The sequence below is a fragment of the Panicum virgatum genome, chromosome 5K, assembly GCF_016808335.1.
Source record: "Panicum virgatum strain AP13 chromosome 5K, P.virgatum_v5, whole genome shotgun sequence".
NCBI lineage: Eukaryota > Viridiplantae > Streptophyta > Magnoliopsida > Poales > Poaceae > Panicum > Panicum virgatum.
Genome location: NC_053140.1, coordinates 289,021 through 408,492, shown reverse-complemented (window position 1 = coordinate 408,492; position 119,472 = coordinate 289,021). Strand labels below are relative to the sequence as shown.

The following is a 119,472-nucleotide window of genomic DNA, read 5'->3' as shown; positions in this document are numbered from 1 at the left end:
ACACCCACGGAGGGGGTTATAACAGAATAATATGCATAGGTAAATCAAGGATAAGGTTACGGTTTAGTTTGCAGAGGAACGATATTTTATGCATGGGTTTATTTTAAATAAAAACCTTTTAGAAATCAGTTTTTGAAGTAACACGGGGTTTCCAATTTTAAACTGCTACCGGACTCCCCGTCCGTCGTAGCACACGGCACAACTGCCGGACACAATTCCAAAACAACTCACACTAATCCATCCCAATAAAACTCTAGTTATGTGACCACACCATAACTCACCCAATACCGTGGGTCCGGACTATTCGAATAGATTCTTATCTCTGCAGAGGTGTGCAACTTTACCCACAAGTAGGATACCACAACTCGAACACCGTCGTGTCGGTGTAGATCCCAACATAGCCATTACCCACCATAGCTAAGCCTGACTAGCCATCACGGGATGCACCAAGGGGTCATCGACCGTTCACTTAGGTATAACCGGGCATAAGTCACTCTAGGCTTATCCCTTTTCCTTAGTCACCCGTTGCTCTCAGCTCTCCTGATGGCTATCACACCAACTAGTGGGATTTATGCTACGCCGTTGCCCATACAACGGTCGAGTGGTTTGCACGATAGTGGAGTTAGGTTAGATGACACACCAACTCGGTCCTTAGACACGACAAGATGGATATCTCCCTTCTTTGCCCTGCCACACAGGCATAAGCACACCAATCGGCAATTCACACAGAAATGCCGTCCATCCCGTCCATACTCATCTTTCGAAAATCCACATTTTATCCCTTCCCATACGCACACATTTTCTTTATAAAATAAAGCATATTATGAGTAAAGTCCTGAGCGTTCTAATATCGATTAACGTCCAAACAAAATCAGACATTAATCTAGGTGGTCAAGGAATGGTCATCACAAATCAAGGGGTGGCTACCCAACTGTGTTTTCATGCAAGTAAAACATATGCAACTTTTTAAAACAGGCCATTGGGTTGCGTTTATAGAAAACTAGGACAGAAACATGCATCAAAGGATGGGATTGAACTTGCCGTCTTCGTAGCCTTCGGGGAGGTCCTGTCCTTCGGGCTCGGGGTCGCGGAACTGGTCTTCGTTCTCCTGCTCACAGAACTGCTCGCCAATGGGTTCTCCTTTGTTCACTCCGTGGTCTACAGCGCACACAAACAAACACACAATCAAAACAAAGATTTGTCGTCGAGCTCGAAACGGGAACACATGAAATATAGAGCATATAGTATTATTTTTGGATGGTTTCTGAATGGTATGGCCAAGACTGAGTTAGGAGAGGTAGGGTAAAGTTTTAGGTGAAACCGGGGTCGTTAGGCACATAAAATGATAGGTCAAGGGAGCGTTTAGGCCCTAGACAGGGGTCTAGGGACCTAATTGTAATTAAGATTAAGTAAGCAGGGGCTTGGTTTATATTTTAAAAGTTTCTTGGGTTAATCTAAAAGGGTCAGGGTTTTATTTGTAATTAAGTTCATATGGTGGAGGTTTGTTTTGGAATTATAATAAAGGATAGGGCTTTATGTGCAAAAGGCCCTAAAGGGGTGGGGTTTCTTTAATGAATAGAGGAGAGTGGAGGGGGTTCTTGGCAAAATGCCAGTCCTCTTCCTCCCCCGCGCTGGGAAACAGGGGAGGGAGGCCGGCGCTCGTCGGAGCTCACGGGCCCGCGGCCTGGGGGCACGGCGGCAGCCCGGAGTAGGGGAAAAAGGGCCAGGGAGGCGCACGGGGTTGATTCCCGGCCGCGGCTCAGCCCGTGGCGGCCTGGGGTGGCTCGGCCACGGCGGCCGGCGGCGGCGGGTGGTGGCGGCCCTGGATCGGTAATCCAGAGGGGCGGCGGCGGTCCAGAGGAGGGGGAGGAGCACCATTGGGCCTCAGAGGTGCCCAAACCTACCTCGATTCGGGTCGAGGGGCAGTGGGGAGGGGGCTCCGCGGTGGCCGGCGGTGGCAAGGCAAGCGGCGGCGCTGCAGGCTGAAGAGAGGAGGCGTGGGACGCTGGGGCTCGGGAAAAACCGTGCGGCGGTGGCGGTGGAGCTCGGGGAGGGCTCTGCGGGGTCTTTTATAGGCGGCCAAGACGGTGGCGGTGGGAGCGGGGCCGGCGAGCGGGATGGGACGCGACGGCGGGTCGCCGATGGCCCTGTGCGGGGGTCGTCGATGGGCGGACCGCGTGGCGGTGCCTTGGGCAAGCGGTGACCGTGCGCAGGCGGCGCTGTGCCGCAGTCGCCGGCGCTGTGCGCTCGGCTCGACACGGCACCGTGTCGCCTTGGCGCGGCTCAGCTCAGGCGGGCGCGCGCGTGTGCGGTGGTGGCGCGGGCGGCAGGTGGGGCACGGCCAGGGGGCGCGCGGGGAGGAGGACCGGCCGGGCCGGGCGTGCTGCGCGACCGGAGCTGGGCCCAAGGGCGGCGTGCCCGGGTGGAGAGCGCGGCCGGGTGAGCAGGGGCGAGGGGAGGGCGCGGGCCAGGCGCGCGGCAGAGGAGAAGGAAAGAAAGAGAGGAGGGGCGGGATTCGCGCCGACGCGATGTGACCCCGGCCGGCCACGCGCGACGGTCGCTCGAAAGCAGGCGGGATTCGCGGCGTGGTCTACGGCCGGTCGGCCACGCGCGCGTCGCGCGGAGAGGAGGATGGGACAACGGGTGTTCGGGAAGGAGAAATGATCTCGGGATTTGGGTTTAGGGTTTTAGAAGGATCTCGAGCTCAACGACGAAACACAACATTAGCGCATGATTTATTTTAGTCAATTTTCGGGATGTTACAGATGGATGCATCGAATCGACGACCTGCTTGAAAGCAAATCACCACGCACGCCAAGCGGATCTACTGTGGCACTGATTTGTAAGGTTGGTAGCCCTGTAGCCCTGGGTAGTGCAAGGCCCCATTAGTCTATGTAGAGCAATACATTCAGCCCGTGTTTGGTTGGCCGCACATTGGAGACTCTGGCTTCTCCTACAAAATCTCCGGAGCTATTTTAGTACCGGGTTATAACACAACCACTAAAATGGTGCGGACGTTTAGTACCGGTCAATAACACCGACCGGTACTAAAGGGTGACATTTAATACCGGTTAACATCTTGTTCCGGTACTAAATAGGTGTCCACGAGTTATTCAAAAGAAAAGCATCCACGTGCATTTTTTTCTTCTCTGGATGGTGCGTTTAGTACCGGTTGCTACAATCCAGCCGGTACCGGTCACACAGCTGGTACTAAGCGCGCCCTACGACGATACTAGTAGTATTTTTTTCTAGCAGTGTGATGCAGCACCAGTAAAGGATTAACAAAGCCTTGCATGCGAAGCAACATGGTGTCCCGAAGTGTCTGCATTAGAACTTGTACTGCAAGAGATTGCATGCGAAACAACTTCAAGCCATGCAGAGCAAGATAACGCCGTGCACAGCGCCATACCGATAAAGTTTGCGCCATGACATGCATCACAAAACAAAGCCAGCAGTAGAAGAAGCCAGAGCCTCCAAGAGCGAAGTTCCTGCATTGTGCAATGCAGGAAGCGTGTGCTTGGTTCTTAAATGGGTGGTCTGTGCACCAGTTGTTCATGACCTGTGACTCTCAACCCATTTCCATGTTTATTCAGCCCTAGCGATTACGCTCCATTCGTTCACCGCCCTCACCCTTCTCTCTTCCCCCTCTCCCGCCGGCTCCCATGGCTGGCGATTGTGGAGGAAGCCGCAATAGCCACCATTTTTTCACGACCGTGGCTAAACATGTTTTTCATTAAGAGGCCGGCCACCGTTGTCACTCCCCTGCGAGTCCAATGAGATTTCGCTAGATGTACATGTCATCCCCCCAGGGAGAGTGCTCCTCCGCAAATCCTTGTACTAGTATAATGACTAATTCCTTCCTTGGTCCTTAAACTACATCCTCCTCTATTTGACACTTGTTGTAAATTTGATGATCTATATGACATTTTCTTAGTTTCTCTATCCAATTGTTGTTAAATATGATGTGAAAAGATGATTTTACCACTGGTTAGGAAGTGGTGGTGCCGGGCCGCCTTCTCCGCTCGCTTTTGTTCTTAGACAAACAACACGGAGAGAACGATTCAGCAGAGCCTGGAATTCGCAGTTCATTCTGAACTCGAACTTAGGATAGGGGACGAGTGAGCTGCGAGAGGACGAGAGGCGTCGAGGTGTCGCGGACGAGCCGTGGTCGGGTACAGGGACGAGAGGCGGCTAGAATAGATGCACGGCTCGAGGAGCGCGGGGTGGCGCGGCGCGGCACGAGTGGGACGGCACAACGCGTGTGAGGCGGGGCTGGACGGGTTCGTCATGCTGCCGCCGGCCTTAGGCTCCTCGTCATGGCCACGGTGTCGGGGCTCCCACTTATTGGTCAAGCCCTAGCTCACTCGAGAAGTTTCGATATTTGACATCAAATTCACTTGTTTTAACATTAAATTTGTGAGCCTTTTAAAATATAACCTTGCTCGCGTGAATTGTTCCGATTTAAGCGATTTCTTCTCCTTTTCTTAACATTGCAATTTTCTATTTCATTTTCAATTAACTGGGCGCTTGAACTTGCCGTTTTACCTCTGACCAAATCAATCAAAAATCAAAATCGATTGGATGGAATCGATCCAACCCCAGCTGGCTTGCCTCTCCTCTTCTCCCGCTCTCCTCTCCTCTGTCCGTCCCTCTCTTTTTCTCTCGGATGCAAGGGGAGGCGGAACAGGAGCTCCGCTGCCCCTCCCTCACCTAGCAAACCAAGCCAGATTGATGAATATGATGTATAGAAACGGAGACAGAACAGGTCCTCGTATTTTTTGTTGGAGATTTCATCATTCATTTTTATCCATTCCATTCGACTCTCTCGTATTAATTTTTATCATTGCATTTCTATGACAGACACAAACACACCGACCGACATACGAACGGACACTCGCTCGACAGGAAGCCAAAGCAATCGTTGAACAGAGCAGCTGTAGTGTAGAGGACAGCAGCGGTTTGACCCGTGGGCCCCACTCCCCCACCATCGTAGCGTGATGGCAAAATTCGTCTCTCAGTTTTTATTTTAGGACCATATCTATCTTTATGCTGATATTATACTCCATAATAATATTATATAAATATAAGTCTTATTTACCTTAGCTTCTTCTTTCTACGCTCGCAATACGCAATACGATACGATGTATGGATAAATAAAATTCTATGCTACAAATTAAACACTTGTGATGTTCGGCTTCTAAATGCACCGATGCTCATGCCACTAATTTGCATGCATTGGCTAAATACTTTTAGTAATAATAAATTGTTGAGTAATTTAGAAGTGAAAGGAGACAAGGGTAAAGAGGATTTTTTGCATAAATCTCATGTTATTATAGACTATATGAGCTTATTTGAAAGTTGATGGATGAAATTGATTCTTAAATCAAAGTTGAGGGACCAAAATATCTATTTTGCGTGGCATGAATATGAATGGAATGAATTCATCCCCCGAGACAGACAGACAGACACGCGCACGCACACAGCACAGGTCAAAAGACGGTCTCCGCCCCAATTATTATTATTACTCCCTCCTTCCCTGTTTATAAGGCATACACGTATATCAAGATTCAAACCTTGTCATCTTTGACCAATAATTTGACTATTAAATTTTTATTTTTATAATGCAAATTTCATATGATTGGATTCATAATCAAATATATTTTACAATGATTATAAGTTTATAATCAAAAGTGATATAATATATGATAAATAAATGGTCAAAGTGTTGTTTAGAAGACCGTGTCATGTTCCACCATGCCTTATAAACGGGGAAGGAGGGAGTATCAGTCAGTCTCTTCTCCACTAGCAGCAATTCAGCCGACCGAGGGGGCTGAGGAGGTTAGCCGGCCGGCCGCCGGCCACCACTTGCAACTTGCAAGCCCGCCCACCCAGACTCAGTTGCTTTCTTCCTCATTCACTCCTCACTCCTCCGTCCACCATCTCCATCCATCCCCAATTCTGAACTGAATTCCCCACCCACCACCATACATAGCAGAGCAAGAGAAGAGCGAGCCGCCGATGCCGACGCCGACGCTTCGGCTTCGGCTTCTCTAACAACCAAAACTCAGCCACCATGTCCATGGCCGCCTCCTTCCTCCCCCTCCCCCTCCTCCTCCTCCTGCTCCCCATCCCGGCGCACGCCTTGAGCCAGGACGGCCTCCACCTGCTCGACGCCAAGCGCGCGCTCACCGTCCCCGCGCCCGCGCTCGCCGACTGGAACCCGCGCGACGCCACGCCCTGCGACTGGGCCGGCGTCTCCTGCCACGACCCCGACGCCGTCACCGCCGTCTCCCTCCCCGGCCTCAACCTCGCCGGCTCCTTCCCCGCCGCGCTCTGCCGCATCCCGCGCCTGCGCTCCATCGACCTCTCCGACAACTACATCGGCCCCGACCTCGACGTCGCCCGCTGCGCCGCCCTCCAGCGCCTCGACCTCTCCACCAACGCCCTCGTCGGCCCGCTCCCCGACGCCCTCGCCGACCTCCCGGACCTCCTCTACCTCAACCTCCAGGGCAACAACTTCTCCGGCCCCATCCCGGACTCCTTCGCCCGCTTCCCCAAGCTCCAGTCGCTCTCCCTCGTCTACAACCTGCTCGGCGGCCAGGTCCCGCCCTTCCTCGGCCGCGTCGCCACGCTCCGGGAGCTCAACCTCTCCTACAACCCCTTCGCGCCGGGCCCCGTCCCGCCCCAGCTCGCCGCCCTCTCCGCGCTGCGGGTGCTCTGGCTCGCCGGCTGCAACCTCGTCGGCGCCATCCCGCCCGCCCTCGGCCGCCTCGCCAACCTCACCGACCTCGACCTCTCCACCAACGCCCTCACCGGCCCCATCCCGCCGGAGATCGCAGGCCTCACCAGCGCCGTCCAGATCGAGCTCTACAACAACTCCCTCACCGGGCCCGTCCCCGCGGGCTTCGGCAGCCTCCGCCACCTCAGGGCCCTCGATTTCGCCATGAACCGCCTCCACGGCGCCATCCCGGAGGACCTCTTCCGCGCGCCCAGCCTCGAGACCCTGCACCTCTACGCCAACGCGCTCACGGGCCCCGTGCCGGAGTCCGTCGCCAGGGCGCCGTCGCTCGTCGAGCTGCGCCTCTTCGCCAACCGCCTCAACGGCACGCTGCCCGCCGGCCTCGGCAGGAACACGCCGCTCTTCTGCCTCGACCTCTCCGACAACGCCATCTCAGGCGAGATCCCGCCGGGGATATGCGACCGCGGCGAGCTGGAGGAGCTGCTCTTGCTCGACAACATGCTGTCCGGCCGCATCCCCGACGCGCTCGGCCGCTGCCGGAGCCTGCGCCGGGTGCGCCTCTCCAACAACAGGCTCGCCGGGGACGTGCCCGACGCCGTCTGGGGCCTCCCGCACATGTCGCTTCTCGAGCTCAACGACAACCACCTCACCGGCCAGATCTCCCCGGCCATCGCCGGCGCGGCCAACCTGTCCAAGCTCGTGCTGTCCAACAACCGCCTCACCGGGGCCATCCCGTCGGAAATCGGATCCCTCTCCAAGCTCTACGAGCTCTCCGCCGGCGGCAACATGCTGTCCGGCCCGCTCCCGTCATCTCTCGGCGGCCTGCCGGAGCTCGGCCGCGTCGTGCTCCGCAACAACTCGCTCTCCGGCCAGCTGCTTCGGGGCATCGAGTCGTGGAAGAAGCTCAGCGAGCTCAACCTCGCGGACAACGGCTTCACTGGCTCCATACCGCCGGAGCTCGGCGACCTTCCTGTGCTCAACTACCTCGACCTCTCCGGCAACGAGCTCAGCGGCGAGGTCCCTGTGCAGTTGGAGAACCTCAAGCTCAACCAGTTCAATGTGTCCAACAACCAGCTCCACGGCCCGCTGCCGCCGCAGTATGCCACGGAGGCGTACCGCAGCAGCTTCCTGGGCAACCCTGAGCTGTGTGGGGAAATTGCCGGTTTGTGTGGCGGCGATTCGCAGGGAAGGTCCAAGCACCACTCTGGCTTCGCCTGGATGATGCGCTCCATCTTCATATTTGCGGCTGCCATTCTGGTTGCTGGAGTCGCGTGGTTCTACTGGCGGTACCGGACCTTCAAAAACAGATCGAAGCTGAGAGCCGACCGCTCGAAATGGACATTGACATCCTTCCACAAGCTGTCATTCAGCGAGTATGAGATCCTGGATTGCCTTGACGAGGACAATGTCATCGGCAGCGGGGCATCCGGGAAGGTGTACAAGGCGGTGCTCAGCAACGGCGAGGTGGTCGCCGTGAAGAAGCTGTGGAGCGCGGCGGCGGTAAAGAATGGCGGTGGCGAGGGCTCATCAGCTGCGGACGACAGCTTTGAAGCCGAGGTGCGGACGCTGGGCAAGATTCGGCACAAGAACATTGTGAAGCTCTGGTGCTGCTGCGCCCACAAGGAGTGCAAGCTGCTGGTGTACGAGTACATGCCCAACGGAAGCCTCGGGGACGTGCTGCACAGCAGCAAGGCGGGGTTGCTGGACTGGGGAACGCGGTACAAGATCGCGCTGGATGCAGCGGAGGGGCTGTCCTACCTTCACCATGACTGCGTCCCGGCCATCGTCCACAGGGACGTCAAGTCGAACAACATCCTCCTAGATGCGGAGCTGAGCGCCCGGGTGGCCGATTTCGGGGTGGCCAAGGTGGTGGAGGCCAAGTCCATGTCGGTGATCGCCGGCTCCTGTGGCTACATTGCGCCGGGTATGCCTAATGCCTGTCTGATCATGCATCATCGTCCATATGATTACTGCTGCTGCTGCTGATTTCTTTGAATTGCTCATCATCTGGTATATATGATTGCAGAGTACGCTTACACGCTGCGCGTGAACGAGAAGAGCGACACGTACAGCTTCGGCGTGGTCCTCCTGGAGCTGGTGACCGGGAAACCGCCGGTGGATCCCGAGTTCGGGGAGAAGGACCTGGTGAAGTGGGTGTGCAGCGCGCTGGAGCAGAAGGGGGTGGAGCACGTGCTGGACAGCCGGCTGGACATGGGGTTGTTCAAGGACGAGATGGTGAGGGTGCTCCAGATCGGGCTGCTGTGCGCGAGCTCGCTGCCGATCAACCGGCCGGCGATGCGGAGGGTGGTGAAGATGCTGCAGGAAGTGCGCGCGGAGGCCGGCAGGGGGCCGCGGGTGGACATTAAGGACGGCAAGCTGTCGCCCTACTACTACGAGGACGCGGCCGCCGCCCCTGGGTGGTGAGCTTCGTCATCATGGGCTCCTGGCGGTTGGAATTGGAAAGCAAGCTGCTGGGTCGGCAATGGCGCCGGTTGTTGGTTGGTACCAGTCGCTGTGTGTGTGTCTGTGGGGTTGCTTTGTCAAGCATTGCATTGATACCATCCTTGCCATGGGATTGGGATCGGAATATAATCGATTTAAATGTAGGTGGGTGCGTGCAATCTATTATATTAATAAGAGAAGGTTAAAAGAAGTCGAAAGAAGCCATCACGTTCGCCGAAAGAGTCTAGAAATTCTCATGTTAATTTAAAAAAGAGAAGATTTGCACCGTTGAATTTTACGAAGATCTAACAGTTTAGATCAACTCAAGAGTCCATATCAAATACAATTAGAAAATAAATATTTTTGGATTTAAAAAATTAGGACATAACCAAAGAGTTCATGCCGAATACGATAACATGGACACGGATTCTATGTTTCCCTTCCCTAATCACACACGTACAGCACCCTCATGCATCCTGTTCTCTACGTCGCTCATATTATTAAATAGATGCAAGCTCAATTTTAGATAATGAGATACCCGGTCTAGATAGATGCAAGCTAAAAAAATCCAAGAATTAGCAACATAATTATTGATGAAAAGAAGTTCAATCCAATAAAGAACAAGATCCCGATAGGGTTGGACGGTTGGCTAGGCCGCAATCCGCAGATGAGAAAAATCAATTTGGACAAGAAGTAATTAAATTGAGTCATGAGAACTTCGTTTAGGCAGGAAACAACTCCATCCCGCCGATGAGGAGCTCGATTTGGGTGCTTCAGCTTCCATCCTAAGGTTATGTTTAGATTCCAAAAAAAAATTGGGACCTGCAGTAATTTCGAATGTTTGACCACTAATTAGAAGTATTAAATGTGGATAACTAATAAAACTCATTCCATAACCCCGAGTGTAATTGTGAGATGAATATTTTAAGTCTAATTGGACTATGATTAGATAATATTGTGCTACAGTAAACAACCTCTAATGACAGATTAATTAGGCTTAATAGATTTGTCTCGCGATTTCCCGTCCATCTGTGTAATTAATTTTATAATTAGATCATGTTTAGTTCTTCTACTTTCAGTTGAAAATTGCTACAGTGAATTTCGTCTAAATTTTTTCAGCATCTAAACACAATCTAATTTGTTTTATTTGCTATGCGTACAGAAACTGATCAGCCTGACTAGCAATTCGACAAAAATAAGAGGCATGACTTGCATATGCCAGTACTGGGGGACTATGGAATTGTGGTTCAAATATTCGCCCTACATATATCGATCTGCACCATATTAAATTGTTTCAACTTAGGCATTCAGCGGGTTTGTCCTCTGATGCTGTGGAGTATGCAAAACTATATGTTGAGCTATTCAAATAGCAAGAAGCTAGCAGCGCGCATTACGAATAGCAAGGCACCAATGTGGTTGAGCCTGTATCCATAATAAGACGAAAGCACGATACCCTCCATGCGCCACACTGAACCATACACACGTGTGATATTCTTGATGCGTAGGCAAAGCGTTAATTTCCATTAACATGAAGAAAAATTAACCTTTCTAAGTATAATAATTAATTATTTATCTATTATAAAATATAATAGTATTAAAGGAGACACAACGTGGTCTAAACTAACTAGAAGAGTTCATGTTGAATTCAATGAAGATGCAATATTCTAAATTATTCAAAGTCCGTATTATCAAAACAGACCCCGTAGCAAATATAAAGTTCGCATAAGAATCCATATTTCCATTAGTGTCTTAAATTATACCGTGTTTTAAAATATTACATATTCCACAATCTATACATAATTTGTGTGGGGAAAGGATAAAGAAGGAGCAAAGTAGATCGGATAAAAAAACTAGAAAAAGAGAGAACAGAAAAGAAAGGTAGGAAAAATAACAAAAGTGACGGGAAAAAAGAAGAAAAGATAAATTTTTGGCTTATTCTATTATTATATTACTACTATGTTACTTCATATAAAATTATATTATTATAAAATCATATTATAAATTGTAGGAGAATAATAAAATTTATCTGTAAGGAATCATAAGCTATGAGCACTTTGCATATTTAACATCTTCTATGTATTCATGAAAAAATAGAAGTAGTTTTACCAAATGTTTTCCAAGCTCTATCAACATTAGAGAAGTTGCTCCATCAACGCAGTTACAACCGGAGTCGTTTCAGCCATAGCCGAAGTCCTGCCAAACTAGCCCTAAGTTGATAGCCTACAACAAAATAATTCAATCCAGTTGGTGTTGTTTCTCCTCTTCGCTTAGGAAAAAACAGCAAGAGACACAATCTAAACTCAGCAAGTGAGTCGAACTAAACAGGGAACTACTCCGTTAGGTGCATCGGACGTGAAATACACTAATTGATTTCAAATGTGTGGAGAAAAAAAAACAAAAGATGGAGAAATCAATCGAAATAGCTCAAGAAAATGAAAGTCAAAAGAAAAGAGTTAGAAACAACAGTGAAGACATGTTTGGAACTATACATCGCCGAGATGACAAAAGTATGAAGTTGACCAATTATGCAATCAGTCAGATGGGCTAAAAATAAATAAAAAAATCTACATAAATGGGGAAAATACCAATAGGTTTCACAGAATAAAAATTAATGTATAGATATATAGTAATATAGCATGTATATAAGTTTTGTATGAACAAGTGAAAATGAATAAAAAATAATATGTTTTGACCGAAGCCAGCAAAGAGGCCCAACCTTTTTCTAAATATTTTATACATGATTATTTTTAATTTGCTTCCACAATAAGCTAGACCTAAGTCTACTAGAAGCTACTTTGGTATTCTAACAACTAGGTTTGAGATCTTTTCGCTAAAGAATAATAAAATATTGCAAGGTACAAATCGAGGTCAAACATCTATTCAACATGACCCAATATTAAATACGATTCTCAAATTGATATTTTGCATATTAAAATATTAAAATATGCAAACATGGTATAGAAATAAATGATTGATATAAACTTCTATACATAGAAAGGTACATGTAATATTAAACGAGGGCGAAAGATAGGTAAATAAAATAGCAAATACATCTTTTCTGTTAAGGTAAAAATACAAAAATAATTCAATAAAAAACTAGCTACCTGTGGCTATAAATTCGGAATTAGAAGAATATAAAGAAATTAAGAATTAACCAAAGAGTTCATGTTGGATACAATTATTAAAAATATAAAGTTATAATTATAAAAATAATAAAATTAGAATTATTAGCATTAGCACTTGATATAAAAGAGTTACTATTAGCAAAATCGCTAAATTTAAAATTAAATATATAAGTAAATTACCAGTTCACCAAAGGGTTCTTATCGAATATAACTAATAAATATATAAGTGCAAGAATTTAAATATAGAAAACAATTAGTAGTTAATTTGTATAATGATTAAGAATCACTAAATAAATAGTTTAGGTCAAATGCAAATAATAAATCCTAAATTTGAATTATAAACGGGACTACAAGTTCTCAAACATTTCATGTTCAATTAATTAATAAATAGCTAAATTTAGAATTTTAATTAATAAACTTATTAGTTAATTTGTATATGAATTTTAAACAAAGTGTTAAAAGAAGCCATCACATTCGCCAAAACGATTTAAAAATTACCATATTAACTAAAAAAGAAAAAAATGATGAGTTAGCCACGAAGAACCTTAGCCGAATAGTAGCATATTCTACATAATTGGAAGATAGAAAAGTTGCTAAGAAGTGATTTTGATATGGAGAATGATGAGCGGATGAGAGTCTCTAAACATGAAAAACACATAGATAACTAGCCTAACAAAATTAGAAGCATAGCGATGACTGCATGGTGGTGCATCCATATCATAGCCACGACATAATATTAGCCCTATCACCAAGTTGATGATTGCTCTAACATGGATTGCATTGTCTTTGTTACCAAAGCATGACGATCATCACTAGCGACACCAAGAAAAACTGAGATGGTGATGTTTTGCTATGTAATATTGTCATTTGATGATGACCGAGAGCTAAAAATATTTATAAGAGAAGAAGGCACGATAGATGATACAACCATTATGGAGCGATGATGCGAGATGTAGAACAAAGCAACTTGAAAATTGATGTTTGAGATGCACGCCCGTTGATAGCAAGCCAAATATAGTGTTCAAAAGTAATAGCGTGCACCATCAGTGATGCATCTTCGATTACCATAGTATAGCGGGCAAAGGTTCTTGGAATCATTATGGAGATAACTATACCTAAGATAATATGAGAGGATGCATTACGAGGCTATATCAATGGGTGATTGGAGGATAATGAAAAGAAAGTATATTATATTTTTATTGGTATCTAGATTAAATCACTTACCTAAATCTTCTTCTACAAATTTTGGAGTAATTTATTTATCATGCACCATAACTAGAACATTCAAGAAAAATCGTACGCCACAAGTATTTTTTTAAAAGTAATATTGATGTCAAAATAAAATATATAAATATTTAGTTACTTCAGTAAATACCCAAAAGATGTATTTCTATATAAAGCATTCATTTTTCCTAAATTATAATCCAAAAACACACCACAAAATATAATAAAAAAATAAAGATGTACTGCGTGTCTGGACCATGATCATTAGAACAAGACAATCACAAGGATGCAACTAAACAAAACTATTTGCATTCAAATTTTCTAATGTAAGAAAATTTAAAAGTTTAGAGAAAAAACTAGATATCCGTGCAAATTGCGCGGGACACCTCGCTAGTTATTTATATTAGCAGCTTCGCTTGCTGTCTCTCCTCTTAAGTAGTTCCTTGATGCTGGTGGAGGGAGAAATGCAAGGGAAGACGATTGAACAGGATGTCGGTGGGTGGGGAAGACGTGCGACGACAGTGGCCCGAGGAGGTGGGTGTTGAACAGCAATGAACAGATCAGACAAGCAGTAGTAGAAGAGAACGTGGGGGTGCATCGATCGGCTCGGAGACATGGTGAGGTGCTGGAATCTGGATGGATGGAGTAGCCCTCAAGTGAAGTGAATAATGAGGAACGAGGAGTGTCTTGTGTTTGACAGCAGACCAGATACCTTGGGTCTCTGCATGACATGGTAGCCGCACCAACCAACAGGTTTTTTTTTTCTCTTGGTACTGGAATCGAATCGAATCGAAGAAGATGAATGATTTATTTATTTCTCCTACTCTCTTCCTTCCAAATTATAGGTCATTTGACTTTTTTATCTTAAGTTTGACCACTCATTTTATTCAAAAATTTCTGTAAAATATCACTTCTTTTGTTGTGGCTTTCTTTATCAATACAAGTTCTTCAAGAATGATTCAAACTTAACTTTGTTTGTACAAATTTTTTGAATAAAACGAGTGATCAAATTTGGTGTCAAAAAAGTCAAACGATCTATAATTTGAAACGGAGGGCTAGAAAGAGAAAATCTTCATGTTCCAAACCTGTTGCATTGTTGGGCCCATCAAGATAGGGGAACGGAAGCTTTCTTGCAGTTGCAATAATGAATGAGCCGGGCCCAAGATAAATATGTGATGGTCTTGAGCTCAAGTAGAATGGGCCTGTGTAACAACCCAATCTTTTAGGAGCTGGGATTAATCCTAAATGGTTCACAGTGATACTAAATTTGAGAGGTGTGAATGATGCCATGGTTGTCTCAAAGCTCCCGAGCTTTGAATCAGGAGTTGTTCAGGCTAGGGACTTGGGAATATTGGTTAAATCTGAAAAACAGAGAAAACGGTAAACTTTGGATATAAATAAGATGATATTTTGTGTAGTAAATTTGGATGACAAGTATCAAAATGGAAACTTGGATGTTCAGCTTTTACATAGATGTCATTGGTTCTCATGGAAAAGGAAAGTAAGGTGTTCAAATTTAAATTCAAAGATGGGTAGTTTGAATTGTAAGTCTGCAATTTTGAAAGTTGCCTGAATCTGCCATGTTCAGAGTAGTTTTGGGATATTATAGAGGTTGAATTTGAGGTTGTACCTAAAAGAGAAATTGTAGCTCAATTTCAGATAAACAACTTTTCTGCAGGACGATTTTGAAGTTTATGAACAAAATTATAAGAAAAATTGGTTCAAATCAGCAGGTTTGAGATAGCTTGATTGAAAACAGCCTGAACCGATGAGTTCAGTTCGACTTTCGATCAACTTAGAGGACGAACTTGAACTTCTGCCTGAAAGCAAAATTGTATGCAAACGTCTGGGCTACAATTTTTATTTTGGCCGATTTCAATGGTTAGTGGTATAATTTGGAGAAATAGAGGCTTAAAGATGGGAATTTAGTGCTGACTGAAGCTCGATTCAGAATATTCAGACTGCTACAGTACCTGGCGAGCAACCTGACGAGCTTATCCCATTCCCCACCACCGCTGCACCAATCAACTCCGATGGCAAAATTTTAGCTTCGCGTCGTGTATGCAGGGGATCCACACAAGAAAGCAGGCTGGATGTGGCAAGCGTAGTAGGGCGGTAAAAATTTCAAGGGTTTTTTTTTGGGGTCAGTTGGATCCATGCCACTCCAACTTCTTGAAATTGGATTTCATGTTGAAATCCATGCCATTGAGTGGCATGATTTTGAACATGAAACCCAATTTCACGGAGTTGTGGTGGCATGAATCGAATTTTCTCTTTTTTTCTACAAGACACTGCGAAAACACTATTTTGTGCGTTGCACACTACTTGTAAACAGTCTGCAGCCCATCATGAGTTCTAAATTTTGTGCGCTACACATTGGTCCTATTAAAGTAGTCATTTGCAATATGGAAGGAGAGAGAACATACCCTAAAAAGACTAAAATGCCCCTGGCTGTCTAAAAGAGCATTCTGAAGCCATTACTCCGTCTTGCAGCCACAATATCCAATCAACATATTTGAGGAGACAATATATGTATGATAATTGACTAGTATATCATAATTGTTAACATGTCACAAATTACATCAATTTGGCATGTCAAAAGACGTTCATGATGCAAGTTCCAGTGCCATTACAAGTCCATTACAAGTTCCAGTGCCATTACAAGTCCATTACAAGTCCATTAAAAATTACAAACAAACAACCACATGCATCAGACGTTCATTAAATGGTCCAGTGCCATTGTTCCATGCACCTCAGCCTCCTCCACTGCAATTCTCCTAGCTCGACTGTGAAAGAAAACAAAGATTAGGGAAAAAAACATAAGTCTAGATGTTGATATTAGAAAAAAGATATAGATGGTGCCTTGCAGTGGAGGAGTAGGAGAATAAAGTCTGGATGATTACCTCCTAGTTAGTGCCCCAAGATTAGTTTAGATCAAATGGGCTAGTTGGTGTTGATGGTGCATGTAGCAGCTTCAATGGTGAACTTGGGCTGGCTCTTACTTTTGTGATCACTTGCTTCTTGGTCCTCTTATTTTTAGGTGTGCTTGTGTTGGCTACTACTTTCTCCTTTTTGGTCCTCTTATTTTTAGGTGTACTTGTGCTGGCTGGTACTTTCTCCTTCTTGGTTTTGTTACTCTTTGGTTTTGGTTGTGCAGGAGGTGGATCATCTGAGTCATACACTGTCTCATTGCAAGTTTTTTGCATATGTCCTAACTGACCACATCTCTTGCATCTCTTTCTTTTCCTGCTGCCACCCACAGCAACTGATTTTATTCTCCTACTCCTTGGTCTACCTGCTGCCCTCTTGAGTACTGGAGGCCACAACTTGAATTCTAGTTGTACTTGAGGCCACATACTCTTGTCTGGTATTGGTTCCATCCAACCTTCATATGCTGATTTGAACTTTGACACAAAGTAGCAGCTGTCGACATAATCCTCCAACTCTAGACCCCTATAAGAGCATATCAAACTGATTGCATGATTATATGGGAGTCCAGTGAGCTGCCATCTCTTACATGTGCAAGTTCTTTGTTCCAGATTAACAGTATGTCTCCAAGGTGTCAAATCCCTATAAACACCACTGATCTCTGCCATGTGACCAAGACCTTTGTGGATTGAATATCCAACCAGTCCTCTATTCTTTGCATTGAGAGACTTTATTATGTGTGGCAGCACTTTACTAGTCAACTTCATGGCTAGAGTTCTTCTTTGATACAATTTCTCCATGATTTTTTGTCTAATTGTATCCATCAGTTCTATCACAGGCAGTGACTTGTCATGTTTTATCCAATTATTGAAGGCTTCAGCAATGTTATTGGTCACATAGTCACACTTGCTAGCTGTAGAGAAATAACATCTTGCCCATAAGTGCTTGTGATTGTCCTCAATCCATTTCATTGCTTTTGTGGATGATGCCTTCATGATGTTGTAGTGATTGTCAAATATGTCCTTCCTGTAAGCTCTTGCAGCTGGCCAGAGGTTCTTTTCAAAGATCTTTCCACGATATCGCTTCTTAAAATTTTTGTAAAGATGCCTCATGCATTCCCTATGCTCTACACCATTGGTGAAGACTTTTGTCACTGCTATGTCAATATCTTTCCCAGCATCAGTTGAAATGACAAGTCCAGGTGGGGATCCAATTGCCATTGCAAGCTTGTTCATGAACCAGCCCCAATTATCTTGTGTCTCTGATCCAAATACAGCATATGCCACGGGAAACATCCAGTTATGTCCATCAATGCCTATAGCTGCAGCTAGTTGCCCCTTCCACCTTCCAGTAAGAGCAGTGGAGTCAATGCCCAAATATGGTCTGCACCCATTTTTGAATCCATCAATACATGGCCTCAAAGCAACAAACATCTTACTAAATCTCATCTTGGGCCCAACCCTTTCACAATCTATCTCTACTATGCTGCCAGGGGCCTTTGTAGACAATCCAGTATGACAACTTGATCAAATACTTCTCCTCCAACTTGTTCTTCAAAGCAGAAGCTCCAATTGTGGGATCTTGCCTCAACCATTGGATTACTCTATCCCTAACCCAGAATTGATTAGCCATGCAATGGTTCTGTACTTTACTTGTGCTCTTGCAATAATGCTTGTTAGGCATCTTCTTAATCTGCCATGTCCTTTCATCCTGCAGTTGTGATACATGTATTCTCCACTTGCACTTCTTGGCTTTACAATATCCTCTATACCTCCTTGCTTCATTATAACGAGCTACAATTTCAACCTCATTCAGAATAGCATACTGTCTAATAGCTCTCATGAAAGTGTCTCTATCTTCAAATGTCACCCCAACAGCAATCTTGGGGTTTTCTAAGTCAGTTATATGCTCAACCACATCACAACTTTTCTCATCATCAATAGCACAATCATCATTATCTTCTTCATCAGTGTCAGGAATGTAATCAAAGCCAATGTTAGAAGCAGGTTTAGCACGCTCAACAGGCTCATCATCTACTCCAACATACTCTATTTCATCATTTTCACCCCAAGGATCATTGGTATGAGAATCAGGATCATTAGTCTCATTAGTAACAAGATCAAATGCACTATCAACTAGATCTGATTTGATTTCAGTGCTGCATATCAAAAGCTGATTTGATTTCATATCAACAACATCAACTTCACTACATAAACTGCTATTATGATTGGGCTGGTTAATGACTGAAACTACCACAGGAAGCCTTCTAATGTCCCAATACATATCAATTGCAGCAAGCAATGAGGAATCAGAATCAATGTCGCTATACTCACATGCAACCTTGTCCCAAAAGCTCACCGATAAAGTTTGGCCACTGCTTCGCTTTATCTCAGCATCTAAGTCAGCATAGAAATCCATCCATGAAATTGTATCCTTATCACGAACCCAGTTCTTATTGCAGGTGGCGTGAATCACATGTGTACCATGCTCCTGATAGCTAGGGATGCGGATGGCAAATCTACAAAGCCGTGTTGCGGTCCATCCTACAAAACAAAAAAGAACAGACAAGGATGACCCCAACAGTAATCATGAACGCTACAACCTCAATGACAGCAAGAGTGACCTTAACTTACCCATCTGGAACCCATGACAAATCCAACGCTTTCGTCGGAGATCCGGTGCTGTGCAGCCGCTTCACAGCACGCCGGGAAATCGGGGATCGATGCGACGACATCAGATCAGGATGAAAATGATGAAAACACTACAGCAACGCGGGCGGAAAAATGTGATGATAAGGTGGCACAGTAATAATGAAATCAAACAAAAAAGAAAAGCGGGTGGAGCAGATGCTCACCTGCAGTCCGGGACACGCCACCGGGCCGTGTCGGCCTTGGCTGCTGTCTGCTGACCTGGGCTGGGTTGATGCTGCCCTGACCCTGCTCCTGCTGCACGCCGACGGGGACAGACAAATGGAGGAGCCTCCGGAGTCAAGTCACGCCGATGGAGGATCCACGTGCACGCGCTCACCTGCAGTCGTGGAGGGGGCCGCGCGGGATCCACGTGCACGCCGCCGCCGCCGCCGTCCCGGACACGCGCGCGGGGGCTCCGGATCCGCGTGCAGGCCGCCGCCGCCGTCCCAGACGCGCGCGGGCTCCGCGTGCAGGCCCAGGGCGCGGCGTGCTGGCCGTCGCCGGGTGGGGGGCGGAGGCGACAAGGCGTCCGCGTGAGGGAGCGAACGGATAAGGATTAGGGTGGGGTGGGGGGCGGAGGCGTCCGCGTGCGGGACCGAATGGATAAAGGGTTAGAGTCACAGGGACATTTTAGTCTTTTTAGGGAATGTTCTCTCTCCTTCCATGTTGCAAAAGACTAGTTTAATAGGACTAATGTACAGCGCACAAAATTTAGAATTCACGGTAGGCTGCAGATTATTTCAAGAAGTACAGTGTGCAGCGCACAAAATTGTGTTTTAGGAGTGTCCTGTAGAAAAAAAACCCAAATTTCAAATATGTACTGCCCGAGCTCATCCAATTGCTCTCCTCCCGCCATTTGGTTCCCTCTCGGCCCGAGTTCATCTCGTCGTTGTTTCCACCGCCGTTGAGCCACACCAGTTCAATTCCCCCGTACACCACCTCCCAGAATCAATACCAATCCGATCCGTTCAAACCCTTCCAGAGCTAAATCCATCACTACAGCTTCGGGTCCAAGATCATCTTCTTCCTCGGGCCGCCGTCGTGCAGGGAAAAGGGGGTCGCCGGTGAGCTTCAAGTTCTGGGTGGTTAGGGGGCGTGTGTGTGTTGTGTGTCCGGGGTAGAAGGGGGTTGCCATGCTGTTCCCTGCCAGGATGGCCGGAACGCGCGCGTACCACTGTGTCCATGTCGTGGCCGTCTGGGTCGCCATCGAGTTCTGTGTTCCGTCGGTCCCGCGGTCCGGCTGGAAGCCTTGGCGTGCTCCTCGGGATGCCGTGCTGCTCCTACTACAACAAAAACAGATTAACCGCGACCTTCTAAAAAGAGCTAGGAGGCGGCCTGCCTCGGTTAATGGTGGCCCCACTGCCGGCCGTGCAACCGCCTCGATCGTGGCCTTCCTTCTTCGGTTAACCTCTTTTGCCCGCCTCTATTAAATTTTCTATAGTAGTGTCCCTATCCTGTTGTGCGGGCTTGGGAAGCCGCGATTGCGCTGGGCGCCGTGGCCGAGGCAAGGTCGTTCCTCGCCGGTGAGCGGTGGAGCTTGGGGCCAAGGGTCCTAGGGAGTGTGCTCAGGCTCGGTGAGGCTCTGGGGCAGGGTCCGGTTGCCGGCGAGCCGGTGCGCCGCCGCCCCTGTACCCAATGGTACTGTGTAGGAGAGGGGTCGGTGGCAAGGAAAGAATATATATGGAAAAATTAAGTATTGCTTTTTCTTGTGCGTGTGGTTATATATTGCTTTTTCTTGTGAGATCTATGTATTTTAAGTGAATATATATGGAAAAATTAAGTTTCTAATTAAGCTCCAATGTGAACCGACAAATATTGGTACAATAAGACAAGTGCATGCATGCATGATTTAATTGGGTAAGAACATGCATACATAATTTAGGAAAGACAACATATGCTATGCAAACCACCTTCGTATGCAATCAATCTGGACCACCGGATCAAGATCCAAAGGGCATGAGGAGGGAGTTAATTTTACAATTAACCGCCCGCTCTTGGATTCGGTAATCACACTTTTGCAAATCCCCCCTCCCACTCCCCTTGCGCCCCTCCTTGGATCTTGATCCGATGGTCCAGATTGGAGTTTCCATAGTTTGCATACGAAGGTGGTTTGCATAGCATACGTTGCCTTTAGGAAACGAGGGATCTGCATGCATGTATATACAGTTCATGTTTATTTATTTATTTTATTTGCTCTGGATTTGTAGGAGAGAAGTCACACGCACGTAGAGCTATAGCATATATTATATTAGATCAGATTTCAACATAATTTATTTTTGCAAAAATTAATAATTTATATTTAAAAATCATATATAAAACCCTTTCTCAAGTTACATACAAATTAATTAAACTTAAGTACATGTTCAAGCTACGTACATATATATTTATTCGCTGCTCCATCTCTAATATAAGATTGATCATAATAAATAAAGAAACTGCTAGAGGAGCAGGATAATATTATACACACGTAACGTGCAGTGTCGTTATATATATATATATATATATATATATATATATATATATATATATAACTGCAGGCCAGCCGGGTAATTTGCCAGCTAATTAAGCCCGATCCGATCCGATCCGAATATCGGATCCGTAGTCGACGCATGGATCGGATCGAGCAGCGCGCCGCAGGTAGACGATCGACGCGCCGACCGAACTAGAAGAAGACCTCGTCGTCGGCCTCCGCCGATATAGAGAAGGATGACGTCGTCTGCTCCTCGTCGGCGGCTCTAACCATGCAGTTGGCGCGCTTGCTGCTGGGCTGCAGGAGGTAGAGCTCGTCGATGGCCTGGAACGAGAGGTTCCTTTTGATGGACTCGAGGACGGTGACCAGGGCGGCGTGGGGCGGCGGCGCGCTGCTGTCCCCGGCGGCCACTGCTGCAGAGGCGGCGGAGGGGTCGTCGTCCTGGTCCTGGGGGTGGGGGGGTGAGCCGGCGCCGGTGGCTATGAGGTAGTGCAGCAGCTGGCCGTCGCTGTTCCAGTCGCCATCGTAGGCGGCGGGTGGGAGTACTAGTGGGCCCACGACTGGTGGTGGTGGTGGTGGGAGGACTAGTGCGGCGGCGGCGTCGCGGGTCGTCGTCGTTGGCTCGTCGGCCGGCCGCGTGTAGCAGCAGGACGGGTCGTCGACGCCCTGCTGCTTGTTGCGGACGCGGCAGAGGACCCAGTCGTCGAGCCTCATGGAGTTGGTCGGCCTGGTCCTGGCGGTGAGGAGGAGGGCGGCGTCGGTGTCGAGCAGGCGGTACTCGTGCATGACCCAGTCGGTCTTGGTGCCCTTGGGGGAGCGGCCCTGGTAGAAGACGAGCGCCTTCTTGACGCCGAGGCAGTGGGCGCCGCCGGGCGCCAGGATGGGCTTGTCGGTGCCGGTGGCCTTCCAGTAGCCGGAGCCGGCGGTGCGGTTGGGGCGGGCGCCGTTGGGGTACTTGCGGTCGCGAGGGCTGAAGAAGAACCACTCGCCGTCGCCGAACACGGCCTTGTCTGCACGCATGCTCAAGTATTCATTTAATGCAATTTATAGTAAAAATGAACAACGTACGGCAGGCTAGAACGTAACAGTACCCGGGAGCTCCCATGGGTCGAACTTGTAGATGTCGACGTCGGCGATGATGGAGGTGACGGCGGCGGCTGCGGCGGCGATCTTCTTCTTGAGGTAGTAGACGATGATCTCCTGGTCCGTGGGCTGGAAGCGGAACCCGGGAGGCAGCGGGCACCCGCGGAACACCAAAGACGACGACGACGACGACAACCCTGCTGCTGCTGCTGCTTCCATCGACCTAGCTACCTATTTGCACGCTAGCTAGCTATCAGTAGCTAGCTGTGGTCGATCGATGGATGGATTGAGCTAGCCTATAGCTAGCTAGCTAGTACGTGAAGGGATTGATCGATGAGGAGAGCTAGCAGCTGCTGCTGAGACGGCTAGCTTAGCTATTGGTGGATCGATTATCTGCTAGCTATAGCTCTCGATCACGATCAGCAAGAAGCAAGTCGATCGATCGATCTATTTGTCACACATAATAAGCTGTATATACATAGAGACATACACACACATACACTATATATATATATCGATAGGTACATACATATTGTGGCGTGTGTCGTTAAGATACCGAGCAATATATATAATATGCGACGCGTGGCCAATCATCTGCAAATAAAGAGCTAGCTAATAAGCTAGCTAAGCACGCATCATCCTTCGATTCCATCATGGACGCATGTACGACGACAAGATGCCCCCGGCCGGTTGGCTTAATAATTAGCTCTATATAAGTATATATATAGGAGACGCCCCAATTTTGCTGACGCCCACCCGTGCGCCCAGGCCGCCACTAAAAATTTACGATCTCTTCCTTCTAAATTTACTTAATTAATAGTACTCCATTTGCTTAAAAACTATATAAATATATACCAGTTACTTAATTCATCCATTATATATATTTATTTATTGGAACTGACTGGTATATAGGAAAATGAGATTAATTAAAAGGCCTAATAATTAAGCATGCTACTGCCAAAAATAAAATGCATGCATGGGTATATATTCAGGCTTGACTTAAGTCAACATGCATGTGTCAACCCACATGAACACCATCTCATGCATACCGTACCTTCTTCAACCTAGCTAGCTACTTCTTCACTCTGGGACACAATTATATTAATTATTTCTCTCTCGGCATCTGGGCTTATTATGAAACAAACGGTTTCACGCTACAGTACCTTGCTCGATTTGTTGTGCAAAACAGGTGAAATATAATCGAAGTGGAGAGAATAAGCCCTCGTAAACACGCCGTAAGAGCGAGACTACTAGCTAGCTTAATTAGTTTTAGGGATGATTTAAGAGGATAATCATGCATATATAGCTATATATTAATTTATTACATACATACATACATACATATATGGCTTGCATGGGTTAGATAAGCAAGGAGCAACGGCGATGAAAACAATGCCTGTAATTTGTTGATTTTGGACTGTCACTGTATTGAGTGATTGCTTGGTGCAATCTTGGTCAGCTAACAGAGATCCGGCATCAATCCGTACGTAGACGGTTCAAACAAGGCCCACTGTCTACTATATTAATTAATTACAAAAATAGCACTTGGGAACCCAGCGGCGAATAAGCTAGATTTAGAATCAACCTGGCCTGGTGCACTCTCCGTTGGATAGAAGGAAGCTAATTAATGTAATTTATATGATAAAAATAAAATTTACTAACCATGATGCATGCATATGGGACCAGACAAGAATAACGTAGCGTCACCCACTACTACAGAACATGCCTTTGTTCCAGGCCATTTGCCCCGGCAGCCTTTGGGCCCGGGACAATAGGTGGCTTTTGTCCCGGGTCCAACGGCTAGCCGGGCCAGCGGGGGGACAGGGGCCTTTTGTCCCGGTTGGAGCCACCAATCGGAATAAAAGGCCCCCCTTTTGACCTGGTTGGTGTCTCCAACCGGGACAAAACTCCTTGGCCCCCTTATCCCCTTCCCTCTCCCCCCGCCCGAGCCATTCAGCTCACTTGTTCTTGTTGTTCTTGGCTCGGGAGAGGGGAGTTCTTGCTCATTTCTCCACCACATTTGTGAAGATCTTTGATTCCCCGTCCATCCATCGGCGCTAAAGGTTTGGTGCTTGTTTTTCTCTTCTTCCTTGGCTTGTATAGCTCATTTCATGCTTTAGAAATAGAGAAAATGTGTAGCTAGCTCATTTTGGACATTTAGATTGCATATGTAGGTGTGATTTTCTTTTAGATTTAGATGAGTATGTGGATAATAGAAATTTTTAGAATGAGTGTAGACACTTTATGTGATGTACTTGTATATATGACTATATTGTGGATAGTTGATTTTTGTATTCATGAATGAATTAATGAAATGAGTATATTAGAATTTTTTGTATTATGAATGGATTATTTTGACACTCTAGTGATGTATTTATTCAGGCTCACATTGAACCATCTAGAAGCTAAAAATCTTTATTTCGAAACAAGTATACGTTGTTAATCTCCATCCAATGGTGATGGTACTACCTTTCAGGGATACACGATGCGCTATAAGGACGTCACGAATCGGCTGGTCGTATCACCAGCACTTCCGATTGATACGAAGACAGCATTTGACCCAGTCAGCATGGCCGTTGTTGTACTGAGAGCGTATCAACGAGCACGCTGCCTGTGCCAAGTGCTGTGTTCCTATTAATCGTAAATATTGGTGCTGCGACTGGCCGATTGGTGACATCCTTGTACCGCACCGTGTCCCCCCGAAAGGCAGTGTCATCACCGCAGGGTCGAGGTTACTGACATATACATTTTTAGAAATAAAGGTTTTTTTCTTCTAGAGGGTTTCTAGATATTGAAAAGAGTGTTCTCCTGGAACTGAAGGGTGTCAAAGTAATTAGAAGTTATAGAGATATCTTTCAATTAATGATACATTTCATATTTTTTATATGATTTCATTGTTATTTGCAAGAGTTATTAGTCTGATCATTGTAATTGTAATAGTAAATAATATTGCGGCGTTACGGTTCGTCACCACCAAACTCGGAGGTTTCAACTCTGCTATCTTCTTCTGCGCTAGCAAGAAATCCGTTAGAGCATTCCGCGTTCCAACGCAAGGACGGTTGAAAACCTATGTGTTGTTGTCCGAATTTTTAAGTTTCATGTTGAGTACTCCTTTGTTAAGTTCTATAATGGATTAAGTACTCCTTTTAATTAATCAAGATGTTATGTTACATTTAGTTATTCATGTTATATTAAGCAGATCATATATTCATTTTTATTAATGGATTAAGCAGATCTTTTAATTATTCATGTTATGTAACATTTAGTTTAATTTAGGTTTGATATATTTTATTTATTTGATACGTGTAAAAAATTCAAATCGATTTTTTTAAAATGCAGATGGACCGGCAATGGATGTACAATGCTGACCGACGTTCGAAAGAATTCATTGATGGCCTGTATTATTTTTTGTCTGTGGCTGAGGCAAACAAGCAGAATGGTTTTATGTGCTGCCCGTGTGTTCATTGCAACAATAACAAGGATTACTCATCTTCAAGAATCCTACACAGCCACATTTTCGCAAATGGTTTCATGGAGAAGTATGTTTGTTGGACGAAGCACGGAGAACAGGGGGTTACCATGGAAGACAATGAAGAAGAAGATTTTGACGACCACTTTCCCGGGAATGCTGGAATCGGTGCATTCGATGACGATATTCCCATGGAAGAGCCCAAAGTAGATGTAGCAGAGAATGATCCCAGCGACGATCTGGGGCAGGAATTGCACAATGTGCAGGCAGACTGTGAGAGTGAAACGGAGAGGTTGAGGTTCCAGAAGTTGTTAGAGGACCACCGTAAGTTGTTGTACCCAGATTGTCAAAATGGATTGAAGAAACTTGGCACCACCTTGGAGTTGCTACAATGGAAGGCGACAAATGGTGTATCCGATAAGGGATCTGGTGAATTACTCAAACTTGTTAAAAAATGCTTCCTAAGGACAACGAATTGCCTACCACAACGTATGAAACCAAACAACGTGTTTGCCCTTTAGGATTGGAAGTACAAAAGATACATGCATGCCCCAACAACTGCATCCTCTACCGAGGCGAGTACGAGAATTTGGATGCATGTCTCGTATGCAGTGCATTGCGTTACAAGATTAGAAAAGATGATCCTGGAGATGTCGAGGGGGAGCTTCCCCGGAAGAGAGTTCCTGCGAAGGTCATGTGGTATTCGCCTATAATACCACGTTTGAAGCATCTGTTTAGAAATAAAGATAATGCTAAGTTGATGCGATGGCACAAAGAGAAACGCAAGAAAGACTCGATGTTGAGACACCCCGCTGATGGGTCGCAGTGGAAAAAAATAGATAGAACGTACCCTGAATTTGATTTGGATGCGAGAAACATAAGGTTCGGTTTGAGTACGGATGGCATGAATTCTTTTGGTGAGATGAGCAGTGGTCATAGCACTTGGCCTGTGACTCTTTGTATGTACAATCTTCCACCATGGCTCTGCATGAAACGAAAGTTCATCATGATGCCAGTGCTTATCCCGGGTCCAAAGCAGCCCGGAAATGACATTGATGTGTACCTAAGACTATTGGTCGAAGAACTCTTATTGCTCTGGGGCGATGAAGGTGTACGGATGTGGGATGAATACAAACATGAAAACTTCAACCTACGAGCATTGCTGTTCGTAACGAACAATGACTGACCTGCTCTTAGTAACTTGTCAGGACATTCGAACAAGGGATACAAAGCATGCACACACTGTTTAGATGATACCAATAATATATGGTTGACTCACTATAAGAAGGTTGTATACATGGGTCATGCGGTACGAAAGAAGGGCAAGCATTTCAAAGGCCAAGCAGACCACCGAACAAAACCATGCACCGTAGTAGTAAAAACATCTTCAACATGGTAAAAGATCTAGAAGTTAAGGGATCTGGTAGCCAACCTGTTCTGAACGAAAACGGAATGGTGTCCATGTGGAAGAAGAAATCTATATTTTGGGAGCTACCATATTGGGAAGTCTTAGATATTCGTCATGCAATTGATGTGATGCACCTCACGAAGAATTTTTTGCGTCAACCTGATAGCATTCTTGGGAGTGTACGAAAAGACAAAAGATACAGTAGAAGCACGTCAAGAATTGCAACGTATGGAAGAACGAGATGCCTTACATCCATAACAGCGAGATAATGGACGACAATACTTAAGTCCTGCCAGCTATACTCTTAGCAAGGAAGAGAAAGAAACCATGTTTGACTGCTTGAGCAGTATAAAGGTTCCATCTGGATACTCATCCAATATAAAAGGAATCTTAAATTTGGCAGAGAAGAAATTTACAAATCTCAAGTCCCATGACTGCCATGTGCTTATGACCGAACTTCTTCCGGTTGTGCTGCGGGGGATTCTGCCTGATAACGTCCGGTTAACCATCGTGAAGCTATGTCCCTTCCTCAACGCAGTTTCTCAGAAGATAATTGACCCGGAGAATTTGATAAAGCTATAAAACGATGTGGTGCAATGTCTTGTTGGCTTTGAGCTGATATTTCCACCATCTTTCTTCAACATCATGACACATCTTCTAGTGCACCTTGTGAAAGAGATTGATATCCTCGGACCAGTATTTCTACACAACATGTTCCCATTCGAAAGGTTCATGGGGGTACTCAAGAAATGTGTTCGTAATCGAGCTCGTCCAGAAAGAAGCATCGCCAGTGCCTATGGAACTGAGGAGGTCATTGACTTTTGTGTTGACTTTATTGATGACCTTAAACCGATTGGAGTCCCTGAATCACGATATGAGGAGAGGCTAACTGGAAAGGGTACATTAGGAAAGAAATCTTATGTCTGCACAGATGATTTCTCATTCAAGAAAGCGCATTATACAGTTCTCCAACAATCATCCTTGGTTGACCCATATATCGAGGAACACAAGAAAATTCTGCTCTCCAAATTCCCGGAAAAGTCTGAGGCATGGATTACACATGAGAACATGAATACTTTCTGCAGCTGGTTGCGGAAGCATCTAATGCATAACATGGATATAAGTGAACAAATGTTCTTATTGGCTAGGGGACCATCTTGGAATATCTTAACATACCAAGGGTACGAGATAAATGGAAACACATTTTATATGATAGCCCAAGATAAAAAGAGTACCAACCAAAATAGCGGTGTTCGTATGGATGCCACGGACAATAATGGAAAAAAGGACACATATTACGGCTACATTGAAGAGATATGGGAGCTAGATTACAGTCCCAATTTCAAGGCGTCTCTATTTCGTTGCCAATGGGTTAAGCTATCTGGAGGAGGGGTAACAAAAGATGAGTATGAGATGACAATAGTTGATCACAACAATTTTGGGTATAGAGACGAGCCATTTGTCCTAGCCCAAGATGTCGCTCCGATTTTCTACATTAAGGACATGTCCAGCAATCCAAAGAAGGGGATAAACAAGCAAAAGGATGAGCCTAAGCGACACATAGTTCTATCAGGAAAGAGAAACATCGTTGGAGTGGAGGAAAAAACAGACTTGTCAGAAGAATATAATAATTTTGTTGTCATTCCACCTTTCGAAGTAAATGCTGATCCATGCATCCTGCTAGCCAATGATGATGCTCCATACTTGCGCCGTGATCATAATCAAGGGACATTTGTGAAGAGAAAGTCTGTTACCGCTAATCCTTCATGTACTTAAATCATTTTATATTATTGTATAAAAAAGTAATCGCAATTCGAATACTTTTATTATATATGTACTGTACAATTATACTTTATGTGTTATATATATATATCATTTTTTATATTTTTTACTTAATTACCAGACTCAATTATAATTTTCATTCAATAATGGATTACTCAACTAATTTTATTTGTTTCATGAAATTACATTCACATTAACACACTATACTCTCTCACTAACACACACAATCTCACGAACACACACATTATCTCTCAAACTCACACACTACTCATTAATATCATGAAATTGCTTAATTTTATGTAAAATTCACTTTTTAAATGTTAATATCGTGATAGAATCCACTTTCTGTCGAAAAGCAACAGTTTGAAAAAAATTGTTCACCTAATATATTTTTGCATGGTCAAAATAACAATTATGATTTCAAAAAAGTTAGGTATTTCGTTGACCCAATCACTTGAATGAAAGTTAATTATTTTTGTTGCGTATATCAAGTTTATATAGAGATAAGAAATTTTGTTCCATAATTTTTAGAATCATAATTTTATTAACTGAATTAACAAATGAAAGCCTATTTTAAAAGAGAAGTAAAAAAACAAAAACAAACATAAGATTTGGCGGGAATGAGGGAAAACGGGTCCCTTTTGTCCCGGGTAAAGGTGGGCCGCGGGCGGGGAATTTTCCCGGCCTGCCCAAAAACACCTTTTGTCCCGGGTGAAGCCACGACCCGGGATAAAAGGGCCTTTTGTCCCGGGTCGTGGCTTCACCCGGGACAAAAAGGGGGCCCTATATATGTCCCTTCTTTCTCCGCCTTCCTCCAACACTTGGGCACAGTTCTTGATCTGCGCCGCTCCGCCGTCGTCTCCCCTGCTCCCATTGTGCCTCCTGCTCCGCCGCCGTCCCCGAGCGCCGTCGACGTCCCCCCACCATCCCCGAGTGCCGCCCGAGCTCCGCCGCCTCCACGCCTCGGCCACCTTGGACGACGACCCCGCCAGGCCGCTCACCGGTGCGCCGCCGTCCTTCCCCCGTGCCACCTCGTCTTCGCCGTCCCGGCCTCTACTCCGCGCACGCCCTAGTCTTCACCGCCCCCCGGCGGCCTCCACTGCACACCGCCGCGCCGCCACCCTCTCCGTTGCACGCCACCTCGCCGCCGGCTCCGCCTCGTCGTCCAGGGCCGCCGCCCTAGCTTTCCCGCCCTGTGTGAGTGTGGCCGCCAGCATTTTCTTTTTTCTTTTAAAATTTTATGTTTATGTAATTCTGTTTTATATTAACTAGAATTCAATTAAGCATATAGATATTTTTAGAATTATTTTATGGATATAGTGTTTTATTTATTATATATTAAGTAGAATTGATTTATAGAGACATTATTAAAATGCAATTATGGATATAGTGTTTTCTTTATTTATAGAGATATAGTGAGAATTAGAGAGAATTTATAGAGAAATAGAGAAGAAAAAAAGAATTAGAGAGAAATTCTTTTATGATGTATTTATTATTTAATTATGTCATTCAAAGACTTTAATTCTCATATATTCATTATTTAATTATGTCATTCAAAGACTTTAATTTATCATGTATTTATTATTTAATTATGTCATTCGAAGCCTTTAATTTATCATGTATTTATTATTTAATTATATCATTCGAAGCCTTTAATTTATCATGTATTTATTATTTAATTATGTCATTTATATTACTTCTCGAGCTCGCAAACTCGCGCTAACACACAATCATTTCCGATAGTTTCCGATCGTTACCGATCCCGACCGAATCATTTCCGATCGTTACCGATACCGACCGAATTGTTTCCGATAGTTATCGATACCGACCGAATCGTTTTCGATAGTTTCCGATCGTTACCGATACCGACCGAATCGTTTTCAATCGTTTCCGATAGTTTCCTATCGTTACCGATCTAAATATGTGGATTATTTAGATAATTTGTTAAGGGTTTTATTTGTATTCATATTTTAGTTACGATGGACCCGCGACACACAGACGCGGAAGATGAACAGTTCCTGTTGAATATGATTGCCGAAGGTCAAGAAGATGTCCCTGAACAAGCTGACGATGGCAGCAATAACGACATATATTTGAATATGTCCGGTGATGGAATTGAGCCACCATCTATTCAGGAAGACGCTGCTGGTGAATAAAGTGCTAATGTACATATCACAACTATACTTATTTGTAGTGAAAATCATATTTTCATCTGAATCTATATGAATACTATGAATATTTTTTATAGCCGTCTGGATCATCGTTGCAGCAGAAAAAGATGAAGCGAGGCCCGACAAAAAACTGGAAGGGCGGTTCATTATAACGGAAGTTAGTCCAGATGGCGAACCGTTCGCTCCAGAAGCTGCCGCCAAAAAATTCATAAGACAATCTAGATGTATTGTCAGGGACCACATCCCGATCAGCTTCAGGCTCTTGAAAGCTTCCAATCCAAGTGAGGAACGGGATGCGGTACCCGAAAGAGAAAAAGAATGCTGCTGGCGGGAGCTTAAGAAAAAATTCATGGTTCCAACTGAATCCGAAGAGATATGCAAGCGCTGGACCCTGAGTAAGATGGCCGAACAGCTGCAATCATTCAAGAAAATTTTGACGAAGAAATATATCAAGACCGGGACCACACCCGTATTTACCGGCGAGCTCGAAAAGCTCAGGGGTCATTGGGATGCATTTGTGGAATACAAGTCTTCAGAGCTTGGGCTTCAGAAGGTGCAGAAGGGCAAAGACAACGCCTCGAAGAAAGTGTACCATCACTCTCTAGGCCAAGGAGGCTACAAGCTTGCAATACCCAAATAGAAGAAGATGGAGCAGGATCTGCTTGACAAAGGCATCCAACCTGCGACCATGAACTGACCTGAAAGGTCAAGGACCTGGTTTTGTGGTCACGGGGGAAGTTTGGACCCATTGACTGGGGACTGCATCTATGGGTCAAAGATCCAGCTAGCAGCCCAGAGACTACAGGAGGCCATACAAGCAGCGGCCGAGGGAACATTCCAGCCAGATAGAGAGAGGGACGAGCTGACTTACGCCCTTGGGAATCTAGAGCATCCGGGCCGCACAAGAGGCAAAGGCGTGGTTCCGTGGAAGTATGGGTTTAGGGATTACATTGAATCATATAGAAGCCGGCAAAGAAGAAAGAATGATGAGCGGGAGCACTTGCGAAGGCTAGAGGAATGACTCATGTCACATGATCAAAGACTGGAGGAAGAGGTTCAACGCCAAGTGGCCATAGCAATGAGCCAGCAACAGCAAGCGCAAACGGTGCCTCCAGAGCCTAATGTCACAGCCGATCATATGTCTCAGCGGAAAAGCAGCTGCGCTTCCACAGACATCGCCGTCGAGCCAACGGGGATCCAGGCCGCAGTTGAAGCGACGGCCCCGCAGCGATTTCCAGTGGATGAGATCCACTGCCATTAAGAACTTAATGTTCGCTGTTGCGTACGGTACTGCCATGCCAACTCAACCAGGCGACGTGTACCACGGGCAGCAAATTCTGGCAGGATATACAAGAGTTGGCGTGGAGCAGGTGTGCCAGGGTTGGGAGACGCTCGAGCTTGATATTCCTGGAGGCGATGGGGAGAGGACACTAGCAGAAGCCATTCATGGCTACATCCTATGGGATAAGTGCTACATTGTCCTAAAGTCGGATGATCGAACACCAAGACCGGCATCTCAGCATGCCTCTCCAAGGCCATCATCTTCGCAAAACCCCCCAAGGGCAGCACTGTCTCAGCAAGGTTCACCGGCACATTCTCCATCACCATTATCTCATGCGCCGATGAACACTCAAGCGTCACCGTCGCCTCCATGGTCACCCCCTCCGCCGCCGGCAAAGAAGCAGAAACAGCCGCCGGCAAAGAAAGTAGCTGCACCGGCTAAGGAGCCTCCAAAGAAGAAGGAAAACAAGAAGAAAACCAAGGAGGCTCCTATTAAACCCTGGGACATGAGCCTTGAAGAATGCGATCGGATAACTCAAGAAAGAGTTAAAGAACACTTCAAGCCGAAGCCGGAGCCGGAGCCCGAGAAAGTGATAAATCCGGTAGATTTGAAATTTTTTAAGGGAATGTGCGAAGCAAATAAGAGAAAATTCATTCCGAGAGATCCCCCTTCAGACTACGAATGCACAATTATCAAAACTACTGAGAAAAAGAAGAGACAATTAAAGTCGTCGTCGTCCGACGTTCCACAGCTTGGAGCCCAAAAGAAACAATAAATAGAGCCTCTCGTAGTGGGACAGACGATGCAACAACAAGACTTTGTTACATTTTTGAAAGAATCAAACCTGACGGCGGCTCAGATTGCAGGGGGAGAAGATATCCCAAAGGCCGATGTGGTCGTCAAATGGACGTATGAGCTGGGCAAATCTCTTGTACCCCCCGAAGTAGTGTCCGTGCTTCCTACGCAAATGTATAAGCTGCACCAGCACTACATGCATGCGATGGCCGATTGCATCTTCATGCAGAGCGTAAAGATTAAAGATGACGATTTCTTACGGGGGGAGGCCATTATATGGATAAACTGGGAAGAAATTTACCAACTATTCCATCAGGAGGACCTCGACATCTCTATGGTCGGCTTGTGGGTTCTGTAAGTATTTTACTCTCCTTACGTATTATTTTGCATGATCTCAACATACTAATCCCTTGATTTATTCGGTATCATGTAGAATGGAGATACAAACTTGCAGGAGAAAGGGATACTCTCACCTCGGCTTCCTCGACCCAATTACTTGTAATTGGAGGATTCTACGCGACACTTCCGATGAGCTATTCCAAAACTTGTTCAAGTACATAAGCGTTCATCACAACAAGCAAATGATATTGTTTCCTTACAACTTTGCGTGAGTGATTCCTTCCGTCTAACTCTTTCTATTCTGTAATCGAATTGTTTAAATCTTAACCACCAAGAACTGCCTCCGTATAATCTTGCAGTGAACACTGGGTCATAATTGTCATAATTCCCGAGAAGAGCCTACTCGTGGTTATGGACTCATTGAGGAGAAATCCAGAACAATACGAAAATCTTCTTAACATGATGAAAAAGTAATTCTACCACTACTCCGTCGATGATCAATAATTTGAATCACTTTGTTACTTGACCATAATTATTCTAATCATGCACAGGATTTGGAAACAATTCACTAAAAATCATCCAAGCAAATTTGACAAGGAATTGAAGATCAAGACAGATTTTGCGGTACGCACTTGGATGATTCATTGCACGATTCATTAGTTTTATTATATATTCATGTAAATACCTGATAATTTCTTCTCTCTTAAAGTGTATGAGGTAGAAACAAAGCACTAATTTATGCGCATACTATTTATGCGAGAACATCCATGGTCTGGTAGGTCCTCCAAGGGCATGGACAGATTGGGAGGATGAAATAAGTAAAAAACTTGTTAATATTTGAACTCGTATTTTAATTAGTCGAAAATAATTATCCCCTTTTTCCATAGGTCGAGGAGATGCGTGATAAACTCATACCGGAGGAAAAGATTATGGCGATTCAAGAATAATTGTCCGGATTTATTGTTGAGCAAGTCCTCGATCCAAAAGGCGAATTCTACTATGATGTACTATCTAATATTGACAATCGCAGCAAATATGATAATATACGTGTATATATATAATTAAGAACGAATATACCTATGTAAATAAATATGTGTGTGTATGTATTATATTTCTATTTATGAGTATGTACGTATTATATATTTAAGCACTCCAATAATATATATGTGTATATATATGTTTATATATGGAAACTATCTAGGATAAATATTATATAAGTAACTATATATATGTATATATTAGTGGAGATCTTACACACTGAATTCCAATACATAAGTTTAATTAAAATATAAAAGTATAATCGAAATAGAAAAACAATTGAGAAAAGAGAAATAGAAAAAAAATGGACCTTTTGTCCCGGTTGGTAACACCAACCGGGACAAAAGGGTGCTTTTTGTCCCGGTTGACAGACCCGGGACAAAAGGGCACACCCTTTTGTCCTGGCCTGGCGTTCCCCAGAGGTTTCCCAACCGGGACAAATCAGTGTTTCTGTATTAGTGACCCCGGCCTGTATGCGGGCACCATATTAGTCTCAGGTCTTAATTAATAATCTCATCCATATTAGTCTCAGGTCTTAATTAATAATCTCATCTGATTAGTCATCATTACGGATGTCAGAGGACAGTGGTTCCACCTAGCAAATCAATAAAAATATATAGTAATAACTAAAATTAGCTTAAAAGTAGCTTAATACCTAAGGATGGCACTGCTCTTGTTGCTTATTAGTAGACACGTAGATAGTCGTCTGGATTTTCAACCAGGCCATGGTCTTTGACCTGCAAATAAATTTATTTCAAAATAATAATAATAATAATAATAATAATATTGCTATATATATATATTATTACCTGGACATTATACATTAATCCGGCCTCATTTGATCAGGAGTTGTGAGATCCAAGTCATGGCATACTAGCTGATTGATGCAGTCGTAACGACGTACGTCTACGTGGTTTTGGAATCTCCCCTGACTGAGATACAATAATTATTAATATAAATTTCTAGAGGAAAATAAACCAGAACAACAGGTGCCTGCAATGGCTATGCATGCATGGCACACTGCACACACACCAATGATCATCTAGCTAGCTAGTACTAGTACAGATCAATGCAGGTAATTTTACTATAGCTTGTTGGATAAATAATGGTCTGAATTCAGCTGGACTAAATCTTCTCTCTCTCGCGCGCGCCCGCGCGCGCATGCATTGAGTCCAATGATAAAAAATACCTCCATAAACAGAGCTAATATATAGCGAGCTAGTGTCACACCCGGTTTATGAACGGCAAACCGAATGTATCTCATATGTGCGCCAGGATCAGTTTACACATATACGATTGACCATAAAGTGAATATCACAACGAGTGCAAGCGCAAAGAGAGTATTAAGTAACTTTATTACAAAACCGAATAAATAAACATCTATAGAGTAGCAGCGGAATCTTCTTCACCACAGGCAGATGACTGAGAGACATACGCCTAGAAATCCTCGAAGTCTTCTGGATACTCCGGACAATTATTGTTGTCTGAGCAGCAAGAATGCAAAGGTAAGTACACTTATGGTTGGTATTCAACAAGTGGTAGGGAAACAACTATAGTATACATGCAAGGCTAATTCAAGGAATAGTTGACACGGTTTAACTGCACTCAGCACTTTTAGTTGATCAAGTTTTATTAGCAAACATTAACTAGATATAAGTATATACCATTAAACCCACAAGATAAGCATATATGAAGATAAACAACATAATCATAAGTTAAAGCATCGATTTAGATCAACTTCAAGTTCAATTATCATGTGAGGGTCCAAGCCGCTCGTAACCGTGAGCACGGCTGATATATCAGTTTTACACTCTGCAGAGGTTGTACACTTTACCCACAACTCATTTTTCCCATGTCGCCCGGGTTTGCAAAGCCCTTAAACACTTCCTTTGGTGAGTGGCTAGGGATTCACTATGAGGTTTTTTCAAAGAATCACTATATGTACGTACTGGTCCCTTGTTTTCTGCGGTACCTCAGAAGACGAAGCTTCCTTCACCCACTCCTCAAAGCTCGATAACCCAAAAATCCACCAATCAAACGTCCCAGGCACGACATATAGATCATCTAGTTACTTAGCAAAGACCAGAGCCATATGGTATTGTGGTTGCACTGTTATCTCGGGTGGTTCTCTATGTTCCAATTAAATCATATACTCTTGATTAACAACATTAAGCATCATGAACATGGAATAAAAACAAGTATAACATTTGTATCATCATTAACCAACCATAACCAAGGTAAAGCAACTAGTATAGCTACCCAACATAAAATTAAACCCAAATTGATCAAGGATTAAGGTAAACAACACTAGGCATATTCTTAATTCGGTTCCCATCCTATTATAGACACATGCATGTACATAAAAATAAATGTGATTGATTTGGTGTTTCATGGGTCAAAAGCATGATCAAGGGTCCACTTGCCTTCCTCAAACTGCTGCTGGTCCGGTCCTTCTAAGCCTTGATCTTGCTGTTACTCCTCGAACTGCGGATCGTCTATCGCACCAAACACGCACATACAAGCAAACAAGTGCAAAAGATAAAAAATAGTACACCAAACATCAAGAACAGTATGAAATAAGGTTACTAATCTATTCTACACATTGCAACGATCGCGTGAGCGCAAAGATCATCGAAAACGGATTAAAAACGAGAAAGTTATGGCTAAAACAAGTATTAAGGGCTAAAACATAATTAAACCTTATACTCAGGGGTTAAAACATAAAAGAAAGGGCTTTTTAGTAAATACTTTTCAACAACAGTGGACGGTGGGTTAATTTTGATAAAACATAGGGGTTTATTTGCAAAACAGGCTTGGTTGACCAGTAAGCATCTAGTTTGACTCGGCTTAGGTTGGATCCGGGCCACCCGATCTAGATCGGACGGCCACCGTGGGTTGGCGCGAGCTGGCGGCGGCGCGGGCGACCGGCGGCGAGCTGAGCCATCGGCGCGGTGATCGGCGGCGAGCTGAGGCGGCGGTGCGCGGCGGCGGATCGCCAGACTTGGCCGTAAACGGCCGTCCGGGGCTCGATTCGAACGCGGCAAGCACTAGAAGCACGAGTGCGACCTTGCGAAGCGATCTAGAGCATCGGCGCAGAGCCTAGGCAAGCGTAGCGAGCTTGCAGCGGCGAGCAGGCACGGCGGAACTCCGGCGAGCTAGAGCGGACGAAGTAGAGTGAGAGAGAGGGGGGAGAACGGGCCTGCGAGGATCCCCACCTTGACGTGAAGCTCCTGGGGGCTCGGGAACGGCGGGAGCGCGACGGAGCAGCGGCGCAGCTCGAGCTCGGCTTGCCAACAATGGCGGCGACGGAAGGCTAGGGTTTGGCGCACAGAAGAAAGCAGCGGCTGCGGGATAGGGTTCAAGGGGAGTGCGGCGCCTTATATAGGGCGGGGCGCGGTGCCTTGGCGTGCGGGCCAAGGCCGGCAGGCGCGGCGCGGACTCGGGGCGCGGCCGGACTCGGGAGAGTCCCGGTCCGTCCCGAGCTCGGGGATGACCCCGATAGGCGGGCCCCGCCTGTCGGTGGCCCGCGGGAGAGGGGCGCCAGGACGGGTTGGGCCGGGAGGAAAAAGGAACGGACCGGTGGTGGAAGGCTTTTGGGCCGCGGGGAGAAGAAAAGGAAAAGAAGAGGGGCTGGGCTGGGCTGGGCTGAAAAGGTTTAAGGGAAAAAAGACTTTCCATTTTCTAAAACAGCTCAACACACATTCAATTCAAATTTGAATTCAAGAATTCAAATTCAAACAGAACCACAACAAAAATAAGATGCAAGGCAGCATGAGGATGCAACAAAAACCTATTTTCCTTATATTTCTTTTTATGGCTAAGTATTTTATTTAATTCCCGACAAATGCTCTAAAATCAAGAGAAACTAAATAAAACCTTATAGAACCTATAACAAATCTAATTAAATTTATTTAGGTTCCTGATTTAAAAACAGGGGTGTTACAAGGCTACCCCCTTAAAAGGAATCTCGTCCTCGAGATTCAGCTGGGCTAGCAAAGAGCTGAGAGAATTCTGCCTGTAACTCATCTTCTCTTTCCCAAGTAGCCTCATCCTCTGCATGATGACTCCATTGAACCTTACACATCCGTATCCTCTTACTTCGAGTAATCCTCTCTAGCGTGTCCAGAATTTTGACCGAATACTCGGTATAAGTCAGATCATCCTGCACATTCAGTTCCTCCAGTAGTAACTCCTCCTCTGGCACCCTCAAACAATTTTTCAACTTCGATATATGGAACACGTTGTGTACATCAGACAATCGGGCCGGTAGCTCTAGCTCATAAGCTACTTCACCCTTCCGGGCCAAGATCTTGAACGGTCCGATGTAACGCGGTGACAACTTTCCCTTAACATTGTACCTGCGCAAACCTCTGATAGGTGACACTTTGAGATACACACAATCTCCTTCTTCATAGATCAACTCTCTACGACGAGTATCTGCATAGCTCTTCTGCCTCGACTGTGCCACTTTCAGATTCTCTCTGACAACCTGCACTTGTCGTTCGGCCTCTTTTATGATCTCAGGGCCGAACAGCAGGCCCCACAAAAATTGTCCTTTCCATGCATTTTCGTCTACTTGTTCGACGAAATTTGATTTCATCCATCGATAGGATGAAAATATTGTATTTTCGTCTTCTGAGTAGACGAAATTTAGATTTCGTATGCTGGGCAGACGAAAGGGGTATAGTTTTAAAATTCCACAGATCCAGGATATTATTCCGTAATTACAGTATACTTTTGTATTAAAAAAATAAAAATTCCGAAAGATACGTGCGTCGTTGTTGCAGAGTTACACACGGGATGACTTCGTCTGAAATGTTCGTCTTGCATGTAAGGAAAACGAGTTACTCCCCAAAGTATTCTTTTCCCATTGACACACCAGCAAGTCATCCATTTTGTATATATATATTTGTTTGCCCATATATATATATATGTGTGTGTGTGTGTTCCTTTGTCTTAGTCTAGACAATTATGTGACCTCACCTATATATCTGACTCGTGTAACCTCCTGCTTATTTTATTTACATGTCGTACTAGGTTTGCTTTAAGTCAAACTTGACAAATTTTGACCAAACTTATAAAAAATAATAATATTTACAATACCAAATTTATTCATTGAATCCATCATGAAATATAGTTGATAGTGCAGATGTTGGATAGTATAGTTATCACTATATTTTTCTATATACTTGATCAAAGTTAGTCAAATTTGACTTAAACCAAATCTAATAGGTCATCCAAATAAAAATGGAAGGAGTAGCATTTAGTCTCATCCACCTGCATTAATTGAGGTTGGTTTGCTTGCATTAGTTCACCTTATCTGGTAATTAAATAATTACTAAATCTCTCATGTCCGCAAATGAAAATCAATATATATGCAAGAGATAACAAATGCTCAAGCATTTGTATGTATAGTGATCTTTGTGAGGCAAAGGCAACTCTTTCCCTTTTTCTTTTGACTTTGATGAGTATATATATTCTTCATCCCTAGATTAACATGAAACAAACAGTGAAATGCATTCAAATCGCTTTTATATTTGATCTAAAATAGATTATGATATGACATTCTAAAACCGTACTTAGATTCCTATCACAAGTAGAAATGTTACCAAAGAGATTAACATGAACCTAGTTGCTTGTGTAGTACTGGAGTAATCTCCAACTTGGTCTACTTATTAGTATTTGCACTCTGCTGTTGAAATCTTTCCTTAAACAAACACACAAATGTCCTACCGCTACCACCAGAATCCAATGTCCCTGTCAAGGTATGAAAGTCTGCATGATCTCTGCGAGCATACCTTTTCTGATTTCTTGCACTTGTTTGGTCATCACAAACCTCTCCACACCTTCCACAGCAGAACACAGATGATATTATGCCGGCAGCTAGTTTATCCAAACTACAATTAACCTAGTGATGGTAAGATCCTTCCATGGATCGAACACCCATTCTTTCAATGATAGCACCTTGTTTTGTTTATCAAATCGAATAAAGAAATATATGTGTAATCTGCACTAAGCAGCACACCTGATGGACCGCGACGACTGGCATGTAATAGCACTTACTGATGATGTATCGTCTTATATTAGCCACAACATATATTATTGCTTCTTATATCAGGAACATGCATGTCCATCCATCTCTCTGCCGAATAATTAATATACTACCCTAGTAGAGAAAAATGCAATGAAAAGTTTGAAAAAAAAACTAGAGGCCAGACCCGCTGGACTAATATATTAATAGTACCCTTGTTTTATTTTTGTGTTTTCTTGATTATTTTCTTGTTTGAAGTCTTCTTCTTGATTATATTGTATACCCTGATTCTATTAATTTTTCAGCCCACACCGTTTGGACTGGGAAGGGAAAACCTCACAATTCAAAGTCAATTCTTCCACTTTTAATTTTTAAAGCATCCAGTATATTAATTCTTGATTATATATATACATATATATATGTATATATATATATGTATATATATACATATGTATGTATGTATATATACATATATATACATATATTATGTATATATATGTATATATATATGTATGTATATATGTATGTATATATATATATGTGTGTGTGTGTGTGTGTGTGTGTGTGTGTGTGTGTGTGTGTGTGTGTGTGTGTGTGTGTGTGTGTGTGTGTGTGTGTGTGTGTGTGTGTGTGTGCCAGCATTAAGTAGAACTAAATCACAATAGTTTGCACACTGAGACTTGATTATTGGTACTATTATATTGTTAATAAAGCAAATGCATTTATTGGTAGCGGGCATCTCCGATCCAGCAGATTTCTTATATCTCATATCCAATAAACATCTCACTCCATAATCTATAACTAATTTTGCATTGTTGGTAATGGGCTGTAGAAGACTACCAAAACCTTCCCTTCGTGTAGGTAAGAGGGAGGTATGTTTTAGTAATTACCAAAAAGCTTTTTGGTAATAGGAATTGGATTGGTTTTTGGTCATTGAATTGAATTGGTATTGGATTCAGTTTCAAAAAATAAGTTATGCTAGAAATTCTAGGATAAATTAACAAAAAGATAAAATGATCATGTTTGCCTCTATTTATTATCTATATGTAGTATTAATTGATTGTTGCATGCACATGTACTTTCTAAATAGAGTAAGATGACTTATTTTTTAAAATAAATTTTGAATTCTAGAGTGACTTATTTTTCGGACGGAGGGAGTAAATCATTTGATATTAGAGAGAGTGATGGGGAATCTGCCGAAGATGCTCGTGATCCAGCAGCCGGGTCGTTTTCATGTATGACGTCCGTTTGAGCGCAAATGTGCCGGGAAGGAAACTAACGCAACCCTGCCGGCGACTTGTCCCCTCGCTAGTTAACAACTAAGAACGCCGTCTCAGACTATTCCAACCAAACGAAATAACCTGATAGGATGGGGATAATGATATAATAGGATGACTGATATGCAGGTGGTGACGCGCGCGGTTATTCGACGATGACAGAGTGTGGCCAAGAGAAACTTTGTTTTGGCTTAGCTTATAGTCTAAGTGTGGCCAAGAGAAACGAAGATTTTCTCATTTCTCGTAGTTCAAATCTCTAAAGCGGATTATTAGAAAAGTAAAAATAATCGAGACGTTTGGTGGAATTATCGCTTATTTCTACCGATAAGCTGATTATAATCGGAAACAAATAGGGTCGATGGATTAATTCACACAACTTAGGCTGATCCGGCCCATAGATACAGAAAGCGGCCCATGATGACGAATGAGTAGGAGGATTGACAAGCCCATTAGCTGGAACGGATAGGATCATCATCTATCTGCAGGCCAGGCCAGCTTGATCTGTTGATCATGCCATCAAGGAAGGCATCAATCAATCAGCCTAAAACTAGAATAAGAATTAATTCCTTATGGGTTTTCGAACCCAAAAAACAAAAAACGCTGCAATGGTAGTGATGAAGCCCACGTGGAGTGAAGAAAGCGATGCGTATACTCACTCCATCCTACAGTACAGTACTGCTTGTCTTGCTTGTCATCGTAGTTGATGCGTACCCATCAATTAACACGCCACATCAATCAGCAGGCACAGGACACCGGTGGACAATATAGCTACTCTACTACGTGTTAGAATACATGTGTCGTATGTAATCCAAACTATTAAAGAGTTGTGTTTCGGTTGGTTATTGATAGAGTTAGCTTTTCAAGTTGTATTATACACAACCTAAACCGATTACACCTTCCTTCCTTGTAACATCAGGAGTCTTTGGTACTCCTCCCTATATTAACGTGTAACCCGTGTGCTGCTGAGTTTAGCAACCACGGTTCCATCATATCTTTCACTACGAGCATCAGCAGAGATGGATTTTTTTTCTTCCGGTTGTTTAATTAGCTAGGTGAAAAAAGAAACAAATTTATTAAAACTCAGCAACTAATATATATATATGTACATGTGTGTGTGCAAAAAAAAACTAACATAATTCCGGTCGCATGTTGGAAACTCACGGCAAACAAAAAAAAATCATAATTCCGATCTAACATTTTTTTGGTCACAAGGTACAAATTCCGGTTAGGATCTTCATTTTTCTGGTTGCGGTATGGATGATCGGTCAAATTTTCCGTTTTCCAATCACATTGGTAGATTTCCGGTGAGCACCTTCACTTTTTTTCTGTTGAGGTACAGATGCTGGTTGGCTCGGTTGGACGGGGGTGTTGGCTAGTGTGTTAAAAAGTTATTGAGCACCCTAGGTGTTCAATAAAATATATATATATATATATATATAATATGCAAATAAGTAAGTATAATGATGATAGTTGCATTGCAATCAATCATGTGCGAGCGCGCAATGAATGGATCCCATTCCCATTCCCATGTGGCCGCATCCTCAACTCAACCGCCATCTCATCAATCAGGAGGTCAAGTGAAGTGGCCAGCCAGTTACGGCTGCGGTTGCAGCCCAACAAAAGAGAGAGCGGCAGCAGAGCAGAGCAGATAGCTCCCCAATCCACGAGAAAACAAGGTCTAGGGGAGGGGGCAGCAAGCTGCTGCAGCTCGACAAGCGACCCGTCATATCTATCCGGCCATGTCGTCCCAGTCCATCAGCTGCTCCCCGCAAGACGGGACGCCGCTGGAGCTGCTGGACGAGTACTGGTTCTTCAGCAACACCCTCGCCAACAGCAACAACAAGCCGCCCAGGTCGTCTGCCAAGGATCGGGAACAGCACAGGCAGCAGCAGCACAGGCTCCTACTCCGGACTCCGTCGCTCCCGTCGCCTCACGTCGGGATGATGGAGGAGATGCCCAACGACCGGCTGCCGGTTGCTGGCAGTGGCCGTGCCAATCGACAGCAACAACAGCCAGAGGCAGAGCACGTGGAGGTGGACGACGACGACCTCAACTGGAGCTCCATCTACGAGGGCGTCCTGCGCACCAGGATGGCCGAGGGTGGCAGGTCGGCGCTGCGCCGGGCACCGTCCATGCCCGTCCCATACTCCGCTGGTGAAATTGAATCACGGCGGCGGCGCAGCGAGGTCCGTTCGCCGAGCGCCAGCCAGCCGCGGCAGCAGCAGGAGGCCGGGCCCGTCCTGCCGCGCTCCAGGAGCGTGTTCCATAGCTCCAGCGACCTGGAGTCGATCGAGGTGCAGGGATTCAGGGACCTGGGTTTCGTCTTCCACGAGGCGGAGCTGAGGGAGAGCCTGGCCGGCGTCCTCCCGGGGCTCAAGCAGGCCAAGAGCACCCGCAGCCGAAGCAGCAGCGGCAGGCCTTACCTGTCGGAGGCGTGGCAGCAGCGGCCGCCGGCGCTGGTGCGGTCGGAGGCGAGGTCCGCAGCGGAGATGAAGGACCAGCTCCGGATGTGGGCGCAGGCCGTCGCGTGCAACGTGCGACAAGAGTGTTAGCTGGCTGCTGCAAACCCAGCCAGACGCCCAGACCATACAAATCATCACCACCATCATACTACTTACTTGGATCAGATCAGTTTTGTTACACCCCATGTACTACTTACTATATATACAATTACATTTGGATTGGATCCTCTTTTCTTTCAAATTCCACACGGATAGATGGGGATGGCAATTAATGGATACTTAGCTTAGCTAGCTGTGTTGCTGTCTCTCTTGTGATTCATTCATTGTGATGAACAGAACAGAACAGAACATAACCGAACCGAACAATCTGATTGATCCATCACCCACTTGGGATTTTTGACCCAGAATGAAGATGGGTGGGTAGAGGTAGAGCGCTGTCTGTCGGGAGTCCAGTCGAGGCCAGGCCATGTGCACACCAGCAGGCAAGTCCGAAAACAAATACATGGAATCTGGCCAGTAACATGGAGAGGAGATCCAGCCAACCAGGTGCATCACCATCATCAGGTCAGGTGTCTGCTCGGTGCTGATTGCGGCCGACTTGCTCTATTTTTGCTGCTCCCAATCAATGTGCAATGGCATAAGTCAAAGCTAGCTGCCATAAACTTAGACAACCACTGCAAGCTCAGCATACATATATAATGGTAGCTGGCGATCAAACGACTTTGTGCTCAAATATCAAGTCTATCTCCCATAATAGGGCAAAGCCGTCTGCCTCTCAATCACCGAGCAGAAACGTTACCATTGCCACCAGTTTTTTAAAATATTGCACCTTGCAGAAGATACGAAGCCTTGTTTCTGACCTGCATAGAACAACATCCTTGAGCCCAAGCAGAGGAAACAGGTGCATCAAAAACTCAAACCAATCAAATTTCTTTACCTTTGGAGCATAGAATCCCCAGTTTGTGCATGCAATCTGCGTGGAGCAGTTGCGCAGATAATTACGCCAAGTATCAACGACCTTAGTCTTATCTCTGAATGCATCACCATGAGAAAAGTAAGTTGTCCATCAAAACTAAATATACATAAAGCCTGAAAGTCACATTCTTTCTCCTTCACGTTGATGGATATGTCACTAGCTTCAAAATCTTTTCAACATTCCCCACCTATTAACAGTTTAGCACAGACAGCAAACAGTCACTGCACAAAACCAAAAGGGCACAAGGCAGCACATGCATTATTTTTAGCAGTCTCATGCTTACCTTAAGGCCAAAGTTAATCTTCAGCAGCTCAAGTGCCAGCTGACGAATGCCGTTGGCGAGGAAGAAGACACGCGAACTGGAGTTATCAAACTCCGTGCCATTATCGCACTGAATACCCTGCACAGCAACATCGAACTGGGTGCGCACATAAGCGAAAAAGTCAGATAGGGTGGAGAACGTGTCTGACTTTAATCGCAATGGGAACGTCCAAAGATAATGTGAAAAATCATCAAGAATCACAAGATAATATTTATGACCCGAAACACTAGTGATTGGTGATGTCCATAAATCACAATGTAGCAACTCGAAAGGGCACGAAGCGCGAGATGAGGACGCATGAAACGGAAGACGAACATGACGGCCAAGCTGACATGCGTGGCACAAAGAATCACTACCCTTCTTGTTACAGCTTACAGCAGAAGATTGCACTAGTTTGGACAGAACTTCATGACCAGGATGCCCTAGGCGTTGGTGCCAAAGTGTCGAAGTGTTAGCAAGGAATGCGGAAGCTGAAAGCTGCAATGGGTAGAGAGGGCCGGAACTGTCACATCTGACGATCTCGTTCCTGGTTGGCAGATCCTTCACAGAACAACCAAAAGGGTCAAATTCTACAGAACAGTTATTGTCAGTGGTAAACTGGCGGACGGAGATAAGATTCTTAATAAGATTAGGAGAAACCAAAACATTATTAAGATGAAGCTTATGTGGAAGAACGGCCGTGCCAGTGGAAGTAACGAGAAGAAGGTTCCCGTTACCGACAATAATTGAGGATGGACAGTGACCGGAAGGAACTGAGAAGGATGAGAGGATACCAGAGTCAGATGCCATGTGACTGGTGGCACCAGTGTCGAAGTACCACTCATGTTGAGGCGGCTGCTAAAGCGTCATGGTCTGGAAGTTGCTCGCCAGAGACTGCTGATCCCATCCTTGCGCCAAGGAGGGAGGAGCAGCAGCGAGAGGAGGAACGCCCCACTGGCCGGGAGGACCGGCGATGTAGGTCTGGGGTGCCTGCAGCTGCTGGAGAGGCGCCTGCTGGGGCGCAGAGGGGCGTCCAACCTGCGGACCAGGCCACATGAAGATGGCACCGGTCCACGGGTTCTGGTACGTGTAGCCACCAGGAGGAAGAGCGCCACCAGGGGTAGAGGTGTCACCACCGCCTGTGGAAGCACCCTGGGAGGCGCCGTCCTTGGCGTCCTTGTTCCACCGCTTGCCGCCACGTTGACGACGGGGCTGCTGTTGCTGTTGTGGCGACTGAGGTGGACGCTGTTGCTACTGCTGTGGTGGTTTGGCCGGCGGTTTGGAGCCACCAGAACCGCCACCACTGCTGGAGCTGCCAGAACCACCATTAGAGAGGGCAGTGAGGGCAGTCGCCGGAGGAGCTTTGGCCATGGTGATCTCTTCAAGAAGCAGGTCGTCCCGAACCTGCAGGAACGAAGGCAGCGGGGTGGTGCGCCTGATGTGGAGACCTAGAGCCCTGAAGCATTCGTTCAGCCCGCGGATGATATTGAGGACGAGCGTCTCGTCGGAGACAGGCTGGCCGAGATCGCGGAGATCCTCAGCCATGTGCTTGAACCGGCAGCAGTAGTCGACGACGGACAGATCGCCTTGGGTGAAGGTGCAGAACTCCTGGTCGGCGTAGAGAGCACGCGTGGTGCGGTTCCCAAGAAACTGGGACTCGATGGCGAGCCAGATCACGCGGGCGGAGGCGTCGCGCTCGGAAACAGTGTCGGTGAGGTCGCCGGAGACGGCGCCGAGGAGCCAAGTACAAACAACGCAGTTCATCCTCACCCATGAAGGCGAGTGGGGTGAGACGGCGTCGGAGAGTACATGGGACTGAAGCGAGTACTTGCCGAGGACATCGAGGAACGATTGCTTCCAGCGGCCGTAGAAGGTGGAGTTCACGTCGTGGAGGAGCGGGACCAGAGAACGAATGTTCTGGACGGAGACAGCCTGAGCGTGAAGGTTGAGGAGGACGGAAGCTTCCTGTTGAAGTAGCGCGGCGGCGAGTGGATCGTCGTTGGGGTGAGGATGGTCGCCAGCATCGGAGCCGGCGTCGTCATCACCGGTGCGGTTGTTGTCAGGAAGTTGAGCCGCAGTGCGTTCCAGGGCGGCGCGCTCTTGGGCAGCCCGGAGGCGCTCGGAGGCCGCCTCGATTTCCTTCAGGATGGCCGCAGCTTCCTGATCAGCCTCGTCGGCGCGCTTGCGGGCGGCGTCGTGAGCCTCCTGCTCGGCGCGGGCGAGGGCGTCGGCATCGGCAGCGGCATCAGCACCGAAGGAGCCGATTTGGGTCATGGCGCAGAGCCAGCGGGCGCGCGGGGTGGCAGCGCCGGCGGGCAGCGCAGAGGCGCGCGTGAAGCGACGCGGTGGAGATGGCGCAAGGCCGGCGGACGCGCAGGGGGGGGCGTCGTCGGGCAGCGCACGAGCGCACGGGTGGCAGTGCGGGGTGATGACGCATAGCCGGCGGACGTGCGGGAGGCAGCGTCGGCGGGCAACGCACAGGCAGCGGAAGGAGAGAAGGGAGGAAACCCTAGACTCGTGATACCATGAAAGAGATTGAATCTGTGCAGAATAGTAGATTGATTAATTGGGAGACAATACATTTACATATATAGGGGAGGAGGATCGTGAGGCAAAAGGAAACCTCATATAGGATTAGGACTCCTCCCCGTATATCTCTAACCAAACATACTAAACAAGGATGGCCGGCTGGTAGCCAGGCTCTAAGTCGTACAAGATCAGGACTCTATCTAACACCATGTTATAAAATTCACTTAAATAGGCATAAAATAAATCCTAAAGAGAAAACCTTTAATCTGTATGCAACTTTAGCATGCCCCAAATGTAACACGGAAGCTTAAAATCCTAATTATTGGAACATATTGAGGTATAAGTTGTACATAACTCCTTGCCAGTCTTTCATGCATACTTTAATCACTCTCCACTTCCTGAGTTGTGCAAATATAATTTATAACAGACAACCACACATCTGCAAGAAAAATATTACCTCATGGCGCTTGATTCAGCCACCATCACACAGCTACTTTCCCATTCACTTGTATCGAAGTACAATACAAGTGAATTCAGGCAGTCTCCCAAAATAATCAGGAGCTCTTCACGCCCATGGTCCAAAAAGAGGGAAATGACAATAACAAGGAGTTCTTCTGCCTCAGAAGCCGAGAAGATGGAACACACTTTTCTGTAAATTAAACAAATGGAGTAACAAAGTAGAATTAACTAGGTAAGCAAATTCAAACCTTAGGTAACATAATTACATTTATCATATTTCTTAAGGAACAAATTAACAAAGAATTGGAGATTACTATTGCAGCGGGGGGAAATCATTATCACAGATTTTGTAATAATAGTAAATACACACATGTTGCAAATTTGGAATAAAGAACGAAACTTGAAATGTCCACTAGATTGGTACAAATATTGTATTGGTACAAATATAGTGAACGAAACTTGAAATGTCCACTATAATATTGTGAAAAGACCAAAATATCCCTTATCCCTTATGGCCTTATCCCTTCAACCCGTGTGGTTCCCTTTGCTTCTCTCCTCCCACATTGCATCAGTGCATCTCTCTCCGGCCCGTGCCGAACCCTAGCCAACGAGATTCCCGCGAGTAGGGGCGGCGCTTGGCGGGCAGCTACGGCGGCGCTTGGACAGCTGCAGCGGCACGTGCGCGTGCCAAGGCTCGGGAGCGGAGCCAGTGCTCGTGCGGCGCGACAGAGGCATGAGCGTGCGGCGCGGCAAGCTAGGCTCGGGTGGCGCGGAGGCAAGGCCGCAAGGGGCGCGCAGGACCGGCGTGGAGGCAGGCCGCGCAGGCACAGGCGCAAACGAAGGCCAGCAGACTCCAGGACGAGCAGTGCAGCGCGGCGTACATGGCCAGGAAGAGCGCCACCCAAGTTCGCTGCCGGCTTAGCGCACGCAGGAGGAGGGATGTCCATGGGGAGCCATGCTGCCTCCGCCGCCTCCTGATCCGCCATGGACTGGCCGCAGATCCGATGCTGGGTAGGGAGCTTGCTCCCGCCGCAGGCGATTCGTGCCTGGTGCCTGCGTTAGTGGGTTTGGATGGTTCGGCTTGGCGGCAGCGGTAGCAGGCAATTCCTGCCTGGTTTTGATGCAAAAATTGTAAACAATGCTCTCTCTAAAAAGAAAGACATGGAGATCGACCATCTTAAACATGAGCTATGTACAAAACAAAGAATGGAGCGTAGTTAGCAGAAAATGGACCGGAGATCAGCACAAAACAAAAGAATGGAGTGTACTAACACATACCAGGAAAAAAAAAGTCTCTTTGTGTCAAAGAAGACAATTCACAAAGTTCTAAAAAAGTAGGGGTATATTCGCAAGAGTAAAATTGTCTTCTTTGACACTGTTATGTGATGTTGACAGAGTAGGGGTAAAACGAGGCTTCGTTTCCGAACAGTAAGGGCAATAATGCAAAGTGGAAGAAAGTGGGGGATAAAATTACAATTGGATTTCAAAACAAGGGCAAGAATGCAATTGCCCCATACAAGTATTGCACTGGGCACTAGGTATTCTACTGCAGACATAACTTGGCAACACAAAGCACAAAAGCGAGTATGCTTTGAATTTCACGAGCAAATAATTAAAGACAATCATCTTATGTTGATTTTACACTGGTGTCTACCAGTTTAAATTTTATAAGGGAACTGCAAGCAGAAATACTTAATAACTATATCTAGTGCATTAAAGATTATACCTGATTTTGCAGCAAGCAGACACAACTCTTAACCATGCAATGATGTTATGAGGTGGATCAACATCAGAGCTACCTAGTAATGAAAACCATAAGTTTAATTTGAAATATGAAAGCTACTAGATAGTATTTACCAAATGACCTGAATATTTTCAGAATTGTCGCCATCCTGAGGTGGCAATTCTGATCCAAAAATGGAGTGTGTCGCATATAAGTGACAATTAATTGGGAAAGAAAGAAAATATTGTATGGAACCAACCTGCAGTGGCACTTTCAGAGATTTAAGCTTTAGTGCCAGGATTCTCAAAAAGATACCCATAGCTAAGTATAGCACATTTTAGAACAGAGTAGCTTGGAAAATACCCAAGGTTAACTGGTAGTTTATCATTCTGTAAAAAAAAACTATTTGCAGAAGGTTCAAAGGTAGAGTAAAAAGAGAAAACATTTTATGATTATATTACCTCATCTAGGGAAAGAATACTATCCCAAAAGTCAGTTGCAGAATCTTGTAGCTTCTTATTGGATGAATACAACACTGATAGGGTGCACAAGGATGCCGTATAGTAAGACAACAAATCATTGATCTAAACAGAGTTCAGAAACAAATTCTTACACTTAAATCCTTACACTTGGTTAGCATCCACGATGCTATAGTCTCTTCAACAGAACCAGCTATGCGAACCAACTTCAGAAGCCATCCATCCATCAGCATGCCTTCAAGAAACTCTTTAACAACAACAACAACAACATAGCCTTTTTTCCCAAGCAAGTTGGGGTAGGATAGAGATGAAACCCGTAAGAAATAAGTTCAAGGTTCTGAAATAATATGAGGAAGGTGCTGAAAATAATATGAGGAAGGTGCTGAAATTAACTGCAGGCAACAAAGCCAAAACCTAGAACAGGAAATGGATAGAGACAAAGACAGATGTAAATGTTGAAGTAACAGATACATGAAAGAATGCTAAACCATATAACCATACTGGCAGAGTTAGAAAAAAAAAGTTTAGCCAATTCAAACACTATAAATGTATAACAAACTTCAGTTATAATTCAGAACAACACACAATGGGTACAGAACAAACCTTGTTGGATCTCTAGATCGAAACCTAGATGCTCGCTCGCACAAAATGATTGCAAAAGTTGAAAATTTTCGACTCCCATATCGCTAAGGTCTGAGGAGGCCTTCTGCAAGGATAATTTAGTGGTCAGAATAAAAAGGGAAACTATCTGGTGGTCAAGTCCTAGAACAAACAAACAAACAGAATAAAGGTAGGGTCGTTTGACCTGGCACCCAAAAATTTGTTGACCCCATGGGGGTTACATCATCTCTAGCATCCAGCCCTTTGGCCTGCAAACTCAAACATCACATTAAAGGGGGAAAAAAAGAAAGTGGAGGCAGGGATTGGTAGTACTCAAAATTGAGAAAGAGAATGTGGTCAGACAATTACTTTTTCCTCACAATCCTCAAATATTTTGCAAATCTCGTCTTCCCTATCCTTCTTGTCTTCCTCATCTGAATCATGTCCCATGGGGCCATGCTTAGTCTTGACAGCCTTAACTTTGCGCAAACCCTTTACCAATTACAAAGTAATCCACTAAAAGATCATCCAAGCCGATAACCTTCTTCCTGAAAGTGAAGAGACATTGGTAAGCTTGGTATATCACTGAAGGGGTATAGTACCTAAGCACCTAGAGGACTTGAGACAGTGAGTGCAAACTTTTCTATTGCCCTATTTTGAATGGCCTAGTGATTACATATTACTAGTATATGTTGGATTGGATTAAGGGCTGCCGGAGTCAAAGGATAATGTCATTTCGCAGCTCCCATTCCATTAAAACCCTAAATCGCAGCAACTAGCGGATTGGTCCAAACCCCAGCAATGCCGAGCATCCACAAGCCCCCACTAAACGAATGAATCCTCTGATCGGGAGGTGAGGCGGAGGATCTGTACCTCTTGGTGGGGCGCGAGGCGGGGAAGAGGGATCCTCCTCCTCGAAGTCGAGGGGCTCGTCCATCACCATCTCTCTCGAGGTCGTGCGGCGGCGCGGAGGTTCTACAAATCCACTGTCCACTCCTGTTCCTTTCTACACGTGCGAAATACGCTTCCATGTACAACGGCCCAACTACGGCCCAGCATCTGGATGCTTAGGGGCCCACGCCCAGCACAGAGAGGATTTTTTTTCTTATAAAGCCTCGTTTAGTTGTGCGTGTAAGCTTGTAAAGTTTTTTGAAATAAAATCTTTTCACATTTGAATTATTAAATATAGACTAATAATAAGAACTCATCTGTAAACTACGAAACAAATTTATTAAAACTAATTAATTCGTCATTAGCACATGTTTACTGTAGCAATTACTGTATCGATTTAGCGTCTAATCATGATATAATTAGGCTTATTAGATTAGTCTCTTAATTGACAAGCAAACTACATAATTAGTTTTTTCTATTTTGTCAAGATTTAATACTTCATGCATGTAAGATTCTCATTCGATTCAACGTGATAGTTTTGAAATTTTGAATTTTGCAACTAAATAAGGGCTAAGTGTTCTATAAGTGTTCCAGCCCCTTTTCCGCTAATCCTTGTATTTCCGCTAACACCTCTCAAGGCTGCTAATAAAATTAATTAGTATTTCTTTTTATGATTGCAAACTGCTCCATTTATAGTTTCAAAAAGAAAAAGAACTTTTAGTTTTTATCCTAAGTCAACTTCTCTAACTTAGTCAAGTTTATTCCTCAACCGCGGCGGCTCTACAGCGCGATAAAAACTCTTTTTATTGGGCGGTTCCTTCTCGACGATCGGAAGCCTTGGGCATTGGGCCATCTGGGCATTGGGCCATCCCATGGGAAGCCTTGGGGTCGGGGTCCCAGCTACGGCCAGTGTAATTAAGGCCCACGACAACGACTTCGGCCAGATTTAGGGATACCTGTTCCTGTAACGCTGACACTATTATTTATAGAGGTAAGTGATGGCGTCACACATTCTACGAATACATTTTCAAGAACGGGTTAAAAGCTACAATAATTTCGCTTCATTTGTAGCAACGGGTTACATTTTAACCCGCTCCTAAAAAAATTAGGGCTACAAATTGTTTTTTAGTAGTGTGAGAGAGTGAGAGAGAGGGTGATGTGCCTTCTGCTGTTCTGGAGTGAACCTCAAAATTGTATTTCGCCGAGCAGGCTCCTTGGAGTTTTGGAGACTCGCCGACACATCTTCGACCCTCCGGTTTGGTGTGGAGCGGCATCGATAACATTGTGCGAGGGACGTGGAGATCCCTTCCTGTCAGACCCGGGACAGCGGGACTGCCCACGGGCACGGAATATTCCAGAGTAGGAAATAGCACATGGATATGCCCTACCTCTTTTGTATCTACCCAAATAGGAGTAGAACTAGTCGACATACTCGGAAACCAGCTGAACTCCTCGGACTGGGATCCTAACAAAACTCGATTAGGACTTTTCATGTAACCCTGTTCCCCCGGATCATATAAGGGCGAACAGGGACCCCTCAAAAGGGACAAGACATATCAAACAATACCTAAGGGAATACAAACCACCACACATGACGTAGGGTATTACGCTCCGGCGGCCTAAACCTGTCTAAATCCTTGTGTTCCTTGCACCATCGCGTTCTGATCTCGGCGAGTCCCTACTCATAACCATTCTCCTCGGGATACTCCTCGGAGAACCGGACGGTAAAACACCGACAGCTGGCGCCCACCATGGGGCCTCTCGCCAACGTCGTCAGAAGAACTCGATGGCTCCTCTCGACGACAATCCGGTGCTCGAAAAAGGCACCTCCTTCTGCATAGGCTCCTGGATCTTCGTCGCCAACGGGTCAGGCAGTTTTGAAAGCTGCCCAATTGACCAAAATACTCCAGAAGCTTCGGAAGCCGCAAAGTGCCACGAATTCGACGACTTCATCGATCAACTCGAAGAAGTCGGATTCTCGGCCTTGACGATGAAACCCGGATTCAACCCGAATTCGGCACAATCAGAGCCAAAACACTCTCCGAGTTGGAAGAGGATTTGGAGAAACTGTTAGAAGATACCGAACAAGAGACTCCCATGGAGGGAAAGATTCCACCTTCCAACCACGTCTGCTTCGCTGATTCAAGTCTTCAGAAGAAAAAGAAAAAGACCAGTTTCAAGAAAACTACTCGCAGGAAGAAACCGTCAAAAGACATTTTTTCAAACATCGATAACATCGACGAAAAGATCGAACACTGCCTTCCGCTAGCAGAAGACACGTTTAATGATGGGACTTCTTACGAAGAACTCTCCAATCCTTGGGCTCTCAGTTCCGCAGAACTGGAGCAAGATTAAGCATTCATCAAATACCTCGAAAAACTGGACGAACCAATCTCCGAAGACGAACTAACCGAGTGGTCAAACGACATCGACTTGTTTATGGAAGGACTGACAAATCCCGACAAGCTCGAAACACTTTGGGAACAATCCAAAGCTAAAAAGCTATGGGATGATTCACATAAGAAGACATCGACTCAACTGGATCAATGCCTATCCAAGTCTCACCCCGTAGAAGACTGTTTCAATTGAAGATTACATGAGTCGCTGGTGCAACGTCATTCAAACTCCAAATTCACCTACTCCGTAAGAAAATCATCGCACGTCGCAGCTATTCTCTACGGAAGAACGTGACAATTTGGACAAGTACAATAAATTCATAAACGAACTTTCAGTCCGAATCGAAGGCGGATGGTTCCCAGAGGACACCCTACCTTACGATGAAGACCTTCTTCGACTCACGCTCGGACTATCTCCTCAAGCTAGGACAAACAAAGAATTCTACCCGGATTCGGATCAAACCATTAAAAGAAACCGATCCGCGTTACAACCCGATTCGGATAAGAAGGCCGAATCCAACAAAGAGTCGACTCCCATTGTCACTACAAAAACAGAACTACACTCCTCAAATCAGAGGGGGAAAAAGCAATTCTCAAAAGATGAGGAACTACCGTTCCAGCAAGGCTTTCCGCTCAAGGAAGACAACAAGACGAAAATTTTCGATCACGATCGCGAAATTTTCATGGCCATCCTTTCAGATCCAACGAACCGAAAGACCAATTCTACGACGCTTGAAGACCTGGACTATGATGAATTCCTTTCTGAAACGGAGGCAAGCATAACAACAGCAAGCCACAAAATCCCTTCACCACCACAAGGAATCACGGTCACCGTCCACCTAGATAACAATCCGAAGATGATCCTCAAGACGGAGCACCACCAACAACTTGGCGACTCGTTCGACTACTCCAACAGCGACTTACACAATGTTATCAACATTGGTTGCAATGCAAAAATAGTCATCATCAACAACGGTGAAGATCATGAAAAAGTCGAAGCCTACAGCCCGACATCCAACTTCAAAATACCTGACAATTACGGTTACAACTCACGAAAAGCGGCGCCGTGACAAGGCAGCACCTCCTTCCCAACCAAAGCAGTCGAAGATTGATTCTACTCACCAGAAACTTCATTCAAAATGCTTCCTGCACCCCAAAGGAAAGCACTCGAGTTTCCAATGCATCATCCTTCGCAAAGCACTCGGAGCACCTCCACCTTCTGCCAACAAAGACAAGAAGAATCAGCACGAGCAAAATCTCTTTTGACAATCAAAGAAGAAGGAGCTAGTTGGATGGGTCCAACCACCTCAGGGCCAACCCCCGGTCTTACACCCAATAAAGGCTAGGATGGGTCCGCCCGAGGGAGGTTCCACCCCCAAACTAGTCGAAGAAGAAACACTCCTCACAAGATGGTCGGTTGGGTCCAACCATCTCAGGGCCAACCCCGGTCTTACACCCAATAAAGACTAGGATGGGTCCGCCCGAGGGAGGTTCCACCCCCGAACTATCAACAAAAACAAGATGGGAGTATGACAGCTACTCAATCGAGTCGCCTCAGGGCTTACCCCCGGTCCTACACCCAATAAAGGCTATGATGGGTTCATCCGAGTTCTGACTCAGTATCCAAGCTACTCGTGTTGGCAGAAGACAGTTACTAAAGTTGAATCCCTCAGGCCAACCCCCGGTCTTACACCCAATAAAGGCTAGGATGGGCCCGCCCGAGTAAGATTCCAATCGAATGCTTAAGAATATGATGAAGGAGAAAATTTCGTCGACAAAACCCTAGAGACAAATTTTCTACCTTCTTCAGGAGTTGTTACTCCATCAGTTACTTCGAATACCAATCTTTCCTTGTTTACTCATGGTAAAAGACACGGCGAATCGAGTAACTGGGGCTAGGAGACATGAGCTTCGCGGCCCTGGAGACAAGTTCTCTACCTTCTTCAGGAGTTGTTACTCCATCAGTTACTTCTAATACTGTTGACGCAAAAATCAACACATTGGAATCTGAAGGCACCGTTCACCAAGTTTCAGAAAGTAGACCAAGCGTGCTAGTCAATCTGACATGTTGATTGACAAGGAAACATGTTAAACGTTAAATTTGAGGGAATATCGGTTGGAGTTCCGAAGATCCCTCAGAGGCCGTATCGCCAAGCGATGGCCAATACAGAAAATGACAAAATCAGCTGGGTCAGCCGATTTAAAATAGACGATCGGCTAGGTCAGCCGATGCGCGCGGGGAGCAGTGTAAAGGCTACAAATGTGTAACATAAACAACGCTATCAGACAAACACCTGAAATAGATCTAATCGGCTATATGATGTTTTGAATAAAATAACACGATAAGCGGCTGATCAAACGTATTCCAAGCTGGATAGATATCGATAAAAGCTAAAACAACAGGTAAAACCTATAAAACTAGCAAATATCGATAAATTTTGAATTAATCTAGACGAGACAACAGCGATACGCCTGGAAGTCAAAGCCTAAATTTAATTCAATAACTTTTGAATAGATCTGATCGAAGCAACAGCGAAGGAAAAAAGAAAATGGCGAAGTCGTTGACGAAAAAGTAAATTGCAAGGAAAAAGTAGGGTTTGTTGATTGATCGTGTGATAAACCTTTTACGGAAGGTTGGAGGTACATATTTATAGTCTAGACTAATTTGTCTGACAAGCAAAATCTAAACTAAAAGGAAATATTAAAATACATGGACTCCAATCCCTTTCGTGGAATCCTTGCTAATAATACTTGCTAATAATAGCTCCCTGCCGATCCGTCGAACAGTGCGTCATCGACTTCCTTCGCTCTCTTTTGATTGGCCCGTGCTCTCCCAGTACTTGATACGATATGCAGTATTGATCATGCACATAGCTCCATAGAAAACAATATAATATTCCTTTTATCTCTAAATCACTTGGCCATGCATCTGGAACTATCATCACAATAACGTGGTCCTCGAGTCCAATACGAGCATACCTTCTATTTTTGTTTGATCCGGCCAAACAATCCATGGAATCTCAAATATTCTTCGAATCCATCCACGAACAGGCGAATCTGCATACGTGACCAGCTTGGACTCCTTGTGCAGCAACATGCTTTCCTTATTTAATTATCTTGCCATGCACGTGCTATCCTGGATTCTTGTATGTGAAGCATCTTTCGCCGTGACTTGCCTCCTTAATCAATAATAAAATAATCCGGCCAGATGCTAACCATATTTGATCAATGGGGACTCTTCACGTAATCACATATGTGCATGCAAGTCTTATTAGCCTCTTGCCTTCATATGTGAACCTGATATACTTGCATGTAAGTTCCTGCTAATTTCTTGCTTCCCTTGCCTTCACGTATGAATTTTCAACTAGCAAGCTTCCGGTTTCATCGACAACAGCAATTGACTATCGGCTTTCGAATTGACATAAATAGCCGATTGCTTCGAAATTTCAATTTACACTGGATTTAGCAAAATTCGGTGTCAACAAATACCAACCTTTCCTTGTTTACTCAAGGTAAAAGGCACAGCGAATCGAGTAACTGGGGCTAGGAGACACGAGCTTCGCAGCCCTAGAGACAAGTTCTCTACCTTCTTCAGGAGTTGGTACTCCATCAGTTACTCCGAATACCAACCTTTTCTTGTTCACTCAAGGTAAAAGTCACGGCGAATCGGGTAGCTGGGGCTAAGAGACATGAGCTCTGCGGCCCTAAGGGACAATTCCCTATCTCCCAAGAGGATTTTTTTCGTCCATGAGACGACAACTAATCGACTACTTCGGTACTCGACCTTCAGAGGGACAAGTTCCCTATATCCCAAGAGGATTTTCTCGTCCATGAGACACGACAATTGATCGACTACTTCGGTACTCGACCTTCGGACAGACAAGTTTCCTATCTCCCAAGAGGATTTTCTCTTCCATGAGACGACGACAATTGATCGACTACTTCGGTACTCGACCTTCGGAGGGACAAGTTCCCTATCTCCCAAGAGGATTTTTCTTGTCCATGAGACGACGACAATTGATTGACTACTTCGGTACTCGACCTTCGGAGGGACAAGTTCCCTATCTCCCAAGAGGATTTCTTCGTCCATGAGACGACAATTGTTCAACTACTTTGGTACTCGGACTTCGGTGGGACAAGTTCCCTATCTCCAAGAAGAGCAACTCACCCATGAGGTGACAATTCATCGACTGCTATGGTATTCGACTCAACTGAGACAAGATCTCCACTTCCCAAAGAGGACTTAGTCATCCATGAGGTGACAATTCGTCGACTGCTACGGTATTCGACTCAACTGAGACAAGATCTCCACTTCCCAAGAGGACTCAGTCATCCATGAGGTGATAATTCGTTGACTGCTACGACACTCGACTTCGAGAAGATACAAGACTTCCAATCCCTAAAAGGAATTCCTCGTCCACAAAACGACAACTAGTCGACTACTACAGTACTCGACCTATGAAGAGACAAGATCTCTATTCTCCAAGCAGAAATTATCTTTCACGAAGACAGAAACTAATCGACTACTACGGTACTCGAACAATTTCTCCATTTCATAGAAAGGAACTATTCATCAACGAGACGCCAGGCAAGTCGACTACCACGGTACTCGAAGAAACAGCTCATGACAGCCAACGACAAGCTTCGTGAAAAGGGCAACCAGACGACTAGCCATCAATTCAAAAGAAAGTACTATACATCTCAATGATAAAAAGTACTACAGTGGACACATATCCACCCAAGAGCCAAAAGAATATTACAACAATTGTTCAAGCTTCTGGCGCCGATTCTAAGCCACTGATAACCCTATCGGCGATGGGTTTCATCTCCGCGACATACTCAGAGAATCTCTCCTCTGAACAGCCAACGGCCACCCTATCGCCAATAGGGGACAAGTTTGCGGAGGGGAGAAAGAACTTAACTAATCCTAGGGCATAAGCCAAGTAATCCCTAGAGGTGTCGGAGAAGAAGCTACTGAGTTGCTGGGGGGCTTCACGAAGACGCTCCAGTAGACTTTTCTCACCAGCTCCCTCATCCTCGACCATGCCGACGACTAATTTAGCCGCCACCTCAAGATCAGCCAGCTGCTGGGACAACTCCCTGATCTGCTTCATATCGCCGATCATTTGCTTGTCAGCGTTAGCCTTGATCTTGGTCAGTTTCTCCACAGCATCTGCGTGACGATACATAATATTTTTAAGATCAGTCACCAGTTCATCCCTTTTCAACAACAAGCTTTTAAGCTCTGTCAAAGCAAGAAAAATATGAGCACAAAAGAAACCACTCGAAGGACACAAGCATCAAAGAAGGAAAAGAATACCTTTCATCTCCTTGGCTGCAGCCTTGGCCTTCTCTTGCAGCTTGGAGGCCTTATCTTTCAAAACAAAATTATCCTGCTCTAAGGATTCGACCCGGGCCTCCAGAAGCCTGACCTTTTCCGACTGCTCCCGAGAAAACTTCTCAAGAGCAGCCATCTTCTCAAATTGCTGAGTTTGGTCAGCTGTCAACTGAAGACTTCCCCAGTGCGCCGAAGGAACTCGGCTTGATCAACGACTTGCTTAGCCAGATTCTACCAACAAAACAAAGTCAATATAGATTACTCGACAACTCAACTACTCGAGTATAAAAGATACTTACAACAAAAGAAGAATGGCAGCCCAAGATCCCCTGGGCGACGGCAGTCGATCCTTCAACCGACTTCTCCACCTCTTGCTGCGGCGTCTCCAGCAGCACAAGATTAACATTCTCAGCAGCCGAAGGACTCCTCGGCTGATCTTCAGTCTGCTTCTCTGAAAAATACACAAATATCAGCAAAGGCATGACAAAAAACCAGTCGATGAAATCTCATAAAGCCATTCACCAATGCCAGCGACAGGAGACTTCTTGCCCGCCTCCTCGGCCGCAGGAATCACCGTCGTGCCAGCAACGAAATCGCCCAACAGATCACCATCTTTCGATGGGCTAGAAGGCAATTGGGTAATGTTCTTAAGGGAATCAAAGATTCCCTTCTCCGACTCATCAATCCCAAAGGCATCCGGGTTGCTACAAAACAAAGGAAGTACTCGACACTTCAACGCAAAAACAAAGAAAGCAGAGATAAGCAGCCGATCAGTAGTTACACTTACTAAGAAGAATGCTTCAGCACAAATTTTTTCGGCTTAGTAAACTTCAGGACCATGCTCAGCCCCGAAGAACTTTGCCCCTTAGCAGAGCCACTCTCGCCGGACTCAGCCGGCGCAGAGGGAGTCGTGAGGGCGGGGCTCACAACAGAGCTCACCGTCCGCCTCTTGGAAGGAGAGGGAGGCCTAAGAAGAAGAAAAAGCCATAAAAAACAAACACAAGACTTCATAAAAGTACCAGCGCATACTCACCTGTCACTGCTACCAGCGGAAGCGGCCCTCCGCTTCCGAGTCCTTGTAGACTCAACAGCCGGCTCATCCGCCGCCCTGTCTTGGACATCCGACGCCGTCCAACTAGCCAATGGACCTGCACACAACCATCATCAGTCGAAAATTCAACAACTCAGTCAAACAAAAGAGTAAGGAAAAGGTAGTCAGATTCACACTTGAGTCAGTATGCACCAGAGGCGCATCTTCAGGCAGCGGAGGCCTACTTTGATAATTTTTGGGATTAATCTACACGAAAGATACCAAATCAACTCGACTACTCGACAAAAGTACTCGACTCAAACCACAGTCAACTACTCGAAGAAGTACCTCCCGAGGACGCCTGCTTGCACTGAAAAACCCAGCAATATTGGCCCTTCCAGGCACATTCTTCAGCAGCCGCATCACCCGATCCTTCAAATCATCCTCAGAAATCTCGGACCGGCTAAAGCGAGTAGGATCTGTTTCTCCGGTAAATTGAAAGCCCAAATGGACTCGCAATTGCAGCAGCTGGATCCTCCGTTTCGACCAAAGCGCGATCACAGAAGCACCAGTAATCTAATGATCCTCCTTCAAACTTTCAATCTCCCCGAGAAGAAAATTAACTTGATCCACCCTGCCACCCTTAGAGTTCCAACTTAGCTTCTTCACAGGGGGACCAGGAGTGCGAAGAGGAAGGAAAGAAGAAAGATTCCTAACATAAAACCACATCTCCTTCCAGTCGATGACCTTGTCACTCAACTCATAAGAGATGTATTCGGGTTTCTTCCCCTGGCGGAACTGTAACCCGGCTCCCCCGACTACATCTACCTTAGATTCGTTGGGATGGGGCTTCAGATGGAAGAAATATTGAAACAAATCGAAGTGGGGCTCAATCCCCAAGAAAACTTCGCAAAGATGGACAAAGATAGAAATGTGAAGAATGGAATTTGGAGTCAAGTGATGCACTTGAACCCCCCAATGGTGAAGGAGGCCCCGAAAGAAATCAGAAACCAAAAAACCGAGGCCACGAAGAACATGAGAAAGAAAAACAACTGATTCGTTTCCTTCCTCATGAGGAAAGGACTCCCCATCCGAACGCCTCCAATGGATCACGTTCTGGGGCTGAAGGAGATGACTCTCTACTAGATTCAACAGATGGGAGTTCGTACGCTTACTCGACTTCCACCCCTAGACCTCCGCCTCGCCACCGGCAGCGTCGCCCATCTTCCCCTTCGAAGCAGATTTCTTCGGCGCCATGGGAACAGGAAAAACAAACTCTCTCTTGCTTCACGCTTGGGGGCTAGCGGTGGCTAGTTTCTCGTGGCACTCGGAGGCGAGAGCAGATGAGTTTTGTGGCGGCGGAGTAAACTAAGAAAGCGTGCTAAATCTAGGTTTACTTGAACAGTTAAACAAGCAAGAGCCAGTGGTAGTACTGTAAATAACAAGAAGTTCAAAGGTCACGGACAAGTTCTCAGAGTTATTTCAGCCAAAAATCTCGGGATTCGCTCCATAGAAATTAGAGTAGATACAGAAAAGGAAATCTGATTACAAGGATTACATCCCAATAGAAGAAAATACACAGATCTGAGCAACTTCACCACTCGAAACTACTCGATCTGAGTTACAAAGGAGCCAGCCCTAGGTCTGATACAGAGATACAAAGCTTGTTACTCCTAAAGGGGAGTAATTCAGATACATTCAGGGAGGAAAAGGCTTGTTGTAAGAAGATATGCATGATCAGGAACATCGCAAATCCTCTTCTTGCACCTGTTTTTCTCCCTGATACGTTTTGCAACAAAAACAATGCCATCTCCCCAGAAGCCACTAAAACCCAGAGAATGGCTCCAACAGACCGCAAAACGCTTCTGATACGGCTTCCACCATCAGCCCACCAGGTGCAAGACGACCAGGATGGCTGCGATGTGAGAAGCAAGAGTGGCGGCCTGGAAGATAACAAGTGTTTGTGCTGCTCACAAACACTCTTCTAGCACCTACAAGGATGAATCGGGTACTCTCATCAGGAGGTCGAGTACTCTCCAACGAAGAACTCCACTTGGAACCCATGGCTACAACTGCAAGATTGAAGATTCATGTGCCACAGACCATGCTTAAATAGAAGAAGCAGCGGGGCCTCACTACCCCTCGTGACACCAAAGGACAGAGCGGCTCACGGGTGAAAAAGAAAATATTCTACAGCAGTACTTGCCACGTGAACCACGGGAAAATAGTACACCGCACTATCACCTTTTCAGAAGATTCACCACAGCACTGATGAGCTTAGAAAAGATCACAGAGGACGTAACACGATATCCTGGACCCTTAACTCCAAATCACGGATTTGAATTCAAGGCTCGGGGGCTGCGGGATATGTGTCATAAATGGCAACTTTTTTCGAAAAAGTTTCAAACTTCAAACGGAAGATCGAAGGACCCGGAAGACTGAGTTGATCCTCAGCCTGATTTATCAAATCAAACTAAGGCTCGGGGGATACTCCATATGGAGCGCGAGTACATCACGCACCATATCAGAAAAAGGACTCGGGGCTTGAGCACCTCATAGCCTCGACGCAGCCGAAGAAACACTAGGAAGACTACTCGAAGCACCCGAAGAACTCCAAGGATGGACAACCTGCTCCAGAAGCACTCGAAGTGCAAGTTGCCCGAACAGGAGTCCAGAAATTCTTGGAGTATTCGGCGAACATCTTCAGAAGTACTTGACGCCTACGAAACTCGACTATGAAGAGCTCGGGGGCTTGTCAGACCCGGGACAGCAGGACTGCCCACGGGCATGGAATATTCCAGAGTAGAGAATAGCACATGAATATGCCCTACCTCTTTTGTATCTACCTGAATAGGAGTAGAACTAGTCGACATACTCGGAAACCAGCCGAACTCCTCCTACTGGGATCCTAACAGAACTCGACTAGGACTTTCCATGTAACCCTATTCCCCCGGATCATATAAGGGCGAACAGGGACCTCCTCAAAAGGGACGAGACACATCGAACAACACCTAAGGGAATATAAACCACCACACAGGATGTAGGGTATTACGCTCCGACGGCCTGAACCTGTCTAAATCCTTGTGTCCCTAGCACCATCGCGTTCTGATCTCGGCGAGTCCCTACTCATAACCACTCTCCTCGGGATAACCCTCGGAGAACCCGACGGTAAAACACCGACACTTCCTTCATGGAGAAGCTCCTTAGTGAAAAGCGGGATCAAGATGATAGGGAACTGGTGGCCTAACCTTTGTGGCAAGTCAAGGGTCCCCAAAAGAGACTTGGTTGCCGAAAAGCAATATTATTTTGATTCATTAAGTGCTTCAATAATGTGGACTAGAGGCGGCTTAGTGCCTACCGATACCACAGGATAAATCTTCGCGTTGAGAGTTTATTTGCTTCCCCTGATCATCTCCTTCTACTTACAACTTGTGTGCCTTTACGTTCTTAGAGTAGCATCAAGTTAGAATTGGCTATAGGTTACAAAACATGTCTTGGCATTAGGGTTTCACACAAGATGAACCGTAGTTGCAAATGTAGATAGCATGATCTAGTTTATATTTTGTGCAATTTATTAGTTGGAGCCATATATTAAGATTTTAAGCTTGTCTAATTTGCCCCTCTCCCTCGGGCTACGAGTACCGATTCCTTTCAAGGATAAAGAGTAGAGAGAGAGAGATAAGGCAAAGGGAATGGTTCGTTAGCATCACCGCCGCATTGTAAAATGACCCGACGGTGATAGTGGACATCACTGTCGGATCGTAATACGAACCGGAGATGGTGATGTCCACTATCATCGCCGTGTCTCTAAATTATAGCTTGACCCACGATGAATGAATTGGGCTAGTATAGGGCTTGCTCGCTCGCTCACACACTCCCTTCTCATCCAATGGGCAATTAGCAGTAGTGCTTTTCTCTCACACCAAATCAGCAACAGCCACGAGCCACCACCAGTTAGCAGTATTTATCTCTCACAGCAAATCAGCATCAGTCACAGCTAGCTGAACAGAGCTTCAGCACCTCCCGCACGCAAACCCCGCTAGCTCTCCCCTCCCCCTGTCCTCTCCTCAGCGATCTATCTCAACAACCGGAGAGACTCCAAGACGAGCCTTCCCTCCTTAAACCCCAAACTTGAAACCTGATGGTCATGGCACGCTAGGGTTTGGATACTATCAAGCGAATGGATTGGAAACAGATATATGGTCCCATGCAGTGGCCAGTGGGCAAGGTCAAATCCAAGCAAGCAAAAGCAAACATACCCATGGTGACAAGGCTTCTCTTTTTCCCAAACCTCCATGTTAGTTTTCTTTTCCCAAAGTGTATCTCACTTCTCCCACACTGGTAGTAGCAGGCAAAGGGGAGAGAGAGAGAGAGATTTCTGCGGACTTTAATTTGGAAAGGAATCTTGTGGCCGCCCGAGCCTTTAAGAAAGCTAAGGCTCCCTTGGGGCCTGCAATTGCAAATGCGTGCATGAGGAGAATATCCTAGGACTTGCTAGAGTTCATTCGCTAGAGTCCAAGGGATTAGCGCTAAACAAAGCCCAGAGGCAAAAAAAGGCTCATTATTATCACGCATCCTAGTATCCTACTAGCTCTCTCGCATTGCAATGCAATCTGCGGCTGGGTTAGTAGAAGTCAGCTCGCAAGCAGACGCCTTCCCACACTTGCAAATATTCACCTGCCACCTGACTAGCTTGGTAGCTTGCTTTGCGATTTGATATGATCGATCCACCAGCTGATGATCTGATTGCTGCTTTCTAGCTAGCTAGCTTGGTGCTGATCAGATCTCACTCGCTCTCTGACTTGGAATTCGCATCTCTGCAGCCTGTAGACCCTGCATCAACAAACGCGTTTCCTGTCAAAACGAGGACACATGATTAATTGCATGCATGTTTAATTTCTTGATCGATATTCTCCACACACAGACACACACACTGGCTGCGCAAGAAACTGATACCACTGTTTGTTTTTCTTTAATTTCTTACGTGAAGTTAATCGGCATATATTATCATTAATCCGATCCTATTCCTAGCTTGACAAAAAGCTGCACCCTGCATGATCATTGACCCGGCCTGCTAAATAGCTAGCTTGAATATATAATTAAAATGACGAGGAGGAAGGAAGTTAAGGTCGGACAATCAAGACACGACAGTTAGTTGGCGCCCTTTACTAGTCACCTAGCACATCTGCTCTGACCAATATAATTATATTAATGTAATCTTACTACTCCGATATGATGCCCGACATACATATATATATGCACGGTTTCCTTGAATCCTTGGAAATTAAAGAAAAGGAGGAATCTGAATATACGACTACTAGTATGCTAGCGACGGATCGAGACAAAAACACCATGCATGCATCAAACCCTCAACGATCGGATCGAACAGTACGCATCTAACTAAGGCCTCGTTTGGTTTTCTATTTTATTAACCGTGGCGGGCCACCTCGGTAAATCGCTTAATTTTCCGTGACCTTGAGAGCGAGCTATATTTTGTCCGCCTCGCAAAATATATTTGTTTGTTGCAGTGAGCTGCCAGTGGCAGCCTTGAACTGAACTCGATCAACTGATGAAGCGGAATAATTGTGTATATCAAACTCAACATGCATGCATAGCACTAGAGAAGAAGAATACACTACGGAATTATATTATATTGCAGGGCGGAACGAATCAAGTATATGTAGTATGTTCATATGAATGCATTGCAATCGAAGAAGAAGGAGGAGGAGCAGCAGCAGGCAGCAGCAGCAAACCAAGCATGCTATTGCAAGGCCGGACAGATATTCCATTTCCTGTCGTTTCTGGCATGGCGTCGCCTATCTACATGGCCGCTTCCTCCTCGATCGATCTCCTAACAGCTAGATTTATTTGCATATGCATCGATCTCGCAACGCATGCACTGCACGTGCCCTGCCCTGCCCTGCACGCTAATATATGTATATTTGTAAACATATTCCATCTCGATTATGGATGCAAGGGGGGCGGTTTGCGGCTGCCCGCCCCGCGTCCGCACAAGCCGCGAGTCCTATCGCGGGCAAATGCGGCAGCCCGTATAGCGCCGCTTGATTTTGCGGGTTTTGCGGCAGCCCACATGCATCTGCGATTCCATGGCGATGACAGAGGGGGTGTGCCATGATGCTGCATTTGTTGATATCAACGGTGGCGAGGCTGGTGAGCGCTGTGGCCGCGAGCGTGCTGACCGTGCCGCCGCGGCGAAGAGTGCGTCGACGGCACCATCCGTCACGAGCCCGACACACGCGTCGTCGCCGCCCAGGGTAAGGAGCAAGAACGCCCAGACCGCCGCCTCGTCCCCGGCCGCCGCGTGCCGCAGTTGCACCGCCGCGTTGCCGGACTCCGTCCGTCCGGCGGCGCCGAACTTGGCAAGCCTCAGCAGCACCGGCACGGACGACGAGGACTGAATTGCTGCCGCCGCCGCTTCTTGCCTCCCCTGCGCAGGCCCTTCAGAGGGGACGGAGGCGGCCACCGCTGAAGGCGCGACGGCGGCTATGAGGCGGCGCAACGCGTGGTTGGGGATGCGCAGGCCCCTTGCTTTTGTGAGAACCTGCTCAAGCAAGCACGATTGTCAGAATGTCAGTAGCTAGCAAGATTATTCTACTTGGGAATTGAGAGGCGGAGGGAACAGGGCATCACATTGTACTTTGGAATTCTCTAAAATTCTGTAGAGATTTGCAAGGGGCGAGCTGCGAGAGAGTTTTGCAAGATTTCTGTAGGATGGTGAGCCGCCGCAGCTTCCGGTCGCTGCCATGGCTCCTCCTCCTGGAGTTTCTTGCCGACGTGGTGGCCGCGGTGGCGGTGCCCAAGCCGCTGATGCTGGGCATCGCCGAGCCGCCGGGCGCCGCGGCAAGGCCCGCCGGCGCATCGCGGCCCGGGGGAGGCGGGAGGCCCGACCGGTCGGTGGCCGGCGCGGACGTGATCCTCGTCGGGTTCACCGCAGCGGTCGTGGTCGTCGTCTCCTGTATCAGTCAGGTCGTACGCGGTCGTTGCCACATGCGGGATGCGGCGCCGCCGGGCAGCGCGGGCAAACCCGCGTGCACCGCTCCAGCTATGCGGACTCGCGGCGCGGGTTATGCGGGTTGGTGGCGCGGGTTGACCCAGCGGGCTCGCGGCAGAGCCCGCCCCGATTGCATCCCTAATCTCGATCAGTCCCTAGTAACACTCTAGGAGGGGGAGGGGCGCTGCAGCTGCAGGCCAAGTCCGTTGAAACAAGAGGAGCTAGAGGCCGAGAAATTAAAGTGAAGAAACAAAAACAAGTGAGAAATTAAAGGATGTGGGACAAAAGAAACAAGGCTTCAGCCTCGATGGATCCGTCATGCATCCTGGGATGAGCCAGAGAGATTGGGATGAGATGGTCAGAGGGACATGCAGCAAGCATCACATTATGGGCTAATGATGCCAATTGCAAAGGCACCAAGCCACAGCTTTTTACTTTTCCCTATCTTTCTCCTCATCATATGTGTCATCATGGATTCCATTCCATTGCACACCCACAGTCTCTGGTATCTCTGCACAAAGCCACAAACACCTAAACACTAGCTACACCTTTCAAGTTTCACCTTTTCATCTCTCCACCAATTTTTAATATCTCTCTCTCTCTCTGGTATTTTTTTTATTCCCCTTCCTCCCTCTGATTCTCTCTCTGGTGGTGGTGGTGGTGGTGGTGGTAGTAGTAGTATAGTAGAGTTGCGGAGTTCCCTTCCTTCTCCTTGCCTATTTATCCTCTCGCAGCTGCCTCTTGTTGCTGAATTAGCGTCTTGCATTAGCTTGCTTGAGTAATGACCCACACCACCTAAGAAGTAAGAGAACATTATTAGTTGTTACATAGATTGATCGATAGATAGATAGAGGCAGACAAGACCTATCAAGGGAGCGCATTCTTACCTTCCTTCTTGGATCGAATTAAGATCGATCGTCAGGAGATAGATTACAGGAGGGAAGAAAAGTAATTAAAGCAAGCAACAATGGCAGCAAGTGCAGCGGCATCATCCATCATCTCCAACCCCTTATTGGCTCCTCTCACCAACCTGCAGCCGTCGTCTCATCAACAAGCAGCAGCAGCCGATGAGCAGCAGCCGCCTCTCCCTCCTCCCGCCAAGAAGAAGCGCAACCTCCCGGGCACACCAGGCAAGTCGTCGTCTATCTGTCGTCTCCTCCATTATATTGTTGTGTACGTCGAGTCTAGCTTGGACGATCGATCTTGCATTGTTGGTCGATCTTGCACATGATTATATTGACCAGCTATAACTAATTATTAATAATAAATAAAATAATAATAACAACCTGCTGCATATGCACTGCCTCGCAGACCCTGATGCCGAGGTGATCGCGCTGTCGCCGCGGGCGCTGCTGGCCACCAACCGGTTCGTGTGCGAGATCTGCGGCAAGGGCTTCCAGCGCGACCAGAACCTGCAGCTCCACCGGCGGGGGCACAACCTGCCATGGAAGCTGCGGCAGCGCAGCGGCAAGGAGCCCCGGAAGCGCGTGTACGTGTGCCCGGAGAAGAGCTGCGTCCACCACAACCCGGCGCGCGCGCTGGGCGACCTCACCGGGATCAAGAAGCACTTCTGCCGGAAGCACGGCGAAAAGAAGTGGAAGTGCGACAAGTGCAGCAAGCGCTACGCCGTGCAGTCGGACTGGAAGGCGCACTCCAAGACCTGCGGCACCAGGGAGTACAGATGCGACTGCGGCACGCTCTTCTCGAGGTCTTGCATTATTGATCGCTTCTTCTTCTTCTTCTTCTTCTTCTTCTTCTTCTTCTTCTAGGATCTATCCATGCATCATATATTGATCCATCCATCCATCCATCCATCCCTAATTAATTCCATGGCTGCAGGCGCGACAGCTTCATCACCCACCGCGCCTTCTGCGACGCGCTGGCGGAGGAGACGGCCAGGCTCAGCGCCACCGCCGCGCCCAGCGCAGCCCAGAGCAGCAGCAACTACCTCTTCGCGGGGGCGGCGGGGCTGGCCAACATGATGCTCCCGCCGGCCCCCGCCGCACCGCACCTCAAGCCTGCTGCTGGCCTCTCGCTCTGGGGGCCGTCGTCCATGGCCGACATTGGTATTGGTGGTGGCGCTGCGCCAGTGCCCCCGCACCTGTACGCGGATCTCTTGGCGCCGCCGACCTCGGACGCGGCGGCGCAGCTGGCCTGCTGCTGGCTGTACGGCAACAGCAACGGCGAGCTCTCCTCGGCAAACAACGCCAGCGCGCTGACGACGGAGGCGCAAAGCGTGCCCTCCTTGTTCAGCGGGCAGCAGCACGCCAAGCCCTTGGCGCCCACCGACATGTCCGCGACGGCGCTGCTGCACAAGGCCGCGCAGATGGGTGCCGTGACGTCCACCATGTCCGACGACGCTGGAGCAGCAGCTATGTTCCAGCAGAGCGCTAACGGCAACCTCACCGGCGGGAGCGTGGCCTACGACGACGACGTCTTGTCGGCGGCGGCGCGCCACATCAAGGACGCCGTGGGGAGGGAGGAGACGAGGGATTTCTTAGGCGTTGGCGTGCACCCGCTGTGCTCTTCGTCGCTGCTGGCGCCTCTGCAAGGCCGGATTTAATTAATTCCTTCTTATTAGTTGATGATGATTTGCAGGCGATGCAATTAATTAATCAATCACGTAGCTTTGCTTGCCATTGCATTGCCTTCCCATCTCATTGCTCCACACATGTCTCTGTTGCTTTGGTCCCAATATCTAAGAAAAAATGAAGCAGCTGAATTGATGTGCTTGGCCAAATGTCACATCATTCATGGTTTCATCAGGTTGAATAATTAAGGGTAAGCAAAAGGAAATGAAGACGTAGTACGCCACAAGACAATGGGGTGCCCAATAACCTGCCAGCATCAACATATGATTGGCCTCTTCCACATACTTGTTAGCAGCGTGCTCAGTGCATTTTGGTTGTAATGGGAGATGCATGTGTGCTGAAACAAGATCCTGTCTAGAGATATTCCGATTAATAAATTATCTTAGGAGCTAGTGCGCTTAATTTGGTTATAAATAATAATGGAAAGCAAAATCAATCAGCTAACTGATTACTGATCCAACATATGCACGGGACATCAATTGGTGGCGGAGTACCAAGAAACAAGCAGCAGGAAACAGTTTCAGTAATTTTGGTTTACATGCATGCATATTACGCGTACGTAGCTAGTTTCAGAAATTGTTTCTTTTTTTAAGGGAGGAAGAAATTGCAAGGCCAAGTGGAGTTATTTAGCCTTTTGGGGCCCAACCCAGCCCACACAATCAATGTGTTCCATTAGCATCTAACCATCCATCCATCCATCCATCAGTAGTACTAATGATGGATAAAAGGTAATTAGTGTGGTGCTTGGAAGTTGCTGTCGCGAATGCCACCATCAGTAGTGCGTGCTTTGTGAGTCGAGTCAGATGCTCAGATCAGATCATCTCCTCGGCAAGGATGATGAGATGTGTCTAGTCGTCTATCCTAGCTAGGTCGTGGGGAATTGCCAACTGCTTGATCTGATTGGTGATCTCTTCTTAATCACCCTCCAGCTCCAACCCAGATCCAGGAGGGAGGGAGATGAGCGGCGGCCAGGTCCAGGAGGAGGACAAAGGAGCAGGGGGCTACGGCACCTTCCAGGGCCCGCCCAGCTACCCGCCCCCGCGCCCGCCGCCCCTCGGCTTTCCCCAGCCCGTCCCGCCGCCAGCCCACCACCGCGCCGCCGCTCCCGGTAATGCTTCCTTCTCTGCCTTTTCTTCCTAAAACAAATTAATTGCCACTGCCTCAAGATCAAGATTACGAAGCAGGTGTGCGTGGACATGGTCACGACCGCCTCCCTTGTTGCGGCATCGGCTTTGGCTGGTTCCTGTGAGTCATCAACATCATCCTTCTTCTTCTTTTCGTTTTTCCTGCCAACAACAATCTCAGAGTTTTTATCATCTCCCTTCCTGAAAGTTTCAACGTCCAAGCAGGTTCATACTCGGCTTCTTCCTTGGTGCTATTCCCTGGTATGTTGGAGCCATTCTTCTGTGCTGTTCCAGAGTGGACCACAGGGGAAAACCAGCCTATGTCGCATGCACAGTAGCTGTGAGTAAACTTAAGCATCAGATCTAGTATTCATCATTATTATATACATATGATCCATCAGATTCATATATGTGTAGTAGCCAAGTTCATCTCTATGCTCTCATGTCCGATTCTGACATGAGCGAGGCTAGTGTTTCAATCCAGTGTGCTTCATTCTTGTGCTCTAAAGTATTCTCTAGGAAACAGTGGCGGATCTAGAAAAATTATTAGGAAGGACTTATTTACTTCATCTTCTACCTATAGCTATTTCTTTCAAGCTTCAATGGCTACAAATTCATAGGAGGGGCTTAGGAGGGGCTCCATGCATCTAGCACGGGTAGGAGGGGCTCTAGCCCCGGCTGACCCGGTGCTAGATCCGCCCCTGCTAGGAAATGTTGGTTTGACTGTAAACATGGACCAAATTTCTTTTCTGCAATGTTTCTTCATGGCTACTCATATGTTGCTCGATCTGCTAGTAACCAATCAAATAATTGAGAAATGTCTGAAGAAAAATAATGAAGAAATCCTAGTTCACAGCAACAAGTTCGTTGGATTTCTACATGCTTTGACTGAACCTATATCATCATAATTCATGCAATAAAATTTCTACATCTGTATAGCTAGTGATCCATATATATAGCAAAGAGAGGAGGTTACCCGATTAAAAGAAATCTGCCGGACTTGTCTTAATATACGAGTTTCAGAGCAAACAACCAAAAACAAAAGCAAGCAAATAGGAGGAAACAAAAAATATTTGCATCGGGTCATCAAAACAGGCACGACTCTCTTGGGTATAGCAATGGCGTAGTGTTCTGCACTTCTATGTAAACTACTTTCTCCTCTCTTAATACAAAGATACGCTGCTCTCCTGCGTGTTTGAGAAAAAAAATCTGCATAGATATCGCCCTCATGAACTCCACTTTTAATCACTTTTTGCATCAATCACTATTCACTTCTAGTGTGTTGAATCTCGGGTTCATTCTAATGTGAATTTCTTGGTATAACAGGCAATCCTCGCTACAATTGCTGTGACCATTGGGGCGACTGCTGGAGCTCATTTTTATTGACTTTTTTATTTACACTGTATTGTCATTGTACATAATATCATCTCATGTTCTTCATTGTAATGGCTTATTTTGTTTTGCATTTCGATTCTTAATGTTTAACGAGGAAAAAAACATTGTTATATGGTCATAAATAAATCAGACCGAGATGGCTTTGCCTTGTGAATTATGGAACAATTTGAGTCTGGAAAAGAAATTGCATTTTCTTTTCAAAGCGAGGCATGTTCCCATTTCCATTATGAACGAAAATTCCAAAAGTTTATTTGTAGAAACGAGAGACAAACCTGATTCAAGCGTGCTGAACTTGATCGCCATGTCTCCTCAGCACTACACCGACGCCTAGCCCTTGCAGCGTATGTTCAACTGATGCTACTGACGTGCACTGCACTTGATCACCGTTGCACTGACTTGTTATTTTTCCATGGTGTCGGTCTAGCCGGTTGACTCTTTTCAGCTGCACCTGTCCAATTCGTCTCAGTTTAACAGGTTTTTCACTATGATATTTGGACACCTGGCAACGATTTGGACTCCATCCGTGGAACTTAAAAATCCTACAAACTTGAGCTCACAAACTCATTATTTCCATTAATTATATTGTCACACAATCACCAAAATCACAAACTATTGTCTAATAAGATCATGTTCCTAACTTGGAGAAATATTCTTTTCCGGATCCATTCCTATCCATGCGAATCTCGATCCAAACGCGGGCCATCCGGATCGATCCCATCCTAATCCCCCTGGACCCAACAATCAAACCCATACTAAGAGCATCTCCAGCAGTCCCTCAATCCCCAATCCAACTACTATATTAGAAAAGTAGATAAGAAAATAATACTCCAGCAGTCTCTCAAAATCTTTCTCTTTTCGCAATAATTATTGGAACAACCCAATAATTCATCCCAACTCTCCCTAAATAAAGGGGGAGTTGTGACTCTCCCAATAAGGTAGTTGGATTAGGAGAAGGTTATTGGGAGACTGCAAAAGCAAGTCCTCTAATAATTCTTGAATATTTATTAGGACATTTTTCAATACCAGTTATTGAAAAAAATTATTTGGGGACGGCTGGAGATGCTCTAAGTAGTGTAAATCTCAGTCCAATTTGCAGCTGCCTACCAAGGCACCAATATAAATTAGATATCCTTGTGTCGTGACCACATGAAGACCAGATCCACCAATCAGGGGATGGGAGCGCCATGCATTCTTCTTCTTCTATTTTTTTTTTCAAACCGTAAACGTGGCAACTACGTACTCACCTTTGACATCCGACCTCCGACCTGACCTGATGACCTCAAGTAATTATACTAGTACTGCACCTCGACTTAATTAATTGAACCAAATTATATAACTCTTGAATCATTTTTTCTTGGGGCCACATGATATGCATAATAAGTTATCTCTGGCAATCTGTCACGGTGAATCTGATCTCTCAGGAGTCTGTGATCTGCGCATCCCCTTCCTCACCAGGTCTCCGGTCTCCCATGCCTGGCAGCGACCTCAATCTGCATGCCATCCGTGGCTGCTAAGTGCTGGGCTTACATGTTGTGCCGCACGTGGGTTGATGCCAATCGGCGCCGTGGAAAGGAGTTTGGTTGACGATCAAAATTGGTATGATTATGCAGACCAGTCAGATTGATATGCACAAACAAGTTAGACTGATTTGTGTTACTTTATCATAATGCAAATTTGAGTTCACAATTGCATACTTGTTGAGGCAATTAAAATTCATATATAGAACGGCATGGTGTCTTGTTCAAACTAAACAAATCAAAACCCGGCAGCTAATTAAGGTAGCTGAATCAAACAAGAAAAGAAAAGAAAAGAGAAAATGACGGATGCATGGTGATGGTGGGCGTGGGCATCTTGGACCGTTCCCGCACCCACGCACCCATGGGGCCGGGCATGGGGCGGAGCGGGTCAAGCGCCGGCGTTGACCTTGTCTCCTCCACGTGGGGCAAGATTAAGAAAGGTAGGCCGGGCGGTGTGGGTGTGACCCCTCCCGCCCGCCGTGTCAAGTGTCGGGCCGGGAGCTTCGTGGAACTGGCGGACTGGCCAAGCGTAGGAGTACGTTGAAAATCCTTGGACCGACGACCAATTTCGCTTTGCTTTAATTTCTCATCATCTTCTTTTTCTTTATTTATTTTTAGATAGATTCTCCTCTAATAAAGCGATAAAAGCAGTCGTCGTCGTCGTCGCGGGTCTCTTGCATTCGCATTGGTTCTCTCCACCATCGGGCAGAAGGAGTCAGCAGCCGCAGGCAGACACCGCGCTGACGCAGCTCCTGATGTCATGTCAATCGATACGACGATCCAGACGCCGCCGCGGCTTTTCCCTTTCTTATATATATACATATATATATACATATACATATATATATATACACACACGCCTCCCGTGCCTACTTTCCGCCTTTCTCTCTTGTTCGATTCCATCTCCATCTCTCTTAGTAATTACAGTTGTAGCGTAGCTTCTTGGTCGTCGCACGTCTTCTTTTTAGCTTCTTCTTCTTCTTCTTAGCTTCTTCCTCCTCCTCCTCCTTAAGCTGCTGCTGCTCAACCTGCCGCCGGGGGGATGTCGGCGTCGGCGGACCACCAAGCTGGCGGAAGCAGCAGCAGCTTATTAAGGAGGCGGAGGTCCGTCGAGGTGGACTTCTTCTCCGACGTCGGCAAGGACAAGGAGAAGATGCCCGACCCGCCGCCTAGCCCGCCGGGGGGCCTCGGCCTCGCCATCAAGGAGGACCTCACCATTAACCTCCTTGTTCCCGCGGCGACCCGACGAGACCACGAGGACAAGAAGACGATGGCGGTGCAGCAGCAGCAGCAGCTGCCGGCCTTGCAGGCGGAGCTTGGGCGCATGAACGAGGAGAACCACCGCCTGCGGGGGATGCTCGCGCAGGTCACCACCAGCTACCAGGCGCTCCAGATGCATCTGCTGGCGCTGCAGATGCAGCAGCCGACGATCCCCCAGCAGCAGCCGCCGCCGCCGCCGTCCAATAACTCGTCGACGGAGGTGGTGGGCAGCCCGCGGCGGTCGTCGTCCGCCACCGGCAACAACAAGGACCTGCGGCAGGCGCCGGACAGCCCGGACGCCGCGGCCGCGGGGTGGCTGCCGGCGCAGGGGCGGCAGCAGGAGGCCAGCATGAGTAAGGCTCGCGTCTCGGTGCGCGCGCGCTCCCAAGCTCCAATCGTAAGCACTAATTCATAGCTGCTGGATCATCATCTGCACTGCATCCGATCCCATCTTAATTTATTTCCCAATATACATAATAATTACTGAATAGTACGTAATTGCTAGCTAGCTAGGAATTGAATGGAATGCAATTAATTGCTGGTGCAGATCGCCGATGGTTGCCAGTGGCGCAAGTACGGGCAGAAGATGGCCAAGGGCAACCCCTGCCCGCGAGCCTACTACCGCTGCACCATGGCCAACGCCTGCCCCGTCAGGAAGCAGGTACTCGATCCATCTGCCCTGGTCAAATACTTATTATATATACATATATTTACATATATTTATTATATATACATATATACATGTATATATAATAAATATATATATGTACTATATGCGTGTTTGATTGGAGCAAGCAAGCAAAGGCAAAGCTAATTAAGCTACGGATCGTGATCGATCGAGACCGGCAGGCCAGGCAGATAGTAGTTTGACCAACCACTGCATGCAGGTGCTGACCGCTGACTGCTGACTACCGCATGCAGGTGCAGCGCTGCGCCGAGGACCGCTCCATCCTCATCACCACCTACGAGGGCACGCACAACCACCCGCTGCCGCCCGCCGCCATGGCCATGGCCTCCACCACCTCCGCCGCGGCCTCCATGCTGCTCTCGGGATCCATGCCCAGCGCCGACGGCACCAACAGCTTCCTGGCGCGCGCCGTGCTGCCCTGCTCCTCCAGCATGGCCACCATCTCCGCCTCGGCGCCGTTCCCCACCGTCACGCTCGACCTCACCACCCACGGCCCGCCGCCGTTCCACCTGCCGCATGCGCAGCCGCCGCTCTACTCGGACAACCACTCCTCCTCCACCACCAAGTTCTCCGGCCTGCACATGTCCTCGTCGGATACACAACATGCACCATCAGCAGCAGACGCGGCGACCTGCAGGCCACCACCGCCGATCGGGATCGACGACACCGTCAGCGCCGCGGCGGCCGCCATCACAGCGGACCCCAACTTCACGGTGGCGCTGGCGGCGGCCATCACGTCCATCATAGGAGGCGGCGGCCGCGGCCATCATCATCACCACCACGGGCTGCAGCAGGCCGGCGCCAACAACAACAGCAACAACAACAATGTCACGAGCAGCAGCAACAACACGGCGACCAGCAACAACACCAACAGCGAAACCCAGTGAACACAACACACATTTATATATCTATATATCATCAGATTAGTAGCAGCTAGCTCAAATTTTGATGATTTTAATTTGCATTACCTTGCATTGCAGCAGCAAAAGTTGTATTCATTAATTCATTACGTCGTGTTTAATTTCTTGCTGATTATATATACAGTACTCTAGAGTTTAGTTAGCTTCTGCGTGCATGCTGCCAAGGCAGGCATGCATATGCAGCTAGGTGTTGATATATACGTACTTCATATAATAAATACAATGCCAGCTACTCCTTGTATATGTAATAATAGCAGGTCGACTATTCTATTCTATTCTATCTGGAGACTGAATTTTCAATTTCCTTTTGTCGTTTCCAAACACAAGCATGCATAGATGGTCTGAAATGAACCGGGTTGTCGAACGGACAACCCGACTCCCTGTATCGTCGTGATAATCCCTGGATCAGTAGCTATCACATACAGAACTCATTTCAATTACATATCACAGTCATACTTCGCGATAAAACACAACAAAGGTTTAATTATTACATAATCCAGCGGATTGTGGTACGAAATCATCTGGTACAAGCCCATTGGGCTAAAAGGGAACAACCAGAAAACGGAAGCGGTAGCTAGACTTCTTGGGCATCCTTCATCTTGACGTCTTCTTTCATCCACAGGCAAACTTGAGCGAAGCACGAGTCGTCCTTAGTCCTTCCTTCAAAGTCATCGTCGATCTTCGAGTCAGATCCTGCATCTACCAAACTATCCCCAAGGACGGGATAGGTCCACGTCACCATCCGTATGCAAGCTTTAAGTGGATGCATTATGATATAAGAAATAGTCAACGGATAAGGCTAGGGTTTCCTATGCGTAGCATCAACAAAGTATAGCATCTGCCAAGTTACCTAACGCGGGCCATTCCGGCATCCCGGACTCCATTCCGGCATCCCGGACTCCCGGTCAACTCACACCTCCGAGACAAGTCCCTGGTAACCAAGTCGGTGCGAGAACTCCCTCTCCTCGCACCTCAGCTGCTATCCAAGCAGGAAAGTAGGCTAGAGGGAGGTAGAAAAGTATCAAGTCACACTAACTAATGGAAGTAACAGAAGAGTAGGAATGTACATGACCGAGTACGCGGCTATACGTATAGTTTTCACCCTGCAGGGGTTGTACACCTGTACCCACTCGCCCCGTCGCCAGCCAGCAGACAACTCTGACTGACTCCGAGGCACCGGTCTACTGAGAACAAGAACTAGCAGCCATGGCACCATCCTGCTTTCCCGGGTTTGGGCGCGTTCTCTCGTAAGAGGTCGCCTCGGGACTGTGAAGCCATCTAGAATAGGATTCCCATGAATCCCGCGAATCGGGGAACGTCAGGTCCACATCTGCTCCCCCTGCACCGATACTACATCCGCCTACAGGCTTGGCACCACGCTTACTAGCCTCGGACTGGATCCACCCGCATAGTGGATAAGTGGTGTGCACGCTCACAAAGTCCACTAATCATAGTTACACCAACCGGTTCCTTATATGCTGGGGCGAGCATCTCCGTCCTCATGTGTATCCGCCACAGCGGTCCGTGACTGGCACCCATTACAGGTAAGGCCCACAAAACACCTCCAGAGTCTAACCGTGTCCAACGACACAAACATGCACCCGCAACAGGTGCTCGCAGGGTGTGCCCAACACACACCCCCAGCAAAGTCAACTTGCTCGCCCCCTGCTAAAATCCCTAATCACCAACTCCTGATATGGTGGATCTCCACTCACGCCAAGACTATCATATCACGAGGAAATCCCACACATACACATGCAAGCATATCAACCATTCAAACATGGTTTATATTAGGAGTTCAAGGAATAAGGGCACACAATTGGCTATGCAGGTTCATCTCATAACAGTAATAAAGTGATAGCAGTTCTAGCAAGCAATGTCTAATAGGTAATCAAATCATAGATTGGCGTGAACTTGAGACTTCTCGTAGTCATCCTAGGTCTAGAGAGTCTTCTCGTTGTCCGGGACGTCCTCCTGGGTCCTCTGGGCGTCCGGGGCGTCGATCAGCTCCTCCTCGCTAAGGGCCTATTCGTAATTACGAATTACTAAGGGGGCTAAAGTGAAAAAGTGCACAAAAGTACTTAAATAAGATCCAACTCATAACAAAACCTACTCTAATGTGTAGATCATGATTTTAGAAGAATTATGAAACTGGTTTCATAATTTTCGGAGCTCCGGTTGATTTATTATCAATTTTTGATGCTTAAAACAATTTCTAGAATTAAATAAAGGTTTTCGGAAAAAGAAAAACACACAGGCTGACACGTGGCAGCACCAGGGAGTGCCACGTGTCCTACTGACGTCAGCCACTTGCTAATGTCATCATGGCTGTTGATGACGTCAGTGTTGACTTGGTCAACATTGACCGGGTCAACTAGGGTCAACTAGGGTCCACGTCCAAGAGTCAGTGGGTCCACGAGTCAGTGGCCCCACTTGTCATCCTCACACTGAGGCTGATGCGTGGGACCCGCATGTCAGCTAGGCAAAAAGGAAAAAGAAAAAGAAGGTGGCTTGGTTGACGGCGGCTCAGACTTATTGGACCGGCTCGGGTAACTGGGCTCGGCTCGGTTAATGGCTCAAGGGAACGGGCCACGACTCGTCGGCCCAACAAGCTTGGCTCGGCTTCAAGGATTGGCTCAGCTCCGTGCTTGGGCCCTAGGGCAGGCGGCGGCCCAACTTCTCTTTCTCCTCTTCCTTATTTCTTTCTCCTTTTCCTTTCTGCTGACGTCTGGGGTCCTTGTGACAATGCTTCGCCTCCTCTTTGACGGGGCTGCCCCACTTGTCGGCGACGAGGCGACAGCGGCTCCATGTGATGGTGGTGCGAAGAGGGCGAAGCGGTGGCGGAAAAGAGGCGACGACGAGGCAAGGCCGAGATCTAGCGAGGACAGGGCGAAGGCGGGGCAAGGCGGGGTCACGGATGGAGGCGAGGTCTGGCGATATCAAGGTAAGGCGGCCAACGGGCGAGGGCAGAGCAGAGCAGGTCTCCAGGCGGCGCGGCGTGTGTGCGCGGCCACCGTGCAAGGCAGGGCCATGCGCGCGGGGAAGCGCCTGGGCACGGGGACAACGGCGAGGCCGGGTTCGTCCAGGACGGCGGTGAACGGCAGCACGGTGCAGGTGCGTGCCATAGGGCATGGCCGTGGTGGGGACACGGCGCGGCGGCAGCACGTGGCGCGGCCATGACGAGGTGGGCAGGTGCGGTGCGTGCGCGGCCGGGACTTGCCTGGAGTGGGCGCGGTCGTGTGCGGGGCTCCGGTTCGCAGGTGCGTGCGCGGACACGGTCTCGCGCGTGAGGCACTGGCAGTCCAGGCTCGTGAAGGGGCTTGGCATGATGCGCCAAAGGGCGGCGATGTGGCTAGGCGTGCACGCTTGCGGGTGCTCGAAAAGCCGAGTCCTTGGCGTGGCCACTGTGCGGTGTTCCGGTGAGGCCGAACTGCGACGGCGACGAGGCCAAGGGCGGCTGGGCTGGACAGGGTCGTGCGCGGGCGCGCTGGACAAGGCGTGCGTGCGGTATGCGTGACCAAGGCGAGGGCACGGCGGGCAGGTTCACGCACGCACGCGGGCTCTCGGCGTTCTGAGGCCGCGCACGGCCGCACCGTGTGCGAGGCACTGGCATCCCGGGCACGCACAGCGACGCGGCAGCGATAGGATTGGGCGGCGGCGGGTCGGCGGTGGGTCCCTGCAGCAGATCAAAGGGATGGGGTCCTAGGGTCCATTACGGAGGCTCATCGGCGCTCATGGCTGTCGGACAGCAAGGAGGCGGCGAGCGGGGTCGTTGGCGCTCACCGGTGGCTCGAAGTCATTGGGGCTCGACGTGGTGGCGAGGCGAGGCCGTGGCGTGCTGGTGCGGTGCCGTGCTGAGCTGCTGCGTCGATGTCGGCGTACGGGGCGCAGGCGTGACGAAGCTCTTGTGGGCGGCGACGTCCTTCTCCCCTCGCGGCGTCAAGCTCCTAGCGGAGCTCCTCCTCTTGGCACGGCGACGGCGATGTCCTCCTCCTTCCTCCCTCCTCCTCTTGGCTCCTTCTCCCTTCTCCTCCTCCACTCTCTCTTCCCCTGCTCCCTCCTCTGATTCTTTGATGGCTGTGGCGGCGGAAGGGGAAAAGCACCCCAGGGGTGGCTAGGGTTTCACAGCGCTCGATAGGGGGGTTTTATAGAGGGGCTCTAGGGTTGCGCGGGCTTGGGCGAGGCCGGACGGCCGGTGATTTTCGGCGTCCGCACCGGGACGCGTGGCGCACATCCGGCCGCGCGGCGCGGGTGCTAGGGTTCGGCGCGGGCACGCGGGCGGTCAAGGGTGTGCGGTCGGGCGGTTTCCCTCACTTGGCGCGGAGCGGGGACAGGCGGCCGCGGCTGCTGGCGTCGGCAGAGCAAGCGGGGCAGGCGGCGACCGGCAAAAGCAGAGGAGGCGCGGCGGGTGGTTGAGGGAAAGGAGAAAAGCGCACAGTGCTGGGGCTGATGGGCGGGCCCCAGCGGTCAGCGACAGCAGGCGGCGAGGGGAGCGGGTGGAGCTGGGCTGGCGCGTGCGAGCTGGGCCGGGCGAGGCTAGCGGGGCAGGCCGGGCGAGCGGGTTGGGTCGCGTGGGAGGTTTGGGTCCAGCTAGAGTTAGGGGTTTGTTAGCTTTTGTATTTTATTTAAATGGCCCTTTCAAATAAAATACCACACAATTCAAACAAAAGGAATCCAAATCAAATGGAAGCAAGGTAGATTCAAATAAACTCCAACTCCAAATGAATCACACTAGCAATTAATTATCCTTAATTCAAAACAAATTTTAATTTACTAAGAATTTAGAAGGGATGAATTCTTACTTAAGTGCATTTATCTACAACATTCCCATAAAATTTTGAAATTCGCATTTTTGGATAATATAACATTCCGTAAAAATACGGGATGTTACATGGTCCGTGTCTAGCTTCCTAATTAAGGGCCTGTTTGGGACCGTGGTATGTAGAAGCGGGTTGCAAATAAGCGAAACGCGGCCCACTCCTCGCTTCTCGTGTTTTGGCCGCTCGTAGTTCATTTGCTCGCTTATCAACGTGAGCGCGGCTGCCGAATGCGCGTCCGCTGCAGAGCGTTTGGCGGGATTTTTCTTATTGTTTCGCTGAAACACGTCGCAGACGCAGTGCCAAACAGGCCCTAAGCTGAACATGGATTTTTTTTCACATATATACTTGTGTGTAAATGTATATGTGTATCAATTTTCGTGCTGGCCTGCCAGCCGAGTTGACGCGTAGCACCTTCCATCCCAGATTTTATGTTCTGTGTCTAAACTAATCCAACAAATCAGCTCACTTGTGTAATCCAGTCAAATTTGTTCCTCAATAAAATTATTTTTTTATTTTGAAACAATTTTTTAATTGTTTCAGCAATACAAAAAATTTGTTCAGAAACAAAAAAATTGTTTTTGGAAAAAAATAATTATCAGATCTTGTGTGATGGTTTAACTGGCAGTTAAACAAGTGACTCTTAGTATTTGCGGTCGCCATAACATTCATTCCATCGTGCTGATGATGATGACTCGCTGTCTTCGCTTGGTTCGTTTCCGGTCCAGCCTTGCGGCGGTGTCACTCAGATCTAGACATGCAACTATCCGGGCCGTGCTAATTCGCGAGCGCGCGCCACCATCTGGACTAGCGAGCGATTTCCGACAGCCTTCTCTTTCTTTTTTTTGGTAATTACTTCTTCCGCGTTTTCGATGGAGCCTGCAGTTTTCACATGGGGCACCTGCAGTTTCCACATGGGGCACGTAACCTCTGACGTGGAGCATCCCGCCAAAAAAAACCATTTCGTTTGCGCAATTAATTGGTTTGTTGGTTTCAACTTTTTTTTTTTAACTTTCAATATTTCGGGACCGTTGGAATAATAGGGGAATAAATTGGGTGGGGGGTAAAAAAAATATAAAAATAAAACCAAATTTTATTTTAAAAATGTAATTACCGTGCACACGGGATTTTTTTTGAAAAAATATTTATAAAAATGTTATGGATATAACTTTCTGATGACACATCTTTTGATAAAAATGTTATGGATATAACTTTTAGTACCAATTCTATTCGATTTACAAGAACACACATATTGTGAACTTGTTAGGCACGAGAAAAACAGTGCGGTAAAAAAAGAAAGTTATGAATATAATTTGGGTACAAAACTTCTTGTGTTGACAAATAAATAAAAATTCTAAACTTGTCGGACACATAAAAAACATTGCGTTTGAAAATCTTATAAATTTGTCACCGAACTTATTATTGAAAAAAAAGGTTTTTTCCCTGCCACGTTCCTTCCAATTCGTGCACATAATATCCTCACTTTATTGGCGCCCTGTAAAGAAAGAAAACTTTAATATAAAAATTTGTTGTGCATAAACATATTAAATAACATTTTTGCCCCAGAAAAAACACGTACCTTGACCTTTCAACATTGTTTACAAGCTGGACGCCCTATATATTAATTAAAAAAAATACACTAGTAAGAAATGAGATAGACGTTCTTGCAAACATGTTCAGAAAAAATAAAATATATACACATAAACAAAAATTAAATAGACACAAATTTGTATAAAGAAATCTGTAAGTTATTACAATAAAGTCATGTAACAGCAGATTAACTTGTCACGAGAAGTTTGCAATGCACAGATAATGCCATATATTTTTGTATAACTTCTGTATTAGCAAAATAACTTATTGTGTGTGTATATATATATATATATTCCCTATGTAACACCCAGGGTGCTGAATAAATTATTTAACATACTGACCCATCCGCGCCATCGAAACATACGTGCAGACCCAAGCCCATCTAGCATCCATCCCGCAACCGGAAAATTAAGAGATTCAAACCGGAAATAGGTCTACATGACCGGAAAATTAAGATTAGTCATGGCCATTCATCTCGTAACCAGAAAATTAAGAGGTTCAAACCGAAAATAGGTCTACGTGACCGGAAAATTAAGATTAGTCATGACCATTCATCCCGTAACCGGAAAATTAAGAGGTTCAAACCGGAAATTGGTCTACCTGACTGAAAAATTAAGCTTAGTCATGGCCACCATCCTGCAACCGGAAAATTAAGAGGTCATAACCGGAAAATTAAGAGGTTCAAACCGGAAATCAATTTTCTTGTTAGAAATTTTGATTTTTCGATCACAGTTTATACTCTTGCCCAGACAAATGGATTTCTTATATAGTGCTTGATATATTCATAATTTTCTAGTTACAAATTTTGATTTTTCGATTACAATAACACGTTTTCTGTTTTAGAATCTTTGTATTCCTGTTTCAGCATGAGAAAAAAACAATTTTTTGGCTTCACGAATACTTTTTCCGGTTTCGGAAATACCTTTTCTGATTTGGGCTTTCTATCAAGCGTGATTTTCCGGTCAAAATAACAATTTTCTGGTTTAGGAATACCTTTTTCCAGTTTGGGTTTTCTATCAAGCGTCACTTTCCTGTTGAAATAAAAATTTTCCGATTTAGGAATATTTTTCCGATTTTGGTTTCCTATGAAGCCTGAATTTTCGGTTGAAATAAAAATTTTCCGGTTTGGAATACCTTTTTCCAATTTCGGTTTTCTATCAAGACTGATTTTCCGGTTGAAATAACAATTTTCCGATTTCGGAAATACTTTTTCCGATTTCGGTCTATTGCTACCTCTCTGAACGTGGAGGTGGGGTGATGAATACTAATTCAGCACCCTGCGTGCTAAATAACGCCTATACATACATACATACATACATACATACATACATACATACATACATACATATATACATATACATACATATATATATACATATATATACATATATACATACATATATACAGGGGCGGAACCAGGATTGAGACGAACCCCGGGCCAAGTTTTAAATATAGACGTCCACAAACTCACAATTCAAAAAATACATGAAAATATATACGGAAAGATAGATAATATACATGAAAAATTTGGGCCGAACCCCGGGCCATGGCCCGGGTGGCCCGGGGTCTGCCTCCGCCCCTGCATATATATAATATATCTATATATATATACATATATATACATATATATACACACATATATATACACATATATATACATACATATATATATATATATACATATATACATACATATATATATAGATATATATACATACATATATATGTATATATATATGTATATAATAGGTCTATTGGGTACCCTGGGTACGGAATAACATATTCAGTACCGAGCCCCACCCCGCGCTCGACTCGGATCCGACCCGACACCTGCCGCCGTTCTCCCCGTGCCCGGTTTTCTCTCCCCCACGTCCGAGCGGTCCCCCCCGCCCCCTCTCCACCAGCTCGTCCTCGTCCGAGCGGTTCTTTCCCCCGCCACCTCCAGCAGCGCGCAGATGCGGCGGCGTGGCCCCGCGATTCCCCTGCGCCGCCGGCCCCCTTGTTTCCCTCCGCCCTGCGTCGCCGGCCGCGCGATTTCTTGGCGCCCGTGTCGTCCGGCGAGCTTGCAGCGACTGCTCCCGCCGGCCCGCGCGAGCCCCTGCCCGGCGAGCTGCAGCGTCTGCTCCCGACGCCGTTCGTCCCGTTGCTGATCCGGGGACTGGCGCCGCCCACCGCCCGCTGCTGGCCAGCCCCTGCGTGTTCCCGCATTCAAGGCGACGATCTCCCGTTCCCAACGCCGGTCCGATCCATCCTCACGTCTCCGGCGATCCTCCTCCGGCCTGGCTTTCTATCAGGTGATTCCCCCCTGGCTCTAGGTGCATCGTTGTGCCCCCATTCCCATCCAATTTTATTCCCCAATTTTTTTTTCTAGATTTCCCGTTTAGGTATGGGCGATTTGCAAATGGATTGGATCATTTTAGCTGGCAGAATGTTTAATTTCATCACCACTTCACGATCGTATTGCAGCTCAGATCCTTTCGTCTTCTTGTTAGATCAGACTGTGGAGCAGCTCAACGGAGCGATCCAGGTTTTTGGATGAATGCTGCTGATTCCCTGCAAGGCACAAGGTACCCTCTATCCTCACCCTGCTTGATTTCCATTGGTTTTGGTCAATTTCCTAGTAGGTGTTGATGATTTGTCCAGTGTGTAGTTTTCAAATAAGGTTTTAGGTTGTTGCAAACTTGCAACCGTTACCTGATCCTTTTTTTCAGTTCTCCCTCCCCTGTTCTTGTTCGTGTCACACCAGACATTGACACAATGTCGATTTACATGCAGGATTATATTGGTTCTCAACGGAGCCGGGGAGCATCTTCTAATGTGCCTCCTGTCCAGGCAGGTGTATGTATTCTTTGTTTTTGCGGTTTTCTTAAGAACTTAGAGAATTATGCTCCAGTTTAATAGGGTTTATATGTGCAAATTCATGTCACCTGGATTGCTTTTATACGTGAAAATGAATACACATTGAGACATATGTATTCAAGATTCAAGATACATCATCATTTTCTGTGATTTCCAATCAGTAGTGCTGCCATAGGCAGATCAAAGCTTTATTTAAATTATATATATCCTTCCACTGTATGATACATGCATGTTGCTTCTTTCCTGAAGCCATGCAATTAATTATTTTATGATTATCTCATGAAACATACCATTCATTTCCTGAAGTAGCTTTTGTATATAAGTTGGTGATTATTTTCTTTTTTACAAAGGACATGCAGTTTTAAGCTCTTTCGTATATATTTTGGTGATTTTTCCTAAACTTTGCACTGCTTATTTTTCTAGCAAAGCCTAATACAGAGGTGAGCTTAATTGCCTAGTAAAGCCAGCCTGTGTTTATCGACACAAATGCTACTGATTTCCCAGAGATATACGGCATTGCCAGTATATTATCAGCTTGTCTTTATCAATGCTGCATATCATTGCCATCACTGTTGTTTCTTGAATGTTGAAAATACTCATTGGTGCAGCATAGATAATTCTTTTTTGTTGTCTCTGGAGGGATACGGATGACCGGATCGATCCTGCTGCGACAACCATTTTGACCCTGCTGGAGGCGACAGCTAGACGGCAAACAACGTCTCGTGAATCCAACCTCTGCTGGTGCTAACCTGACCTCTGCCTGTGGAACACCCTCTATACAGGTCTTGAGCTCCAGCACCATCTTCTTGCGAAACTTCCATGACCATAGGTTAGGTTCCTGCCTGCAGCCCTGCACCTTTGAATATCATCAGTCTATTCTTCAGCTCCAACATTTTCTTATGGCTTTTCCATGAGATGGGTCCTGCAAACTGCTTTATCCCTTGGTATTATTATACCAGGGTCTTTGGAAGGTAAGCTATTTACATTTACATATGTTGTTATTTGCTGCTAGCAAATTATGTACCACAAATCCACAATCTCTGTTTGCTCCCATGCGCCCCTAGTTTTGCTCTTATGCAATGTGTATAGGCTGTCTTTAACCTGCATATACTAATAATTCTTAGCTCTTATGCAGATTGCAATATGCATGCTGGATACCTGCACATGAGATGGTTGATTGGCTAGATAGTTTCTGATTTCCTTTTTGTTTATTGTTCTGCCATATTGTAAAAACAGGGTCAATAAAATAGCAGAATGCATTGAGTTTTTATGAACTCTTATGGTGTGCTCGGTTTAAATATGGTGAATGTAAATGCAAAGTGTTCTCAGTTTTGTGATAAGAGAACTTACTGCTACTTTGCATAGAATTGAAGTTTTTATGATTGCATAGGCTTCAGCGACAAGTCTTATGGTATGATAGAAAATGGTTACGATTTTACTCAATGACCTGAACGATCATCCCAACTGGAATTAATGGTTTCTTTCTCTAGAATGAGAATATTCTATGTTCTGACCAAAAAATGGCGTGTCGTCACACTCGCATGTCCTGGGGGAAAAAAATGCACTTGCATGCCTACCCGGCTGCCCCTGCACCACCGATAAAAAAAACCTGTAACCACCTATTAAAAATACAGAAACCGGACACGCAGAGTCAATGAGGAAAAAAAACCGAAGGGAGAAGGGAACGTGGGCGCAGGGAACGGCACGGGAGGGGCGCCAGGCGGGATCGCGATGGTGGGCTAGCTGGCTCGGGTATGGAATAACTATTCAATACCCAGGATAGATATTAGCCCTGGCATATATATATATATATTCACTGCCACGGTGGGTAGCTGCGCCATCCCTATGTGGCAAGGGTTGTAAAAAACGTGGCAGGTTTTTTGCAGATGGAAATTACTAATGAAACAGCAGATGTGGACATGACACTGCTCGTCGCTGACCCAGCTCTGTTCTACATGCGTCGCTCCAATGTAAAAAAAGGGGGTCTTGTCCATCCCTGGTGCACGAAATGTCCATGCATCCCTCATGTGTGTCACATATGGCAGACTATATTCACTCCATCGATGCTTGTGTCCCTCTAGCTTGCCTGACTACCGGTGTCATAAAACACCATGCATTCATCGCTTCGCTTGCACACTATCGCATAGAAGCTCTGCATGCTATGGCTGTTAGGTCGGTGACTCACATGATGGTTCTTTGTTTATGCTAGATTTTTCTTGAATGCGGTCGCGAGAAAATAATCTATTTATTTTTTGTTGTTTTTTTCTTTACCAGGGGAGTAAATCTGCCCGGGGCATGGGAACTACGGGGATGTAGAACGAGCTTTGCGAGGCTGTGGAAATCGCGGTGACAGGTGCATATTCGAACCGGAGGTTGGCAAGGTATTTGAATCTACCGAGGAAGCCTTTGAATTCTACAACATGTATTCGTGGGAGATTGGGTTCGGCATAAGGCATGGGCGATGCAGACAGAACAAGAGTGGGAGGCGTACTATGCAAGATATTGTGTGTGCCTGCGAGGTAAGTAGTAACAAATTTTTCCAATCCGAACCGTTTATATATGGCAGTTTGTTTTTATGTGGTCGTGAACCCTGCAGGGCGCTGGAGATCGATCTGGTGGCAGTACTGTTAGATGTGGATGCAAAGCAATGATAAGATTGCTCCGGCAGCCAGACGATTCTTGGGCAGTAAGTCGTTTTGTTAGCCACCACTGTCATTCCTTGGCGGCCTCCGAAGGCGAGAGGAGGAAATGGAACTCCCATAGTCGCAAAGATCAGATGTCTAGGGATTTGGTGATGCATAGATCAGATGTCTAGGGATTTGGTGATGCATCTTTGTAACAATAATGTTCAAATCAGCAGTCTGTTCCATAGTTGGGTCACTGCACGGGCCCGGTGGCTACATACCATTTAGTCGGCAGTCGATGCGTAGTTTGTGCGGCCAACTGGCCCAAGAAACAATTAGCAACGACGTTGAGAAAACTATTCTTGCTTTCGATGAAATTAGGTCTGCTGACCCTGGGCTAGTAGTCAGGGTTGATAAGGATGGGGATGGAAGGGTCCGATCTCTTTTCTGGTCTCATGGAAACAGCCGGCGAAACTATAAATTTTTCGGCGACGTGGTGACGTTTGACACAACATACAGGATAAACCTGTATAACTTGCCGTTTGGTCTATTCGTCGGGGTAAACCACCATTTTCAGACCGTCGTGTTCGGCGCTGTCCTTCTGACCGAAGAGACGACAGAGGCATTCAGATGGGCTTTTGCTTCTTTTACAGAGTCTATGGGCTCTCATCCAGACACCATTCTTACAGGTATCATCTACTATAATAGTGTTTCTTGTTTCGCTTTAACGGTTTTGTAGTCATTGCATTTTTTTATAAACTTTTCAGACTAGTGTCAAGCCATGCGGAACGCTATATCATCGGAGATGCCACGCACCCGACACCGTTGGTGCAGGTGGCATGTGCTTAAGAGAGCAAAGGAAATGTTAGGAGCTGTATACTCAAAAAATTGTACTTTTAAGAAAAAGTTCCATGCCTTGTTGGACGACTTGGTACATGAGGAAGAGTTTGAGGATCGATGGCGTGGATTAGTTGCTAAATACAATCTTCAAGAAAACCAGTTCATGACCCGTGCTTTTTCGCATAGGTCAATGTGGGCAAAACCGTATTTCGCGGATACATTTTGTGCAGGAATGACTAGTACACAAAGGAGTGAGAGCGCGAATCATATGCTCGACATATATTCCGAGGGCAGCTCCGATGCATCTTTTTGTTAGATTTCAGATAGGGAATCTAACGAAGGAAGGGAGGACCATGCGACCAAGCAGGTTTCAGCGTTCATTTCCCTGTAATCTGTTTGTGAACTATACGACAATGTCCAACTGACGCGAATATTTGATTGTAGGTCTCGCAATCTATGCGTTTCGGGGTCCCAATAGAGGCTCATGCATCTTCAGTTTTCACAAGAAATATGTTCTCTAGATTCTGTCACGAGTTGTTCAGGTCTGGGGCGTTTTCATGTACGTCAATCGATGACGGCGCTGCATTCCTGGTTAGTTATATTGATACTACTACTATACCTGCAAATTGGCGCCGTGTTTTCCGTGTCCAGTATTTGGCGGAGCCCGTTTCATTCAGTTGCGAATGCAAGATGTTCGAGCACGTGGGGATCCCTTGTCGCCATATTGTAAAGGTACCGTATGAGGATTTTTTATGTCCAAGCGTTTAGGTTATTATCTTAATTAATCTGCTAATTGCTAGCTATATTGTAAAACCAGTGGCTTGCCAAAAAAGCCACGGCCGTCGAGGCGATCATAATGCCAGGATGAAAACGGTCGCATGCAAGCCAGTTTTCGGGAAGCGGCAGAAGCTGAACAAACATGCTGAGTTCACAGTAATGCCGATAGACTCGGCGAATACCTTCCATCCGCTGGTGAACCTTGCAATTCTGTCCCTGTAGTTCTTGATCTTCCCGTGGAAAGCCATGCACCATTCCCCGTTCGAAAGTGTCATGGTTTTATCTGATTTCTTAATGCATCTTGAAGTACACTCCTTGTTAAAGAACTGTTCAAACAGTACAAATTAGAGTGCTACCGTAAACAAAAAAGTATGCTCGCCGGGTGGGTGATTGTATTACCATGATTCCTCTATCAGCCATTCTGCCTGTGATGCGGCAGACGTATGCCGCAAGCCCTGAATTTCCTACCCAGGAGATGACTTGTACGAGCTCTGGGGGCAGCGTTATGTTGCGGGCAAGCACGAACAAATCTCTTCCACCTATCCGTAGGGCGGTTGTTAAGACAATGGACAGGGACATGTATATGGCGTCGCAACACCAGGGCAGAGGTATCGTTACCATCTAACTGCTGCCTGCCGTGGTTTGATCTGGCCATGACTGGTTTGCGCACCTTCCTTGGTCCTCCAGCCTGTACTGGCACCCGTACCTTCCTCCTTGACTGAGTTCAGATACAAGATTAAAAAAGAGAAAAACTGCATCAGCCTGGTGAGGGATCCGGACTGGCTGAAGAATCCATCACAAATAGATCGGGCAGATATTCAGTTATTTATTCCCCATGATGGCAAACCAAAGAAAAAAAAAGTGTACAAAAACAGATCACCCCCGTGGTTCCCATGTGCCAACAATCTAAGTAAGCAGGCCAATCTAACTTTAACTTCCTGCAATGATAGTGCCACCTAAGCTACAAATAGAAAAGGCTGATAAATCTCTAGTCCCTAAGCCAGACACCTCAGCTACAAACAGATAACATTATCTGTGAAATCGTTTGATTTTTTACTGCTTCTTTTACTAATCCTGGCTATACCTATGCCGGACATGCACTGTGTAAGTCAGCGGGGATCGAGATGCATTACCGGTGCCTTTGTGCCAGACCCCTCGGCCGCTGCGGCTGGTTCATCTTGCCTGGTCGGGCGAAGACCACAGCGCGGACACGGGTGAGTTGCGTCCGATCCGACTCTCCGGGTAGGAACCTGCACCTCTGTTTGCGAATCCCCCACTCTCCACGCGCCTCCGTGCTCCGACCTAGTAGGGGAGATGTAGGATTGCATGCATTAGGTGGTCAAAAATCCTCCCTTCCCTCCCCCCTCCCCCCGCCCAAGGTGGACAGTGCGCACCTTGGAGCTTCTCGGATCCATGGCTTCTCAGCTTCGCGCGGGTGCCGGTGACGCACCCCCGCAGATGCCGGCCGCTGCTACCCTCCCGGCTTCTCAGATCCTCGCAGAGCCGCTCTCGTACGGCTCGATCGGCTTCCGGCTCCTGTTGCTGCCCGGCGACACTCGGATCTCCTTCCGGTGCGGCTAGGAGAAGGGAGACAGAAGGGTTGGTGTGGCGCAGATGCCTTGTTGGACTAGCATATACACCGTGTGAAAAAAAAGGTAAAAGTAAAGCCGGGCGTGCCCCCCCTCCCCCACCACATTTTCTGCTGGTGGCATCTGCGACGCCACTGCGATTACTGTTTCAGTGTCACCCGTCTCTGCGCCCAAAAAAATTACCATCGATCCCAATGGAACTATGGACGGCGATGGATGCGTGCGCAGCTACCCACCATTGCAACCACATATATATATATACATATATATATATACATATATATGTATATGTATATATGTATATGTATATATATGTATATATATATGTGTATATATATATATGTGTATATATATATATGTATATATATATATACAAAAGTTGGTGCGCATAAATTGTGTCCATAACTTGTATAGAAAACTTATATTTGAGAGAAACAAACCAAAACAACAATAGAACTTATGTATATAACTTCTAAAAATAACTTGTAATACAAGCTAGCTAATAAGTGAACTATAAGTGAACTTTATAGTTTATGTATATAACTATGATGCAAAAGCTAATAATTTTCTTCACATAAAATGAACAACTTTTGCTGGAGACATAACTCGTGGTCATAACATACAGACAAGAACTTATATTGAAAGCAATCTATAAAGTTTTGTAAAAAGAAAGATATAACTTGCAGCTATAACTTGTATAAAAAAGAATTTGTAATAAGCTAATAGCTAATAAGTTCCTGAGAGGGCTACATTGAAAAAAACTATATGACACAATGGTTGTAATGCATAATTTATATCTTAAATGGAAGTACATTTGGTTGAGCAAAAATTTTAAACATAAAACTTGTGCATATAAGTTGCAGAAAAAACTTGTACGGAAACTAGGAGGACTTCCCTATGTTTTGGAAATCAACCAGAAGAAATCAGCCTCTACCTTGTTCTGATTTAACTGTGCCTATGCATGGCCTGCCCTCATCGGCCAAAGTGATATCTTGATATGGAAATAGGGAGGCAGAATGGAAAAGGCTTAGTGCACGAACACCTATGAAAAGATACAACTACCAGAGCACAATCTGATTCCTGCAAATGGAGCTTCTGAAATTCTTGTAGCCAGAACCGTCTGGGCTTAAAGGCTCCGGCACATTTCCTTCATATGGTGCAAGTCGATAAAATTGTTAGCCTGGAAGAGCAAGATAGCAAAGAAACCAAGTGCACTAGATAGGAACCACCACTTAACTATTTTGCTACTGCCGAATTGTCTGCTACTACCCCTTCATCAAAATAAAATATGTTCACTTTTCATAAAGGGCAAAATGTGTGTCTCCATCCACAAGCAACTTGGGAAATTTTCTGCATAGAGCTAAGTAATAAACGGAGGTTAGCAAATTGCCATTCACATGAATCGATGATGGACTACTATTATTGTGGCTATGGCTTTTTGTGATTGATATACTACATGGATCATTTTAGTTGAACACAAAGTTCAGCATAGACTCTCCAAAAACACATGCCGTACCTGTTTCCAAAAAAACGAATCTGTATTCCTGTACTGCAGAGCAGTGATCATCATTGTTGCCAACTCCAACTTGTCCAAACTGCAAGCTCAATATATGAGAGACCATCAGTATAAATAATGACACAAAACCTCAAATGGATAAGTGAAACATCCATACCACTGATCGATGCAATGCATTTCTCAGGCACTATGCTCGAATCAATCTCCGCATGCATGTTCCTAAAGCTGTTCTCGAGCTCCAGCCACCTCTTGAGCACCATCTCCTCCATCCGCCCGGCCTTGAACCTCGTCAGCCTCTAGCTCCTCCATCTAACTAATGCCGACACTCTGCCATGGCCCCACCATCATCAGCCTATTGAACTCAGATCTAGAGAAAAAGTAAGGGTTGGAGAGGCAGAGAGAAGAGAAGATGGAGAAGGGGAGAGGAGTAAGGAGCAGTGATTCACCAGGTATCCGCTCCAACTGAGGCCACCAATAAGATTGTAAAAAAATGTTCTATAAATTTATATCTGATATGATCGATAATTTATGTGCCTAACTCTGCGAAAAATATGTAAAAGTAATCTCTCAGCATAACGTATTGGTTGACCAGATTATCAACATAACTTGTGGACATAAAAATAATGTAAACAATCTTTTAGCCTAACTTGTTGACATGACATGAATGTATCTAAATAACTTATACATAAAAACTTTATGCAATAATCTCTCTGCATAATTTATTGACATGCATAAAAGATTTGCAAATGAACTTATAACTGGTATATAACAGGTAAGTTTGGTGTCTAACTTACGTCCATGACATAAACTGTGCAAAACTTTTGTGATGTAGAACTTATACAGTTATACCGTGCAAAATTTGCGAAGGGAAAAGTTATGCATTAAGAAAAATATACAACTTCTTTGTATAATTCATGACTAGTATATAACTTTTGTACTATAGCATATAACTTCTGTACTACAGCATATAACTTATGTGCATCACTTACGCTGTGCAAAAAGTTTTGATATGATTTTTTTTGCATTATGAGAAAAAGATTTGCATAAAAAGTTAATTTATCAAATTTTCATAAAACTTGTATAATTATTTTTTTGGAAAAGTGTAGTAAAATATGAATTTGTAATCATGATAAAGCTAGAGAATCATAAGACAAATTTCACAAAATTCGTTATGTATATAGTTAAACTTTTGCAGACAAAAACCAAATTTATGTGCCTAATTTATAGTCAATAATTTATATGCCTAACTATGCATAATCATTTAAGGTTTGATGATTCTGCATAACCAGAATTACGTGCCTAACTTCTATAACGAAATTAATCTTAAAGTTATATATGATATGATCAATAATTTATGTGCCTAATTTATCTGCATAATCATTTAAGATTTGGTGAAGTTATCTAGATAAAGTTATGCTAGTTCCTGCAAGGGTCCTTTTCATCATACTTAATGTGCTCCTTACAATAAAAGAAAAACAAAAAGGTCATCTCAGCTACTGACGGTGAGTCAGTGACAACAAGGTGCAAGGATCAAGCATAATTTCATGGCACAATTGACAAATATTTTTCGGAAGCAAAACAAATGCAACTATGACAACCTGAAAAAAGGAAGATCAACAAAATGAAGTCTCCAGGACATAGGCCAAAAACATACCTTGTATAGGTCTGCAAAAACTTTCAAGTTGCTTCATGAAGACAAGGTACACCAGCTATGATCCATTTCTTTCTGTCTATAAAAAATACAAGCATTTGAGTATTGGGAGATATAGTGTTTTGAAAAATAAAATACACACTGGTAAATGCATATCTTTACGCGTCAGCCATCACAGCACCATATAAGCTTTACATGTAAAATCAAAATTATTAAAGCGTAAAAAGAAAGGCACGTTCCACAACCATAATTATTAAGTTCTATCAAATTTTCAACACGCTATAAGAGTAGCAAGGGCCTTAACCCCACCCCTTTAGATCATCAAAACCTAGAAAAGATAGACAGCACTGCATGTTTAATAAATATAGGATCCTTTTCTAATATCTCTTAATATTAATGCCGGCTTAGGCTTACATTACATTTACATATGCATCCTAGATTTTGCTAGTGCCTGCAAGTATACTTATCAGCACACTTTATCTCCTCTTTGCATAAAAAGTGCCGTCCATGATTGCCCACATGGAAGTAATACAAAAAAGATTTGAACTCCCCCAAATGGTAGGGACAAAGGACAACAGTAGGGAATGGAAGATAAACAGTGCATAATTGTCCGTAGTGGGATTCATTATTAGAACTTAAGTACTGATAATGCATCATGACGAGCAAAAACATAGTGAAGAAAAACTGATAAATAAATCATCCAATACGCATGCTTAAAATGTGAAAAAGCAACAACAATAGCTAGATATTTATCAAAAAAGAAAGCTGCTAAAAATAACCCTCATGTTTTGAAATGTTGAAAGATGACCTCTTAAATTTCATCTTTGTGCAACTGTATGTGTTTTTATTTTAACACCCCAGTACATATTAATGAATGCCTCGGAAAATCAATCCGTCTAGTAATATCAAAACAGGGAGAATACTCAGTTCTGCTTAAATCAATAATTGCAGGTACTATACTTCACTGAGGCTTTCAGTTTGATTAACACACATTGTTGTTTCCATGCTAATTATTGTATTTGAACACTATCAGTTAAGTCTATACCTCATTCAGTAGTATAAACAATATTAAAAAAATAACACAGACTTAATACACTTGCTAACCAGTCATTTTTCAATCTATGGGTAACTAATCACACACAAGGCAAAAAATTACCGAAACAAACCAGGCATCCGCTGAAGCTCCCCTTTGGGCAGGAACAAATTTCGCTGGGCTACGCACTCACCGGGACGCGCTGATCCCTCGCCGGACTGCGCGCGTTCATGCACCCGCCGGTGTGTCGTTCCCCTCTGCCGGATCTGTAAGATAGAGAGAGGGGTGAAAAGGAGAGAAGTGGATCTGAGAACGAAGAAAGGGAATGTAATAGGACCACCACCGGCGACCTAGGCTGCTGCCGTTGACCCATGTCGCAGCAGAGTTGCGCTATCTCCGCGCGCCGCGTGCCCCACAGCAAGGACCTCCCCACCAGCGTCGTCGCGAGCAGGAGGGTGCCTCTGTGGAGCGATGCCCGCTGCCCCGTCGCGCTGGCCTCCGCCGAGAGCCATTGCACACGGCCATGGCCGCCGCCCGCCACTCGTCGTCTCGGATCTGACGAGGGGAAAAGGGAATCGGCCGGGGAGAGGAGTTTCACGCGGAAAAGAAAACGGAGGGAGAGAGAGAACGAGAACGGTGGAGATTGGAACTTGGAAGGGTCGCGAGAGAGAGAGAGGCGTGGGGCCTGCGCACGTGACAGTGAAAAAAAAGGATACGCAGTCGAGTCGATTGTTAGATGGGAAACGAGCGAGCGATCATGGAATTGGAATTGCGCAACTATCCTCTTCTGTCTGCAAATAAACGGCCCAACTATTGTTGTTTTTTTTGTTTGGAAAACATGCAAAACGGCCCATGCAATTATAAAGGCCCGGTAACAAATTAAAGGGATAAGATCTCAATCGATCATGTGTAGTCAGTGTTTTATTTCCCAACCGGAAACCGGTTACCGCCGCCCTCCGGTACCGGTTTACCGGACCGGTTAGGCCGGTAACCGGTGGAAACCGGTTGAATTCAAATCCAAATTCAAATAAATTCAAATTTCCCCGTGCAACCTGTTCCGACCGGTTTACCGGTCGGTTTGACCGGTTTGAAATTCGAAAGCTCCCGTGCAACCGGTTTACCGGCCGGTTTTACCGGTTTACCGACCGGTTTGACCGGTTTACCGGCCGGTTTGGCCGGTTTGATCGGTGGGCCTTCATGGGCTGGCCCATTTTTTTTCTTTTTCTTTTTTAATTTAACTTTAAATTCCCACAAACTATACTAAATGAATAAATTTTTGAGACGTACAGTACACGCATCCGATCCATCTGCTAATAATCTTTAAAAGACGAATCCTGATCCTGCAATTGGGCCAAATTCGACAGCTTGTTTAGCCACGTCGTCCATATTTCTCACCCGTACGATCTTGTTCTGACGGTTGGAAAGCGTTCTCGCCAAATGTCTCGAGCTCTCGCTCGTGATCCCTCCCTCGTGGGCGCTGTGGCGCCACAGCTAGCAGGCCTCATCCGTCTCTCCATATATCTCTCCTCCCTCTTGCTTTTGACATATCCCATCCGCAAGAACGCAACTGTAGCACAGATTTTCCCATCGTAAAAAAGCTCAAGATCCTGGTTCACACCCTCTCCGCCGGTTTGTTAGCGAGATTCAAAACTTTTGTCTCCTAGAGTGCTCCCTGGTTCCTATAATAGGTAAGCCTTTCTAAAAAACGATATTACCTCTGTTTTCCCAAATCTGTGATTCAAATTCTATATGTTAGATCAAAATTTTATAGTAAAATTGCTCTACCAGAGCATTCCGCAGTTAGCATCAATTCTGGCGGCCGGGCACCGCCGCCGCCCACCGGATCTGGGCGGTCAGTCGAGCCGCCGCGTCGCCAACCCTGCATGTCGCGAGGGCGCCGGCCCCGAACCCAAAGGCTGCCGCACGGTGCGCAGGCCATCGAGCCGCTGGTCTAGAAGACCGCATGCGCAGGCTACTGCACCGCCGGTCCTTGCAAGCCGCGGACGCAAGTTCACGACGCGCGAAGCACCTCGCGGGCGTGGACACCCTCGCCGGCTGTGACCCCGCCGGTCGCTGGCCACCACGCGGGCACAGGAGTGGACCACGCCGGCGGCCAGCGCGGGCGCTGCTCTGCTAGGCGCAAAGCCGCCGCAGGCCGGTCCTCCCCCGCAGGTGCCAGAAGACAACGATGTGTTGACGGACTCCATCAGGCAGGGATTCACTGCCGGACCTCATTGAGACGCTGGTGCTGGCCACATCTCGCTGGCTGCCCCTGCCCCTGGCCCTGGCAGCACCCGCATTGGCTTCTTGTCGCCGGCCAACGCCGGCTCGCTTCCGACTGTCTGGCCGCCGGTCGCCATCAGCTAGTCGCCTGGACGGATGGACGCCCATGCCGCTGATCGTGCCGCGCTCCAGCTCTGCCTGATGCCGCGTCCGCAAATTTAGTGGGGACACTCCATATAGGTAAATTTCTTAACGGCTTTGGTCCCCATGAAATTTCCCATTCTTTCAAAGCCACGTTGATTCCTATGCTCGATGTGTGCTTAGCTGTTCAAATTGCTGATGAATGACAAATGCACTTGTTTAGTTGCGTTTTAGAAGTCGATATAGACTTCACAGCTTGCAAATTAATAATCCTATCATTACTTTTGAATGTAGTGTCTGAATATGAATTGCAGTCTCTATTGTTGTTGGCATCTCCGATTGCCACATTAAAAGAGTTTTAAACTTGGTCAAGACACGCCTAACCAAATTGAAAAGACCAAACAATTTTGAATTTTGCTTCAGGGATCACATATGTACCTAGCTATGCTGACCTGTCAGTGTTTCCACCCAAAGTAGATGTTTAATTGCGAGACGTTTTGGTGCAGATGGAAGTTCGATCCTCTACAGCTGAGTACAAGTTCCAATGAGCAGAGTAGTGTCAAACAAGAGACGAAGCAAACAACTCTAGCGAGCAACGAAGATCAGCACTAGAGGTTAATTTTTTGTGGACAGTAGAAGTCAGAGCAAATCAGGCAGTTCTTGCTCCCAGGATTTGTCAATAGTCTCCAGTTCCCCACTGGGGCATCCGTCTATGCGCCGTCAGGGCCAACCGTTGCCAGAGTAACAGAAGTTAGCTCAGATCAGCGCAGCTCATTTCTTTGGACTCTACAGATAAAGTCACTATCAGTACATGTAACTTGGACCCTTGTTCATCTAAATCACTCTGTATGAATGTATACAAATAGATAAATGTTTAAGTATTCGTACCTTCAATCCCCTTCATATAGAATAGCATTTTAGACATATTGTTTTCGTATAAAATAGTTCGGAGCTGGAACTTGCAGAGAGTCTTGCGGTTTGGGCATGAAAGCATTGGTTGTACACTAGTATGAAATAATGATCATTGTCGGTACCTGTAGCAGGGATACCCACTCCTACTGCAGCAAGTCAGAACTCGCGTAGTCATCCGTAACTACGCCATAAGGGGCGGAGCAGTCGGGCCCCACGGGTCAGGCTCTTACCTCACCGGGCCAACGGCCCCGGACCCGCTCCCCGCTCTGGGACGGGTCCAGTGACGCCACGTGTCCCTGAGGAGGGGAAGCTCCGCGCCAACAGCCGAGGGATCGGACCCCCCATAGGGGTCCGAGACCTCCCCGCATAGGGCAGACTTTGTCAGGCCTCACTGTAGACCGCATATTACCGAGGTACACAGTGCAGCCGCATGCGCCACATCCGCGCAGAGCCCGTCTGCCGCATTAAATGGATACGACGGCACGACACATTTTCATCATACCGCCTACGCCGCAAGTTACACGGCCCGTTCAGCTACGCGGCCTAGCTAACCCCTGTGGAGCAGCCACCGTCGGTAGCGGCGCGCGCTGCACGTCGGCAAGAGTCAGGGCGCCCGTCAAGGGCCCCCTCACAAGCTGCGAGCGGCGGAGCGCTGGCGGCAGCTAGGGAGTTGCTTCGTAACCCTCCGGCTGCTGCAGCCTCACCAGACGCCCTGAGGCAGTGGCGGGACGACGTTGACCGTCTCCTCCATCAGGCTCAGGCCTCCCCCAGTTCTGCAAGGACTGGGCAACGACCTCCGCCTGGCAATGCGGTGGTACCCTACCACGGGCGCTAGGGGGGTGCGTCGGCATCCGTGCGCTCCCCCACGGTGAGGGGTGCACGAACAGAAGACCTGCGGGTGGAGCTCAACCGCAGGCGCGCGGGTGAGGACGCCCGCATCTCCGTGGAAAGGTCACGAGAACGCCGCCTCAACATCGAGGGCCGCAACCTCAACGCCGACTTGGATGCAGCGGCACCCAAGCCTCCGGGAAACGCCCGGATACAGGCGGTCACCCCGGTGGCTGGGGTGGGTTGCGCTGTGCTGGCAGATCACCTCCGCGTGGTGGCATGGCCATCCAAGTTTCGCCCGCACCTGCCGGAGAAGTACGACGGTACCACCAATCCGTCGGAATTCCTGTAGGTGTACGTTACCGCCATCATAGCAGCTGGTGGTAATGACGCTGTCATGGCGAGCTAATTTCATGTAGCCTTGACTGGGCCAGCCCGGACTTGGCTCATGAACCTCACTCCTAGAACGATTCAGTCCTGGGAGGAGCTCTGTGCGAGGTTCACTGCGAACTTCGCCAGTGCATACCAGCAGCATGGTGTGGAGGCTCACCTCCACGCCATGAGGCAGAAACCTGGAGAGACGCTCCGGGCATTCATCTTGCGCTTCACCAAGGTACGGGGTACCATTCCTCGTATCTCTGACACATCTATCATTACTGCTTTCCGTCAGGGGGTACGTGATGAGAAGATGCTCGAGAAACTGGCGACGCACGAGGTGGAAAGCGTTACCACGCTTTTCTTCCTGGCTGACAAGTGTGCCAGGGCCGCTGAGGGCCGTGCATGGCACTCAGCCCCCCAAGACGGAGACGCCAAAGCTGGTGGCTCCAGGGCTACCATCCAGGGCGGTGGCAAGAAAAAGAAGAACAAGAACCGGGGTCGCGGGGAGCCACATCTCGGCGGTCCAGTCGCTGCAGCAACGGCACCAGCTGCTGCGGCAGCGGCTGGGGGCCAGAATGCGCATGGCAAGCGTCCGCGCCTGCAAGGTGGCAACAGAGGTTCATACCCAGTTCATCCCAACGCTCGCCACAGCGCCGCTGACTGCCGCGAGATACAGAAACTCGCGAAGCGGGTCAGTGGGCGGCGTGAGCAGGCCTCCAAGGACGGCTCACCCCCTCCTCGCCAGTGGTCTGGCAAGGAGAAAGCCTCCGACAGTGAGACCGCTACCGGGGAGAAGGAGCTGGGGTACCAATCCCCCTCTCAGGAGCTGAAGGGCATTTACAGCCACGACAACTCCGATTCTGACAACGAGGAGCGCCGCAAGAAGCTGTACGTAATGTACGGTGGAAGCGGGGAGCTTGTCTCCCGGCGGGACGTGAAGACCCTTCGTCGAGAGGTCCTTTCGGCGAAGCCGGGGGTCCCGCAGGAGGCGGCGCACCACAGGTGGAGGAACACCACCGTCTCCTTCGGGCCATCTGACTGCCCGGAGAACATGGCCGGGGCTGGTGTACTTCCTCTAGTCACCGCCCCTGTCATAGCCAACATCAGGCTCTATCACGTGCTGATTGATGGAGGGGCTGGCCTCAACATCATCAGCTATGCAGCGTTCAAGCTGACTCCCTCTCGCCCATTCTCCGGAGTGGGCCTACATCCGGTGTTCCCTCTGGGGAGCATCACTCTGCCGGTCACATTCGGGACCGAGGAGAACTTCCACACAGAGAGCGTCCAGTTCGATGTTGCGGAGGTGAACCTCCCGTTCAATGCCATCATTGGCAGGCTGGCTCTCTACCGCTTCATGGCCATTGCCCATTACGGGTATTTGGTCCTGAACATGCCTTCCCCTGCCGGTGTCCTCACCGTGCGGGGTGACCGTACCGCTGCCGTCACTGCAGTTGAGAAACTGCATGCTCTGGCGGCAGAGGCTGCGCGTTCCAAGGAGGACCCATCCACCTCGCGAGCCAGGGCTCCCGCAAAGGCACCTAAGGTTCAGGCGTCTGATCCGGACAATGTTCTCATGAAGACCGTGCAGATCGGAGCGGACTCCTCCAGGACCACCCGCATCGCGGGAAACCTGGAGGAGAAATAGGAAGACACGCTCATCACTTTCCTCCGGACAAATGTGGACGTGTTCGCCTGGGAACCGTCACAGATGCCTGGGATCCCCAGGGAAGTGATCGAGCACCATATGAGGATCTACCCCGACGCCACGCCGGTACGCCAGAAACCTCGGAAGCAGTCTGTGGAGCGGTAGAACTTCATCCGTGAAGAAATCCGCAAGCTGCTACACGCTGGCTTCATCGAGGAGGTCCACCACCCCGAGTGGTTGGCCAACCCGGTCGTCGTCCCAAAGGCCAACGGGAAGCTTCGGATGTGCATCGACTACACCAGCCTCAACAAGGCATGTCCCAGAGACCCCTATCCTCTTCCACGTATCAATCAGATTGTGGACTCCACCTCCGGGTGTGACCTTTTGTCATTCCTAGATGCATACTCTGGTTTCCACCAGATTCAGATGTCTAGAGAGGATAGAAAACATACTGCTTTTGTAACAGTGGATGGACTTTATTGCTATATTGTCATGCCATATGGTCTGCCGAATACCTTACCCACGTTTGTGCGAGCTATGAACAAAATTTTCTGTAAACTAATTAGAGATATTGTTGAGGTGTATGTCGATGACATTGTGGTCAAGACTAAGGTAGGGTCAACACTAGTTGAGGACCTGTCCCTCGTCTTCGACCGACTGCGCGCCACGCACACGAAGCTGAATCCCGAGAAGTGTATTTTCGGCATCTCGGCAGGGAAGATGCTGGGTTTCCTGGTCTCACATCGAGGCATCGAGGCAAACCCGGCCAACATCAAGGCGATCGAGGCGATGAGGCCTCCCGGCCGCACCATGGACGCCCAGAAGCTTACTGGATCACTGGCCGCTCTTAGCCGATTCATTTCGAGGCTGGCTGAGAGGGCCCTCCCCTTCTTCAAGCTATTGAGGAGGTCCGGTCCATTCTCTTGGACTGAAGAGGCTGAACAAGCCTTCCAGGAGCTGAAGCAGCACCTCACCTCACTGCCAGTATTGGTGGTTCCAGAGTCAGGTGAGACGTTGTTTTTGAATCTTGCTGCATCTGTAGAAGCGGTCAGCATGGTGCTGGTCGCCGAGAGGACGGAGCAGGCTCGCCAGGGGGTGTAAGGATCGATGAACCAAGAGGGGGGGTGAATTGGGCCTTTTTCAAATTTCTATAACAAAGTAAAGCAACCTTAACCTATGCAATACTAGTAAGGCTCAATTCACCAACCGGCTAACTAAGCAAACTACACAAGCTATAAAGGATATAACAAGGTATGAAACTAAGCAAGATAGAGCTAAGTTATGATCTCTAAGATCAAGCATATGAATAATTGCATGAAAGTAAGTGCTTGAAAGTAAAGAGTGGGCAAGAGACAACCAGATTTTTTCCCGTGGTGTCGATGTGTTGGCACACACCCCTAATCCACATTGTGACACTCACTAAGAGTCTTGTCAGCTCCCAAGTCACCGAGACGAGGGCGCTCACTAAGAGTCTCCATTCACCATCCCAGCGTGGTGGAGCTCAAGCCACGTACACAACTTCTTCAGGCTCCCACAATCCTTGGCAAGCTCCGGAAGAAACACCTTCAATCACCAAGATCGCCTAGGTGCTGCCAATCACCAAGAGTAACAAGCTAGGGCCTTCACTTGAGCAAGAACCGATCACCAAGAACGGATGCACACAAGCTTCTCTCTACTCAAGTCCTTAGTCTTGCTTCTTGAATGATTGAATGAACAAATGTGTGAAAGATGAAGCTCAAGATGGCTCTCAAGAATATATGAGTGTATGAATGTTGCCTGGTGTCAAGAGAGTGCAAAATGACCCATTGGAGGGGTATATATAGGCAGCTCACACGAATAGAGCCGTTGGAGAAAAGCTGCCAGAAAACTGCTTAGCGCCGGTTAATCCGACGTACCTCCAATAGCCAGCGTCGGTTTAACCGATGAATGTAAACTGCCCATTCTGAAAACTAGCCGTTACAACTTGGGCAGATTAACCGACGTATCATCGGTTTAACCGGTGAGTGTAGTTGTCCACTGATCAACTGAAAAACCAAGTCTCTGGACAACTGCACCGACGTTAACTCAAATCCTTCATCGGTTTAACCGGTGAGTACAACTTCTGAAATCCCTGGAAAAACCATCTCACTGGTCAATTGCACCGACGTTTCATTTCAAACATCGTCGGTTTAACCGGTGTATAGAACTTGAAATACTCTAGAAAAACCAACTCTGGACTAATGCACCGACGTTAATTCAAACATCGTCGGTTTAACCGGTGTATAGAACCTGTCCAGACTCTGATAACTGCGTTTAACCGACGTATAGAAAAATGGAAGCGTCGGTTAAACCGGTGTATAGACTTTTTCTGATTTTGCCTTTTCTGATTTGAGTCTTGAGTGAAATCCAAATATTCTTGAGATATAAGTTGAAAACCACTTATTTGAACTTCTTTAGAACCTGAGTGACCATAGTGTGCATCCATTTTTGATTGATCATGTCCATGCTCAAGTTACTTGACCTTAACCCCTCTTAATAGTGCAATCACTACAAAGCTATAAAACCTATACTAACCTAAGTGTCCTTCTCAACCTTACGACACTTAGGACTAGAAAGATCCTTAGTCTTGTTATATATTTGAGTTGAATATCGAGATCGCCTTTTTGAATAACGAAATTGAGGGGCCTCTTTTGACATATGACCAAATGAGCGGTAATGATTCATTAAGCTGCACAAACTCATTAGTCACAATAATGGTTGTCATTAATCACCGAAACATACCTTGAGGGCCTAGATGCTTACAATCTCCCCCTTTTGGTGATTGATGACAACACAAACATAAACATAACGAGAGAGCGAGAAAGATAAACAGGATAAACTCAAGCAAACTCGAAAAAGAACCAAAAGGCTCAAAGGCTCAAATGAAATCCATAGATATGTCTCAACACAAAGCATACTCAAGAGTCAAATGTACATATCCATGAACTAACAACAAATGAGATATAACATCAAGGTCCTGTAACTATGAGCTCTCTCTAACTCTACCCTCCCCCTGACTCCAACTCCCCCTAATTCTCTCCCCCTTTGGCATCAAAGCACCAAAAAGGCGAGCTACTGGTCCGGCTGTCGCGGTACGGCGAGGAAGCGGTCCGAGTCATCGTCGTCGTCGTCGTCGGATGGAGAACCCTCGGTGACGGACGGGAGCTGAGGGTCTGAGCTAACTGGAGGTGTAGCTGTCGTGGAGGCTATCGTGCTGGCACTGCCTGGAAGAGGGTTCGTAGAAGTGGTAGCCGGCTCAGCAGAAGAAGTGTCAACATCTGAAGTAGTGAGTGCTGAAGCTGCCGGCTGTGTCGACTGCTGAAGTATAGACTCCTTTCCTCCTCCCCCTGAAGGTAGTGTCTATGGTACAACGGGGAGGGCGACTGACTGCACTGCCGACGGTGAGTCTTGGAAGAGTGTAGTCGTTGGCAGTGGTGAGAAGAGCGGACGACCGGCAGACCCAAGGAGTGCGGACATCGAGAATGTGGTCTCCGGTGTCGCTGTAGTAGCTGGAGCTGCAGTGGGCACTGGAGCTGGAGTGACTGCAAGCTGAGGTGCTCCAACACCCTGAAGGCCTGGCTGCTGCGGGGCGAGTCCGGTGTGAGTGTACAGCTGTGTGATAATCCCGAACATCGCCATCATGCCCTGCTGCATCTGCTGGAACTGAGCGTCTGTCCTCTGAGAGACTCTGTCGATAAGCCCGATAAAACGCTCCTCGGCTGCAGCACGCTCTCGGGCAGCCTCCCTCTGAATCGCTGCAAACTGAGCCTCATGGGCTCTCCTGGCCTCCTCCTATGCGATCCAATCCTCTCTCTGCTGAATGACAAGCTGCTGTAGGAGAGAGGTAAGCTCGGACGGCTGGGTCACCTGGGACTCGGTGACTGTAGCAGCTGCTGGTGACTCTGGAGCTGGCTCTCTAGACCCCCCTGCCTTGTGGTCGTGACTAGCTGGGGCTGCAGGAAAGTACTCGACGTCCTCGGAGGAGTCTGACTCAAGCTCAGACCAGTGTATCTCATCATCTCCTCCGGGAAGCATTGCCTCTGCTGCCAGAAGTGCCTCGTCCTCCTGTTCTACTCGAGCCTGTGCCTCATGTGACAACTGTGCCATAGCAGCTCTCTCTGCCTGTCTCCCTCTCCTCCGGTCCTGGGGAGCTGTCGGACGGTAAACTGGGAACCGGGGAGCCTCATCCTGACGGTAGACACTGCTGACAGGTGACTCTGCTGGTACAATCATAAAACAAATATAGCTGATCCAGTGAGCATAAGGGAACTGTCTCACGACCCCCATCCCGTCAGTGATCACATCCTCGATCTCAGCCAAAATAAAGTCAACTATATCAAACGGCTCGTGAGTGAGGATGTGAAGTAGCAGTAGCTGCTGCAGACCTGTAAACCCCTCTGGGTAGCCACTCCTAGGTAACAGAGTCCTCCGGAGTGCCATGTGAACTGCGTAAGCCTCTAGGGTCAGTAAGCTGGGTACTCTAGCATACGATGCTGGAAACGGCTGGCGGAAGCACTGAGAGATCACCTCGTGAGAAGGTGCAATCCCGCCAATCATAGCTCTGCGTGGTGGATCTGCATCTCCATATACCATCTCGTGCAGGGAGACATCGACCAAGTCAACTCCGAGTATCCCTGCAATCGTCGCCCTGGACAAACCAAAGACATGGCCTCCAAACACGAAGTGTACGGCTCTGCGCTCGGGAGCGATCCAGGCTGTGGCATAAAACACTCTGACCCAGTCCTCTATGTACATGTTCTGCTCCATTTGAAGTAGCCTGGGCAGACCTCTGAAGTGGGCAAAGTGCTCTCTAATATCAGCTCCCCCTGCAGCTGTCCTCAAAGAAACCCAGTCAAGCACCCTGTGCGGAAAGATCCTGTGCCCTCGCCTCTGGTAGGTCTCGTAGAAGCTGGCCTGAAGAAGTGTCCAGAATCTACGGTCGACCCTGCTGTCACGGGTCACGGGGAACCAGTCCTCCTCTCCAACACTCCACCTGAGCCTCTTGACCTTTGCCGCATTGGCCTTGGTCAAGTTCTGGAGCAGCACACCTGGCTCCAGACGCATAACAGTGTCCATACGGAACACTACGCGCTCGGCCTCTAGGGCCTCGGCTCTACGGGCTGCTGCTGCGGACCTGCAAGGCTCCTGTGGCTGGTGACCTCCTCGCGTCCTTGGTCCAGTGCGACGCTCGGTCGCCGGAAAAGACTTTCCTGCTGGGGACGTCTGCTAAGTGCGGCCAGAACGTCGTAGAGTCGGTGACCCCTGTGTGCTCTGCCCCTGAGACTGCTCAGACTGTTCTGCCTCTGAATCTGCATCTGAATCTGCAGCTGTATCTGAGCGATCTGACCCTGCTACTGCCTCAGTCGTGGCTCTGGTGGCCCTGGCACCTCTGATCCTACCCATACCTCGACCTCTGCCTCTGCCCCTGACTGGCTGTTCCCTGATCACGAACGGACGAGCACGACCTGACGCCTGCTCCTCAGCGGCCTTGGCCACCATCTTGGCCCTCTCGTCCTCTCTCTCTGCGCGAGTCCGCTTGCGGACGGGCTTCTCAACCACGACCTCCTTCCCCTTCCTCTTCTTGCGACCCATCTCGATCAGGCAATATCTCGAACACCCTGCGAGCACTGGGTGAGGGTGTGCTGCGGCTGCGGCGTGTGGCGTGGAGGCGCGGCTGCGTGGGTGTCGGCATGCAAAGCGTGGAGGCGCGGCTGCGTGCGGTCAGCGTAGGCGGCAGTGGTGCACGGGCGGCGCTGGTGCACGGACGGCGTGGGCGCGCGCGGGCGGAGTGCGGCGGTGGCGCAGACTGCGCGCGGCGGCGGCTGCTGGTCGGCGGTGGATGGTGCACGACGCGTGGAGCGTACGGGGCGCGGCGGCTGCGGCGGAGCGGTGACGACGGCGTGTAGGCGAGTGCGGCGGCGGCTCGAGTCGGGTGCGGAGCGGCGGCAGCGTGAAGGGAAAGAAGAAAACAGGGGCCATCGGCGCGGGCAAGAATCATATATGACAGGTGGGCCCTGCGTTTTTCCTTAACGCCGGTTAAACCGATGCCTAGGTTTAGAACGCCGGTTGATTGCATTGGTGCAGTTCACCCGAGACTCCAGCAGAAATCATCTGAACGCCGGTTGATCCGACGATATGCAATTTGAACTCGCCAGTCGAACACTGCTAGCACCGGTTGATTGATAGGTCAAATCTGAGTTACATTCACCGGTTGATCCGATGCTCCGAAAATTGTATACGCCGGTTGAATACCTGGTTTGTCTGAGCTGAGACAGAAACTTAGTAACGCCGGTTAAACCGATGGGTATAGATCCATTAGGCGTCGGTTTAACCGGTGAACCCAAAAACCCCTCACTCAGCTCACTCTTCTATGCTAAGTCCAATAAACTTATAAAAACCAACTAAACTCAAGTTAATAGACTTGCATAGGCGACTTTACCCCTCAAAATATTTAGGATAGCACACTAGCTTATTAATTTTTCTTTTCGAATACAAGGAAAAGCCGCAAAGCAAGACAAAGCACCAAATAAAATGTATGAGCCTTGTCATAGGAACATTGAAGATAGAAGGCTTCAAATTCATCATGACATGACTCACTAGGCAATAACGCACCTAACACTTTGCTCTTTTCACTTTTCATGAATCAAGATCTTGTATATGAAACAAGTCTCATTTTCATCAAGTGATCTCCTTTGTGACCCTTACGCATGCAATGATGGTGCAAGCTACAACTTCATGCGAAAGAAGAATAAACATGAAGTGTACATCTATATGACAAGGAATACATAACAAGAATTTAAGATCTACTTGTCAAGTTTGAACCCACGAGAAGCTTCTTCATGATGAGCCTTTCTACAAGCCTAGAGGAAAACAAGTGGACCACCACCTCTAGCTAAATCCTTGCTCATCACTATCTTACCATGGTTAGACAAGTGTCCTATATGTATGCATTTTTCTATATGACATGGTAACTTACATGACGTTTGCTGCATCTAATACATTAAGCTCATTCCTTAGCCTTACAAAAATACTCTCGTCTAAAGGTTTTGTGAAAATATCCGCCAATTGCTCCTCGGATCTCACACCTTGAAGAGATATGTCTCCTTTGGCTTCGTGATCACGCAAGAAGTGATGGCGAATATCAATGTGCTTTGTGCGAGAGTGTTGAACCGAATTTTTGGCAATTTTTACGGCACTTTCATTGTCACAAAGGAGTGGGATCCTATCTAGTTTCACACCAAAGTCCAAAAGGGTTTGCTTCATATATAGGATTTGGGCACAACATGCACCGGCCGCTATATATTCCGCTTCCGTAGTGGACAAAGCCACGGAATTTTGCTTCTTACTCGACCAAGAAACTAGAGAACGCCCAAGCAAGTGGCAACCCCCGGAGGTACCCTTGCGATCCACACGACTTCCGGCAAAATCCGAATCCGAGTATCCCAAGAGATCTAAGCTAGCGCCTTTAGGGTACCACAAGCCTATGCTAGGGGTGTGCTTGAGATACCGAAGGATCCTATTCACAACCGAGAGGTGTGATTCCTTTGGGTTTGCTTGAAAGCGGGCACACAAGCACACACTAAACATTATATCGGGCCTAGATGCGGTAAGGTAAAGCAAAGACCCTATCATAGAGCGATAGAGGGATTGATCAACCGGTTTACCGTCCACATCCAAGTCGAGATGCCCATTGATTGCCATGGGAGTCTTGATCGGCTTGCACTCATCCATCTTGAACTTCTTCAAGATATCTTTAGTATATTTTTCTTGATGAATGAATGTCCCTTCCTTCAATTGTTTGACTTGAAAACTAAGGAAGAAGGTCAATTCGCCGATCATGGACATCTCGAATTCCCTAGACATCATGGTAGCAAACTCATGGCTTAGTGAATCATTAGTTGAGCCAAAGATAATATCGTCAACATAAATTTGACAAATGAAAAGATCCCCGTTGACGTCTTTTGTGAACAATGTGGTGTCCACCCTCCCGATCTTGAAGCCTTGCATGATTAGGAAGTCACGAAGCCTCTCATACCAAGCCCTTGGAGCTTGTTTGAGCCCATAGAGTGCCTTGTGCAACCTATAAACATGTTTAGGATTCCTCGGATCTTCAAACCCGGGAGGTTGCTCAACATAAACAAGTTCGTTAATAACGCCATTTAAGAATGCACTTTTCACATCCATTTGATATAACTTGATATTATGATGTGAAGAGTAAGCAAGAAGGATGCCGATAGCTTCAAGTCTTGCGACCGAAGCAAAAGTTTCACCAAAATCCAAACCTTCGACTTGAGAAAACCCTTTTGCCACAAGTCTCGCTTTATTGCGTATCACCACCCCATGTTCATCTTGCTTGTTTCGGAAGACCCACTTGGTGCCGATGATGTTCTTGTTTTTTGGAGGAGCTTCGAGGACCCAAACTTCATTGTGGGTGAAGTTGTTCAATTCTTCTTGCATGGCCATCACCCAATCCGAGTCCTCAAGTGCTTCCTCTATGCTAGTGGGTTCAATACAAGAAACAAACAAGTAATGTTCGCAAAATGAAGCATGCTTAGAGCGAGTTCTTACTCCCTTGGAAGGACTACCAATGATTTGATCAATTGGATGATCCTTAGAGATGCGACCATGCTTCACTAGCGGTTCATGCGTGAATGTTTGTTGGGGTGGATCATTGGTGACTTGTGCTTGTGGTGGAACATTTTGCTCTTCTTGCTCTTGGACTTGGGGTGTTGGCGTTGGCACATTTTCTTGAGGTTGTTGGTCATCTTTTTCTTGATCTTCATGCACTTGGGGTGCCATGGAGGTTCTTGGTGTAGACGAGGAAGGTCCTCCCCCTTGATCATTGCCTTCATGCACCTCTTCCGGCTTGATATCCCCAATGGACATCTTCTTCAAAGCTTCATCAATCTCCTCATCACCTACATTGTCATAGCCAACAACCTCCTCTTGGGAGCCATTAGATTCATCAAACTCCACATCACATGTTTCTTCAACTAACCCGGAGGTTTGATTGAATACTCTATATGCTTTGGAGTTTGATGCATAACCAAGAAAGAAACCCTCATCACATCTACTTTCAAACTTACCGAGCCTTTTCTTCTTATAGATGAAGCATTTGCAACCAAAGACTCGAAAGTAGGATATATTTGGTTTCTTCCCGGTGATGAGCTCATATGGAGTTTTCTTGAGGAGTCGGTGGGGATACACTCGGTTGGATGCATGACACGCCGTATTGATTGCTTCCGCCCAAAACTTCTCGGACGTGCCATAATCATCTAACATTGCTCTTGCTAGAGTGATTAGTGTCTTGTTCTTTCTTTCCACCACTCCATTTTGTTGAGGCGTGTAGGTGGCGGAGAACTCATGCTTGATGCCCTCTTCATCGCACCATTCTTCAATCTTCATATTTTTGAACTCGGTGCCGTTGTCACTCCGGATCTTCACAATTGGGGAGTTGTACTCCCTTTGAGCTCTTCTTGCAAATGTCTTGAAGACTTCCGGAGTTTCACCCTTATCGCCTAGAAACATGACCCAAGTATAACGTGAAAAATCATCAACGATTACTAGGCAATAGAGGTTACCACCAATGCTCTTGTATGTAGTTGGACCAAAGAGATCCATGTGTAGTAGCTCGAGCGGCTTGGAGGTAGACAACATCGTCTTGATGGGATGATGTGTTGCAACTTGCTTCCCGGCTTGACATGCTTTACATAGCTTGTTCTTGTCAAATGTGACATCCTTCAAGCCGGTGATCATCCCTCTCTTGTGGGCTTTCTTGAGGTTGCTCATGCCAATATGAGCAATTTTTCTATGCCAAAGCCACCCAAGAGACGACTTGGTGAAGAGGCATGTCATGGAGCTTGTTTGCTTTGAAGAGAAATCCGCCAAGTAAATATTGCCATGCCTAAACCCCGTGAATACCAATGACTTGTCTTCTTCAAGAGTTACTACAACACCATTCTTGTCAAAGGTACACGTTAATCCAAGATCACATAATTGAGTAATAGAAATAAGATTAAAACTAAGTGCTTCTACAAACAAGACATTAGAAATAGATAAATCTTTTGAAATTCCTATTCTACCCAAACCTAAAACTTTTCCCCTTGAGTTATCACCATAGGTGACATGTTCATGATCGCCGGGGTCTTCAAGAGAGGTGAACATGCTATCATTGCCAGTCATGTGTTGAGAGCAACCGCTATCAAGTACCCAATGTTTTCCACCGGCTTTATAGTTCACCTACACACATGAGAATTCACTTTTGAGTTTTAGGAACCCAAACAAGCTTTGGGCCTTGCACATGTGTGACAAGAGTTTTTGGGACCCAAATTTGCTTGGGGAGCTTCTTCTTTGACTCCTTAGTGATTTTGCCAATGAATTTGGCCTTCACCTTGCCCTTCACTTTACTAAAAAGAAAATGGTTATTTTGAAACATTGATGAGTAATTCTTAGGTAAAATAGGGAAAGGACGTGATGGCAAGGTGCACTCTCTAGTGTGGTGCCCGGTGACTTGGCAATATTGGCAATATGAATCAACTTCCTTGATGAAGCTTGTCTTGATCTCCGGAGAAGGAGTAGTGCCTTGATTTGGCTCCGGAAATGAACCAAGACCTCTCTTGCCATAGTCACAAGCATTGTTGAAAATAATTTCCTTGTGGATGTATTCTCCTCTTGAGAGCTTCTCCGCACTACTCTTGAGGCTTGCCACTTGATCCATCAATTCCTTTTCCCTAGAAGGAGCAAGCTCGGGCACAATATTAGTGGCATTTGCATTAATGAGTAGGTCATCACATGAAGTAGAAGCATTGACCTTTTCAATAGTTTCATTGACAAAGTTCTCAAGACTTGGGTCAATTGCTTCATAGGCAAATTCAAGTTCTTGATATTTGTGAGCCAACTCCATATGCTCTTCTTTAAGCTTTTTGTGGTTCTCTTCAACTTGCTTAGCAAGTACAATTGACTCATTGTGTTTTTTGAGCAAGTCATTGTACTTGCCAAGCAAATCGGAGTGGGCAAGCTCTAACTTGGCATGAGTGCTCTCAAGAATCTTGACTTTGCCGTTTTCCCTCTTGATAACGGATGTATACTCATTAATGAGGTTAGTAAACTCATAAGGGTCAAGCTCTTCATCACTATCATTGTCACTATCACTATCCTCCTCACATACCTTTGTTTTACCTTTTGCCATGAGGCACATGGGAGGTGGAGGTAGCGATGATTATTCATTGGTGAGGGCGATGGTGACGATATCTTCTTCCTCATCACTTGACTCTTCGCTTGATGAGACATCGGTCACCCACTCTTGTTTTTCTACCAAGAAGCTTCTCTTGGTGTTGCCCTTTTTCTTTGGGAAGAGCTTAGTCTTCTTGTCATGGCTCTTCTTCTTCCCAAGTTTCTTGTTCTTGTTCTTCTTCTCATCTTCATCATCATCGCTTGAATCATGGTGATGGTTGCTCTTGTTGTCCTTCTTTCTCTTGTCCGGCTTGGGGCAATTTGGAGCAATGTGACCTTTTTCTCCACAATTGTAGCAATTTTTGTACTTGACATCTCCCCTTGGCCGGAACATTCTTCTTTTAGGGTCAAAGTTGAAACCCTTCTTTTTGATCTTGTCATTTAAGCGTGTGAACTTCCTCATCTTGAGAGCGAGTTCTCCATCATCTTCTTCATCGGATGAGCTTTCATGATGATCTTCTTCTTCATTGCTTGAGCTTGATTCTTGCTTGATCATCTTGAGCTTGCGGTGCTTGTTGGTCTTGGTTTTGAGAGCGATTGTTTTGCTTGTAGTTGGCTCTTCGGACATACCAAGAATACCCATTTCATGAGCGCGAATTTCGCCCACAAGCTCTCCTACTTCCATCGTATCAAGATTCCCCTTTTGAAGCATAGCATTGATGATGTTGTACTTGGGCTTCGGAAGGAGCATGAGAATCTTGCGGTTGATGGAGCCACTGTCAATTTTAGAAACTTCAAGTGCATTAATGTCCTTGACAATGACATTCAAGCGAGAATACAAATCATTGCAATTTTCATGAGCTAGCATCTTAAAAGAATCATACTTAGCTCTAAACAAGTGATATTTTTGTTCACGAATTTTTGTGGAACCTTCATGAATTTCAATTAGCTCTTTCCAAATATCACTTGCTAAGTCCATGCCATTTACTCTAGCAAAGACTTCCTCACTAATGGCTTCGAAAATTGCATTTCTAGCCTTTGCATTCCATTTTAATTGTTCCGAGGTGGGAGTTCCGGTGAACCCGGTCTTTGTTGCTAACCACACTTCGGGGGCAATTGCATCAAGGTATGCTACCATCCGAACTTTCCAATAAGCAAAGTTCTTGCCCTCGAAGTGAGGCGGCGAACCACCCATCTTGGCCATAACTCTAGGCGGTGAAGCCTATTGATCCAAATGAGCAACGAGGCTCTGATACCAATTGTAAGGATCGATGGACCAAGAGGGGGGGTGAATTGGGCCTTTTTCAAATTTCTATAACAAAGTAAAGCAACCTTAACCTATGCAATACTAGTAAGGCTCAATTCACCAACCGGCTAACTAAGCAAACTACACAAGCTATAAAGGATATAACAAGGTATGAAACTAAGCAAGGTAGAGCTAAGTTATGATCTCTAAGATCAAGCACATGAATAATTGCATGAAAGTAAGTGCTTGAAAGTAAAGAGTGGGCAAGAGACAACCGGATTTTTTCCCGTGGTGTCGATGTGTTGGCACACACCCCTAATCCACGTTGTGACACTCACTAAGAGTCTTGTCACCTCTCAAGTCACCGAGACAAGGGCGCTCACTAAGAGTCTCCATTCACCATCCCGGCGTGGTGGAGCTCAAGCCACGTACACAACTTCTTTGGGCTCCCACAATCCTTGGCAAGCTCCGGAAGAAACACCTTCAATCACCAAGATCGTCTAGGTGCTGCCAATCACCAAGAGTAACAAGCTAGGGCCTTCACTTGAGCAAGAACCGATCACCAAGAACGGATGCACACAAGCTTCTCTCTACTCAAGTCCTTAGTCTTACTTCTTGAATGATTGAATGAACAAATGTGTGAAAGATGAAGCTCAAGATGGCTCTCAACAATATATGAGTGTATGAATGTTGCCTGGTGTCAAGAGAGTGCAAAATGACCTATTGGAGGGGTATATATAGGCAGCTCACACGAATAGAGCCGTTGGAGAAAAGCTGCCAGAAAACTGCTTAGCGCCGGTTAATCCGACGTACCTCCAATAGCCAGCGTCGGTTTAACCGATGAATGTAAACTACCCACTCTGAAAACTAGCCGTTACAACTTGGGCAGATTAACCGACGTATCATCGGTTTAACCGGTGAGTGTAGTTGTCCACTGATCAACTGAAAAACCAAGTCTCTGGACAACTGCACCGACGTTAACTCAAATCCTTCGTCGGTTTAACCAGTGAGTACAACTTCTGAAATCCCTGGAAAAACCATCTCACTGGTCAATTGCACCGACGTTTCATTTCAAATATCGTCGGTTTAACCGGTGTATAGAACTTGAAATACCCTGGAAAAACCAACTCTGGACTAATGCACCGACGTTAATTCAAACATCGTCGGTTTATCCGGTGTATAGAACCTGTCCAGACTCTGATAACTGCATTTAACCGACGTATAGAAAAATGGAAGCGTCGGTTAAACCGGTGTATAGACTTTTTCTGATTTTGCCTTTTCTGATTTGAGTCTTGAGTGAAATCCAAATATTCTTGAGATATAAGTTGAAAACCACTTATTTGAACTTCTTTAGAACCTGAGTGACCATAGTGTGCACCCATTTTTGATTGATCATGTCCATGCTCAAGTTACTTGACCTTAACCCCTCTTAATAGTGTGATCACTACAAAACTATAAAACCTATACTAACCTAAGTGTCCTTCTCAACCTTACGATACTTAGAACTAGAAAGATCCTTAGTCTTGTTATATATTTGAGTTGACTACCGAGATAACCTTTTTGAATAACGAAATTGAGGGGCCTCTTTTGACATATGACTAAATGAGCGGTAATGATTCATTAAGCTGCACAAACTCATTAGTCACAATAATGGTTGTCATTAATCACCGAAACATACCTTGAGGGCCTAGATGCTTACAGGGGGACACCAGGGTCCCTCCGGCCAAGAATGGTGAGCCGGGACACGGACATGGGGGTTCGACAGCCACTCCTCTGTCTAAAGGTCCGGACCCCGGACAAGGGGGTCCGGAGGAGCCTCGACCCAGTGGGAACCCAGAACCACTGGGGGCCCAAGAACCTGACGTGGTGGATTAGGGCGAGCCGGACCCGGTGGCCAGGGTCCGGACCATCCAGAAGCCAGTCTACTACGTCAGCGAAGTCCTCCACGAGGCAAAGGCCAGGTATCTTGAGACGCATAAGCTTATCTATGCCATACTTATCGCGTCCAGGAAACTGCGCCACTATTTTCAGGCACACAGAGTTGTCGTAGTGACCTCTTACCCGCTGAGAGCGATCCTGCACAACTCCAACGCCACGGGCAACATCGCCAAGTGGGCAGCAGAGTTGGCTGAGTTCCAGCTGGACTTCCAGCCCCGCCATGCAGTCAAAAGCCAAATCCTGGCTGATTTCATAGCAGAATGGACTCCTTCCCCAAGCAATTCTGGGGGTCCGGACCTCAACGCCGGACCCCCAGAGCTGGAAGTCAGGAAACCAGTCTTCACCGAGCCCCACTGGACACTCTTCTTCGACGGGTCCATCCGCAAGCAGTGGGCTGGAGCTGGTGTGGTCCTCATCGACCCAAACGGAGATCAGCTGAAGTACATGGTGCACCTTGAGTTCAAGGCCACCAACAACATGGCAGAGTACGAAGCTTTGATCTTTGGCCTGACACAAGCCCTGTCTCTTGGGGTCTGGCAGCTCCTGGTGAAGGGAGATTCTCAGCTAATCATCAAGAAGGTCCGGGGGGATTGCAGCTGCAACAATTCCCAGCTCGCGGCATACCTCATTCACGTGAGGAAGCTCGAGAAGGACTTCGACGGCTTGGAACTGCAACATGTTCCCCGCGAATTCAACTCAGCAGCAAATGATCTCTCCGCGAGAGCATCTACTTGGGCATCCATGCCCGAGGGCGTCTTCGAAAGACGGCTGCTGAGACCTACTGCCCAGCCTGCTGAACTGGGTGAAGGGGATCAAGCTAGCACCTCGAAGCTAGTGGTCCCGGCGGCATTCCATCCGTGGTGCCCGCCCAGGGTTGTGTGCACTGTTGAGGACCCTGGAGACCTCATAGCGCCACTCCCACCTTCTCAGGGAGGTCCTGATGCATGGATCTCCGAGATCTGGAACTACCTGAAAGACAATATCATTCCTGATGACGTTGTGTCCGCTGATCGCATAGTACGATTGGCTAAACGCTACGCGGTGGTAGAACGGGATCTCTACCGCCGTGGCACCAATGGTATCCTCATGCAGTGCATTTCCCAGGGAGAGGGCCACGAGTTGCTTGCGGAGATCTATGGAGGCGAGTGTGGAAGTCATTCTTCATCTTGCACGCTTGTTGGTAAGGCCTTTCGGCATGGCTTCTACTGGCCGACAGCACTCCAGGATGCAGCTGAGCTAGTCAGGTCCTGCAAAGCATGCCAGTTCCATGTAAAGCAAATACACACACCGGCTCAAGCTCAGCAAATGATCCCGCCCTCATGGCCATTCGCCATATGGGGCGTGGATATCCTGGGGCCGTTCCTCCGGGCCGTCAGCGGGTACCGGTTCCTCTACGTCGCCATTGATAAATTCACAAAATGGCCGGAGGTTACCCATGTGGTGAGCTGTGACACCTCCGGTGTTTAGCACTGTTTAAAATATGCAATTAACATAAAATGACACGTTAAACCCCCAAAATTCTCAATTACTTAAAAGCCCGAAATCTATTTAAATGAACCAAAAAGTCAACTCTCACACCTTGGCTCAAATGAACTTTTGCCCAAAACGAAAGTTGTAGAGTTTGACAAGATAAACTACTTTCGTATTCAAATTTTTTCAAGTTATAACATGAAATTTGGAGTTAACCCCGA

At 46.7% G+C, this 119,472-nt stretch overlaps 9 protein-coding genes, 1 long non-coding RNA gene and 1 pseudogene across 26 annotated transcripts; 7 read left to right on the top strand and 4 right to left on the bottom strand.

The window, feature by feature from the left end:
• Positions 1-5,816: 5,816 nt before the first annotated feature.
• LOC120705443 (receptor-like protein kinase HSL1) lies at positions 5,817-9,366 on the top strand. The gene is made up of 2 exons (XM_039989758.1): positions 5,817-8,663; positions 8,766-9,366. The coding sequence occupies exons 1-2, from the start codon at positions 6,074-6,076 to the stop codon at positions 9,161-9,163; spliced, it is 2,988 nt and encodes a 995-aa protein (XP_039845692.1). The 5' UTR covers positions 5,817-6,073; the 3' UTR covers positions 9,164-9,366.
• Positions 9,367-16,454: 7,088 nt separating this feature from the next.
• LOC120707945 lies at positions 16,455-17,921 on the bottom strand. The gene has a single exon (XM_039993007.1). It carries the CDS (start codon positions 17,904-17,906, stop codon positions 16,455-16,457), a length of 1,452 nt encoding a protein of 483 aa, XP_039848941.1. The 5' UTR covers positions 17,907-17,921.
• Positions 17,922-21,810: 3,889 nt separating this feature from the next.
• LOC120707866 (NAC transcription factor 32-like) lies at positions 21,811-22,920 on the bottom strand. Its single transcript, XM_039992921.1, has 3 exons — positions 22,710-22,920; positions 22,204-22,628; positions 21,811-22,065 (listed from the first exon to the last, which is right to left on the bottom strand). Exons 1-3 carry the CDS (start codon positions 22,918-22,920, stop codon positions 21,811-21,813), a joined length of 891 nt encoding a protein of 296 aa, XP_039848855.1.
• Positions 22,921-43,840: 20,920 nt separating this feature from the next.
• LOC120705441 lies at positions 43,841-45,042 on the top strand. The gene has a single exon (XM_039989757.1). The coding sequence runs from the start codon at positions 44,033-44,035 to the stop codon at positions 44,843-44,845; it is 813 nt and encodes a 270-aa protein (XP_039845691.1). The 5' UTR covers positions 43,841-44,032; the 3' UTR covers positions 44,846-45,042.
• LOC120705442 lies at positions 44,887-52,765 on the bottom strand (annotated as a pseudogene).
• Positions 52,766-69,141: 16,376 nt separating this feature from the next.
• On the top strand, positions 69,142-71,215 carry LOC120705439 (zinc finger protein MAGPIE-like). Its single transcript, XM_039989754.1, has 2 exons — positions 69,142-70,197; positions 70,329-71,215. Exons 1-2 carry the CDS (start codon positions 69,785-69,787, stop codon positions 71,050-71,052), a joined length of 1,137 nt encoding a protein of 378 aa, XP_039845688.1. The 5' UTR covers positions 69,142-69,784; the 3' UTR covers positions 71,053-71,215.
• Positions 71,216-71,842: 627 nt separating this feature from the next.
• LOC120705440 (60S ribosomal protein L18a-like protein) lies at positions 71,843-73,753 on the top strand. The gene is made up of 4 exons (XM_039989756.1): positions 71,843-72,188; positions 72,265-72,325; positions 72,430-72,544; positions 73,531-73,753. Exons 1-4 carry the CDS (start codon positions 72,038-72,040, stop codon positions 73,588-73,590), a joined length of 387 nt encoding a protein of 128 aa, XP_039845690.1. The 5' UTR covers positions 71,843-72,037; the 3' UTR covers positions 73,591-73,753.
• Positions 73,754-75,954: 2,201 nt separating this feature from the next.
• Positions 75,955-78,264, top strand: LOC120705438 (probable WRKY transcription factor 31). Its single transcript, XM_039989753.1, has 3 exons — positions 75,955-76,773; positions 76,924-77,037; positions 77,298-78,264. The coding sequence occupies exons 1-3, from the start codon at positions 76,159-76,161 to the stop codon at positions 77,949-77,951; spliced, it is 1,383 nt and encodes a 460-aa protein (XP_039845687.1). The 5' UTR covers positions 75,955-76,158; the 3' UTR covers positions 77,952-78,264.
• A 7,673-nt stretch (positions 78,265-85,937) lies between these two features.
• On the top strand, positions 85,938-88,637 carry LOC120707796 (atherin-like). The gene is made up of 4 exons (XM_039992803.1): positions 85,938-85,956; positions 86,179-86,685; positions 86,889-86,958; positions 87,167-88,637. Exons 1-4 carry the CDS (start codon positions 85,938-85,940, stop codon positions 87,267-87,269), a joined length of 699 nt encoding a protein of 232 aa, XP_039848737.1. The 3' UTR covers positions 87,270-88,637.
• A 2,799-nt stretch (positions 88,638-91,436) lies between these two features.
• LOC120705436 lies at positions 91,437-97,935 on the bottom strand. 17 transcript variants are annotated; one of them, XR_005687979.1, is made up of 12 exons: positions 97,631-97,934; positions 97,404-97,546; positions 96,251-96,326; positions 94,754-94,923; positions 94,597-94,675; positions 94,318-94,440; positions 94,015-94,227; positions 92,886-93,244; positions 92,625-92,793; positions 92,110-92,209; positions 91,891-92,030; positions 91,484-91,817 (listed from the first exon to the last, which is right to left on the bottom strand). XR_005687979.1 is itself a non-coding variant. In XM_039989741.1 (9 exons), exons 5-9 carry the CDS (start codon positions 94,771-94,773, stop codon positions 91,566-91,568), a joined length of 591 nt encoding a protein of 196 aa, XP_039845675.1. In that variant the 5' UTR covers positions 94,774-94,963; positions 95,043-95,136; positions 96,251-96,326; positions 97,404-97,546; positions 97,631-97,935; the 3' UTR covers positions 91,437-91,565. The 17 variants fall into 17 exon arrangements, 13 of the variants coding, with proteins under 13 accessions (XP_039845675.1, XP_039845678.1, XP_039845685.1 ...); XR_005687978.1 differs by having other exon boundaries at positions 94,015-94,440; positions 97,631-97,935; XR_005687980.1 differs by having other exon boundaries at positions 92,886-93,068; positions 94,015-94,440; positions 97,631-97,933.
• Positions 97,936-98,774: 839 nt separating this feature from the next.
• On the top strand, positions 98,775-100,568 carry LOC120705435. Its single transcript, XR_005687977.1, has 3 exons — positions 98,775-98,968; positions 99,069-99,743; positions 100,151-100,568. It is a non-coding gene; the product is annotated as an uncharacterized LOC120705435 (long non-coding RNA).
• The last annotated feature ends 18,904 nt before the right edge of the window (positions 100,569-119,472 follow it).

Excerpts from the sequence above, each read along its gene's own strand:
- LOC120705440 (XM_039989756.1), top strand. The coding sequence starts at position 72,038 with ATGAGCGGCGGCCAGGTCCAGGAGGAGGACAAAGGAGCAGGGGGCTAC. Across the intron at positions 72,326-72,429 it reads ATCGGCTTTGGCTGGTTCCT|GTTCATACTCGGCTTCTTCC; the intron begins GTGAGTCATCAA and ends ACGTCCAAGCAG. Across the intron at positions 72,545-73,530 it reads ATGTCGCATGCACAGTAGCT|GCAATCCTCGCTACAATTGC; the intron begins GTGAGTAAACTT and ends TTGGTATAACAG.
- LOC120705438 (XM_039989753.1), top strand. The coding sequence starts at position 76,159 with ATGTCGGCGTCGGCGGACCACCAAGCTGGCGGAAGCAGCAGCAGCTTA. Across the intron at positions 76,774-76,923 it reads CGCGCTCCCAAGCTCCAATC|ATCGCCGATGGTTGCCAGTG; the intron begins GTAAGCACTAAT and ends TTGCTGGTGCAG. Across the intron at positions 77,038-77,297 it reads CCTGCCCCGTCAGGAAGCAG|GTGCAGCGCTGCGCCGAGGA; the intron begins GTACTCGATCCA and ends TACCGCATGCAG.
- LOC120707866 (XM_039992921.1), bottom strand. The coding sequence starts at position 22,920 with ATGGAAGCAGCAGCAGCAGCAGGGTTGTCGTCGTCGTCGTCGTCTTTG. Across the intron at positions 22,629-22,709 it reads CGACCCATGGGAGCTCCCGG|ACAAGGCCGTGTTCGGCGAC; the intron begins GTACTGTTACGT and ends GCATGCGTGCAG. Across the intron at positions 22,066-22,203 it reads GCGACGCCGCCGCCGCACTA|GACCAGGACGACGACCCCTC; the intron begins GTCCTCCCACCA and ends CCCCACCCCCAG.
- LOC120707945 (XM_039993007.1), bottom strand. The coding sequence starts at position 17,906 with ATGAGATTTAGTAAGATGTTTGTTGCTTTGAGGCCATGTATTGATGGA.
- LOC120705436 (XM_039989741.1), bottom strand. The coding sequence starts at position 94,773 with ATGCATTGCATCGATCAGTG. Across the intron at positions 92,031-92,109 it reads CGGCAGGCAGCAGTTAGATG|GTGGAAGAGATTTGTTCGTG; the intron begins GTAACGATACCT and ends CCCTACGGATAG. Across the intron at positions 91,818-91,890 it reads TGGCTGATAGAGGAATCATG|TTCTTTAACAAGGAGTGTAC; the intron begins GTAATACAATCA and ends CTGTTTGAACAG.
- LOC120707796 (XM_039992803.1), top strand. Across the intron at positions 86,686-86,888 it reads CCGGCCTGGCTTTCTATCAG|ACTGTGGAGCAGCTCAACGG; the intron begins GTGATTCCCCCC and ends TTGTTAGATCAG. Across the intron at positions 86,959-87,166 it reads GATTCCCTGCAAGGCACAAG|GATTATATTGGTTCTCAACG; the intron begins GTACCCTCTATC and ends ATTTACATGCAG.
- LOC120705439 (XM_039989754.1), top strand. The coding sequence starts at position 69,785 with ATGCACTGCCTCGCAGACCCTGATGCCGAGGTGATCGCGCTGTCGCCG. Across the intron at positions 70,198-70,328 it reads TGCGGCACGCTCTTCTCGAG|GCGCGACAGCTTCATCACCC; the intron begins GTCTTGCATTAT and ends CCATGGCTGCAG.
- LOC120705441 (XM_039989757.1), top strand. The coding sequence starts at position 44,033 with ATGTCGTCCCAGTCCATCAGCTGCTCCCCGCAAGACGGGACGCCGCTG.
- LOC120705443 (XM_039989758.1), top strand. The coding sequence starts at position 6,074 with ATGTCCATGGCCGCCTCCTTCCTCCCCCTCCCCCTCCTCCTCCTCCTG. Across the intron at positions 8,664-8,765 it reads CTGTGGCTACATTGCGCCGG|AGTACGCTTACACGCTGCGC; the intron begins GTATGCCTAATG and ends ATATGATTGCAG.